Source organism: Fundulus heteroclitus, chromosome 23 (assembly GCF_011125445.2).
Source record: "Fundulus heteroclitus isolate FHET01 chromosome 23, MU-UCD_Fhet_4.1, whole genome shotgun sequence".
NCBI lineage: Eukaryota > Metazoa > Chordata > Actinopteri > Cyprinodontiformes > Fundulidae > Fundulus > Fundulus heteroclitus.
In genome coordinates this window covers 25,590,335-25,733,391 of record NC_046383.1, presented here as the reverse complement: position 1 = coordinate 25,733,391, position 143,057 = coordinate 25,590,335, and the positions used below count along the sequence as shown (strand labels likewise).

Sequence of the window (143,057 nt, the reverse complement as noted above, 5' to 3'; positions counted from 1 at the left end):
CTTCCTTTTTTCTTCTTTTGTTTACTTTCCGGATCTCAGGTTCTCCGCCAGCAAGCAGGGTAGCAGTACATCTCTCCAACTTTCTCTCTATGCGTTGAGGGAGTTTCAGCCCTCAGTCCTTAGAACCACTTTGAGCTGCTGTGAGGAATGAGAGACGGAAATGGGTTTCTGTCAGACAGGCTTGGATGTTTGGATGGAGTGAGCGTTTCAGATCCAGGCCTGAACCACTTCTGAATATAACATCAGATAAATAAAGGTTTATTTTGTTTGATTCATGGGAGGTTCTCGTGTAGATGATGGATTCAGATGGAAAAGGCTAGACTCTCTCAGGAAGACTCATGGAGAAAAAGTCTTGGGTCAAGATGAAAAAATGAAACAGGAAGATTTTAACTGTAAATATAGGCCCAGATGAACAGAGTGGTGACCTTGACGGCTTGTCTCTTGGATGGCGAAGCTTACCTTACCTCTCTGCTCTTTTTCTCAATCTTCCGTTCCTTCTGACAATTGTCCGGCTAAAGGTCTCTCTCACTTCCCCAAAACTTCCTGCCACGAGATAGCTGGGAATTTAGACGTTCAGTAGGATGAGTTGGCACGGATGACAGACCCCTGGATGACAAATCCTCTGCTTCATTTCATCAGAGATATCTCTACACAAAACAAAAATAGGAAAATCCCCAAGGTTGCTTACATGTAAAAAATTATCATTCATATTAATATTCTAAATCATTCTAACAATAAAAATCATTATCATTCAAGGATGGTAAATTAATCTAAAAGTGTCACACAATCATTAGTAGTAATCATATCAATACAACACTGAAAGAAAATGATTTCTACTCTGACTTTCTAAAAGGTACCTCCTTGTAAAACAAAAACAAAAAAAGTGTAATTCTAGCAGCCTAGAAAAGCAGAGTTAAAAATGTCACGTGTTGAAGTAGCAGCAACCATGACCTCCTCTGTTTACCAAGGTATCCTAGGGTCAAATGTGAGTCTATCTGCCAACAGCTGAAGCTAGGTCAGAACGTGGTCATGCAACAGCTCATTGATCCCAAACAAACACAGGAGCAAATATACACAGTCTACAACAAAATGGCTGAAAAACATAATACAGTTGTTTTTACAGCCCGGTCTAATGGGCTCGAGACGCGGGGAGCGACGTCGCTCACTCTCCATTTATTTCCTGTCGAACTTGTGAGATGAGGCGACAGTCGCTTGCCCTCCTCCAGCCAAAATGGCGAAATTCATGTGTATGAAATTTCAAGCTCGTACACGTAGACGTGCACACGCAGGTTTGCTACGCAACACGAGAAAGTTGAACAAAGTTAAACTATTGTCCCCGTTGCTTGGCGCTGCAGCCATTTGTCTGGATCAGCCCTGAGGTGTGCCCTTAAGATGAGGATATTCTCCAGGCTGTTTCTCTGTCTGTAATATAGGATGAACCCGGTCGTATTTTTCTTTTGTAGAGTCGACATAAAATCAAGATTTCAGTCAATTATGGAAATATCTCTTTATCTCTTTATACTCTTTATCCTTGTCAGTCACGGACTGCTTTGAAAATATCAAAAGCCCTCCAATTTCATAACCAATAAGATTTCTGGGAAACTAGATTTAGATAAACATATTTAAAACATGGATGAAGAGCAGACCCTGACTTCAACTTCAAATATTACAAGAGATCAAAAAGTTAATTTACAACTTCGAATAAAGTCTAATGAACTGGTTCATTTTTGTAAGAGCCTATAGTTGACCAGTTTCTCACATACACTCAAACAGAAAGTGCCACATCAAAGGACCCCTTATCTGTTGTAAAAAAAATAAATAAATAAAAAAGAAAGAAAGAAATGCTTCACTAATATTTAAAATAGGCTTCAAGTCTAGAAGAGAAACCTCTTCATGCATATAGTATGCAAGAGAAATCCTAGTAGGTTTAAATTAAGAACAGTTTCCTTATAGCTCATATAATGGGAAAAGGCAATGTTATTAAATCCTTTCTGCAGCCGCAGACCGTTAATCTGAGCTAATTCTTAGGTACAGCAAGTTCTAATCTATTCATGAGGCACTTAGAGAGCAGTCGCTATTTCTCCACATTAGAAATAGACAGTCAAGAAAGTTTAAGCGTCTGGTTAGAGCGCCTTCCAGAGGCTTGCCAGAAGGTCCTGTGGATATTTTTCACTCGGAGGAGGCCTCGGGACAGACTGATGATTAACTCTGGGGGATTACGTCCAGGAGTGGTCCTGGAAAACTCTCAGAGACCTGGGAGAGGGATCCTACCTTGAAAAAGTATTTATGAGTTTTGAACCTTTTTGCATGTGGTCATGTTAAAAAATACAAACTTTTGATGTGTCTTATTAGGATTGTATGCGAAAGACCAACACATTAACATGAACAACCGTGAAGTGTTTCAGAGATGATTTTCAACATTTCTGTACTAATGATTAAATTCTTGACCTTTGGTTGCAATTACAGCAGTGAGTCTTTTAGTGGTGTCCACCAAGCTTGCTCCTCTTTGCAAAACAGCTCAACCTCTGTTACCTCGGTTCAGAGGCCCACAGCATGAGGCAGCTACCACCATGTTTGGGTGTGACACGGCTCAGTGAGGTGTCCAATATTGGAACATACTGTTTTATAATCTATCCATCCTTTAAACCTCTCCACTACTTCATCCCTGACCTATTTGCTCTGTTCCTTGATATTCGTGATGCTGTTTGCTCACAAATGTTCCAAAGCAAATCTCTAAGGCCTTCACAGACCCGCTGTGATTAATATTGACTTTATTTACTAATTATGTGACTTCTAAACTCAATTACTCTCACTGGATTTTATCTAGGGATGCTAGACTGAAGGGACTGAATACAAATACACCTGCCACCTTTCAGGTTTGGTGTGAAAAATATTGATAACCATTTACAAATTTGTTGAGCGCTCTGCCGCCGTTAAGCATTAGTGTAACATTAATGCTTTAAAGAAATCAAAAACATAAATAAAAACATATATACCACACAAATGTAAAAGATTTTTTTTTTTTTTTTTTTTACAAATTAAACCATTATTAAGAGAAAAGATTGTTTTGGAGAAAGTTCAAATCTGGCTTTAGATGCTAAATCTTCTAAATCAGCTGACTCTGTGTACCTCTGGTGCTTCTGGACCTTACAGTGGCCTTGGATACTGTGGACCACTCTGTCCTCCTTCCTCGCCTATATGATTATGTTGGTATGTGTTATGTTGGTATGAAGTGGTTCATTCCCTAGCTGACTGACAGGACCTTTTTTTTTTTTGACGATTAATGGCTTGCTCCTCTTTCTTGTGGAGTGCCCCAAGGTTTTATTTGTGGCCCTCTTCATTTTTCTCTGGGTATGTTGCCACATGGCTCAATCATAATCCAGCACAATCTCAAATTCAAATTTTATGCAAATTATTTGCAGATGGATTTACTGTTAAGGCCAGGATGAAGTAATACAACGGTCTGTTGGACCGCATCTCTGAATTATTTGTTTAAACGAACAAAAAGCCAATTGGATTTTATTTGGTGACAAAGCTGTCATTGAATGGGAAGCTCTGATGGCTGAATTTTTCTCAAGTCTTTTCTGAGCCACTGTGACCAGAAAAAGGGCTGTTCACGCTTTCATCAGTTCCAAAATCAACATTTGCAACGCTTACCATATAGTGTCCTCAAGTAATCCCTTAGTTTCCTCCAACTTGTTCAGAACATAGCAGCTCGCCTTTTAACTCACACTCCCAGACAGGAACATATTACACGTGTTTTATCTTCACTGCATCGGGTTCCTTTCTGTTTTAATAGAGTTCATTTTAAACTTTTATTGTTTTTAAAGCTCTTAACCATTGTGCCCCCTCTCATTTATCTGAGTTATTGAAGTTCTCTATTCCCAACTCACAGTTCCATTACCGAAGCACATACACTACAGCTCAAAGGTTTGGGGTCACTTAGAAATATCCTTATATTTTTAAGAAAAGGACACCATTTACTTCAATTAAAGTAACATTAAATTAATCAGAAATACTGTTCAGACATTGTCCGTGAGATAATGTCTATAATGGAGTGGCCAGCACAGTCACCAGATCTCAAACCTCTTACTAAAACAAATTCCCAGCTAGCACCCCGAAGGTCTTCAAGACTGTAATTGTAAAAGATAGATAGATAGATAGATAGATAGATAGATAGATAGATAGATAGATAGATAGATAGATAGATAGATAGATAGATAGATAGATAGATAGATAGATAGATAGATAGATAGATAGATAGATAGATAGCTAAGCACCACTTTGTTCACCTTTATTGTGGATGTGGAAAGGACTTTACAAAGACATGATTGATTGATTGATTGATTGATTGATTGATTGATTGATTGATTGATTGATTGATTGATTGATTGATTGATTGATTCATTCATTCATTCATTCATTCATTCATCGATAATGGCTGGAGGGACTGATGGACTCACAGGCAACAACATGGTTGCATGAGTTGCATGGAATTTGACAAAATAAATGTTGTTGTAACCAGGCTGCTGTTTATAACCTCCTCTTTTTGTCATCACAACAATGAAATATTAGTTAAAACTCTTAGTTTGTTTTTGGCTCTCCCCTCACAGTAACATCCAAACTCTGTTCCTCTGACAGATTAATGTCAGGAAGTGCTGGAAATCAGGGGGATTACAATCCAGATTTAGGCCAGTACTTTGCTCTATATACTTTTTACTGTTGAGTCAATGTGCTCGCATCTATCGTCTATATACAGTGACTCTCCATAAATCTAATATTTGCCTATGCTCACAACCACCATCAAACTTTGTCTCCCATTCATCTAATAATAGATCGGCTCTGTTTAGTGATGCCTCCATGTGGCAGATGGCTTGACAGACATGCAAGCACGCACAGTCTGTTAAGAGTAAAGGTGAGGATGATCAGCAGCACTCCTAATGAATACTTTAATTACATGTCCTTAGTTATTAGATTCTGCATTTACTACTAATATTGTAAAGTGAGAAGGAAAATATAGGCAAAAATAAATAAATAAATCTACAAAATTTAGACAGGCCATTGGCTGATGTGAGAGGAAATAACAGAGGGACGGATTACTTGTTGGCCCCAAACAGTACATCTGAGATTAGGATGAGCATTTCCTCTGATTCCAGCTCATATTTGAGCAACAATACTATTTCTTTCACACACGCAGAGTATTGTTCTGCTGATGAAAAGAGTCCAGCTGGCACGCTCTACTATTTTTCTCCCAAGGATCTTAGTAAGCAGAGCCCTGACTAAACAGATAATTGTATTATTCCTTTGTATCTTCATTGCTCCTGATTCTAAACGTGTGCTGCGGTAAATCGATCAATCGACACACGCTGCCATGGTCACGCAAAAAGGAAATGTGAATGCCATGCACACAACAATCGCTCCTTGTTTTTCTTTCAGCCCTCTGACACACACACACACACACACACACACACACACACACACACACACGCACGCACGTACTTGCAGACATGTTGTCCGGGAGACCATTCCTTGTTTGGATGTGTTGTCAAGGAAACAAAGATGGAAGAAAAATCTGTTCGCTGAAATTTTTAGAAAATCCATCTGTTAGATTGGAAAAGGGAGAAAGTAGTGCTAAGCCTAGTTGGATGAGTGCCTGCAATAAAACACATCATCCAAAGGGAAAGGGCTTTTATTGATTTTGCCACAGTATTATTAATATAAAAATGGAGCCTGGACATTGTAAATAAACCCAATGAATTCCTTTTATTACAGTCCAGCAGAACCTTTTCCCCGTCGAGCTGAAAATTGTGCGAGAAAATAAAAAAATAAAAAAGACAGAGAAAGAAAATCCAAGTCAGGTGACCTACTGCAGAGTAATTACAGCTTAACTGACCACCCATGTCTTTATTCTGCATCACAGGATGCCTAAACGCTCATAATCACCTTTGATTACTGGCGAAAAGGTTGAGCCGAGTCAATCCTGCGGCCCAATTTGATACAAAATCCAAGAAAATATGACTAAAACCTAGGGATTTACGAGCCTGCTGGTTAGGGATGCTGAATGATCAGACTCCTGCTTGGGGAAAAGAATAGCATTGTTCTGCATAAGGAGTCGTGGCATGATTTCATAGTGTCTGCCCCAGAGAGCCACCGCAGCAGCTGGACAGCCACAGAGGAAGGCACAGCGCATATTGTGCAATCGATTAAAAAAGAAAACCCACAGCGTGGCCTAAATATCCTGCCACAGCAGAGTCTGCTCTGTTTCCACACATTTCCTGATTCTCCCCTTTTGTCGGCTCATCTGCTTACCCTTCTGCCATATCGCTCTGTTTGAAATTGTATGTGGAGAAAGAAGAGAAGCATCCGGTGTTCTCCTGCATATCCAGTCAGAAATGCACATTTTCAGCTTCAAGTGAGAGTTGGAGTCTTTGGATGATGACTCTATTGTTCATCAGAAGAGCTCATTTTGAATGAGTCTGTACAGAAACTACGAGGGGAAAATGTTTTTTTTTTTTTTTTTTTTAATCTGGAGGCCCCTGACGTTGATCTGTCACCATCAAAGCCGACATCGGCAGTGAGAAACACGACAACATGCTCACTAAGGATTGTCGTAACCCACGCTCTGACGGACAACGCCTCTTTAAAGCAATGGTCCTGGATTTCTTCAGTGAGGAGCTATTAAAAAGTTATTAATCGTTCTGGCCTCCAGCAGAAACAGCTTTGTGTGTCTTCATTTAGTATAAATCATGATCGGTTGTTCCTGGTAGCTGAAGAAGCTGCGGGCTAGTCCCGGTGGAGCCAAAACCAAAGAGGAGATCTACCGTACTGAAACGATTCCAATCTCAAAGATTTCACAGCGATTTATGCCAACACGATTTTATCAACCATCAGGCCATTATCACATTTGCAATGGAGAGCTTATCTGAAAAGAAAACAGATAATTATTGGAATTAGGAAGCACTGTGCCACCAAAGATCTTCACGCGCTGAGAACACAACATGTTAAACAACTATTACAGTAACTATCTGTCACCAAGGTAGAGCGGGGATTGACGCAACAAGCATTTTAGTGGTTTAAGTGAAGACTTTTTTTTTTACAGTCTTGCATTTTTAATGAAGTGTTGCTTTGGGCCAGAAGCTATACGCTGAACACATGTTTCACACGGGAAGATGACTGGTGGAGTGTCACCTCCTGTCTCATTTTAGGTGTATAAAGCCACCCAGTGGGGATGTCCTGACCAGGGACAGATATCGGTTTGGGTTTCTGCTTACAGCATTTTTGAATGATCAGTATCAGGAGATTCTACATTAGCTATTGTACGTCTGCCTGTGATCATATCATATATCATATCATACACTGACTTTTGCTTGGCCAGTTTTTACCAACCGCTGCCTCTTTTCCTCTGCTACACCTTCCGAACCACATTATAGTTTGAAGTAGATCAAATCTTGGTTTTTCCACATGGAACTCAACCCTTTTCCCCCCTTTTAAAATGACCTTGTTTGCCAGCCGCACACAGATATATACACACACACAAGTCTCAGTGCAGGAGACCCGACGCTAACCAAACCTGAAGCTAAAATGTTGTAAGTGCAAAGAGCAATGCTTCTAAAACCGGCAAACAACTTTTTTTCTGTCAATTTTGTCTGAACAGGAATACCCGGAAAAGCGCTGCAATATGTTACAAGCAGAATTGTAAGAGAGTAGAATCAAAATAGAGAACAAACCTGCAAACACTCCAGCACAGAAGCAAACTGGTTAACACGAAAAAAAGCAGGACTTCAAAAGATAAGGGTTTATTAACGTTGCCTGTGTTCAGCTGACGACGTTACGCACGTTTATGTGACACCTTGTCTGAGCCTCGTAGCGGGTTTTAAAACCACGTTATTCGCAGCATATTCACGCTGACCTTCAGAAACTCCATTTGGGACGAAACATCTCTCGCTGTCAGGAAAAAAAAAATGGACAGGAGAGACTGCAACATGCAGAACGTAATTGCTAAGTGAGTTAAGTGTTCACCACGCAGCATTATAAAATGCAGGGTGGTGGTATTTTACGGCGCTTTAAAGCTGCAGAGATTTCAAGCAGAAACCTGTTATTTATGTCATCAGCTTTAGTGAAGATCTGGACTTCTTGTTGAACGGTGCTTAATCAGGCAGGCTTTTTTTTCGACGTTGAAGTGAGCAAAACTCTGCGCTTTCTTTAAGCGTGAATGATAGATGTAAGAAGCATTTTTCAGGGGCCAATACTTTGATACTATACGCAAAAAAAAAAAATCCTTTAAGGTGACAGCTTAGCAACAATTGTGTGCGGTTTGGCCATCATACACACATAGGCAGCCTTTGAGGGGGCCCTGATATTGATAAAATGTTCCTCTCCATTTGCTTTAAACATCGGCTCATATAGCCACGGGGCAAAACATTTACGATTTCATGGACAAGACATACGTTACAAAATAATCTAAACTTGTCAAAGATCACAAAATCGTATTCCTCTAGAATCCTACAGTGGTGGTGGTGCACTGGCTTTTTATCCAAGGCCTTTAGAGTCTGTTTATATTGTTACGTCCACCAGGCCCGTTTGGTGGGGTAACATTAATGGAGACCACACAAGGATTTTATGATTCAATGAAATTGGAATTTATTAAATTATATTAAAGAAATAAAACTTGGAAGAATGAATAACTGAAATGAGAAACCAAAATAGATTAATACAAAACCTTTAACCAACTAGAAATAAGCAAATGTCAAAACAAACCTAGCAAAACCCAATCACAAGATACAAACCAAACGGGTTCTGAGGAGGGAGAGGGAAGGAAACTCTCTCCTCGGCTGCAGCACGGCCACTTTTCAAGCTGCAGAGAACTAATCAAGGGAAAACACAACACCTGCAGAAGGCCGGTCTCCAGGAAAAAGGCAGGGAACCACTGCAGCCGTAACACCTCCCCCCTTTAAACAGAGGATCCCAACACGGACCTCTGTAACCATCTTTCTTGCTATTCTGGTCCATCAATGGCACGAGACAATGCATCAGCTAGCACATTTTCAGTGCCTGGAATGTGCCGAATAACAAGGTTGTAAGGTTGCAGAAATAAGGCCCATCGCATCAACCGCTGATTTGGACTCTGTAAGGAGTGCAAAAAGGTCAAAGGGTTATGATCTGAATACACCACAACAGGAAATGCACCCCCACCCACATACACATCAAAGTGCTGCAGTGCCCAAATAAGGGCCAAGGCCTCTTTCTCAATGGTTGAATAATTAAATTGATGTTGATTGAACTTCTTAGAAAAGAAACAGACTGGATGGTCAATGCCTTCCTCATCAGTCTGCAACAAAATCGCTCCAGCACCCACTTGACTTGCGTCAACCTGTACTTGGAATGGCCAATCTAATCTTGGCGTAGACAAGACAGGTGCAGTACTTAAGAGGATCTTAATGTTTTCAAAAGCTTTCTGACAGGCTGAGGACCACCTGAACTGGACTTTAGCTTTTAATAGGTCAGTTAATGGAGCAACTACAGTAGAAAAATTCTTACAGAAGTTTCTATAGTAACCCACCATACCCAAAAACCTCATTAGTTCCTTCTTTGAGGTAGGAGGAGGGAAGCTATCAATGGCTTGGACTTTAGCTCTTACTGGTTTTACTTGTCCTTGCCCAACAACTTTTCCCAAATAAGTCACTGTAGCTCTCGCAAACTCACATTTTGCTAAGTTCACAGTTAAACGAGCATCCTGAAGACGCTGAAACAGTTTCTGGATGTGTTGTATGTGTTCAGCCCATGTGTCACTGAAGACCACTACGTCATCCAAGTAGACAGCACAACCTTTTAATCCAGCCACTACCCGATTCATCAACCGCTGGAATGTGGCCGGTGCATTCCTAAGACCAAAACTCATTACCGTGTAAGAGTATAATCCAGATGGTACAACAAAGGAAGACACCTCTTGGGCTCGAGCAGACAAGGGTACTTGATAGTAACCTTTGAGCAAATCAAATTTACTCACATACTTCGCTGTCCCAACACGATCAACACAATCCTCCATCCGAGGAAGTGGGTAGGAGTCAGGCTTTGTAATGCTGTTCAGTTTCCTGTAATCAGTACAGAATCTATAAGTGCCATCAGGTTTTTTAACCAACAAACAGGGTGAAGCCCAACTGGAATAAGATGGTTTAGCCAGGCCATTGTCCAGCAAGTACTGAATTTCAGACTCCAAAAGCTTACTTTTTTCTGGATGAACACGATAAAAATGCTGACGGATGGGCTGCGCACCTTCCACATCAATGTCATGCTCAATTAAGTTAGTACAGGTTGGAATGTCACTGAACAAAGCATGGAAATCCAAAATTGACTGCTTAAGCTGCTCACTCCTCTCTACAGACAAATGACTCAATAATGTTGGCAAATTAGACAACATTTCAGAGTTCTTAAGTCTTGGCTGAAACACAGCATCATCTGGAGTTTGCACATCCTCATCCAATCCTGCTGTGCCGCTCAAGTCCACTTTAACAGATGAAGCAACTGCCTTCACATCGTTTTCTTGCAGAGTCCGACCAAAATAAGGCTTTAGTAAGTTTATATGACAAAGCTGAGTTGGTCGCTTACGGTCTGGGGTAGAAACCATGTAGTCTTGTTCAGACACTTGTCTCAGCACAGAATATGGACCATAAAACTTTGCCTGAAATGGTGAACCCTGAATGGGAAGTAAGGCAAGCACCTTATCTCCTGGGTGAAACACTCTTCTTTCAGCCTTCTGGTCAAACCATTGTTTCATTTTTCTCTGAGCTTTTTTAAGATTCTCAGAAGCTAGTTCGCCAGCCAAGAAAAGTCTGCGACGAAAACCATTAATATAGTCAAACAGGTTTGATGGTGGATCGGAACTTTCCAAGTTTGTTTTTAGAATAGCAAGAGGACCACGCACACAATGTCCAAAGACAAGTTCATTTGGACTGAACCCTGTGCTTTCTTGCACAACTTCACGAGCTGCCAGAAGAAGCCAAGGCAGACCTTCTTCCCAGTCTCTATGGTGTCAGGAGTGGGACATACCCACCCCTAGACCCTTTGGTCTAGGGGTATGATTCTCGCTTTGGGTGCGAGAGGTCCCGGGTTCAACTCCCGGACGAGCCCCCACAATGTTATGTCCACCAGGCCCGTTTGGTGGGGTAACATTAATGGAGACCACACAAGGATTTTATGATTCAATGAAATTGGAATTTATTAAATTATATTAAAGAAATAAAACTTGGAAGAATGAATAACTGAAATGAGAAACCAAAAGAGATTAATACAAAACCTTTAACCAACTAGAAATAAGCAAATGTCAAAACAAACCTAGCAAAACCCAATCACAAGATACAAACCAAACGGGTTCTGAGGAGGGAGAGGGAAGGAAACTCTCTCCTCGGCTGCAGCACGGCCACTTTTCAAGCTGCAGAGAACTAATCAAGGGAAAACACAACACCTGCAGAAGGCCGGTCTCCAGGAAAAAGGCAGGGAACCACTGCAGCCGTAACAATATAAAGACTCAAGAGGTCTTTGAACACTATCACCAGCCTGACCCCAGGAAGCAGCACTGCACGACGAAAAACAGCCAACGGCTGAAACTAAGTGCTGTACATAGCTACAAACTTGAAAACACATCCAATTAAAAAATGAAAATAAAAAGATAAGGCTTAAAAAAACTAAGTCTTGCTAGTGGTAAAAGCCAAAGAATAATACTAAGTTTTAAGCCGGGTTTTACGGATAGGTAGTGAAGGAGCGTCTTTTATGCGCAGGGGGTAGGGTTTTCCATAATTGAGATTATTCCATAATTCCATATTAATCTGCATTTATACTGAATGAAAACTCCATGATAGCTATCTGCTGTTCATCAGGAATTACCTGCTCGCAACATTTTACCAGAACTTCACAGATTCTGAGCTATCGCTTTAAGACGGCAACAATAACTGCACGGCGACTCTTTGGGGATCTTTCCTTGGTTCCTTTCCTCATCAAGGACCCCGCTGATTTCCGTTGAGAGCAGGGGCTGAAGTGTCATCACATGCAGCGATGCCTCTGTGTGGCCCGGGACACATCAGCCTCCCCGTGTTGCATTTGAGTCAGAAAGCCCTGTCAAAACTCCTGGCTCAGGGGGCTCGTCTCAGGGAAGACAAAAGGGGAGAGGTGGAAGACAACAGAGGCGAAGAGGAGGAGGAAGGCGAGAGGCGGCAGGAGCCGGGGATGTCCAGGTCACTGTGGGATCTGACAACGGAGGACAATGCCAAGCTTAATTTAGAATTCACTCCCTGACAAGCAGATGTTACATCATTTTCTTTTTTCTTTTCTTTTTCTTTTTTTTTGAGCTGCACCTGAAAGAGGCAGTATGTAGGCTGCTTAACGCTTCACGTGTAAGTCAAGCCGTGTTCGGTCAAAAGACATCCCAGATACACAAGTAGGCAAATTATCTGCAATAATGATCCGGCTTCATGTCGGGCCGTGGCTCTTTTCCCTTGGACATACACTTTGTCTCATTTATTCAGTTTAACTTTCATTTGATTAAAACAAGGAATTGTTGAAGCATAAAATCTAATTACAGTAAAACAATAGCTTATATGCGCACAGCCAAACACACACACGCATGCACGCGCGCACGAGAGAAGAGAAACGGCAAACAGAGAAGGCATTTCTCCGAGTCTGGGCAAATGAAAAGGGAAATTGCAGTTTCAGTTTTCCACTTTTGGTCAGTGACATTGATTTAAAAACTCGTTATAATTTCCTTGCCTGGCATGTTAATACACTGCGAGGATGAATAGCGAGATGTTCCACTTTCTGTTTGGAAGACTTCTGGGCAAATTCGTGTAGCTGAACACTGGAACCGGTGCACAGAAAATAACTTCTTTTTTTTTTTCCTTTTAAGAACAAGCGAGCAGAAGAAAGCAAATAAAGAGCCTGCTCATTTCAATATCATGGAAAGCACTTTAATAGTATTACTCTGATGATGTTTATAATGCTGCAGGTTTATTTTATCGGAAAACTAGAGAGTTATGAGGCTGATTTATTTATCTGGATGAAGGTCAGAAGCTGAATCTTGCTGGTTAGATTTTATCGAAAAAGCTACTTTATTGCTGAAGGCTTTTTTTTTCCTAGCAGTCTTACATTTTTAGCTCACTTTGGTTTACTGTTAGCAGCTTGCCCTCTGACCAAGGGACTGACCAAGGTAAAAGAAGGAAATTAAAATAGAGATTATTTTAAGATTACATTAAAGATTACATTCAGACTTGCTTCCTTTTACCACACCATGGGTATAGGTGTGTAGCTTGGTTTAGCATAGACAAATAGCTCAATTATATTTTGATAAATGAAGGTTTGACGTTTGCCGTTCCATTAACTCGATCACAATCCTCAGCAAGCATTTCAGTTTACATGCTTGAACAGGCTGTGAGTCAGCTTTTTTAAGACATTTTGCCTTTTTATCCAGCAGCATGAATGAAACCTTTCCTTATTGGGTTACTGCCCCTTTTTCATTTTCCTTCCCAACTCCATCATCATTGTACCTCTTCTTACACTTATACTTACACTTCTTACACCTCTCATCTTCCTCACTCTTTGTCTCTATTCCTTACATACAGATTATCTTCTTTCTTCTTTACCTGTACCTCTTCTCATCCCACTCCTATTCATGTCTCATCCCTGTTTCTTCTTGTCTGTCTTTGTTCTCATCGTGAGCATTTATTAACCTACTCATTGTTCTCAATCTTCATTTGTAGTTTTTCTTATCCCATTCATCCTTGTCCTAACTCATAAATTCCTCCTTATACTCCAGCACCCCAACCCTAACCCTAAATCCAGTCTAATTTTTCTCCTTTATCCCTCTATGAATCCCTCTGCTTACCCCCAATGTAGCCATCTCATGCTCTCATTTTGATTTTTTCATCATCTTCCTCATTCTTCATGTCTACTTCTTTTTAACCCAGTCATTTTTTTCTGCTTTGCCTGTTCCTCTTCTATTCCACTCCTTGTTCTCATCCATGTTCCCTGTCTCTAATCATCCCACTCAACATCCTGCTTCCTCGTCCAACCTCTTCTCATTTTACCTCATCCCTGCTTCGTCTCATCCCATGTGTCTCATCTGCTATTCTTAACGTACTTATTCTTACCTACCTCGTAGATATATCTATGTTAATTCTTCTGCCTCTTCCATCCCTGGCTTCTCATCTTACCTATTCATCCTGGACATCGTCGTCTTTCTCCCTGACATTTACCTTTTCCCATCCGGTTCAGCATTCCAGGTCACTGGAGACAGAACCACTAACCAGAGTCTTCTTCTCCTCACTCAGTAATCATAAACTCCCCAGACGAGCCTTAACCTTTCGGATAAACTGTAAACTCCTCCCCTCTGGTTTGTCTTATTGAACTAGTAAATTCACAGCACTGTGATGTGATCCCGGCAAGGGAAAAGGTGTGCAACCACCTAAAACGTTAAAATCAACAGATTATCTTTACTGAGCAATGCTGGTTCTAGTAGGCAGACCTTCAATGAAGTTGCGATCTCCTCATTTTGTGAAAATAAACATATGAGTGACATCTAAGCTAAAGAATGTGTTGTGTCTGGGAGAAAGTCTGGAGATTTGTTGTCTCCGGACTTCCCAGTAAAGGCTTACATTCTGCCGCAAGACAGAAAAGAGAAGCCAGAGGTGAAGAGGGACGGGTCAGAACATCCACACAGCTCAGCTTCTCAGAGCAAAAAGTTATAGGCATTTTAAATACCTAAGATATGGTGCACTAAAACTTTTAATACGTGGCAGTCTGCCGGAGGTTAGTAGAGAGAGCAATAAGGATTGTAATAAATGGCGAGAAGTTAACAGAAGTCAACAATTTGTTGGTCTTGTGCAATTTATTAAAAACATATAACTTCATAGGATTTTTACAGAGAGGTCAATGAGTATGTCTTTATATGAAGATTGTGAATTACTGAGATCCACCTACCTTGTAATTTTGAACTGAATATAAAGGAAAGTTATTCATATTTTAAGTATTCATCAGAAACACAAAAGAAGCAAACAGCAACAAAAAGGAACATCAAAGATTTCCATTATAAACACAGCATAAAGTAAACAGCCTGTATTTGTAGTATATTTAAAATCTGTGCATGTAATAATTTTGGTCAGCTTATTTTTGTGATTAGTTTATCACAGAGCGTTTGGATAGCGGTACATAATGAGTCCACAAACTATGTGTTTAAGTTGCCGTTTTTTTTTTTTTTTTTTCCAACTCTCACATACAATAATGAAAAATCCCCTGTTGAAGTGTAAGTAAACATTCTTCTTAACCCAAGAGCTGCTAATAAATTACAGCTGGATTTTCCAGGGAAATAAGGTTTTGCTTAGTGACAAAAGCCTTGTTCGACATTTCCCTGAGGGTTTCTTTATTAAGCAAACAATGGCCCATGATTACTCTGAGCATATTAAAACAAGATAGCAAACAGAAAACATTGCTGAAGGGCGAATTCATAGCCCACCTCTAAATGATGACTAAATAATAGTCATCAATCAAAGCAAAAGGCATACGACTCAGTCCACCTGTGAATGAACCTCCTGCCTCCCCCAAAACAGCATGTCAAGTCCCTCCCACAGATCAGTCCTCCGAGTCAGTCGGACCCCCTGGAATACCTCTCTGCTGTGTACTTGATTACACAATTGTTATCAAAGAGGACCACCAAGCCACTTATTTGAGTTAGTGAATGGAGTTCTGACATTATATCAAGAAACAATCCTGTGTTTTTGAGTTTGACTTTCTTAAATTTTTCTGAAAGAGAGCTCCCATACGGGGAGGCAGCATGATTGTCCTGTTGCGTATTAATTCCTATTAGAATGATTCAGCTTTTAACAGCCTCGGCACGGCAGTCCATGACTCATTGCTTGAAGCCCTATTATTATAGTGGCTATTGATTACTCGCTCTTAAACAAGGTTCTCAGCTTCACCAATATAAAAAAAAAAAAACTACTAAACACAATCTACAATAAATTTTGGGCCAAAAAAGTATTAAACTGTTAGTAAACAAGCCCATAACTTTTGAAGCAGCGGATACTTTTCAAACTGCTAAAGCTAAACAGGAACAAAACGTGGATATCTAAATTCAACTGTGCTATTTTTTTTTTTAACTCTGTCTACTTTTATAACAGTGCAAATGCTAGCAATATGCTAACAGTACCGCTGTCAGACTGTTGCTTTTTAGTCTTGGTTTTTCTGTCATGTAAAGTATGCCATAACGGAAGTGAATTTATATATCTGCCTTATTTTGAATGAGATAGCTATAAGTTTAACTCCTCCTGGCCAGTAGGTGGCGCATTTGCATTTGCCATCTCTCCTTCCCAGCTTCATTAGTACTGTTTGCGTTCTAAAAAAGACACATGACCTTTCTTCTTTCTGTGTGAAATCAGACACAATTCCATACAAGAACAATGACACAATTTTCTGTTTTTGGTTTTTAGAAGTTAAAAATCATTCTTTGGCATTTTTTTATTGCTTTCAAAGTATAGGACTTGCTCACAAACACCTTTTCAGTGTTACAAATGAAAATTTTAATTGGGTTAAGAGCAGAGCTTTATGAGAGTCAATATACTGACATTGAATTATAATCAGCTTTATTTCCTAGTGTGAGATCAGTTCCACTTTGTTTTAAAAAATATATATAAATGTGGAAATAGAATTATTAGAAAATATTTTTTTCTTGTAAATATATATATTTATATTTTTTACAAAATACTGTTTTTTTTTTCTTGCTGGCCTCCTCATGAGAGGTAGCTCATGAGGAGGCCAGCTGGCTGGACAGTCTGGTCCTTGTCTACAGAGGCAGCATCTGATGGGCTGAGAACAAGGCACAGCTTTTTTCCATCTCCACCTTCCATAAATACCCAGGCCCTACATCCACTCATCACCAGATCTTTTGATTCAGTTCAACACTTAGTCCTTTGATCTAAGTTTACCAGAAATATTTAAAAACTTTAGTGGTTTTTCCAGTCTTGTATTAATTTTTTTTTTGCCTTCAGATCCAGTCCCACCAGCTCTTAAGCCTTCATCTGCACCTGCCAAGCTCCTTCTTCCTGTACCAACAAATATCCTCTTGTGCTCCACCCATCCATTAAACCAGAATTATTGTCATGGTGTGAACTTTGGGGACCGGGACATTTGGAATAGCAGGAAACACAGCTCAGGAGACCTGTTAAAGATGGGGGCCAGTGGGTCAGCCGAGTTGGGGACCCATGTTTGAGGTTCTTTTGTGACTCTTTGAATGAGTTGTGGATGAAGTCGCCACTTATCCATGCTTCTCCATTTGTGGACAATTGCACACACTGTGGTTCTCTGGACCCCCAAAGCCTTAAAAATGGCTTTGTAACCTTTCCAGACTGATGCGAATGACTTTATTTCTCATCTGGTCGTGAATTTCTTATACAAATATTTTAGCCTAATTAGGGTATTTATTTATGCTAGGTCTGGGAGTGACCAGCTGAGCTTTTTTTTTTTTTAAAGGTTAGTCACAGTTAATTCAAGATCTAACAAGGGTTTTAATTCCATTTTAGATTATGACATATCGGTTTAGATAACCTGTTTCTTTTTCTCGTTGGCACCTAAAATTACCATTCCAAAACTGCTGTCAAAAACATAGCAGCACTTTGCAGCCGGGACTTAAACGTGTTATATTCTGCAAAAGAATATAACAGGGTTTGAAGCCAGCATGTTGAAAGTAAACGCAAGTCTTCCGCGCGTCGCTCTCAGCGGGATGAGCAAGATCAAAGTGACGTAATCTGAGAGATGTGAACTTGCCATTTTTTTTATTTTTTTTTGAGTTACCCCAACAAAGGCCGAGATGATTCATCGCCGTTAATTATGAAACGTTTTGATCTGGGTGAGAGCAATGTCGATTGGATTGAGCCATTTTCACCTATCCGAAGTCTGTTTCCCAGAAATAATTTACTGGAATCTCTCGTCAGATGTAATACCCTGTGAATAACAACTAAGATGATTTTCACTTCGCACGGCTGTCACAGCACATATGGTGGCAAAATAAACAAAAGATATTCAGCAGACACTTTGAGCCATTGTCACTCCACTGGCTGATAACAGTGTGGAAATAGCTGCCTGTCAGGCCGTGTGATTACAGTGGACTGCTGGTAAGAACATTTCCAGAGGGCATATTTAAGACATGTCTCATGTTTCATTTCAACAGTGAATCATAATTTCGCGGTAAGCCGCATCACTGGTAAGACATAGTTTCCTTCATTTGAGCTGAGCGATGAAATATGTTCCCCAAAAATGGAAAAGAAAAGAAATTATTCATGGGAAATGGAAATCAAGTGTTAATGTGATAATATTTCTCTGCCTTTCACAACTAACAGACATGCCGATACATCATTCTTATCCACGTAGCACCTTGAATCAAGCGCCCGGACTGAAAAATGAAAATGAAAGCGATGATTTTTATTGTCTGTGAGCGACACGGGGATGATTTAAATTAGTCATTAACCAGGACAACAAGATTATGGTTTGTAATTACATTTTTTTCTCAAGTGGTATCAGTCGCATCTTCACTCATTATGAGAATTAAGTAGACTAATAGAACAGACTCCAAAGAAGTGTCGGATTTGCCAAGAAGTAGCAAAGTCACGGAGTTATTGGTGTTGTGAGTTCTGATCTCTTCAACCGCGGGCTGGTTTGGCTCCAGCTGCCAGTTCTTCTTCCTGGAGGTTAGCTGGAGTAACATCTGTTGCTACATCACCCTGTCATGTTGACTGAAAAGCTCCTTGAGCAAGGCACCTTGACAAAAGAGCCTCCTCGGCGCCCTCTGAAGCAGTTTAAGTGTTGCCTGGTAACTACGAGTGAGCTGAACTGAAAGCGCTTCTGGAAATTATGCCAGAGCTGCCTGCTTGGAGCAGTTACTTAGCTACCAATATGCTGAACTATGAAGGCGTGCTCTCAGTTTATGGGATAACCGTGTTATGTTGTACATGTGACGGGAGTAACGTCTTACCTCTGAAAATTAAAACAATTTAGGGCCTCCTTCCGCATCTTCTTTTTCATTTAAAAGGTCTTTTTAGGTTATCTAATTTTAGATTTGAACGCTTTATTGCTATGTTGGTTTCTTAAAGTACAGGATTTTGAACTTCTTCAAAGATAAGTGCAATTGAACCAGTTGTGTCTACTGTATTTAAAGTTATCCAACAAAAATGTCACATGTAGTTTATGTAGCAAGTAAAAAAAGCCATAACGTCTTTAAAATTCATAGAAAAATACATAGTTAAAATTCACCTCTGTATTGATTTGTCCCATAATGACTGCATAATATTTGATCAAAATGACAACCTTCCAGAGTTTCCAGAACCTTTTAGAAGCTTCTGCCTGCAGACTACACTGCAACCTGGAAACGTGTACCTGTGTATGTTTTGCAATCTAACTCCGATCCAAATGTTTTTTTGGTAGAATTAAATTCTTGATTTCATCTTCAGCATTTGAGCTATTTTTGAGGCGTTCCGATTGCTGTTTTACTTAGAGACCTGTACCTTAAACCTACTTAATACCATGTAAGACATTATGTCTAAAATCCCCTAAATGCCTCAGTTAGCCTCAGAATCCACCGATGGTTTGATGCGTTCAAAGCTCATGCAACCAAAGGCAGCTTTTTTTTTTAGCTCAGGACATGATGAAATTCCTGTTTTACTGTTAGTTGCGTCTTAACGATTTGCTTTAGCCCAAACACAATTTTCCCCGTCCACATAACATTATATCAGAAACACTGAGGCTCATCTGTGAATGCTTTTGATCATTAACGCCAACTCTCTCTCTTTTGTGTTCTCCTCCTTTACCTTCACCTCTCTGGTTCTGTTTTATTGGGTTGACAGCACCTATTATAACACTTAATGCGTAAGTCATAATAAAACCTTGAGTGGGGCCCATTATTGCTGTAAAGTTTTTAACTTTTCCTTCTGTCTCACCACAGATTCTCACCCAGCTGTAGGTTCAAGATTATTCGATTTAATGCTCATCCATGTTCCTATCGATTCTGACCAGCTTCCTTGTTCCTGGAGGTAACAAGGAAGTGGAATGTTTTTTTTCTTTTCTAATGTAGATGTTTTGAATGCATTTTGTGCAGTTTATTGTATTTTACTGTGATATATACATTGTAATTTTATACTTTTCGAGGGCCCCCCAGGAAGACAAGCAACCACTTTGTGAAAGCTAATGGGGATCCAAATAAGGAATAAAGGAGTGTTCGGTATTTCTATGATTGATTTAGCAAAAACAACAACAAAAAAAAAAAAGCTCCACACATTGCCTTTGGGTCTGACAGTAATCAGTTGCCCTTAATGAGGTTCCCAGACTCTTCTAATTTCACTATACTACACTATCAGACAGCAGATAACTATATTCAATGTACACCTGATGCCAAATCCTTATCTGTAGTTATTGCTCTCAATTGATATTTTTCCTCTCTTTCTTTTTTATATTTTTCTGCATGTATTAAGGGCTGTGGTGTTGCCTTGCCGCTTTAAATAGTCTCATGAAGCCTGTAACCATAACAGGCACCGAGATTCTCACTTAAGCTCCTGCAGCTTAGCGAAGCAGCAAAGGAGCTGCGCAACGATTGTACAAAACCTGGTAATAACTTTACTGATAAGTGTTCTCTCACTTCATATACGCACAGAAGCATATAGCAACACATGGCGGGGGCTTTATTTGTGCTCGTCTTCTCGGCGTCGGGGATGTCTAACGCACCTGACTGCTTTGTCTCCTCCCAAATGAGCAAGCGACAGCAGCTGGAGTGCTGTGGAAAGGAAAGCTCCGAGGACAAAGAGGGAAGGCAGAGCAAGCCGCCTTTCAAACACACACCTGTGCACAGGTACACGTACACGCCTGAGGTTATCAAACGGCAAACACTCTCTCAGGCTGAATAATGCACACGTCCGAGAAAAAATAAAAGCACCTCTCTGCAGCTCACCAATATTAAACCGATGATGATGATGATGCTCATGACAGAAGCAAAATGGTTTCAGACAGACAGATATTACACCGCAGGACCACTCAGACCGTAATATCCAAAAGCAGACGGGTCGGCATGACACCGCTTTTCATTCTGAACCAAAATGCTGAGGAGCGCAAATGTTGTTTATGCTTCAGAGCGCAGACAAAATAGAAAGTCACCGCGCTCTATCTTTTTGAGGAAGCCACAGTTTGATCTCAAACCTGTTCAAATGAGAATGTCTTTAAAGCGTTTGGCTTTGGTGGTGAAGAAAGAAGCGACACGGTACAGGTCGTCCGAAGACGGGCGGGAGTGCTGCAAAGTGCTGACCCAACGGCTGCTGTTCAGAGGAGAAAACAGTCAAAACGTCTCACTTCCTCTTCAATGTTTTTACTTTTGTTTTAATAGAACAGTTTTCCAGCGTACCGCAAACATCAACGTAGTATTAGAAATGTATGTGACAGACTAATAAAACTGACTCATAGAGGATGATAGTGAACAGAGAGGAAAATGATGCTTGCTTATTAATTTCTTTCACAAGGTATTAAATCAAAAAAATAAAATGGAGGCACATATGTAGTCAAACACCTGAGTCAACACTTTGCGTAATCCCATCTATTGCAACCACAGCACCGAGTCTTTTGCAGTATTTCTTAACCAGGTTTGCACGTCTACAGACGTCTGGCAAGATACATTTTCAAGTCTTGCCAAATATTCTTAGTTGGGTTTAGGCTAGGCTATTCAAACACTTTTTGGCTTTGATCTACTATAAATCATTCCAGTGTACCTGAGGCTGGTATGTTGGGGGGGCTGTTTCCTGCAGGAAGATAAGCCACAATCTGATTTTTAAGTCTTCTGTAGCCTATGGCAGTTTTTTTTTCTCTTGTATTAGCCTTCAGTTACCTTCAACCACCCTTTAATTCTGATCAGCTTCCATGTCCCTGCTTACGAAAATCCTCCTATTGCATGATGGGAAAATCCTCCCATAGTCTGCTGTTGATGCAGCCAACACCAGGTTGGCTGCATCGACACCAGACTTAAAGAGATGAGTTTTTTTTTGCTATACATAGTCTTTTCCATGCAGGACAAAAATTGCAAAGTGGGCCTCATGTGACCATGTGATCCTCTACGTGTCCCCTTTAAACGGCTTGTGGCAGATTTTAAGCAGGGTTTCCGATAACTGACTTTCAACTTCGGCTTTCTTTTTGCCACTGCTACACAAAAAGGCAGGTTTATGGAGTGCTGCTAACAGATTCTTCCAACTGAGGTGCGGCTTTGTACAGTTCTTCCAAAATTACTGTGAGATTAGTTCACACACAGGAAGGAAGGATTTACTTTATTGATTTACATTTAATTAGCTGAATTCTGAGAGGAAACCATGCATTCTTCTACTTCCACTTCTTATTTATGTGTTGTGTCGGTCTGGACATTTTTTTTTAACCACAAAAAAAACGAGAAATGGTTCCAGGTGGATAAATACTTTGGCAACGCATTGTGTTAAGATCACAGTTCATTTAAGCACCATTCAAAGGTCCAAATGTAAATCCCTGCATGGAACATTCAAGTATATTGCTCTGTTCACGCAGCAAGAGGTTCAGAGTTGGTCTGTTCTGCCCAGTGTAAAAATAAACCCACACGATCTCTGCACATCAGGTTAATAGCTCAGAGGCCTGTTATTTGCAACACTGTCATCAGCGGATGATTGTTCCGTCGACTTTTGTGCTCTTCAAACATGCTTCCGATGAGAAAGTGGTGTACTGTAAGGCAGAGCTGGGCCAGCAGTGTCTGGGATGAACTCCACTTCCATTTCAGGTAGTGGTTTTTAACATTAAAAGACACTTATGATCGAAACTGATTAAACAAAATCAGACTTCAAAGCCATCCTCGTTTCTCACATGGCCAATTACCAATTACCAATTCCAATTAATGACAGTATTGGGTGTGACTTACATTTATGCCTAGCATAGCCTTGTATTTAATTTCTAACTAGCAGCATGTGTCCGTGTAGATTTTAACAATAATCAAAGAAACAACCATCAGACATGTTTTTCTTTCTGTTGTCAGTTATGCAATCAGTGTCAGCAGCACAGTAGGAAATCATTGTTGTGAAACCCTCTGTTATTATAAGCATTTATGTTGTTTAATATAATATGAGACACTTTACTGATACAAAGAAGCAAAAGCGAGACATGACAAAAAAAAAGCAATGGGTAACTTCGATTGGTGTAGCAAAACAGGTTGAGCATCTTAGGTGCTCCAAAAACCTTATAAATATTGAAACGGAGCTAAAGTAGTTCATTTTGGCTTAATAATGGTGCAACTAAAGGGCTAACAGTGGGGGGGTAACAGCAGGGTTAATAATGCATGAGCAGTTTTATGCATTTCAGGAAACATTTTTGCTCTACGTTGTACGTAAACAAAGCTGCAGCCTTGATTAGACAGCAAACCAGCACAGCCATGGAGCAATGCCTTGCTGTGGTGGGCGCACAGGGCTTTAGGTTACACTGTAAAGCACCAACCTGACACAGTGTTAATGAAATATTGATACTGAGAGGAAAAAAAGAAAGTTTTAATAGTTTGAAGGATGAAAATAGGGGAGACTTAGAGTTTTACTTGCATGTGAAAAAGTTTTTCTTAAGTAATCAAAAATGTACCCATGGTATAATGGTGTATATGCAGCCAAAATAAGTACATAATGCTGAACTAGACTAAATGACAAATTGCAATTTCTGTTACACTTTAACTTTGGTGTATGCCATTTTTTAAAACTATTCCAAGGACATTAAGAGTGTCGATTATGCTTAATTTTAAACTCTTGGCATCATAGCACCAAATACATGCACCGAAGTGCTCAATCATGGGACCATCTGATACAATGCCTTACGACAGCACAGTTTCAGGTAACTGTTCTCCCCCTGAGAGTCAGGTCGTCGCAGACCCACCTATAGCAGCAATCCAAGCTGGGATTTATGCCCATTCCTCAAGGCTAAACTGCCCCAAACTCCCTCATATTGGAAGGTTTTCACTCGTGAACAGCGATCTTCAAGTCTAACCACATATTCACAATTGGAACTAGGTCTGGACTTTGACTGGGCCATTCCAGCACCTTTAAACGTTTCTCCTTACACCTCTCGAGTGTTGCTTTAGCGGGATGCTTTGGGTCATTGTCCTGCTGGAAGGTAAACCTCCGTCCCAGTCTCAAATCAGAGGCCCACTGGCAAGTTTTGCTCAAGAAGCACCCTCCATCTTTCCCTCGACGTGAACCAGTTTCCCAGTAAATGCACCTGAAAAATACCCCACAACATGATCCTGCTGCCACCATGTTCCACTGTGGGGATGGTGTTTTTGGGGGGGGGGATGGGATGTGATGGGTTTGCACCAGGCACAGGGTTGTCCTTGATAGCCGACAAGTTCAATTTAAGATGCATCTGAACAGAGAGCTTTCCTCCATACGTTTGGAGAGTTGCCCAAGTGCCTTTTGGCAAACCGAAAACCTGCTTTCTTATTTTTAACACAAAGCAAATATGTTTTTTCTTGCCACTCTTCCATAAAGCCCGGCTCTATGGAAGGTACGGCTTAATGTTGTCCTTTGGGCAGAGCCTTCAGTCTCTGCTGTGGAGCTCTGCAGCTCCTTCAGGGTGACCTTTGGTCTCTGTGCTGCCTCTCTGATTAATGCCCTCCTCGCCTGCTATGTGAGTGCTGGTGGGCGGCCCTCAATTGGCAGTTTTGTTGTGGTACCATTTGCTTGCTATTTGAAGGTGATGGATTTCATGGTGCTCTGGCGGAACACCAAAGATTAGCTTCTTTTTTTTTAACAACCCTACCCTGACTTGTTCTTCTCAACAACTTTGTCCCTGACTTGTTTGGAGACTCACAGGACATACAACGGTGTATTCATTCACTTTGAACTTCATGGTGGGATGCTTCTTACTTAGTGGTGCTGCAGCCTCTGAGGCCTTTCAGAGAAGGAGAGTTTATACTGACGCATCACGTGAACCTAAGATCGCACACAGCTGGACGTCATTTCACTAACTATGTGACCTTTGAAGATAATTGGTGGCACCAGAACCTTTTAGGGGCTTTGTAGCAAATGGGATGGATACATATGCACATGGCAATTTTCCATTTTTATATGATTTTTTTTTTGTTCTAATTTTGCTACACCCAACTTAGACCATTTTGTACCAATCGATTACATAAAATAAGACTAAACAGCGTTTGAATTACAGGTTGTAATGTAGCAAAATGGGTTAAAAAGCCAAAGAGGTGAATACTTTTCCAAGGCCCTGCAATTATGATTATTTTGGTTTTGTAAACACGGTTCATATGCCTGATCCGGCCCCCCGAAATAAGCAGCCTCCACTCGATAAAGCTCACCGTGTTTATAGCTGCCTTTCACTTAAATGCCATGTTGTCTCGAGTTATTTATATCTTGATCATGCCACGCACGTTGGTGTGTGTGACAGAGAGAGTGAGAGCTACCATGATGACAGCCAATTAATTCAGCTCTCAGCGACTCGTTGAGGAGAAACAGTGACTGGCTGCATTAGTCATGCAGTATGGCAGCAGGAGGGGTGTGGGGTGGGGGGTCTCTCATACACTTTAAAAGGGACAACGTGTGCCCACATTTGTTGTTTGCCTCTTCTGCGACCCTGTCATTCCTCCCTCATTCATGAGGGGGTGGCAGGGGGGGTGGCAGCATAAAACAGACTTAAGTAACCATTGGTAGCATCTGAGTGCAACCCAAAGAGGTTTTGTGTGTCAAACCTTCAACAATGGATTTAATAGCACAACAGTGCAGAGCGCTAACAGCTCCTTTATATACGACACATCTTGCTTCTTGAAAGCACAGAAATGGACGTGTTTTTTTTTTAAAAGAAAACTGCTTGTAAGCGGGGTGCCTTACAGAGAGAGAGGTAACACGTCTTGGACTGTTTTACATTCTCTGATGATACAAACACAAACTTTGTAGTGTTTTATCGGGATTTTATTGTGGGTGCTTGGGAAGATGAAGGACTATTGAACTGATTTTCGGAATGTTCTACAAATAAAAAAGCAGGAAAATGTGTCATGCAGTTGTTTTAAGTGTCCCATTCCACGGCTTTTGTTGCAACTACAGCTGGGAGTCTTTCTCAGGTTTGTTCCCACCTGATAGCCCAGTAGAATCGGTTCGATTGGGGAACAATGTTGCTATTTTCAGCTGATGTGGCTTGTTTTCACACAGCGCTTTATCAAACAAACCAAATCCTTTGACCAACATGTTCACCCCTTCGCCTGTGGCGACACTGCACCAAAAACCGCTGAAGGAAAGAGGTTAGTCAGCAACACAGCACTACTTCCTTTTCCGCTAAACAGATTGGCAACAGATTTTAGCCGTTTTACTGCCATGCTGTCTTTTGGCACGTGTGCCAGATAGGCACAATTCAACAGTGGGCTCAGCATGAGCGCAGGATGAGGCCGAGGACCATGGGGAATGTTATATTTTACACAAGCCAGATGAGACGCCTCTGTATGAGGTGGTGGCGTAGGGATGCATACAACTTCATTACACTGACGTCACACTTTCACCGACATGGAGCAAGGTATTTACAACAAATGAGCAATTTCATCAGTATTACTACTCAATTACAGTTGGATTTACCCAGAATGCCTTGCGCTGTAGTCCGCTTCCTGCTTTCGGAGTGGCCTCTGGTCCGCTTGGCATTCCTATATCCATTCGAACAGCTCCAGAGTTTACTTCAACCGAGCCAAGCCAGGTTTTGAGGTTATGGTCCGCATCTGAGTTTGATTGCGTACTCACACCTCCCCGAACAAACAAAACTTTCTGAGCACCACAATTTGAGTTTGATTAAAGTGGACAAAGCAGAAAATTTTAATCAAACTTTAATCTCGTCATTTAGTGGCTAGAAGTGTCACTACATGCGCTTCTGGAAATGTCATATATTGAGCTCCACCTATCCACCAACTCTGAGCAGCTTCTCTGTCGCTGCTAAATAAAAGCTTCCTTACTGAATGATGTTGTCAAAACCACGTCTCATTGTAGGGGTGATATGTCTACCATACATGACATTTTGCATACAGGCTGCCTGGCCAGGGAGCATTCTTCCTCATTTTACCTGCACCTTCAGGGAATTGGTTGCTCTTGATTTTATTACGGGGCATCAGACTAAAGGAGGGCTCAATACAAATGCCACATTGGCATGTATTTGTTACTTGTTGACCTTTTACCTTTAACTACTCAGTGTCAAATTATTTTGTGTTGGTCTATCACATTAAATCCCAGTAAAATACGTCAAGGTTTGTGATCGTAACGTGACAGATTTTTTTTTTTTTTAAATAGTTTCTCCGCTAGAGAGAAACTATTCTCTAAAGTTTTCAGGGAATAGTTTCTCTCTAGCGGAAACAAGTGAGATCACAATGAAGTGGGACACAGATCTTAAATTATTAAGATTTGATTTATGAAGTATTTATTTCATTCACTCAAGAATAAAAATTAACATTTCATGTAACAGAAACAGAACAAATGAATGAAAAGTGGTAAAATGCAAAAATATATGATAATATAAATATGATCTATAAATGGCCCAAGAATAGGAAAAGATAGAAATGTATCTAATTGCATTTACAGTCGTACTTATTGTCCATTACTTAGTTGGTAGGATTCCTTATATTTAAGCTGCATATTTGATTTTGCTACTTTTTTTGATCCAAAAATGTTTTTTGGATTCTTTGGATTCTTTGATTTCTTTGTGGGAACCATCCCATAGAGTACTCCTATGAACAGGAATGCAATGGTCCATGAATTTTGTTTCGAGCTAAGTTTTTATAAATCTCCGAACATCACAAATTATTAACATTATCTCATTTAATAAGCCTTTTATGAAGATTCACTGGTAGCATATTATTTTGGATTTTGATCATAATTTGCTAGATGCCATATATCATGAGATTTCATCAGTTTTAAATCCCAGAAAGATCCTCCTTGCACCGTGCATGCTCTGCAAAGTTTGCAGTATTTCCCCTCACTACCTTACTACCATGCGGGCAGTATCGGAAACATGAATTGGTAACAGGCCGTCTGCTACGAACATGGCATCAGGTTTTGCAGATTGATTGATAGTCACAAATAAACAACTTGTCCTTCATAAATAGCTATTTACTGACTGAGAGAAGTAAAAGTCTCGATTTTTTTGTTGTTGATACATACAAGCCAAGGCAGCTTAAGCAAAAGTTGCAACTGAAAGAAGGTCATCATCAGTGTCCTCATACTTCAAAAGCTTTAGTAAACTATTTACTACGTCAAATAGTGAAGAAATCGTTACTTTTATTGGTATCAACCCCACAGTTGAAGGTGATCGCAAAGAAAACATTTTGCTTTTAAAGATTCAGTTTTTTCTCCTGCATGCAGCTGCTTGATCCTCTACCAATCTGCTCGCAGGAAAGTTGCATCAGTGATGGAGAAAGCAAGAGGAGGACCGGTAGGAGGCTGCTGTGCTGCCTCAGTCAGCTCCCTGCTTACAAAAGGCCATTAGCCAAGGTGTGTAGCTGACAGATGAAGGCCCCCCGATGGTGCCGGTTCAAGCTGTGATTTACAATCTTTATATTTAACCGGAGAGAGATTAATTATTGCTGGCAAATTGACAGGGCCAGTGAGGTGAGGGAGGTTTCTGACTGACATCGCCATTCCTCACAGCACTTCCCGCCTGAGGGCAGTGCTCCTGACCTTGAGATGCCAGGCATTTTGGGCACCCCACCCTCCTCCCGGCAACACCTTTCTGGCCCCCTTTCCCCCCTCTAATAACCATCCTTTATTCTTCACAGGAATGCCACACACTCCCGCCTGAACTTTCAGCACACAATGGTTGTCATGGTAGAGCAAACAATTACTCTCGAGCAGAACTCCCTTATAGTTTTTGTTGATCTTGTAGGACTTGTGCTCAAGCATGCGCCCTAAAAAGAGTGGGTGGTCTCAAAAGAAGCCAAACAGAAACCCCTTACAGGCTAATTGCTACCTGTTTTGGTCATGCGTCAGGATCTCTCTTAAGGTTGTTATCTAACATATAAGTGACGTTTTTCCCTTCCTCTATACTCTTCATCCGTGGGGTAGTTTTCGCAAAATAATGCCCTATAGAAATATAGGGACGTTATGGGTCTGATGTCACTGTAGCTTCACACAGTTCAGGACGATCCTCCACGATGAGAGGATAAAGTCTGTTATTAAACATGAAGATAGATAGATAGATAGATAGATAGATAGATAGATAGATAGATAGATAGATAGATAGATAGATAGATAGATAGATAGATAGATAGATAGATAGATAGATAGATAGATAGATAGATAGATAGATAGATAGATAGATAGATAGATAGATAGATAGATACATACATACATACATACATACATACATACATACATACATACATACATACATAGATACATAGATAGATACATAGATAGATACATACATAGATAGATACATAGATAGATACATACATAGATAGATAGATATTAAAAAACAAGAATATATAACTTTGATGTTAAATGTTTTTTAGGTGCGTTTTTAACCTGATATGGTCTTTTAATACATTCAGAACTTAAAGAGCATCAGGTTGCTTAAAGAGTATAAAAAATAAAAAAATAAATAAAGGTTCACAAGAATCTTTTGCAAAAGGAGCTTTAGGATTCAGTGAATTATATTTCAGTTAAATCAAGTTCATGAAAATCAGAGAATTTAAGGATCTATATAGATCGAATAGATGTTTACCTTTTTCAGGTTGCACTGGTTGGCTTAAACACTGAAGACAAACTCAAAACCAAAGCCGAACAGATGAAACAATTGTTTTAACTTTTCTTTTCTGCCACTTTGATGCACAGAAGCAGTACCGTGTCTGTCATCTGAGGACCAGGCACCTCAAGCCACTGGTAAAGCCTACCTCTGATGATGCTAACAAACTTAGCAGTTTCTGCCAGAGACGTGCTGTGTATCTTTTCTAACGGGCCTTATAATTAGAACAGGTCTGTTAAGCAATACGCTGTTTTGGTAAACAGCGTATTGCTGTATAAGCTCTAATTTGACGTCACTACCAGGCGTGTCCTCGTAGCGGCAGGCAAGATCTGGGCTGAAGGTGTGAACAAAAAGTAGCTCTTTAACTGATAAAGGGGCATTTGGGGCTCTAAACACGTCATACAAGCTTATTAAAGGTTTGGGACACAGCAAGTATGGAAATCCCAAAGTGTCACAATTCAATAAGTTAAAAATATTTACAAATCAGTCATTCAGTGGAGCAAAAGATACTACAGTAAATAGGTGGCCCGTCTGTATGAACGCCCGAAAATGACAGAATTAAAAGTAAAAGCGGAAATATATAACTGGCCCAATAAAGAAACCAATACAATAAAATATGGCACTTAATTCAAAAGATTAGAAATAATTGTATTCTTATTAACACGTCTTTGTTTGAAATATTCTATTTATTTACTCTATCATATGTTTTAGAATTGGGCTGCATTTTACACAGGTCACTGGCCCTTCACAGAGAAACAGAGAGACTCACAGGACATACGACCATGTATTCACACACTTTCATCACAATAGCCGAGTTGCAGACTGGTTAAGCTCTGTTTTTTTTGCTACCAAACAACAGTCAGCAACCGCAGAAAGTGTCGAAGAGAACTATGATTGTCTTTGAGACACCGACTGTCTAATGACACGTCTATCCTCTGCAGGGACACTGTCTCTGTCTGAAGCTGGGACACTAAAATTAAGCTTAGTTAACTTAAAGCACTGATTTGGCTGAAGGTGCGAGTCGCAATAGGATCGAGACGATATGTGCTGACGGCCCATCCTATCAGTCCATGATAAAAGGATTTTGCACAGCGCACCTTACTGCGATGATGTTGTTGTAGTTTTTAAAGCAATATGATGTATTACTGTAAACCTTATTATCTTTCTGTAATCTGCTAAAACCCAATTACCCTGAAAGTATTGTTTTTGCCACATTAACGTGAGTGAAGCGATATTACGGCGGATGGTGCCGCTAATTTAGACATGGAGCGTTTATCTACTATTGTTATCAACTGTTCTCTGTTACTCTTAGACGCGTTTGAATTATTTAAAAAGTGACAGTGAGCAAAATAAAATCTCTGTCAGGCGGTTTCTATTTGCTGTCTCTCTATTCTCTGCCCCCATCGGCTATTGCCTATAGGGCAGCTGCCCTTAGCCTGACGAACTCCTTGGTTTCAAGATTAGAGAGTCTACATAAAGATGATTAGGCAAAATATATGTGGGTAAACAAAATTGCAATTTTAGTCCATCTTTTACGTCCATCTGGATCTTTCTTTTCTGTCGGGTTCACAACTACATTTCTTCTTTTTGTCTTTGGGTGAACTCGGTGGAGCCTTGCAACCATGTTTTTTCCACCTCTGTTGTCGATAGGCATGTCATAATAGGGCAATTGAAAATGGCACAAAGTCCAGAAGTCATTGTATGGCATGAATATTAAGGCTTAAAGGCTTAAAACCAATGCCTGTGAGCCTTATTGAACCCCACACAAATTATAGTGACATCGGGCTTTGTTTGGTAAACAAAATGTTCAAACTCCTTTTACACATGCATATTATCAGAGAAGTGGGCAATTAACCTCATACATTTTTTTGGACAGTGGGGAAAATCATAAAGAAAACCAATGCATGTAAGGGGGACCAATGCAAGTTATAAAAGCCCTGGGCCGCGCTGCTGCAAGGCAACTGCTCTATGGTGCTGTCCACAATAACAACGTGTGTTTTTAAAAGAAAAACTAAAACTGTCTAACTCGCCTGACTAATTTGACCTGTTCTTTTTCTAAAGATTTCTTCCCATTATTTGTGTTGGATTTCTACAAAATATGCCAGATTTCCATAACCTGAAAAGCCAGATTGACACCGTGTAGCACTCTCCGTTCTGCACATCAGCAAACTGGGACTGCTCCCATCCAATCCGTTTGGTGAAAGGAGGGACATTCACCAGAACTCTACGAGCTGATTGGGTGAAGCCACACCTTGAACCCACCTACCAAAAGTTGGTTATAGTTAATCATGGTATCAAATGAAAATATAAGCAGCAGGCAGTTACGCTGGTCAAAGCACTTCTTGCTGTTTTTCTTTCAAAGATGAAATCTTGTATTCTGACAAAACAGATGTGATATCACTGTGCATCCTCCTCCACTGCCATGTTTATGTTGGTTGAGCTTGTTTTCGTCACAGTTTGTGTGTCGCGCCTTAAACCAAAATACTACAACATGATTTGCCCAAACCGTTTTTGATTTGGGCCCCAACGATAGGGATGGGAGCAGGACAAGATGGATTTTTGTGTGTTTGTGAACTCACAAATACCGTGAGAATTCATTTTACAGGAAAGGTTAACATTTCTGTCGTGTCCATACATCCCTTGTCTATATTTGCAGCGTTGCTGGGTGCCTACCACCAGTGGTCAGACAAACAACCATGCACATACAAACTCACATCTATGGGCAATTTAGAGAGGCCAATTAACCACAAAGTCATGTTTTTGACAGTGGAAGGATACCCAGGGTAGCCAGAAAGAACCCACGCATTCACAGTGATAACATGCAGAAAGACCCCAGGCCGGGATTGAAACCCAGGACCTCCGTGCCACACAGCAGCACTACCAACTGTGCCACTCTGCAGCCCTTACATATTGAGTCATTCATTCGAAATCTAAATTGCTGCCAGCGACTGCAGAACGAAGCAAAAATATTCAAGAAATCTTTTTTTTTTATTGCTGTTGTGGAGTTCAGCCAAAAACAGAGGCATGCTAGTGAACCGTTAACTCCAGTTTCACCCGTCTCTTTATCTTTTAGCAACGTATTTCCAGCTGAGATAATCATACAAATAAAATTTGCCATTTCATCTGCCAGAAATGGGAATGCCGTAAGACCTTTTAAACAAAAAATTATAATCCTTTCTGAGGAGGAGTAAAAACCTCAACATTAAAACACTTTGTGCTCCACCATCAAATCGATTTTTCTCCCCTACTGATAGCAAGCTTAAAGTCCAACTATCAGCAGGAGGACTTCTTGCTTGCATGTGACTGAACAATCAGAGGAACAACACATCCTTAGCACTTCTCACCGTAAACAGCGACTTTTACCTCCTCACAGCCACCCACTTCTGCACTGTATTTCTATCCTGAAGTAACTCCTCGTCTGCTTTGCCAGCCTAAACATTTCTGCTCGCCGCCTCGCGCGGCCTACATAAAATTTGCCTCTTTCCCTCGGTGCCTTCATACGGCTGAAAATCACAATAAAAGACCTCATGCAAATGGTTTGCATTCAGCAGATCTGTGACGTTCACGCTTTATCTTCTTTGCGCCACGACCATGAAGGCGGCATTAAGGAAGGTCTTTCTGCTGGAGCGATGGCCACCTTCACAAATCCTCTGGCATCCCCGCAAAGTGTACATTACAGATGGAAATCACTGGGGGATTATAGCAGCAAAATCAGCTCTGCTTGGATTAAGACGCAGATTGCCATCAGCCGTCTCATGCATCCTCTGCCTCGCTGCGTTTCTCAGTCTTCGCCGCTCCCGAATCACACCCGCCCGACTGAAGGCAAGGCTTTAAAAAGGAGAGATTGCACCCATCCAGAGTGTCAGCATGGGAACAATTAGCTGGCAGGTGCAGAACGCTCCTCTTTTCATAATAAACGTTATTTATGCAGAACTATGCCTGTCTCATGCACCTGAAACAAGGTTCAAGGCTTCATCATATTTCCTCACTTGCATTTCTCTTTTTTTTCTCCCCCCTACACATGAAGCCCAAGCAAAGCTGGCAAAAAATTGGAGGCTGGAACACAATAAAGGCTGCAATACCCCCCCAACACCCTCACCCCACCCCACACCCCCGACATTGGTTCAGACTGGGATATTACTGATTCTCAATCCAATTATATTTATTGACCACAGAGAATCTATACCGAGGGTTGATGAATAATCTTTACTGCCAAATTACAGGGATTGCATCATTATAATTGCAGTTGGTTGTTGCTGCCACTTTCCTTTTGATGAAATAATCTTGTTGCACTATCCTCCTGACTGTGATCACTGACAGGCATCATTGTTATTAATCTTAATTTTTAAGAACAAAATCTGTGTGACCTTCTTCTGACATTTCTTTTTTTTTTTTGGTACAGATACGTGACATGCAATTGTCTCCAAAAGTATTTGCGCCCAATAACAAACAGGTGGAGAGATCACTGCGAAGAGGACGGTGAGGGAAGGTGCGAGTGATCCAACATGATTTCCGAGGCACTGCGCCGACTCCATGGACACTAAAGACGCTGAAGGTCACGCACTTTTAACGGATCGCTTATTGAATACAGTCCGCTGTGATTCGGAGATAGTCACATCATAACGGCGCTCACTTTGCGAGGCACGTTTAATTCAGTCCGCAAGGTCAGAGAGGTCAGTGGACAAAGTGTTGCTCATCTTAACTGACAAGCAGCCACATGCTGCTCCTCACAGCTCCCTGCGAAGGGTGCTACTGCTCTCTACTGATGGCTGCAAGACTTTTAATCTACCTGATGACAGCCTGAGACGGATTTACCTTGCAACTGACATTCAATGACAATGTGGCGATGATCCCTCTTAGTACCTCATTTAAGAAAAATACATCTTCCATGTGTTCTGGCCGCTGCAGCACTTTGGATTGCATTATGAGGCCTGTTTCGTTTTGACACCTATTTGTTCCATCGAACTTCTGGTTCTGATCCCCACTCGAGACTCCATCTTTTTTTTTTTTTTTTTTCTCAACTCCATCACTGTATCCTGCAGGATTTGTATCTGACTGGCAGTTCTGAAATGTGTTATGTGGTTCCTCTGACTGAGCAATGAACCCACCCTGATATGATGCCATTAATGCCACGTCTGTTGCCTGCTGTGTTGTCTCCATCTGGTGGTGGCTGGATGTACTGCAGCATAGACCTATAAGTTCTTGAAATTCATTTAACGCTTATTTGTCACCACGCCTCATAGGCTTACATCTAGTTGTCATATACAAGTCTGTTTCTGTTTGGACCTAAAGTATGATAGGGATAAAATCCCTTTAATTCAATAAAGAGCATAAATAAAGTGAGGGAAATCTCATGTGTACTTCTTTGTTTATTGTAGAATAGAATAGAAAGATCCTTTATTGTCACCATTAAATTAGATACATAGAAGGTTCCTGCTGGAAGGCAAACCTCTTTGCCAGTCTTAAGTCTTTTGAAGACTCACACAGTTTTACTTCCAGATTTGCCCTCCACATTTCTCTTCATCCTGTCATCAACCAGATTCAGAGTCCCCGATAATGAAAAGCATCCCCACAGCATAATGCTTCCGCCGTCGTGTTTCAACCGTGTGGATGACATTTTCAGACTGATATGCAGTGTGGCAGTTTTCCACCAAACATAAGGTTGATTTTTTTCATGTAGGCCAAAATGTTCAATGATCTTTGGAGCACCTGGAGAGTTACTATCAGCCTCTGGACAGCTTGTTTGCTTAGAGGTCATCTTACCCAGTCTAGATTTTAGTGGGGGGGTCATTTCTTGGTAGGTTTATGGTTGTGACTCCTTCCATTTTTGGGATGATGGATTGAACAGTGCCATTTTTTTTGCTACTGGATCTGGTCATTAAGACAAAGAAGGAGTTCCATTGTTTTTCTCTCAATGACCCCCTTTAGTGACTAATGACTTCTATGCCTCGACACAACAGCTACATTTTAACTGTGATGAAATAAGTTGTACTGGATCTTATTTTGGGGTATCAGATTAAAAGGGGGATGAACACAAATACATGCCATGATTTGCAGCTTTTTTTGTGTATCTTCATTTTATTTTTTTACAATTCAAAAGCCATCCATCCTTTTCCTTCCACTTTACAATTATGCAATTTGGTCCGTCAGATGGATACATTGACGACTATGGTTGTCACGTGACAAAATGGGAAAAAGCTCAAGGGGTATGAATACTTCTGCTTGAACCATAGGAAACAAAATCTGCCCTGAAAGTAAAGCTGTACTCAACAAGACAAGTATATGAGGCTCTCTGTTCAAAGGGACCATAAGAACTCGCGTTCGTCCGTCAAACCACCACAAAAGATCAAGATGGCAAAGGGAGGCAGACGATTCAGAGCTACCACAAAGATGCTTCATTCCAACTACTGAAAATCACAAAGAAAAGTCCTCTGAGATCTGAAGCTCCTCTAACCAACCACAAGGAGACTTCAAAAGGATCCTCAGCAGACTGGAGATGACACGAAATCGCAACAAACAACTGCAAAAACTCCTCAAAGAAGGGATTCAGAGATCTGACACTGGAATGGCAACAATGCCTTTCCAAAAAAATAAAAAATAAAAATCATAAATATATAACAAAGATAAAAAAAAAAAGCTTTACAGAAATACAAAACAACCAAAAAGAGATGAAAAATAATACAAAATGAAGGAAAAATCATCATGGAGGCAAACAACAGCCACAAGGAAAAAAGAACAGAAAACATTTTGTGTTGTTTTTTTTTTTCCTATTGCTTTGCAGCTTCAGGGGACATTTGACAAGTTTGCTTCCAGAGGCCAGTTGGCTCCTACTCCATCCATGTGTCCACCTCTGTTACTTATATGAATGGTAAAAAAAAACAAAAAAAAAACGCTGCACTAGAAAAAGAAAGAAAGATCACTGTGAATTCTTCCACAGCAAAACCACTACAAACCGCAGCTTGAAAATCATAGTAGCCTCACCTTTCTAACGCTGTAAACTGACAATAAGATATTCCATTAAAAAATAAAAGGGGGGGGGAGAAAAAAAAAGGGGCTTTCTGTTTTCTAGCTCTGGGAAATGCAGTACAGCGTATGAAGAAAAGAAAACACATGGGCTCAGGGCCAAAGTTACAACCAAGTCCTTCATGATAAAACTGGATTTGGTCTAAACACGCAGTTCCCTCATCTGCCCGCCTGCCCATCAACAGCATATAATGATGTCATTACAACCACAATAGCCCGCCCAGGCATTCAGTGTGTAAGGGATAATAAGTGTCTATCCACCGCTGACAGCTTTCAGGGTCCCTGATGCTCAAGTGTCTGGAAGCCTTTCTTCTTTCAGTTGATGGACTGGTTCTTTACAACACTCTCAACGCACGTTTTTGCCTATCTGCCATATGGTGTGCTGGTACATAAAAAAAAAGGAGCTCTCTGAAACATGCATTCTATTGTTGTCTTATGAGGTTTTAATAGTATTTAAAAGGGAATCAGCGAGATCTTAAAAAGAAAAAAGAAAAAGATTGATCAAGAATCATAAACTTTAATGTAAAAATATGAATATTTGGTGAATTAGAGGATACTGTCACCTATATTTAGCAATGGAAGTACAAGGCTGTAATACGATATGTAAGTAATGTGCACCATGTTAGTGGGTTTTTGTATGCGCCTCTATGAGGGGATTGTCGTAATATTTTAGCAAAAACCTTCTACTCTGAATTTAAAGAGTCTTATTTAGGTCATCTCTGTAATCTGAACTAATTACTGCTACAGCACTGTGTCATTTAGAAATAACAATCTGTGTGTATTGATTTTCTACACATGGCACAAAAACTGATGAATTTCGTGTTTCTTTGATTATTTCTTTGTCGTAACAAAGTTTCTTAGCAATAAATCTCATACCGCTGGATAGACCGCTTTATTTTATTTTTTTCCTTGCATGGGGCCTCATTTGTAAGGAAAATAAATCTGTGGGTTGAGCAGCAGAGTTGAGGCTTTGGGTTGTATCCATGCAAAACTTGCCAAGTCCTCCCTGCCAATGCCAAACAGCTTAGTCTGCTATTGACTGTTGTTTGGTGCAATTTATTGGATTGGTTCATTGAAATTTGATGAAACAGCACACAGTCATATTCAGCCAATTAGAAGACGTGTTCCAGTGAGGCTCGTTTGTCAGATGAAAAGCATCTTTTGATAAAATAAGTAGCTTGTAACCGTGCTTTTCATTAAGCCCAAACTGCTGTGTTAAAAATTCCTTCTTATTGATCTGATGTCGCTTTCAAGAAATGTAATGTTGTGTTTTCATTAGCTACATGTGACAAATAATCCTAATTAACAGAGAAAAAGCTTGAAAACATCAGTCTGCGTGGAATTCATTTCACTAAGTGATTTAAGTTACTGAAATTAATACACCTTTCAATGTTATTCTACTTTACTGGATACAACAGTAGATTGGCAATTGGACAGTTTATTTAATTAACATGCAGTGGCCTCTGTAGTATGTAAAAGAACTGTACACAACAAGAGCAGCCTGACACCTCCTCAGGTTGGTCTCCAGGTGGATCACACGCTGCTGTGACATGCCATCCCACTCCTCATCCAGCATTTTACACAGGTCAGCCAGTGTTGGTAACTGTGCCATATACAGAGCGATCAATTCTGGAGGTCGTCACTGATAAACTCAGTTCTGTGGCGGCGAGCTTTAATAATTTTGAGGACAGAGTTCCTTCCCAAAAATGTGAAGACATGGAATTACCACTGGAAGCAGGGTCTTAACTAGCTATCTCTCTTCATCAAGATTGTCTCCACTGTTGACCACCTTTGTTTTCTAGTAAGGGAGATGCCTCCCCACACCACCATGCTGCCTCCACCAATAAGTGGCAATGGCAGAAGGGATTTGGTAAGTTTTTCATGGATGCAGTCTCCAACAACAATCTCATTTCCTTAAAAATGTGGCATTCGTTAAAGGTATATAGCCACATTATATGCCAATAAAATAAAATAAAATAAGGTTACATACACCAAGCGTACACCAAGCGCCCATCCTTATAGTGCATTGACAGTTGTTTTCGAGCCTAAAAATAACCCCCGCACCGGGCGTGATGTGCAAATATAAACAGACCTGGCGCCATCTACTGGCAGTACCGCAGAACTATCATATAGCATAATATTTAAATAAAATAAAAATTAATAAATCACTATTAATAATAATGCCGAACAGAGCCTGACCCTCTGAAATGCCTCGCGGTGAAGTGGCAGCTCGGTGTGATTGAAGACCAACCATTATCAATCAAATAAACCAGTTGCTGTAGAACTCTAAAAGCCTCATATCAGATCATCACAGAGAAATGAATTTCAATTTCAAACAGGGACATAGCATCAACGTAATAACCAATCAATCAACCAATTTTAATGTTTTTACTTCAGACTGTAGAGGCAAAGAAGAGCATTGCTATTACTAATAACGCAGTATAAATTAGAATATGTACTCACATCCTGGAAACTTGGCTTTAGCGTCCGCTTCAGTGAACACCAGCGTTCATACTGTATTCCCGGTACTATTCCAGTCTTTTCCTTTGAATCTTTTCTTCTTTTTTTTTTTGCATTTTCTTTTCACTCGATCTTGGACCATTGTTTCCCTTACTTCACTGGGAGATGCTGATAGCCGTTAGCTGCTTACGGGTTTATCCCCTGCTTCGCACGCACAGTGTCATACAATTTATTTACTAACAAACTGAGCAAAAGCAAAGCATAAAACACCAATAAAATAACTATTACGCCAACAGGACGTGATAATCTTTCATAAAAACTTTGTATGCAACCAGAGTGAGTTACTGACATAAATATAAAATAATGTCAAATAACATGGCAATGCACCTCTAAAGGGCAAAAAGTAGGCTTTGCAAAAATACATGAATTTTCACTCACAAGCACTATTATAAAGAAATATTCTACAAAACACAGACAGCTGTAGTTTTTGTGTTAGGTTTATAAAACTGTTAGCACATCCAAGGAAGGCAAATATACGCAAATTTCAAATGTGGGATGAGAACATGAAAAGACTACTTTGAAAAGGAGGCGCTCACACAAGACAGAAATAATATTTAAACAAAAATAAAATACCCTAACCTTCACACGGAAATCAATTTACAGTCGCTGTTATTTTCACAGGCTCACCGACACTAAAAAACACTATCTGTCACTATATTAATAACTAATCTGGTAGGCCACTCCGTTCTGTATATTATCAATCTGGGACTGCTCCCTTCAAATCCACTAGGGGAAAGGAGGGACATTCAGCAGAACCGTCCGAGCTGATTGGATGAAGCGCCACCTAGAGCCTGCCTACCAAAGGTTGGTTTTAGCCAATCACAGTATCAATAGGAAACCACAACAAGTTACCCTGGTCACGGCACGTCTTGCCGTTCTTCTTTTAAAGATGAAATTGGGGATTTTAACAAAACAGAAGTGATGTCAGAGGAGCTGAGGTGCAGGAGAGAGGAAGATATTCCCAGTATTGCTACTTTGGGGTGTGGAATTAGACAACACTTATACCAGCTTTCAGACCGATGAAATGTTTCCAACCAGAAATTATGCAACTTTGTGCAGGACCAAAATAAATGGGTTTGAGAGCCCTTTGCACATTTATAATGATCACACAAAGGAGAAGTGGTAGGGAAGATTGTATGCAATTTGGTGCTAGAATAATGTAATCTATGCATGATATTAAATTTAATTGATTGATGCCTAGCATTTATAAAGCAGGACTGAATTTTACATAAGCTCTCTTCCCAGTCGTCATTCTCTAGCCGCAAGCTCCTTCTCCCATGCTCTTTTCAAAAGTAAAGAATTGCATTCAACTGAAAAGAGCTTAGCAAACACAGCAACCATCATTTTTGATTCAGGAGAGCTCTAGAGAAGCTTATAAAATGGCAAATCGTCAGGCATGGACTCAAATACAGGAACGTTCTGGCTAACAAAGTTCCTAATCAAGTATTGCTGGAAAAGGGAACTTATATTATAATTGAACGAAAGAGGCAAACTGTCTTTGTGAAAAACAATTCCTTTATGCTTCCATTTATCAAATATTGCATCTAACAAAGATGGACAGAATACATGATTATGAAATACCGGTGTGTGAATGTTAAAAATTTGATAGAGTATTTTTTTTCCTGATTTGATTTAATACCTTTATACATTTTGAAACAACAAAATTGTGCACATTCACATTTGGGCTAGGCAGCTTGCATAAACGAACTTTAGTTATTCTATGAACTGTAAAACCCCAGATAAAAGGGAGAATTATTGAATCTATCAATTTAACAAATTTTTTGGTCAGAAAAATGGTCAGATTTTGAAAATGGTACAAAAATTTTGGAAGTGAGACCATTTTTATAGCATTTATATGTTCTACCATAGCGAAAGGCAGAGTCCTCCACTTTTCAATGTCCCCTTTTAATTTTTCAATTTTATCAAGATAGTTACACTTAAAAATTAACTTGAGATTTTTTGCTAAGATTACACCAAGATATCTTTACTGATAAGTTACTTTAAAGGGATTTTTCAAAAAATGTGCATCAAGGTGAGCACCTAAGACCATAAATTCACTTTCTGCCAAATCATTTCTCCAAAACGATTTGACCAACACTAGTATAGCTGGCATCGAGTTTTCAGGTCGAGCTAAAAAAAATAATAACTATGTCGTCTGCATACAGTGAGATAGAGTGATTAACTATTCTCACCCACACCGGGGTAATTGATGAACTATTCCTAATAACGATGGCAAGGGGCTCAATTGCGATTGTAAAAAGCAGAGGGCTAAGGAAGCAGCCCTGACGCTTGCCTCAGTGCAGAGGAAAAGGCGTTAATTCTTGATTAGTGATAATTGAAGATGATGGATGTCTATATAATAATGTGACCCAGGGTATAAGCTGGTCTCCCAGACCAAATCTTTCTAAGGCAGCCACCAGATAGGCCCATCCCATCTGGTCAAAAGCCTTTTTTGGTGTCTGGGGAAAGAGCTGCAACATGTTGAGCCTACCAATGTTTATGATATATAATGTTCATTAATCTCCTAACATTAAAAAAAGATAATCTGTTAGGCACAAACCCAGTTTGGTCAGGGTGAATAATTGAACAAATGTTCTTATTTAATCTATTTGCCAATAGTTTAGTGAAATTTTTCAGATCGGTATTTAATAAGGAAATAGGACTATAAGATGAAGGTTCTGTTTCATCCTTTCCCTCCTTTAACAATAATGAAATGTTAGCATCATATCATTTGGATGGGAGTTCTTTTATATGAAATGAACGGTTAAGCATTCTCAGTAACAAAGGGACAATTTATCCGCATTTTCTTTTTATATAGTTTGATACCAAAACCGTCCGGTCCCACAGCTTTGTCGTTGGGGAATGACTTAATGGCTGATAAAATTTCTTGAATAGTGATGTCGGCATTCAAAACGTTTTGTGCTGCATCATTAATAGCTTTAGGATCTGTTAGAATCTCACTGGATTTACATACACAGGTGCATTCTGGCAAACATCTACAGGTGCTTGGATCCAGGTCCTTACAGTTTCACTTCTATACAGAAAACCCCTATCATTAGCTTTGGCTGTAACTTTATACATCTGGTATTAAATAATACTACGTGTTCTTCAGTTATGTTAACAAGGTGTTGGTTGTTTGTACCTTTGATATTTTATCGGTTAGTTTTGCTGTTCTTTTTATACTTCTCTTTGCAGGTGTAGAAGCAGACTCCGAGGATGTTACCTTGTTCTCTCCTTTTCCTCCCCTCTATTTTGTCACCTTTTCTCCCTTTTAGCATCTTGTCTAATCTTTTTCTCTTTTTTTCTCTTCTACCTGCCTGTTTATGTCTCCATTGAACATTAAATAGCCCCAGAATAAATTCTAATAAAGCTTTTTCCATATATAAATCAAGCGGAGCACTGTGGCGAAAGCAGTAATGCTCCACTTGGCTAAGTAAAATCTGCTGGCCACTCTTTGGCATTAAGACATCAACTCTTAAAGCTACACTGCCAGACAGGACACATTAAAAGCAACAACAAAAAAAGAATCTCACCAGATAGGGAAGTCTGTCCAGCCAGTGCACTTGGACCACCTAGTGGCAGAGGACGGGACAGAATTGTGGAACACCATTTTTTAATGTTTAATAAAAGACGAAACAAATAATGCTTATTTCCTGTCATTTTATTTAAACAATTATTTATAAAGAAAAGCCAGCAAGTCATCTCTTGTCTGCAATAAGAGATAGTTATGTAAAGTCAGCAATACTACTGACAAATGGTGTATTAGTACTTACTCTGAACGTCCTTTTGAATCAACTCGATCTCTAGTGCAATGTTTCTCTTTTTCACGTTGTGGAGTTCAATTTCTCTACTTAATTTGTGTTTTTTTCAGGTCAAAATACTATTTTTTTGTTGAAGAAGCCGTTTATATAGGAAACGGATGGCACTATGTGTCATTTTGTAAAAAAAAAAAGAAAAAAGAAAAAAAAGGTGAAACATGCCTCATGCAACAAAAGTAAAAATAACCCGTTTTTTTCCCCCTAGCCTTCTTATTGGTGGCTGTTATAAACAGACAAACACACCATTCAACAGTGGCTTTTAAAAATGAGGAAGAAGTTGCTTTTTAAAATACAGTATAATAATTAAAGGCTACCATTTTGTAGAATATTCTTGTACTTCAGTTTTTTCCCAATGTTCTAGTGGGTCCTGTGGAGGCTCTGACATAAAAGAACAAAATAAATATGAAATTATTAAAATGCAAAAATACATACTGTAGAAAGTTATAGAAACATCTACCATGGACAGTATTTACGCATTTATGTAATTTGTCTATTTTTTGCCAGCCCTCTCTCCTGGCTTTAGCAGACTTTGAGGTGTTACCTCTCGTTTTAATTAATGACTCAAATTCGGCATAACCTTCCATTAAAAGCTCGTGTTCTGCTGGGAGAAAAACTGTGGGCATTCTTTGGCCATGCTGAACAGCCAATAGCAGCGCTGCTGATCATTGTTTCTACTATCAATACTTTTCCCCTTTTAAACAAACGCATGAATGCGCAGTTGTCTCAGATAACTCAATCCAGCCATACTAATCATAAACAACAGGTGTGTTCGAAGAACCCAATTAGTGTGTCATTTGATCTCGGATGTTTTAAGCAATGTATGAAGAACGGTAACCTGACAAAAGCCAGCTGAATGTTGCTCCGCCTAGCTCCACTCACATACATCTGGGACACCGCCATAGGAATTGCCTTTACTGAAGACTGGGCCTTATCAAAAATTCTTGCATATGATTGGATAAGCCACTTGTCTGTCATCTTTATCGACGTGGTATTTCAACCACTCACACCGAAGCTAACCCGTGACGCTGTGAGAGCGACGCAGGAAAAAACAAAACTTTTTTTTTTATGTGTTTGCGGCTCTAGTGGCACGCGTTTTATTGACAGTGAGCTGACAGGAAGAGGGGGGGAAGACAGGCGGCAAAGCGCCGCGGGTCGGAGTCGATCCCGGGCCGACCGCGTCAAGGACTAAAGGCCTCCTAACATAGTTAGCGCTAACCGCTAACCGCTCCGGGGCGCGTCCGCGTCCCGGAAAACAAAAATTGCCAAATCCGGTCGGGAGAAGGGCGAAAACATCGTTTCCACCAACAAAAGCCTTCAGAGCCGATCTCTGATGTTCTTTTAATGAAACAATATTAGGTAGATTGGACAACACGGAAGAAATAGCAGCATCAATGTTAACGCTTGCTTCCTCGACGAGCCGCCATTGCTATCAAAACAGTCTCACGTCATGGTCGCGTCTCCACTACGTCACATCTATGAAATGCCAGCCCTGCGTCCTGATTGGCCAGACCATAAAATTGGTTGGAGAAATCACTTTCTACCGGCGATGTCCCAGATGTATGTGAGTGGAGCTAGGCGGAGCAACATACAGCTGGCTTTTGTCAGGTTAGAAGAACGGACCCCAGATTTAGATTTTATTCTGTGAAAAGCTCTGTTAGATTGGATACCTCTCAACTGCCGTAATAGCAGATTATGAGGCTTATCATCAAGTTGAAAAGGTTTTTATTTAATCCTGATAAATTAGTCACTTACATTGGTTGAGAGAATGGAATTATACTCATATTTTAGCTGAAGAATGTCTTGCAGAGTAGAGGAGCATGAAGAGGTTTTTGTTTGCTTATTTTGGATTTTTTTGGAGTTAAATCAGTCAATATCCAATCAGCTCAGTCACCAGGCTACTGGCCCAGATCAACTCCACCTGCTGCCAGTGATTACTGTCAACTCTGGTCATCTGTTAACCTGCCTACATATATCGGGTTCACCAGCGTCATCCATTACAAATTAAGTTTCTATATCCATCAATCGCTGTTTACGCTCAATTTTTTAATAGAAGATTGAAAAGAAATAATATATCCTCGTAACACCACTTCTAAGGTTTCCCATAAAACTGAGTCAGAGATATCATGTTTGTCATTAGTCTCTGTAAAATCAACACAGTTTTTTCAGCAATAAACTGGCAGAAAGATTTTTCATTCGGAAGATGTGGGTTAAACTTCCAGCTTTATGTCTGCTTTGAATAGCGTAGATCTAAAACAACTGACACTGGGGCGTGATCTGAAATAAGAATGTTGTGATTAGGAAACGTGGGATCCATTCTTAGATTACCTCGGTATAGAGAGTGCACGGACTCTACAGAAGGGCCTCTATGGTCTTATCTGGGCTGAGATTCCTGGAGGAAACCACACTTGAACTGTGAACTCAACCGATTATTATTATAGTCACACTGTAATGCCTGGATATCTGTTTAAGTATCCTTTTAACTGATTAATTAATTTGAGTCTTAATGTTATGTCCCTTTTTTTCTTTTTCTTTTTCTTTTTTCTCATGTCTGTACTCTATATTGATCTTTTTTGAACATGTTTTTACAGGGTTTCCTGGTTTTGTTTTATTTATTTACTTATTCATTTATTTATTGTATTTTTTTTCACTGTGTGGATTTTTGTTGTGGCAGTTTACTTGTTCACCTTGTTCTGTGTAGTATAAGAAGTTTGTATGCTTTGGTACAAAGCTTTTCCTGTATAATATAAGAAAAGTAATAAAGATATGTTTAAAAGAATGTTGTGATGATTGGTAGAGATTACACAGGGAATCAATTTGGAATCTAGCAAGAAATAGTCTATCCTAGAACAGGAGTTATGTACATGTGAAAAATAAGAATAGTGTTTTTCTTTTGGATTACATAGTCTCCACACATGAACCAGATTATTAACACTCATTAAAGTTTTTGACTGAGATGAAGTGGCCATAATTTGAGAAATTTGTGAAGATTCATCCAAGTATCCATCTAGTATGCAGTTAAAATCTCCACCCAATATCACATGTGTCTCAAAGAAGCTGGGAATCATTTTAATTTTTAATTTTTGGGGGGAAAATTAAGGATTGTCACAATTAGAGCCATATATCTTTAAAGTGTAACATGAAATGAATAAATATAACACATTACCAAGAGAAAACGACCATTTGGGTTTTTGACAGTGGAGATATGCCTGACAGGCACTGTTCTTTTAATCAAAATTGCCACCCCCTTGCTTCACAAAACGCAGGCTGGAACATCTGACTTGCATCGTATACTTGTGGGTTAAACTCATTTTCATTTGTATATGTTATTCTAGATTTGGAAGAGTGGGCACTCTGTTTTGACCAGCAATGCAATCAATTTGCTAAAAATCCAAAAAGGCAAAGAGGAGGGGGAAAAATAAAAATAAGTTTCCAATCCAAGCCAGCCGTTCACCATAACTTGGTGCGAGCTGCAGACAGTTCCAGATGCTGAATGGCACGTGTCGCCCGGAACACTGTGATCAGCGGTGCAGGTCCGCCTCTGAGAACCCGCTTTGTTCTGCGTAAAGCACCGCTCCATCGGACCCCGTCTGTCGGGCTCAAAAGGCACCCCCCCAGCAGGGAGTCCGCTTCAAGCATCGCGACATTTCCTTCCACTTCACTGGAGCAGTGCTCGGTTGTGCTCGAGATGACCGGAACTGGGGATGCGGACCATTGCAACGGATCCCAGACTAAATATGATGACGCGCAACATTTGAGAGAAAGAGAGAGAAAAGTGTCCTCGCTGTCTCTTTTTTTTTTTTTTTTTTTTTTTTTTTTTGAGTTCATCAATTAGCCCTTTGCCACAGATACCATTAACTTAATGAACCGTTTCTGTAAGGAGAATATTACTTCCCTCTTCCCAAATTAATGAGGCCGCTAATTGTCCTAATTTGCGTCTGAAACCCAGGCATTAAGCTTTCTCTCTGTGCTCACCAGAACCACCTCCGTAGCTTCGGGTGTGAGGAGATAATTACAGACTGTGGACTGTTTCCAACATCAAGAGGCTCACTGTTGCTGGTGCACGACTGTGTAAAATAATCCACACAGTGTTTTGTAGGGAAATTAGAGGATCTTTAATTAAAACAAAACGATAGCTGGTGCAGAAACTTCCAGTAAGACTCCTGGTTAAAGTCTTGTTGACAGACAAACGAACAAGATACGCAATATGGATTAAAATACACTGCAGAAGCTATTTTACACTTTGAAGACTGACATTTTGCAAATATTAACATAAATATTTACTGTGCTTTTAGTAATTAAAAAGATCTAATGATATAATGATAAAATAATCAGCAATAATGTCTGTCATTTAGGTTAATTAACGCATGAACATGGCTTAACACGAGCAAGATGAACAATGTAAAAAAAAAAAAGTCACCAATGTTGCTGACAAAAAGATACATGTCATCCTTAAATGTGGCCTAAATAAATCTTTAAATTAAACTTAATGATCTCAAATCCAGCGTCAAAGAACAGAGAACACTTGGGGCCCCTGTGGCTCCCCAGGGATGTAACTGAGTGGGTTTGAATGCGGCCCCCTGAGAAAAATCAACACTGCTTGACGTTCTCGAGACTTAACCAGTCATGCTGTGTTTAATAAGTATGATTGCTCAAAAAATAACCAGGCCATACGTAGTCCCTTGCAGATTATATTAATATATCATTATTTTTCATATTGCGTCACATTACTATAAACTTCAACGCATCTTACTGGGATTGTATTTGGAAACACAGCACAAAGTGGCACAGAAGTGGAATGGGAAGGACATGTGGTTTTAAAGATATTTCACAAATGGAGGTCTGAAAAGTGTTCGACCAACTATTTTCACCTATAAGTCCATCTGTTGGCACATTGATCTCAATGAAATCACAACTGTTCTCTGACTTTTGGGAGATATTAGCTGTGATATGGGACCAAAGCTGAACTTTTTGCTGTGACACATGGTGGTGGCAGCATCATGCTGTGGGGATAGCTGTCTTTAACATGAAAAGGGAAACTGGTAAAAGTTGGAGGGAGAAATAAACCAAAGCAGCAAGACCCTACAGTCATAGCTACAATAGAACTGTTTAGATTAAAATACTGTAAGGTATTAGAAAGCCCAACCCAAAGTATAGGACTAAGTCTATTTTGATAATCAGTGGGAAGACATGACACTGCATCCTTTCCCTTCTGCGCAACACGTACACACTACTTTGTGTTGGTCTATCACATAGGATTCCTATAAAATACATGAAGCTCATAGTCGAAAAATATATAGAAATATCCCAAAAACGTTGACATGCACGCATGGTTTTGCAAGAAACTATTTGTCACAAGACGTTTTTAACAACATTGAACCCTTTTGGGTTCAGTTTCAAACCACCTCTGCTGAATCCAGCAGCTCAGGTGGTCAGGTGAACAGCAGCCATGGGACACTGTGTTGACACAAGTGGGTGCTGCTGTGCTCGGCTGATTAGGGTTTTGAATCATAGTTAAGGCTCAGGAAACAAAGCGGAGGGACCATTGCCAGGTTCCATCACAAACACCGTGGGCCAGCTGCAGTCGTCTGCAGCTCTCTGGTTGCCAGGCTGGTGACACCTTGTGAAACCACCGGCAGTGAGCGGAGTTGTGAAACCGCTGAGGCAAATGTGTGCAATCAGGTTGGGTTCTCTATGTTGGAACAATCTCATAAATACAGTTCCTGGTTAAAGATGAGTTCGGTTTTCAGCGGAGCTGGCCGTTACTTCCTGCGGACGATCAGATCAACTGGTAACATCTGTGGGACCAATAAACATTTAGAGAAACGGTATCTAGCTGTTTGGAGTTTCCATTGTAAACTATATATGTTTATTTGTATGTGCTGGTGGCATCAGTGATTAACTGTAATGTTTATTATTAGGTTATAATACAATTTATGGAGATCAAATAAAAAAATAACCGACTTCAAAATAAAATAAATGACAAAATTATCATTTTCAGTGAAAATAAATGTCAGTTTTCTTTAGGTTGTTTTTTTCCTCCTACCTTTAAACTTCTTGTGCTGCCTTATCATGACTAACTACATCACATAATTAAAGGTATCTTTTCTAACATAGGGCTGCATCGTAGGACAGTTGGTAGCACTGGGTCCTGGGTTTAAATCTTTCTACATGGAGTTTGCATGTTCTCTCTGTGCATGCTTGAGTTCTCTCCTGGTACTCCAGCTTCCTCCCACATTCCAAAAACAGGAGTATTAGTTTAATTAGTCTCTCAAAATAGTGAGTGTGTGTGTATGTATGATTGTCTGCCCCGCGTGTTTGTGTGTAGACAACGGACGGATGGATATATAATACCTTTTTACTGTACTTGAAAATCGTTATACCATCTCAATATACCTCAATAAAACCAAAATGTTTTATTGAAATGACAACGGTAAGATGAATAATATGATCTAGTCATAACTTTACATTATTTTATGAAATTGCTTTTGTTTATTTTACTTATGTGCCACCTTGTTGTCGCTGACGTGACTTTTAGGAATAATGTTGTTTTGCTAAAGACAATAATATATTTTATAGTATATTATTATAAGCTAAAGTAACATATCACTTTAGCTGGAAATAAATTCTGGCCAAAATAAAAACATAAACAAAAATATGTAGATGCATAGTTCACAATATAAAAAATATGTTTTTATGTATGTATGCATGTATGGATGTAATATGTGCATTGTACAGTTACAGCCTAGAGGGCTTTATGATATCTTTTTATTGTGGACCCATTTAGCCAGGATGCACAGTAACCTGAAGTGGGTTGACATTAACGCCTACTTACCCTATTACAGTGTAAAGTAAAGTCCCCCAGCAGGAGCCACAGAGGGCTTCAGAGGGTCAGTAGAAGTTGACCTCAGAAATGTTCCTCACACCTCCTCAGCCTGCGCCACCACTCCTCCGCTCCCGCCCTGCACCAGATGGGAAGTGTAGCCACATTTTTAAAGCCTGCACGCAGGGTTACAGGCTGTTGTGCTGGCAGTCGTGCTGAAGGAATGAAATATTCATGCAGGCCCCAAATAATAAAAAAAAAAACTGAATGGACTCCCCGGGAGAAGAACGTGCCGATTTATTCAACTAAGACCAGGCCTCATTAAACTGCTGGCGGCGAGGCAGGTCACGGTGATTTTCACTAACACTGACCAACCCCGACTGTCTCTCTCACGCAGAAACACACAAACACCGACTCTACACACTTGAACAGGGGTTAGGGGGTGAAAGGGGCTGAATATAAAGCGTGTCCAAGTCACCATCACTGGTCTACATGATCTCAGATCTCCCAGCGGGACAGGTCTGCGCTGGTGCTGAAGCTGCTCCTCGGCAGTAATTGATGCCCTAATGAGTGATTAGCTCGGGTGCGTCGCTGGCAGCATATGGGAGATGTGGGTGACACCATGTGCACCAGAGGTGCGTGGCTTGTGAGGGGTGCCAAGGGACACCAGCTGACAGGCACAGAGCTGGAGCCAGGTTACTAAAACTAAAATTTGTAGCCTAATTCATCATCCTTCACGTGGAAACAACATCTTCATCTTGGCACAACTATAACAGGAACCTGAGAATTTAATGGTGTAACTACTTTTTTTTTATGAATGTTTTCATCCTGCTCACTAAATGATTCATAAATGGCCTTGAGACAACTTATCGGTTATCATGGTTCTGCTGTGTATACAGGTGTGTCTCAGCCTTGTCTCCCACCTGTTCGTTTTATTATTCTTCTGCAAATAATCAGGGAAAGATTGCCAATTTTTTTTTTTTTTACTGTTTGTTTGAGCATGTATTCACTTCTAGATCTCTCGCTATCTCCCACAGGTCAGAGCCAAAAGTTAGTTTGTTGTTGAGAAAAATACTCCAATTAATTTTTTTCATGGGTGATGATGATCTATGGTGAAAGTTTAAGAATTATTATAAGAGTTGTGATCGAAAAGTTTCTCTGTTGGACCCGAAATTTGAGTTTGGATCCGGCTTCAGGCAGATTAGCAACAGCAACAATAGTGCGTTCCATTATCCTCGGTAGTCGGGATTCACGACCTCCGGGGTCGGAAAATTTAACTGGAACGGCCACTAATGTCAATATCACGAGTCGGAAAGTCGGTGCAGCAGGATGGTAACCGACATCGGCATTCATGATGGCTGCTACTCGCAGCAACGTTGAGTAAAACCTCATACTTTGACTCTTTGTAGCAGCTCTCTATTATTTATGTTACGTTTAGTCGTACAGGTGCTACCTCTCAGTGTTCATCAGACGGGATGTTTCAGCTCTGTTTATTTGCACAAAATACCGCCTAGAACAGCGTTTTTGTCATTGCTATTGTTTTAACAACATTGCAAGCGTTCATGTTTTTTCCGACTGTCCGACGGAGGGAAACTGGAACGCAAAAAGGCAGAAAAGACGTAATATGCGACTTATGAGTTCCGACCTCCGAGGCAAAAGGAACTCAGCGTAATGCTAAAGTCAAACTAGCTAGCAATCTGAGTGTCTTAAACATGAGGCTATAGCCGAAGAACAAAACATCTTGCTTTTTGGTGTCAGGGAAAAGGTTTTCATAGCATCTTGATAGAACAGATTTAAAAGGTTTACTGTTTCAGTGACATTTTATGCCTTAATTAAGTCAACAGCGCTAATCCTAGCATTAACTAGCCTTTTTGGAATAGATTGAAAATGTTTATTACTATTTCAGGAGTGCTTTACACAATAAACACAAAATTGTTTTTGTTTTGTTTCTTTTGAACAGATTTCTCACACCAGATGAGCAAAATCTGCCAAACATCCGGTTTATGCAGAAGCACATCCAACATTTTTGTAACGATCCATCTAAAGTTTTACCCGGCAGCCAGGACGAGCAGCAAGATTAATGTCTGAAGAATGAAGCTAAATGTTAGCAGCTTCTAAAATCTCCTTGAAGCAGCATTTGTGAAGCAGATGTTTGAGTTGTCTATAAGGTTTGCATTTCATCCATTGAGTATTCTGCAGTTTCACAAACCGCTGATCCCCCTTCTGCTGATTCTGCCTCTGAAGATTAGGTAGAAATGTTGAGATGTTTTTCACGCCTGAATTCTCTTAAGACATCGGAGCAAAGGAGGTTTAATCTCTTTTTATTTTGCGATTTAACTTAGTTGACTAAGTAGATTCAAATATTGGTTTAGCAGATTCATCTAAGTGTATTTTAGCTGTTAATCTTACAAATGTTGTGCTCAAAATGCTGATTAAGATCTACCAAATTAAACTGTTACACCAATTTCATTAGTTAATCGGTGTTTTGTCTGAGCACGTAGAGATTGTTTTAGTCCAAGCTGCAAAGTTGTTGCTCACATAAAGTGTTTTGGCATGCGCACTCATAATTTCTTTCTCTATCCAGACCTTGCAGACCTCCAGTGCACTGCACGCTCCTAAATGATTAACACTGCAGCTTCCCAGTGTGTAAGGACAACAACACGGTCGTGATTGAGTTACAAAGCACAATAGGAGAGAAAAAGTCAAGCTTTGTCTGATTGTTCCTTGACAGGGTCAGAGGCTGCTGTCTCCAGAGGCTGCAGGGCTGTCACTGGGCAGGGAGTGACAGCAAGGTGACTGAGGGGAGGCTCTATAAATTGTTGGGCGCCGAGTAAACCTCTCCAAAGACGCGGAGAAGAGAATCCTGCGCGTAATTCCACTGCAGTGCCCCGCCGCCGGCTGTCACGGACGATGGCCGCAAAAGCAGAGCTTTCAGGCTGGCCAGACTACCCCGAGGACTTCGCCCTGCTGCAACAGAGAAACGTGGCCCACATCAGCTCCAAAACGTGGATTTCCTCCAATTCGGTCCGCGCCTATTCGCGGAGGGACGCGCACGCTGCGGCAGAGGCGGGCATTTCGTTGGAGAAACTCGGGCCGGTGGGCAAACTCCACGAGTGCGCGTCCACGGAGACGGGCCCCGCCAGGGCGTCTGATGGAGACAAGGGGAGCAGCGTGGGGCCTCAGAGACACCGGCGCGTCGCAGCCAACGCCAGGGAGAGGAGGCGGATGCACGGTCTGAACAAAGCCTTCGACGAGCTGAGGAGCGTCATCCCATCCCTGGAAAACGAGAAAAAGTTATCCAAGTACGACACCCTCCAAATGGCGCAGATTTACATCACGGAGCTGTCTGAGCTCCTGGCCGGCGTGGTTCAGCAGGAGGCGAGAAGTCCTCGCTCAGAGACCTCCATGAGGAGCCTGATCCACTCCCTCCGGCCAGAGGCGGCTGCGCAGCCCCCAATCCTGCTGAGCGCAGAGGAGCAGCAGCAGCAGCGAGACCCGTCCATCAACCGCCTGATCATCCTCGGACCTCCGTCAGTGTTAGAGTCAAAGAAATCAGAGTCCTCCTCCAACAGCAGCGACGGGGAAGCCTCAAATCTCAGCGACACGGAGGACAGTCAGAGTGGGAGACTTTGAGAGAACCCGTTGTCTCCAACAGGTTGCCAGATGTTGAAATGGCAGCGGATCATAGTGAGACAGATCTGCTGTCTAATCTGCTGTCATCTCTGATAGAGCAGATGTTGCACTGCTGGATTTCAAAAGTGAAGGAAACTTATTCATTTCGCAGAGATCCTGATTTTTTTTTTCCTTCTTCTTCTTGATGAACGAAAAAAAGGCCTTCATTTGCACTTTATGGTCCCGAACAACAACTAGAGGCATTTTTTAACAGTCATTGGTTGGATTCTAGCTTTTATTTCTAATTAAAACAAGTATTTTTCTATTTAAGAATAGCTAATCTGTATTTTATGAGGGATGTTTTTGCTACAATAAAGATATAATGAAGTGATGGGTGTGCATTTTAATTCATTTGATAAATCCCTGCCGGCAGCACAATTCTCACAAAAAAATACAACGATTAGTTATGCTGCAAAACAGTCAATCAAAAATGCATCTTACCATTACTTATAAGAAAGGTCATTTCTTCTGCACAAGCCTTTTCAAATAAAAAGAGACAGTACATTACAATGGTATTCATACATGTTATGCCTTTACAAAGATCATAACCACAAACTTATAAGTATGTTATTGGATTATTTTGTGATACATCAATACAAAGAAGAACGTAGCTGCGAAGTAGAATGAAAATAATAAATAATCTTGAATGGCGACTGTAGAACCATTTAGCTGCAGCCATTAAAAAAAATATAATAATAATTTGGGAGGGGGGGGGGGCAATGTCTACAAGCCTTTCACATTTAGAGGCCAAAGCTGTGACCCATTTTTCTTTGCAAAATACCTCCAGCTCGGTCAGTTTGGATCTGGGAACATCTATTTTCTTTACCACAAATTCTCTACTAGGTTTCAGTCTGGACTTTGACTAGGCCGTTCTATCATATGTACATACTTTGATCTAAACAATTGCACGGTAGTTTTGGGTAAATATTTAAGATTTTTGGTGGGAGATGACCTTCCACCCTAGTCTCAAGTCTTTGGCAGCATCTAGCATGTTTTTTTTTTCTAGGATTATCTTTCCTTTAGCTTCATCCATATTCCCATCGTTAGTTCCCATGTTAGAGCAGCTTCTACGTACCTGCCAAAGAAAAGCATCGCTAAACCATAATGCTGCCACAACACCACACGGTGTCTTCAGCGTGACGTCTGCTGTTTGGTTTCCTCCATTAATGAGGTTTTGTGGATTTCTGTAGCTCCTCCAGTTACACTGTGCCTTTTGACTGCTGCTTATCAAATGCAGTTGTTTCAATAGATTTTATCTAGGGTTATCAGTGGAAAGGGGGCTCAATTTCAATGCGATGCACACTTTTTTGCCTTTTCATTTATTAAAAAATAAGAAATCTTGTATACTTTTCCTTCCTCTTGACAATTTTACACTGCTTTGTGATACAGCTGCTTATGCGGTCTATCACATAAGATCTTGGTTTGTGGCTGTAATGTGACAAAATGTGAGAGAATTAGGAACTGTATCTTATATCGTATAAAAGTGTTTTTCAACAACTGCTTTCTGCTTCATCTGGTCAAGCAAAGTGACTTTAAAGGTATAAACGCACAAAGCTCGTCTAATATCTGAACTGCGAAGCACAAAACAGAGATTTATCTTCCATTTTGCCGTCGCAATTCCCCAAAAAGTGCTTTCCAAATACATTTTTCAAACAGAACAAAACAAAACAACGACAAAAAAACAAAAAAAAACAGCCAAACATCTGTGAGCACAAGAAGCCTGACAGCAGACTCCCAGTGGAAAGGATTTTAGAGCTGTAAAGAAACTAATTATGCCGCGTGACAGTTTATCATGTTGGAAACTGCTCTTTTTTAGTCAGTCTGTGAACTAACAGCCTACTGAAAAATGGTGGAGCTGCCTGCTCCGTAGGGAAGAGGAGGCTGGAACTTTGCCAGGTCCTTAGAAATGATTTCTGCCAGCCTGTGTTTGAAACTGCCAGGGGCCTCGGCGGGGGCCGCGGAGGCAGCGGAGCCGGTGGCCTCCTCCGGGTCGTTCATGTCGTCCTCTTCCTGCGCGTCGTACTCTGCACAGTTATCCGCTGGGGGGAGATGCAGGCTTGGCGGCCTCGCTGGGGCGAAGGGATCTGCATTGGCGAGGTTAATGGAAGAGGGCTCCAGGGTTGAAGGAGGGTTCGAATACGGGAGGTTTGAGGGCGGGGGGCGTCTGGTCACGCTGTAGACGCAATGCAAATCATCCTGCTCGGTTTTTGTCGTCAAAGAAGGAGCGCTTTTCCTCAAGTTGTAATAAATGCTGTCCTCTGTGTTGCTATCCTGATATGCAGCCTCCAGGGAATGACAGCGGTCTTCCTCGTCCTCCTCTTCCTCCTCGCACCCCTCTCTCACCTCCTCCTTGCTCGAGGAGAGATAAGGCTGGATGAGGCTCAGGTGCTTCATACTCCCCTCAGAGGGGACATTAATCGTCGAGTATTGGCAGACGGAACTGTCCTCCGTGTCGGGGGGGACCCCCACGGGACCGTAAGCCGGGACGTGGCCGGCTGGGGCTGGCGGGGCAAGAGAGGACGTGTCAAATGAAAACCTTTTTCTGACACTGGAGGGCTGGACGCTGCTTTTCTTCTGCAGCGAACACTGCCTCACGATGGCCTGGAAGATTTCGGGACCGGCAGAGGTCAAGAAGGTGAACACCCCCTCTCCCGAAACGCAGCGGCGCCCCGCCTCAATGCAGAATCCCCCCTGCAATCACAATCAAAAAGCGGCACTCAGTTCACATTTAGTGCTTTGACAAACATCGAGCCGTGCAAAAGTATTCATGCACCCCGGAGTTGTAGAAACTGTCATGTGACAACCACAAGCTTCCGTGTGTAGTTTTGGGACATAATGTGACCAACACAAAAGGTTAAAATAGAAATGTTAAAAAAAAGGTGACATGCGTTTGTTTCCGCCCCCCATTTACGCCGATACAAACCAAAAATAGAGCCCACTTGTGTCTAAGTATGAGTGCAGGGGTTCTGCGAAGGCCTCAGAGGGTTAGAAAATGTTAGGGAACAAACATCATCAAGACCGAGGAACACAACAGATAGGTTAGAGGCGGGGAAAAAAGGGAGAAGTTTAAAGCAGGAGCAACATTCCTCAGGGATGCAGCCGGTAGGCTCATGGTAACTCTGGAGGAGCCGCAGAGATCCACGGCTCAGGTGGGAGGATTTGTTCACGGTTAAACTATTAGTTGTGCGCTGCACAGACATGGTCAACATGGAAGACGTGTCGTGACTAGACCGTGTACGTCAGCATCAGGCTGTGGGGATGCTTTTCCTTTACAGGGAGAGGGAAGCCGGTCAGAGTGGTTCTAAGAAAACAAGAACTCTAAACATAAAGCCAGCGCTCCGATAGAAAAATTAAGATCAAACCGTATTTTGTGTTATAGAATGACCAAGTCAAAGTCCAAGCTTTAATCTAATTGAATCTGTGGCATGACTAAAGCATCGATGCTCAAAGACGCTCGCCAGCCATTGCAACTGTGCTTGAGCTATTGTCCAAAATTGTAAAAAAAAAAAAAAAATAAACTCTTACTCTATATCTAAAAAGCTGGTGGAAACCCCAGAAGAAGTAGGGAGACTGGGGATGGTTGTCACTTATTTTTTTACAATTTCCCAAATTCCTAAGAAAAAATGTTAGTCTAAAAATTTTATTTTTATGTCAAGACAAAGCTTAAAGTCTCAGTTAATAAAACAGTGTACTTATTATCCTGTATCTTATTCTACTCAAAAGTTATTGGTAACCAAATCAAGTTCACATGTGACAGTATTTAACTTTTAAATGTTTAACATTATTTTAATTTACCAATGCAACATATTGATGGAATTAAGATCATTTTTAAATTGCAAGAAAAATGCATTAAAACATCAGTTTCATTTCAATTCAAACTTGTAGAGAATCTAGCTTTAAGATAAGATAAGAGAATTTAGCTAGAGATCCCATTGTTTGTCAGTTTCTAAGCTATTAACATAAATTGAAAATTGTTAATCACTCGATAAAATGGAACTTTTCAGTTTATTTGTGTCTTTAATAGGGCAGGTTTTACACAATGATTTCCTTGTATAAAACACATTACTTAATCAATCAGGAATTTCACTGCTAGAACAGAAAACTCAAATTCAGAAAGTGCAACAGGCGACATTACTTTGTACAAGTGCATTCTTCAGTCACTATCATTGCCACACCCAAAGTTGTCTTGCCCGTTATATATATTTATATATATATATCTAAAAAAAAAAAGGGAAATTTAAAAATCTAACAATAGAATAAATAGCGTGGGTGTTAGTTGTCACATGTGACAACCACTAAATATTTTTGATACTAGCTAAGCTAACAACTACATTTGTTAGCTTAGCAACTATTCTACTTGTTGCTTACACTTTTCTCTTTATAGTTGGCCTTCTCTATAAACTAGATTTTTTTTTTGTTCGATACATCAGAAAAATGACTTTTTCTTACCAAAACATTTCGCTCGATGTATGGTTCTGCAAACATTATGCAGCGGATTCTGTCATTTTATTACATAAAACCTCTGTACAAACTTCGTTGTTTGTGGTTGTACCATGTCAAAGGTAAGCTCAAGAGCTATGAATACTTTTGCAGCTACGCTGAAAGGTTCGCGGCGACTTCATTGAGGACACAGAACAAGTAAATCAGTCGTCGTGTGATAATCGTGGATTGAATCTCTTTGCATCGAGATGAATTAATCACGATCTGCTCATTGCACTTTACCTCCACCTGGCCGAACTTCCGCAGGAGCTTGTACGGCCAGCTGTAGACGACGGCGCCTGTGTTGACAGCGAGCAGCTGCAGGGCCTCGCTGTCTGTGAACACCACGTACTCCCCGGCCAGCTTGCACCTCTTAGCCGCCTCCGTGCTCATAATCTTCACTTTGTACCGGTTAGGAGGAAGACTTGGCTCTAAACACACAAATACAAACAACACCTCATAGAGACGCTTTTTTTTTTTTTTTTTTTTTATTACAGGAGCAGCGTGTCATTTAAGGAAACAAGTGCATACCACAGACCTTTTCATACCAACGCAGTCTGATTTAAAATTACCAGCACTCTACCAATCTCTCCGTGCGTTTGAGCTGCCCGGGTGATTCGGGAATGTAATCCATTAGGGAGTGAAAGGAAATGCGTTTTCATAAGCCGGAGCTCGCCGAAGCCAAAGCATTCAAGCTTTAACGTCGGAATAAATGAGCACACTTAGCTCCGCTTCTTGCAAATAATGCGCGATTCTGCTGATGTTCGGCGTTTCCTGCTCACTGACATGCCTTTCTGTTGTCCTCCATTTGTATTGCAAATGTTAACTAATTCGTTCTTATCTGCGAGATATTTATACTACAACACAAGTATCACTTTCGGGTTGTTTGAACGAGGGCGTTGCTGTTGTGTAGTTAGACATGAAAAGAAAGACAGAGATTATGAAATTCTGTCAAAAGGAGAAACTGATGGTGGTCACGCATGGCCAAAGCCGAATGCAAGGTGGTTCGTAGTCGTAGAGCCGTTCACAGCGGGACGTTTAGCCTTTTTTCGTTGTGCAGTTCAACTACAGTCTCGGGACATTTCACCGTACATGGAACGGGTGTTCATTGGAAACAACCTATTTTCTGTTTATGTCCCTTATCTGACAACAAGGATAAAAATAAAGTGCGTTCTCTTTAGATTTATATGTACGCTTTAGGACCACACATAAGCGATCTGGTCTGAAGGGTTAGGCAACAGTCAAAAACATTTTCCACACCGTCACCATTCGTGAAACTAAGAGAAATGTAAAATGGACCTAAAAAAAAACAACTGAGCATGACAACGTCCGCCCAATTATTCACTATCTTTGGCAACAGTAACTTGAAATAGTTGTTTCCTGTGCGATCTTATCAGTCGCTCTCATCGTTGAGGATTCTTTTTGGCTCATTTTGTTTTGTACAACATCACCGTGAGAAATGGAAAGAGTGAGAAACTATCACTTTTTTGCAAGTTTTTCCAGGAGAACGCCTGTTCTGTCGTCTTCTACTTCTACTGTCATGACCTCCGACGTGCAACACGCTAAGTGGGGACCTATAGGTTAGAGCAGCGAGTTTGCACTCTGAGAAGGTTTCAAGTGCCCGGTTGGATCCCCGCAGACTGCCGCCGTGGGTCCCTGAGCAAGACCCTTAGCCCCAGACTGCTCCCCGGGCGCTATGGCAGCTGCCCACTGCTCCCTAAGGGGTGGGTTACATGCAGATACATTTTCTTTGGAATGTTCAATTGCAATGACAAATAAAGAGTTTTTAAACTAAGGCCTGTAGAGTCTCCAGTGTGGCTCTTGTTTTTTTGAGGGAGTTTATTTTAGGGTTTGTTCTGATGTGAAGATTAGTAACTGTCTCAAATGTTTTCCACTTGTGAATAGTCTTTTTCAATGAAAAGGGATCGGCTTCAGCTGTTAAGAAAAAAAAAAACGACCTAATAACCCTCCTTTATATTAGATGGACAGCATCAGTTGCTTCTCTAATGTCATTTCTCATGCCTTCCTTTACCCTTGGCATCAGGTTAAGAGGTACCTGGACCTACCAGGGCAACAGGCTGACAAGAAGTACAGAAGCAGCAAGGGTGTCTTCACTTGTTTTGCAAAAAAAAAAGGTTTTCCGTTTTTTGTTGTTGTTTCTGTTTTGCTCTGTTGTTCTTCCGTAGATAACAGCGGTGTGGAAACACTGTTCTGCTTTATGCACTTAAAGCTAGATTGGAATCATTTGGTTCTGATTCTTAAGATCTTGGAGCTGGAAAAACAAAAAAAATCTTTTAAAATCCTGTTTCCTACCATGACCGTATACGCTAAGAAATCGCTAGCGAAATCCTCCTATCTAAAGGTAATTAAAGAAAAAAAAAAAAAGAAAGGTGATATTTTATACGCTCTCATTTATCCTTGGTAAAAATGAAAAATGACTCTCCTCTGTGCCTTTCCTTTCCCTGAATAAAATATTTCCTACAGTTTCTTGGCAATAGTTCAACAAAGCAATGCATGAACCAGTGCAAGGTTGCGCTCACTTTACTTGGATGAATGGTTTAACAAAAAAAAAAAATGATGGGAATTACCGCTTTTCCAAGATGAGTAAAGGTCATTGTCCTCCATGGTAAGGCCATTCCCTCCCTCAAAATCCCCTTTCTCTGAGCCTTCAGGATCCCTCTGTAAACACAGTGGCACAGCAAACATTACAGGGAGTAAACGCCTCCCGCTTATCGCCGCGTTTTATGACTTCAGAGTGGTAAGATGCAAGCAAGGACATGACTTGTGCAAGCACAAGAATTAGAGAAGTGGCAGAAGTTCCAGATAATGTTTCAACTTCCCCATGTTCTTATCGGGGTCTGGCTGTGGGGAAGGTCTCTGAACATTTTTCCCAAATTAAAACGGCGATATGAAATGAGAGTTGAGGTCATGATGAAGGGAAGAGATTTATACCTGGAAGGCAAGCGCGCAGAGGGCACCGATCCAGACCTGGGTCTCCACGGAGGCGAAGGTGTAGTTGCACTGCGTGGTGTTCAGGTAGAAGGCTGTGCAGCAGGCCGGGCACGACTCCTTGGCAGCGGGGGTCACGCTGAGACAGTCGCTTAAACGCACCACCTTCCTCTCTGCCGTTTTCTGCCGCCCGGCCTTCGACTGCTCGCCGAAAGAGCCGCTGTCGGAAAAGAATTCCAGCCGACCCACACCCATGGAGCTGGGTTTGAAAAGCACCATCCAGATTTTCCGCCATGTTCTCTGACGAGACAAGAAAGGAGACTTTAGTGCATTAGAAAGTACATTTTGCCTCCAGGAGCTCCTCTAGCACTCCTTCTGCCACAAGGCAAAACAGGAAGTTAGCTCTCTTTTGAACCAAAAATGTTTATTTGCGTGTCGTGCTCATGGTGCCCATACTGTGGCATGCGTCCATTTATAGCTTTACACCGAGGGTGGCTGATGACATTGAAATACGTGCATGATGTGTACATGATGTGAGTCAGAGCAAAATTAAAGGGCCATGGCCTCTTTAAGAATTGGGAAAGCCATTAGAGTGTTTCTAGATCCAAGGCCTACATTATCAGAAAGGCCAAACCTCAACTGGATTATTCTACACTAGAAAGAGTTTATTTAAGGTAAAATGTGCAATTCATTACATTTTTATTTTATTTGTGACACCAAAAGAACAAAGAGTATCTTCTAACCACCTACCTACCAAGGCAAGGCAAGGCAAGGCAAGTTTATTTGTATATTTCAGTAACAAGATAATTCCAAGTGCTGAACATGAACAGAACATAAGAAAAGAAAATGTGTAGAGGAAAGTAAGTTGCAGTGGAATAGTTGCAGCAGGTCAATATAAGTTGGACTACAAACTGAATCTAATGATATTTCAATTAACATTCAAAAGAAACTCTAAAAAAAATGGTTTTAAACCTTGATTTGCAAGAGCTCAGGGTTTTATCACATTTACAGTCTTCTGGAAGTTTCCAGATCAGTGGAGCAGAGGAACTAAATGCTGCGTCTCCATGTTTGGTTCTAGTTCTAGGTATGCAGAGCAGATTTGAGCCAGAAGACCTTAAAGATCTGGAGGGTTGATACACTGATAACAAGTCTGTGATAAAATGTGCTGAGCCATTCACAGGAGTATTTTAAAGTCTATTCTCTGAGACACAGGGAGCCAGTGTAAGGACTTTAGAACTGGGCTGATGTTCTCTACTTTCTTAGTCTTAGCGAGGACATGGGCACCAGCAGGCAGCAGCATTCGACTGAGATCGGCTTTTTAGGCAAACCTGTGAAGACACCGCTGCAGTAATCCATTCGATTAAACACCTAAATTAGTTTTTTGAGATCCTGCTGAGACATTAGTCCATTGATCCTGGAAATGCTCTTCAAGTGATAGAAGTGGCAGACTTTGTATTTGTCTTTAGATGCCTCTGAGTCCATCACTAGACCCAGATTTCGGGCCTGATTAGTGGTTACTTGCTGAAGCGACTGAAGCTGTGTACTAACTCTGGATTCCTCCTGTGTTGGTCCAAAAATTGTCACTTCAGTTTTGCTTTTATTCAGCTGAAGAAAATATTTGGCACATCCATGCATTGATTTCTATGCATCTACTCAGCGCTTGAACCTGCTTACGAGCCCACGGACCCGCCCGCTCACCTTCCTACCTAATATTCTTCGGTAGGAATCGTTCAACACTTCACATCTTGACTTGCTCATATTTAACCACTTTATCGAACAAAATTTCCTCGAGTCTCTCAGGTTGTGAGGGGCATCTCTTGTTGCCTGAGGAAGCTGAAATTGAACCCACAACCTTTGAATTGCAAGACAACTCCTCCACTGAGCCAAAGTTAATAGATGGATAAATTTAATGTAAGAAAAATGACACTACATCAACATTCTCCAATCCTTTATGCTGTTTTTTTTTTTTTCAGATTAAGCTTTGTCTGACTGTGTGAAAGGCTGCGTGTGGGCTGACAGAAGCAGGATTTGTACTGTAGTTACAGGAAGCGTGGTTAGCAGGTAAAAGTGCTATTTCTGTTTTTTTTACACAGCTTCATAACACTAGTTGTATTCACAGAACTGAAGTGAAAAATAAGTCAAGAGGTTACAGATATCTCATTGTTCCTGTTTATCAGGGGGTGAAAGCCAGAGGAGAGAGCTTCGCTTCTCTTTTCGCCAAGTACTATCAACACCACCTCATACCTCTGGTCTACAATCTGAGACGGATTTTAGGAACCAAATTCAAATGTTTATAGCCCTTCTTTGTATTTCGCTTCCCTGGGTTTCACATTCGGCGAACAAGTCTTTTTTTTTTTTTAGTTATTTTGGGTTTATGTTTCAATATTTTTCAGAAATAAGTCTGTAGGATGAAATCATGGTTTTGTACCAAAGACGCATTTTCTTGCAATGACCCGAGGACACACTGTGATGCAGCAGAAAGCGGAAGAAATGACAATGATTGTTCGGGTTATGCAAAGAATGTGTGGTAGTTTTCTACAAATCCTAAACGACACCTCACTGAAACTTCTGAGAACCCAACTATAAATATGGTAAAAAAAAATACCCAAAATTTCATCTTTGCAAATAATTTCTGGTGAAGCCACTGCCTTGACAAGCTTTTAACTTCATTATCGGTATGAGGTGCTTTGTGTCAAGCTTGTATTTTGTGTTATTATCTTATTTGTTCTAATTTTTAATGTGTTTATTTAATTTAATCATTAATCTCCTTTGTTCAGCACTTTGGTCAGTGTTTGCTGTTTATAAAATGTTTTAGAAATAAAGTTGGGATAGGGTGGATAATTAGTTGGCTTAATTAGTTTTGAGAGCCCCCCCCCCCCTCCCCCGCCCCATTGTTCGATTCCCTCCACTTCCTGTCTAAAACTAACTCTGTCCTCTGTAACTAAATGCTTTACTTTTCAGAACTCAAGGCTTTACGAAAGCAAAGAAAAACAGCAAGTGCTCCGAATTTAGAGCCAGGTTGTTTTTTTTTTTAAAGCAAACAGCGGATCTGGCCACACCTTTGCGTTTAAATCCTAGAACAATAGTATAACGTACTTCTTTTCTCCTGGTTAACAGGGGAGCGTGTTGCAAAATCAAAGGCTAAAGGATCTGCCCCGGTTAAAGCCCGCGAGTACTGCCTGAGAAGGTTTTTTTTTTTTTTATCTGCTAAGAATAATTTATCTGAAGTTCAGTCTGGGTTTTAGAAGAACTTGGCATGATCAAAGCCGCTTTTAAAGGTGGTAAATCAGACATTGACCAAAAAAAAAAAAAAAAGAAGAGTTAAGCACCTAGTTGGAATGATCCGATTTCATCTTAAGCTTGATGCTCATGCCCTTTCTGAAGCAGTAACAGGCGCCCTAGTCCTCACCCATCAGTCCCTTCCAGCATTGGTAGGAACATCCCTCAGGAACCAGCTGGTGGATCATTTGGTAAAAAAAAATAAAAAAATAGCAATAGTAAGGTGGTGTTGGGGAAGTTCTTAAATGAAGAGCCGGCAGAATTTAGGGGCAACCTGCCATAATCATATCCGAGCCGCTGTCAACGTAAATGCGCAATATTAGAACATGAACTGGTGGGGATCACGCACACAGCCCGACTGGGTAACAAATGCTGCACACCCACACAGAGCAGGACATGGTGATCACACCTCTACGGCTAAAAACATTCAGGTGTTAATCTGACTTAAATGGATCTTCTAAATTAATCGGAAGGTGAAAACAAGACAAAAAGTAAAACAAAAACTCTCTCCAACAGTGTGTGTTACAATGCCATGCATGAGGCCAAGCACATACGTTTAATGATGCTATCATTTATTTAATTTTTACTTCTAGTACCATTGAAGCTTCTTTTGTTTTCAGCACTGCTCACAGTGGCCCAATACACAAACAAACATAGAGACAGCCCCAAACACACACACACGCACACAGTAAAGGTTGCAGCCACCTGAGACACATCGCTTCTGGGTAGGATAATCATATTGGGCACCAAGCATTGTAGATCCTGAAGGAACCCGTCTCCACTGACTAGACTCACGTATTAGATTCTCGTACCGTGTCTCCAGGACTGCTACCAGCCGTTCTACTGGTTCATGCGAATCTCTGTGACGTCACATACCAGCTGTGGTGCTGCTAGAGCGTTCGCACTGCCAACTCTGTGGCACATTTGGTTTGATGTTGCACTAACACGGTCACACGACCTGCGAAAATGTGCAACTTCATTTTCTTCTCATTCGAAAACTGCCCTTTGACTGATCAATCTTATGCAAATGTGTGCCAAAGGCATTGGATTCAGGTAGCCTGACTTCCAACACTAACAAATCAACCACTTCTCTACCAAATTTAGACCCCGATAAATATTTTCATATGCAGGACTTGCTGCCTCGTATTTCTCAACCACATAAGTACACATAGGGTAGGTTGAAGGCAAAGCAAACATTTCTATGCTTGGCAAGTGAGCGGCACGCATTGGGGAAAATTGTCCTGCTTGAAAATTACTTTTGAAGTTAAATCCCAGTGCATGCATGGAGAAAGTTCTGGAGCCAACTCTATGATCTGGTGCATTTGAAAAAATTGCACTTTATGCAGATGATACTTGCTCTCTTGTTTTTGGGCACAAATTTTTCGAGTTGAACAGCATCACTGTATTTTGTCCCAAAAGGAAGGGTTTTGTATTTTTATGTCCAGTTGTTCCCAATCTTGGTCCTCGGGGAACACTATCAAGCATGTGTTAGATGTGTATTTAGATCCATTGCACCTGAGTGAAATGAGTGCAGTAACTGAGAAGGATGCCATAGGTTTCTGAAGAAGCCTGTTCAAAGTCCATTTATTTGAATCAGGAGTGCGAAAACAGGGGAACAGTTAAAACATTTAACGACGTAGGCCCTAAGGACCAGAGTTGGGGAGGACATGATCCTTTGCAACTTATTTCTAACAGTTTGGTTACTCTCAAAACAATCTTTTAGAAAAATAATTAAAAACCTCATAACTTGCCTTCTACAGAAGGCCTCACACCATGCACCACGAGATAGAAATCTCTTTTTTCTATGTAACAGGTCACTGCTCAAATATACCACAATTAAGAGGATGCAATGAAATAATCTAACATATAAAAGTAACAATTTATTCGACCACAGGAACGAGGACAATGCATGGTAATAGTCACACGCTTTGCTGCAGCTGAGTCCATTCTCTTCTGCAGACTTTTACAAATTCATATTTGCTGATATAAACTAAAATATTTTTTTGCTATATTGAAATATTCTTTATTTTACTGACTGAAATTGAGACCACCCATATCATGATGGATCCTCCTCGATGCCTTACTATTAAAAGGCAATTCCTCTAACTAAAGGTTGCCGTTTTCTAAACTTAGTTCTTGTTATAAATGGCTTAAAGAGCACAAGGACGTTTTTTTTTTTTTTTTTATAGAAATGTCAAATGCACTTTGCTGTAGGGGGGTTAAGGATTTTTTTCTTCACTTCGTGGTTTCAATAATATAATAGAATTACTAACACTACAGAAATGACACTTCACTAGTACAACTTTTTCGTGCATGGTTGTGATAGCAAACAGGAAGACGGATTTGACAACAGTTCTACAGCTATCATGACTCCGACCTTAGCTTGACCTCTGTTGTCCCTGCATGTGCACATTTGATCATTTCTATCTAAAATGAGGCATTTAAAAAAAAAAAAACACTGCTTGTGTCAATGATTATTTCTTTTTCTTAAATGCCGAGTTACATCTGATGCTTCCCCATTACACCACATGTAACGGGAAGCACGCTTTCCAAAACGTCTCTTTTTTCCCTCATCATGCCACAGTTAAGGTCACGACTTACTAATTAAAAAAGAGATACTGGGTAAAAAATGTCAACCATGGAAACGTTCCAAGGAGAAAACCACTGCTGGCCAAAGCACATCCAGCCGACTCAAATTTCCGAAATAAAAAGAAAGAACCCTCAATGGTGTCCAAGACTAAATATTGTGCCAATAGATGAGAAGTGAAAGCTGTTGGAAGGTCCCTTTACATCTCGTGTAAAACTAAGGAAGCATTTCAGAAAAATAAATCATATGAAAGTCAGATATGGTGGTGGTAGTGTGATGGTCTGGCCTGATTTGCTGCTTCAGAACCTTTTGTAATTAATGGAGCCATGAATTCTGTCTCAGCCAGTAGTTTTAGAGGAGCGGGGTCATTTCTCCCATATAGGGCCAGGTTGATTTGGATGGGTTTCCCTCCCCCGCTTACTAAGGTGATCTTTGTCAGAAATGAAGTTTTTAATTTAAAAGTTTAAAAAAAAGAATTCAGAAATCTGACACAAGTGCGACTCCAACTCAGAAACAGAACATATTTGTAAGGGGTTGGGGATTACTATTGCGATGGCATAGTTTTCACATGCCGAACTGTAAACTTACTGAGCTTTGTGCACCCTTTTCATAAGGCTACTGGAGTTATTTTTAAATCTCATTCCGTTGCAGTTGTGAGCGCTTATAATTGAGTTTGCCATGCAAATATCCACAACAGAGGAAAATGAACTAGAGTCCTATGCAACAGCCTTTAAAAAGAAGTTCATCAGAAATTATTTGTTGTAGGGGTTCTATGAGGTCATTCAGTGGAGCATAAAGATGGGATCAAAAATGCAAAACTGGCGTGAGTTTTCACATCGGCCCATTATCCTTGCAAGTGTTTAGGAGCACGAGAGAGAAAAACGGGCTGCTGCCTTGTACTGGCGACATGTAGCGGGATCTAAATTAATCAAGATTGCGAAGCTTTGAAATTTTTGGAGTCGGAGCAAACGTGTCGGTACCTGAGAGGACTAATGATCTGATGGCAGTATTACCATTTATATTAGTTTTTTTTTTTTTTTATCATCTTAAGATGCCATACAAGATATTTGGACATAAAAGTCATTACTTTAATAGTGTACCTTGTAGCAGCTAAAGATTTAATATTTTTCATCTTCTCTGTCTTTCATAAAAACCTAACTAGTTTGCTGAATTTTAGCTGAAGGCTACAAAGAAGTATTTCTAATTCTATATGCAAATGATTTAACTTACTTTTCCAAACTTGACCCCCTGAAGATACAGCATCCCTTCTTTGAAGATGACCTCCATGCTCGTATGCCTCGGCTGAACACTGTTCACTCAACAGCAGTTGTTACGATGTGGCGAAAAAGTAACGAGCGGTCACGTTTAAAATTAGACCTCCTGTGCAACCAGCCCGACAGTTTCCTTGACGTCACAAACCGCTGTAATACTGCTGTCGACCTGTGCGCCCGACGGGAGGAGTTAAAAATCAAGATCGGCAACTGTTACAAAAGAAAAGTGCACACACGTTGTGTGTGTGTGTGTGTGTTGCTTTTTTTCTTGAGTCAAACTTCCCTTTGTTTTGTTTTTTTTGCAACCGCACCAACTTCCTCGTAGAAACACCAGGGTGACACTTTTGGATGGGACGAAAATAATATATTTATCAAATATAAAAAGGTTTTTATTCACAGTTCAGACGTTCTCGGCTGCGTTTTGCAAGGACGAACGAAAAACAGGCAGCTAAGAAGAAACGGTACAAACAAGTAATTCCTCTTGTGTAACAGAGACGTACAAAATATGATATAACACACTTCCCCAATTCTGTGATAATTTTTTCTGGAGAAAAAAAAAAAAAGAAGTTATTAAAAGTCCATCGAGCTGTGAGCCAGGTAGTCTTTCCGGCCGATGTTGGTGACCTGCTTGGTCTGCATGGCCTCCAGCTTGGGACAGTCGGTAATGCGATGGCCGAGACCCCCGCAGAATGTGCAGCCCCTCTCCCCTGGGAAGACAGCAGGACAGAACGTGTCAGGACAGGTGTGCTGGTACCGCACGGTGGAACGGGTTAATGGGGCCTCAGGAATATTGCAACAAAGTGACTCACCTCCGATGTCCAGCATGGTCTCGTCGCCTGTCTGGAGGACCTGGAGGACCGGAGGGACCTTCTGCTTGGCTTCAACCAGCAAAGCTTTCAGGTCCATTAACACGGACTCGTCTGTTAGGAGATACAAGACGCACACTGTAAAAGTTGTATATAAATCCCTGCAAACCCTGCTAGTGTCACCCCTCCGTTTTCTGCAGCGACGTTAAAAACAGCTCCACTTCTGTACGCTTTCTGCAGCGACATTAAAAACAGCTCCACTTCGGTCAGCTTTCTGCAGCGACGTTAAAAACAGCTCCACTTCGGTCAGCTTTCTGCATGTTGGTCATTACATCATTTGCATGCACTACAGACAGGAAGCATTCTCACTCCACCCGGCTAGGGATCACTACAGGAGACACGTTTGCCCATAAAGCGCACGGAAGACACCCAAAACACTTCAAAATGTGAAAACATAAATCAAAATATTCACTATGTCACAATGTTTCAATATATCTTAGGCAACGGACGAGACGCAGTAGTGCAGAGCTGTGAAGTGGAATGTAAATGATTCAGCTCTCAAACTGCTAGATGGTACTAATCTGAAACGTGTGGCATGAAGTTAACCTGCAGCCGGCTTTAATCGGACACCCCTGAACAAAAACACAGTAAAACCAGAAAGAAAATCTGTAAGAGGCTGCAAATTAACCGAGGGCAGACCTTCACCTCCAAGCAAGACAATGACCTTGAACATAAAGCCCAACCAGAGCTACAAGTGGGTTCAAAGCAAACTCAAGTGTTATAATAATAATAATAATAATAATAATACTAATAATAATAATAATAATAATAATAATAATAATAATAATAGAACTTTATTGATCTCACAATGGAGAAATTTACTTCTGCATCTTAACCCATCCCCTTGGGGAGCAGTGGACTGCCACTTTGCGGCGCCTAGGGAGCAATCAGGGGTTAAGGGTCTTGGGACCCAGAGTGGCAGTCTGTGGGAGTTGAACTCAGAACCTCCGGGACCCAAGCGCAATGCTCTAACCACTAGGCCAGTCAATGGCCAGACCATCACTTGAAGTAGAATTGATGCTCACAAGATCCCCACACAATCTGACTGAGCTGGAGCTATTTGGCAATGAAGAATGAGCAAAAACTTCAGTCTGCAGATGTAGAAAAGCGGGCAGAGCCAAAACCCTGAAAACCGGCAGCTTTAGCTGCAATGAAAGGTGGTTCCAGAAAAAAATCTGCTAAAATAGATTGATGTTTGTGGCGGTTTACGCGACAAAATCTAGAAACGATCAAGGCTTATTGAATAATTTTGCTATTTTTTCCTTGAACTTGATGCTACTTCTTTTAGTATTATCTCATAATAAATTAATTTTTCTTTAAGATTAATAAATGAGTTTTGAATCAAATTAAGTTTTATTAACAGATTATCGACATTTTCATCTTCAACTGTAAATATGTGAGAAAACAACTAAACTATTTGCAATATCTGCAGCTCAAAAGTAAAACAACAGATTGTTGAGGAAATCTTGTGTCTGGTGTCACGGTGAGGTTAACCAATAATGGATTGAAGATTTTGAGAAATAAATAAATAATTTGTCTGCAAACATAATGAACTTAATGTGTTTGAGTAATGTTTCCTTACCACAGCCCTTATTGATGAACGTTGTGGCTATACCGGTCTTGCCTGATCGTCCAGTTCTACCTATTCTGTGGACTGGAAACAAAAACATAGACTGGTTTTAGAGTCCGGGCCCAACTGGAAGCTACATAATGTGAAAACCTAAAAATGTCTGAATTATTTATCAACACAGCTGCTCTTACCGTAGTTTTCTATCTCCTCGGGCATGTCATAGTTGACCACATGCTGAATTGCTGGAAAATCCAGACCCTTGGAGGCAACGTCTGTGGCCACTAAGACGTCTTTCTTTCCTTCTTTGAACGCTTCTATGGCTTTGGTTCTTTCTTCCTGATCTGAAAGAAGAATCAATAAAGACCTTAATTTAGCAATGCTTCATAGAACATTGTGACATTTGCGAGTAGGGTGACATCTGCTGGTAATAAGGAGGAAACGCATGATGATTTCAGTATAAAACCTCAGGCTGGGCTCAGCATCCCTTCACATGCAGTAGATCCACTGTTTCAGCAGATCAGCATAACTCTGCGTACCTTTTCCTCCATGTATGGCCACCGCCTCCACTCCCTTAAGCAACAAATATTCATGGATGGCGTCTACGTCTGCTTTTTTCTCAGCAAATATCAACACCTGGCAAAAATGAACAAAAACTTTAAAATATAGGCACTTATTTTGTCCCGATGCTTCTGCAACAAGATGTTGAGATGCTTACTGGGGGCGGGGTTTTCTGGAGACACTCCAGCAGGTACACCATCTTGGCCTCCTCTTTGACGTATTCCACTTCCTGGATTCACCAAGCAGAACGTTAGCTCGTGAAGAAAAAAAGAAAAAGAAAAAAAAAACCAAGGGCATTTTTAGTTAAACAGAAGAAATAAAAACCTGCCTGGATTACATCCAAGCTCGCAGCTCCGGCCCTGCCCACGTTAATAGTGATAGGTTTGACCAGGGCGCTCTTGGCAAAGTTCTGGATCTTCTTCGGCATAGTGGCACTGAAAAGCAGGGTCTGCCTTTGTCCCTAGAGCAGAGGGGAAAAAAATATGAAAAAAATCAGGAAGGCTGTGTTGATTTTAAAGTCGGAGAAAAAACATTCAGCAACAACAGATTGAGTGCAGCAGCTGGAACAGACACACGACGTGGCCAACTCTACATCTGACTCGGTTGATCGGACTCTGCTTCCTCTGAGAGCTTTAGGAGTGTGAGAAACAGTGCAAGCATTTTAAAAAGCAGCAAATTAGAAGGAATATGAAAACGCCGTGAGGAATGGGAACCAAATTTAGGCAAACAAAACAAAAGCCTATTCTGGAAAAACTAGTTGGAAAAGTCATCTGCTTTAAATACATTCCTCCAGGTCACAGTCTTTTATATGAAAATAATCCTATTTGTTAATTCAGGGTATCAAAAAGAAGTACTGATGTGGAAACAACACCAGACATCAGAAAGCCCCGGGTCGCGGGGGCAGCAGCTTCAGTAGGGAGGCCCAGACGTCCCTCTCCCCAGCCACTTGGGGCAGCTCCACAGGAGGAATCCCAAGGCGTTCCCAGGCCAGCCGGGAGACATAATCCCTCCAGCGTGTCCTGGGTCTCCATCTGGGTCTCCTACTGGTGGGACGTGCCCGTAACACCTCACCAGGGAGGCGTCCAGGAGGCATCCTGACCAGATGCCCGAGCCACCTCAACTGGCTCCTCTCGACGTGGAGGAGCAGCGGCTCTACTCTGAGTCCTCCCCGGATGACTGAGCTCCTCACCCTATCTCTAAGGGAGAGCCCAGACACACTACGGAGAAAACTCATTTCAGACGATTGTATCTGGGATCTCGTTTTTTCGGTCACGACCCAAAGCTCGTGACCATAGATGAGGGTAGGAACGTAGATCGACCGGTAAATCGAGAGCTTTGCCTTTTGGCTCAGCTCTCTCTTCACCACAACGGATCGGTACAGCGCCCCCTTCACAGCAGACGCTGCACCAATCCGCCTTTCGATCTCCCGCTCCATCCTCCCCTCATTCGTGAACAAGACCCCAAGATACTTGAACTCCTCCACTAGGGGCAGCACATCCTCCCCAACCCAGAGAAGGCACTCTACCCTTTTCCGGTTCAAGACCATGGTCTCGGATTTGGAGGCACTGATTTTCATCCCGGCCGCTTCGCACTCGGTTGCGAACCGCTCCAGTGAGAGCTGTAGATCACGCCCTGATGAAGCCAATAGGACCACGTCATCCGCGAATAGCAGAGACGCAATCCTAAGGCCACCAAAACGGATCCCCTCAACACCTTGGCTGCGCCTAGAAATTCTGTCCATAAAAGTTATGAACAGAATCGGTAACAAAGGGCAACCTTGGCGGAGTCCAACTCTCACCGGAAACGAGTCCGACTTACTGCCGGCAATGCGGACCAGACTCTGACATCGGTCGTACAGAGACCTGACAGCCCTTATTAAAAGGGTCCGGTACTCCATACTCCCGGAGTATCCCCCACAGGATCCCTCGGGGGACACGTCGAATGCCTTCTCCAGATCCACAAAGCACATGTAGACTGGTTGGGCAAACTCCCATGCCCCCTCAAGAATCCTGCTGAGGGTATAGAGCTGGTCCAGTGTTCCACGGCCAGGACGAAAACCACACTGCTCTTCCTGAATCCGAGATTCGACTATCCGACGGACCCTCCTTTCCAGAACTCCTGAATAGACCTTACCAGGGAGGCTTAAGAGTGTGATTCCTCTGTAGTTGCGACACACCCTCCAGTCCCCCTTTTTAAATAGGGGGACCACCACCCCAGCCTGCCAATCCAGGGGAACTGCCCCCGATGTCCATGCAATGCTGCAGAGCCGCATTAACCAACACAGCCCCACAACATCCAGAGCCTTAAGGTACTCAGGGCGAATCTCATCCACCCCCGGAGCCTTGCCACCGAGGAGCTTTTTAACAACCTCGGCAACCTCAGCACCAGAGATCGGAGAACCCGACCCAGAGTCCTCAGGCTCTGCTTCCTCAATGGAAGACGTGTTGGTGGGATTAAGGAGGTCTTCGAAGTATTCCGCCTACCGACGCACGACGTCCCGAGTCGAGGTCAGCAGCACACCACCCCCACTGCAAACAGTGTTGGTACTGCACTGCTTCCCCCTCCTAAGACGCCGGATAGTGGACCAGAATCACTTCGAAGCCGTGCGGAAGTCTTTCTCCGTGGCCTCTCTGAACTCTTCCCACGCCCGAGTTTTTGCCTCAGCTACCAGCCGAGCTGCCTGCCGCTTCGACTGCCGGTACACATCAGCTTCTTCCGGAGTCCCACAGGCCAAAAAAGCCCGGTAGGACTCCTTCTTCAGCTTGACGGCTTCCCTCACCGCTGGTGTCCACCAGCGGGTTCGAGGGTTACCGCCGCGACATGCACCGACAACCTTGCGGCCACAGCTCCGACTAGCCGTCTCAACAATAGAGGCGCGGAACATGGTCCATTCAGACTCAATGTCCCCCGCCTCCCTCGGGACGTGTTTAAAGTTCTCCCGGAGGTGGGAGTTAAAGCTCCGCCTCACAGGGGACTCCGCCAGACGTTCCCAGCAAACCTTCACAATACATTTGGTCCTAACAACAATAATAATAATAATAATAATAATAATAATAATAATAATAATAATAATAATAATAATAATAATAATAACAATTTAACTTTATTGATCTCACAAGGGATAAATTCACTTCTGCATCTTAACCCATCTCCTTGGGGAGCAGAGGGCTGCCACTGTGCGGTGCCTGGGAAGCAATCAGGTGTTAAGGGTCTTGCTCAGGGACCCAAAGTGCAGGCTGTGGGGATCAAACCGGGTACTTGCAACCTTCTCAGAGCGCAAGCGCACTGCTCTAGCCACTAGGCCACCACTCCCCTACCAGGTCTGACCGGCTTCCTCCCCCACCATCGGAGCCAGCTCACCACCAGGTAGTGGTCAGTGGAGAGCTCCGCCCCTCTCTTCACCTGAGTGTCCAAGACATGCGGCCGCAGGTCAGATGAAACAACAACAAAGTCGATCATTGAACTCTGGCCTAGGGTGTGCTGGTGCCAAGAGCACATATGGACTCCCTTATGCTTGAACATGGTGTTTGTGATGGACAATTCATGACGAGTACAGAAGTAAAAAAACAGAACCCCACTCGAGTTCAGATCAGGTGGGCCATTCCTCCCAACCACGCCCCTCCAGGTCCCACCGTCATTGCCCACCTGCGCCTTGAAGTCCCCCAGCAAAACGAGGGAGTCCCCAGGAGGGTCACTCTCCACTACCCCTTCCAAGGACTCCAAAAAGGGTGGGTAATCCAAACTGCTGTTTGGTGCATAAACACAAACAACAGTCAGAACCCCACATGTATGCGGAGGGAGGCCACTGGGTTCTCGTTCATTGGGGTAAACCCCAACGTACAGGCACCAAGATGAGGGGCAACAAGTATGCCCACTCCTGCTCGGCGCCTCTCATCAGGGGCAACTCTAGAGTGGAAGAATGTCCAACCCCTCTCAAGGAGACTGGTTTCAGAGCCAGAGTGGTGCGTCAAGGTGAGTCCGACTATCTCTAGTCGGAACCTCTCAACCTCACGCACTAGCTCAGGCTCCTTCCCCACCAGAGAGGTGACATTCCACGTCCTAAAGAGCCAGCTTCTGCAGCTGAGGATCAGAACACCAAGGTCCCTGTCCTCGACTGCTACCCATTTCACAATGCACCCAACCCTTTTGGCTCCTCCTACAGGTGGTGAGCCTATTGGAAGGGGGACACATTTCTTCTCTTCGGGCTGTGCCCGGCTAGGCCGCCCCCAAAAAAGCACCAGGCAAACTACAGAGAATGCCTGACTCTGACCACTGCCACCCACCTCTGAACCAACAGCTGTCAGATCCAAGAAGCCTCCAGGCAGCCAAAAGACTATCTGAGGAGAAAAGGGGGCTATCCCTTCGGCTGGGAAAGAGTTCTGGAGTTGAAAGCTGATGGGATAAATGTGCTTCAGAGACTTCCTCCTGCCCTTTTCTCTCTCAGATTTAAGTGGGCATCATAAGTCAATATTAGGCAACAAAACCTGTTTCCCTTTCTTTTTCCGCAAAAGCCCATTCCTTTTAATCAGCCGGCTGAGGTTCAGTCCTCCAGAGCTACTGTCCTGAAGCTTTAGCTGCATCCCTTCTCCAGAACAACTTAATGAAATGGTTGAATCGCCTCATCAGCATTCAGTCATTTGGCTCGGCAGAGGCCTTCTAACAACACATTCACTGGATGCCGGTGTGCTGGAGGGGCTACACTTTGGTAACCTGACCCTAGCCAGATGGATGTCGCTCAGCCTAGCTGCACTCTCATCCATCTGGGACCTCTCGTTAGGAATTGCCTTTTTTGTAGGCTGGGTCTTATCAAAAATCCTTGCATATGATTGGATAAGCCACTTGTCTGTCATCTTTATCGACGTGCTATTTCAACCACTCACACCCAAGCCAACCCGTGACGCTGTGAGAGCGACGCAGGAAAAAACTAAACTTTTTTTCTTTAATGTGTTTGCGGCTCTAGTGGCACACGGTTTAATTTATTGAAAGTGAGCTGACAGGAAGAGGGTGGAAGACAGGCGAAAAGTGCCGCGGGTCAGAGTCGATCCCGGGCCGACCGCGTCGAGGACTAAAGACCTCCTAATATGGTTCGCGCTAACCGCTCCGCCACGAGCGCGCCCCGGGCACTTTGGTACCCCTAATAGTTAAATGTTCACGGTCCATGTCCTCGCCTTAAACATCCCTTTAACCTATAATATTTGAGTAGAATAAGTGGAATATTTTTGTTTTAGATTTTCTGAGGTTATATTCTTGTACTTCTTCTCAGCATATATTAGATTTAAGAGCAGCAAATAATACATTGAATTCCTGACTGCATTGATTACAAGCTTCGAGTAACTTTTAGGACAACCTTAAGTTGAAGTGTAATATAAATGTCTAAAGATCGCTCTATGCAAAAGGAAATAACTAATCTCTCAGACTTACTTTTACCAGAACGTGAGACTGATTGATTCATGAGTGTTTATTCAACATCACTTATTAACACAACAAGTGTCTCACCTTAAAATAGGAAAATATGGTCCTGATGTCCTCCTCAAAACCCATGTCAATCATTCTGTCTGCTTCATCCAGAGCCAAGTAGCGGCATATGTCGAGACTAACCATCTTCTTTTGGAGCAGGTCCATCAAACGCCCAGGGGTGGCAACCATCATGTGGACGCCACTGAAAACAAGATAAAGTATTTATCCTGTCATGCGGGTAGCCACTCTGCTTTTGGACATTATTCACTGTGACCTCGGTTCTCAAATGACGGACAAAGCTGTTGAGAGGAAGCCTTTCTTCGGTGTCAGCGTTCCTCTCAGAACCAGCCAGGCCATCTTACTTACTGTTTCACCACCTCCATCTGCTCCTTGACAGACATCCCTCCGATGCAGAGGGCTGTGCGCAGCTGAGGAGCTCCTTCCTCTTCCAGCAGCTTGCTGTAATACTCGATGATGCCGTGAGTCTGCCTCGCCAACTCTCGCTGGGGGGGGGGGAATAAGGGGGTGCAAATGGTGTATTTTATGAGAAAAAGTAAAACTTTTCCCCAACCATTGTGTAACTAGTTGAGCTTTAAAACTGAAAAGAAAAAGGCAGTTTCTACAATATTTTACTTTCATTTCACCTCATCTGCTTGCTATAATGCCGCGGACATGTTTTTTTTTATACATAGTTACAGAAGTTACAGAATTTGTCTGCAAAAAACTGGCTTTTAACCTCAAACAATAATAACAGTTTAAGCCATTTAATTAACAATTATTAAACGAGTTAAATGTCACGTTTGTTTCTGAGAATCTTCAATGTGAACAAGCGAGTCTGCCGTGTCTTACCGAAGGACAGATGATGAGTCCATATGGTCCCTCTCTCTTGAAAAAAGGCAGACGCTTCTCCTGCTCCAGGGCGAACATGATGATAGGCAGCGTGAAGACCAAAGTCTTTCCTGAACCCGTGAAGGCGATGCCAATCATGTCTCGACCTGATAGACTACAAGCAAACACTGTCAGTACCCCCGGCGGTTTTAAAGTCCATTAAATCCTAACAGAGATCGTCGCATACTGTGTAGTACAACTTCCTACTCGCATGCTCAGCACTTACACTGTGGGGATGCCTTGAATCTGAATTGGGGTTGGGTGGACAATCCCTTTCTTTTTTAAACCTTTTAGAATGGCTGTGGATGCAAATACAGATTTATGTTAACAGTTAGGAGGGAGATAAAACCAATGGAGGGACTTTTAAACGAGTGAGGCAGAGCGTGGTGTCACCTGGTGGAAACTTCATTTCCCTGAAGCTTTTGATGGGAGGAGGGATGCCTTCTCCGTCCACCAGGATGTGAAATTTCTTCCTGACACGTTCGTGTCGTGCGGGTTGCATATTTAGGATGTACTGTGGTCCTTTCCAGCTGCAAAAGAATATTTGATCAGGTTAAACGAATCTCTTTGCTTTCTGTCTCATAAAGACCCAAAAGCTTAGCAACTTTAATAATTGAGGGCTCACCTTGTTTTTATTGGGTCGTCATATATGATACCTTTGGCCATTTCCTTCACAGACATCAGAGCTAATAAGAGAGTTTAAAAGTTTTGCACTATTAGTTTGAACCTCTAAAGTTTAGAAATTTCCCTAATGAATTCCCTTTGACTTCTAGGCGGCGTTGACGTACCTCTGCCCTCAGCCACGCTTTCCAGAATCTTCTCTTCCTCTTTCAGCTGTTTCTCTTTGGCGGACTCCTTGCGGGCTTGGAACACAAACAGGTAGACACATTTACAAATCTCATACAGCCGAGGTAGAACAACAGAAACAACGGTTATCGCCTAAAGCGGATCTTCTCCGAACCTTCTGCTTTCTCCTTGAGGTGCTGATGCTGGTCGAGGAGACTAACATTGGAGCGTGGACCGAGGCCCTCCTCCTCATCCCTCTGTTCCTCTCCGCTATCCTTCTGCTCCTCCTCCAGGCCCTTCCCGCGCAGCCGTAACTTCTTCTGGAGCTGCAAACATTCAAAATTGTGTTGAAGATTATTAGTGTATTTTCTCACAATGGGAATGTGAAAAGAGAAAGAAAATCGAAGAGGATTAGAAATGACACTAAGACAAAAAAAAAAAAAGATACATTTAGTGTAAATGGAACAGTAAATCGATACAAAGGGTTGGCTTTTGTTTCTCTATTGCCTAAAATGACTAATGCCAGGTAACTCACTATTTGTTGTTTTCTGATTTTGACAGGAACATATGGGACATAATCATCATCCTCCGATCCTTCTGAGCCTGACTTTTCTTCATCTCCGTGGGATCTCTGTGGAAAAACAAATTACAAACGGCACAATAATCATCACCTTGTCAGGAAGTATCTTTTTCTTTATTTCAGAAGGATTTAGGCTAATCAATAAATCATAAATGATCTTAGGTGCGACCTCTTCTGAATGAATATTAATGTGCAAAAGCACATTGTGATTCAATGATTCATTTTAGAAATCGAGGAGAATCATGAAATGATTTTGAAAGGATAAATGGTTTGAAAGGATGAGTGAATAACTGGTTTGTTGGTTGGATGAAAGAAATTCAACAGAGAATTAAGTTTGGAAATATAAATGTTTTGTCTCACACATTATTTTTTACATTTGTATCCAGACCTGGAAAACACTTCTATACACTTTGCCCTATACAGTCCTATAATATGTTATAGCTGGGAATGAATCGACCCCTTTAGTAAAACCTCAGGTATAATGAGACACTTCATTAGTTTGTACTTTAACCTTTTTTCCAACTGAGTAACATAACTCAACATGTTTAGATGCAATGGCGACAGATAAGCATCCCGGGACTAAAGTAAAAAAATAAATACCACAGTATTTCCATTAAAACAAAAGGCAGATAATGATAATCTTTTAACCTTCAAAACGTCAACATCACGTAGTTGGCACTGATAACTGACTGTACGGCCCGTGTTTAATAGTCTTAACACCTGCTCCATATTATAAAATAAAATACTTTGCACCTTATCCGTGGTTTCCTTTACATTATGATCTATTGTTTGATGTGCATAAATTTCATTACAAAACAAACAAAAAAACGTCGTTGGTTAGCATGCTAATATTAGCCTTCCATGGCTAGCTTCAACTGCAGAAACAGTTTGATTTAATCTTACCTTTACGGTCCGATTTTCGGTCTCCATTTTATTTAATCTTTACGTATCCTTACTATGTGTGCCTTAGTAGTTAGTTACAGATCATGTACCAGCGATTTAATCCAAACTCCGCATGTTTACACAACAGAAGCTACTGATGTACGACAAACCGAGGGTCAAATGTACTTCTTCTTCTTGAGTTTATTGGCGGTTGACAAATATCTTTTCAGTGAGCTTTACCGCCACTAACTGGTGAGGAGTGTGGGTCAGAATGGCTAATATATATATATATATATATATATATATATATATATATATATATATATATATATATATATATATATACCTAGGAGATTTATAAATACCAAATCTTCATAATTTGGCCTGTTATCAGATATTTTAATAAGGATTGGTAACATTAATTTTTTTTAATTCTTCTGCAGAATGCCCACCAGGTCAAATTTAACTTTGTCAGTAGTAAAGTTTCTAACCCATCACTACATTTTCTACTGGCTCTTGTCCACAATATTCACATCTACCTGAAATATGTTTTCCTATTTTCAATAGTGTGTCATTTAATGCAGTATGTCCAAATGTAAGTGTTGAAATAATGTTTTTCTCTCTTCTGCTCTCCTCATTTCTCCGACTTTCCGATGAATCGGGAGGGTCAAATCATTCGTAGTCGCATCATTTCTTCCAAACTGCCGATGGCGAGGACAGCTGCACGGACCCGGGCATGAGCCAGAAATGACAAAGATAAAACACCACACATGATTTTGTCAAAACGGTATTGTTTTAATCTTTCCGAACGAAAGACTGTTTTTTGTTTTTTTTCACAGTATCAAAAGTGAATTAAAAAAAGAAACAAGCCAACATACACTTGGCTGTTATTGGTATAGTATAAATCTACATTCGAAACATTAAGATAATGTTTTCTAGTTGAGTATAACCTCGAAAGCATCAGAGATATTACAATAAAAACAGAATTTCAGCACAGATTTAAAGAAAAAAAATAAAATAAAATCATCCATCTTCATCAAAGTCAACTGGCAAAGAAAAAAAAACAAAAAACAAACAAACATTGATACCGGTGTAAAACCTAAGGCTCGTGTCCTAAAGGTCTCTTCTCATGTTGTTGCCAAGAAAACAGGAGGAGGGTGTCAAGTTAACAGTACAGGTCAGAGCAGTGTGCTTAAAAAAAAAAAAAAAAATTAAACAAATAAAAAAATAAATGAAGCTCACACATTTACACAAACAACCCTCAGGAAGGTAAGACAAAGGGCTTGAAGGGGCCAAAAATATTCACTCAATATGTACAAGCATTTAAATTAACCGCGACAAACAAGGTGTTTCCGATGTGGGAGTGAACATTGAACAGTGCGCTGCCGAGCAGGAGCTGAAATAGCAGTTTAGAGAGTAAGCACTTCATGGCAAGGGGTTTCTTCAACACACAGTATCAGAGTGTATTAGATATCTCTGTAATTCTTCATAACCAACACCAAAGGGGGGGGGGGGGGGGGGGGGAACCGACACTGAAGAAGCGACACACAGACTTTCCCAGTACAAGATCGGAGCAGAATTCAGTTTCTTTCGTGTGTAACACACCATGCATAGGGATGCATCTGCAGGGGTGGGGGGGTCAGATAGAAATCACATTTACCATGCATCCATCCCATAGGCCAAATGTAAAAAAACTAAATTTTATGACAACATAAATAGTCATTAGTGTTGCTCCAATATGCATCGTTAAAAAAAAAACACATTAACAAAAATAAAAACCATGCCATGTTCTTTTCGATTTCCATAACGTCGTAAGAAAGTCAAGCAGGTAGGAAGCTTTTTGATTTGGGGGGAAAGTGTCCGATTCAGAGTGGGGACTGACTGCAGTCTAAGAGACTGAAATCAGTACATCTGCTATAACTGCATGATGATGATGATGGTGGTATCTCTTTATTAGTTCAGAATATTATTATTATTGTGCTCCGTTCTGCATTATTAGCGCGTGGGCCTGGTCTGTAGGAGTGCAGGTTGCGATGGATGATGAGCACCGGTGCCATTCCACTTGATTGGAGTTCATCAGTTTAACAACGTTAACATTTCTCAGATTTGTAATAAAACCATTTATTTCATATAATTGTTTACATACTACATACGTAAGCACATGGATGCAGTTGAATCAACAGACTTTTCTCCATTTCCGTGTCACTCATTCAGTTCGTGTTTCAATAATAGAAAAAAAAAAAAAAAAAAAAAAGAAAGGGCAGAGTTGGCCTTACGAACGCTAACTGGCTTCTTAGCCGCGAGTCTCAGTCTCTTTAGCGAAGAGGAGGATTCGGAAAGCGGGGTCCCTTGGCTTTGTCAGGAGAAGAAAACTGGGAATGAGAGAAGGCCTCAGGCCAAACCGGGCTCTGCTGAGAGAGTTTGTGATGTGAAGAAAGTTTTTCTCTTCCCCTCTGACTCTCATCCAAGTTATTGAGCTGCATTGGAAGGAACCTTTTTGAGGCTGAAGTTGGACCAGTTCACTGCTACTTTCTGTCGGGTTTGCTTCGCTGAATCGAGACAGAACCTGTGGGGAGCAAAGGGGAAAAAAAAAACGAGAAGAGGAGGAGGAAAAAAAAAAAAACAGGGTTAGTGGAGCACATGACACTCAATTAGATACGCAGAGAAATCAGCAGATGTTCAGCTCCGTCGGCCTCGCTGGGTCACCACACGGGTCCAAAACTGGGATATTTTTCTGATCAGTCATCACACAAGTAAAGCGCTCAACACAGTGCTTTTCCACATGGAAGTTGCTACTGAGGGAAAGAGACTTGAATGTAAAGCTTACCAAAAAGCAGGCAGTCTTATAAAAATAAGGCATAGATTTAAGACGGCATTTTTAAACACTTTTGTACGTTTTGGGTTCATTCGGTCTGGAAATGCGTGCGACAGAGCGACAACAGGAAGACTTGACAGAGTAAAACTCAGGTGTTGCTTTTTTTTTTTTTCTCCTTTGGGTTTTAACATATTTTCCATCATGGACAATGATGGATTTGGAAATGCAGCAACTTTACATCCCCTAAAGAATTCAGCTGTTTTATTTGTGCTAACCCTGCTATTTGCTAATAAAGATGATAAAGATAGTTTAAGATTTCTACAGCATTCTAAATTTTTATCTGCTTTAAATAGCAAAACACGGTTTTCCAGCAGCTGTGGGGAATCGTCTCTGCTGTCCTTATAAATAATCAATGTCAGAGCTGTTCTCACATCAGCTTATTTTAGAGTTTATACGGGAAAAAAAAAAAAATCAACAAAAAAAAAGCGTCGACGGTTTAGAGTTCAGCAAAGACACAAGATCAGAACATCTCAGTCTTGCCCTCGGTGAGATACGACCATGTTCTGATAGTGAAAGAGCCGCTTACGCCTAGGAGAACATCAGGACCTCCATCCCCTAAAGTTACAGCTTAACCCTTAGAGGACCTCTGGCGCTCTAGTTTTTATTATCGTAAATGTATGCCGCTAGCCACAGAAAATGATATTTGTCCCTGTCTTTCTTTTCACTACACTGGCCCCCCAACACTCTGCCGCAGCGTTTACCTTTTAAAGTATTCGACTTCCCGGTCGATCTCATCCATCTCTGTGGGATCCACGTCTTTGGGGAGAAAAACATCATCTGAGGAATTGACATAAAGACGCAAAGTTAGACAGGATGAGGCAAACTCGACACAGCGAGGTAAAGACGAAGACGCTGCCCCGTACCGATAGCGCTGCTGGACTTTTCCCCCTTGTTCTTGCTCTTCTTATTTTTCCCCCTGGCTTGTTGCTGCTGGGGTCCATTCGGAGGAGCGGAGGTGTGAGCTTTGCTCTCCGGTTCCGGCTCAGGCCGACCTCCTCGGCTCTCCGTGTCGGTTTTCCCCCTCTGAGCGCCCGGGAGCCCGTTCGCTCCATTTGATACGTGCTTGGACGCCCTGCCCTCCTCGGCTTTCTTCGGCCCGTTCCTCTGGCTGTCTGCAGGCGGCTGAGGCTGCTTGCTCCCGGACTTTGAGCCGTGAGACGCCCCTTCTTTAGTCTCATTGGTTTTCTGGGCTTCGCTCCCAGAGGCAGCTTTGGTTGGTTTGGTCGAATTCTGCTCCAATGCAGACTGCTCCTGCTTTAGCTGCTGCTTTTTATTCTTCTTGGACTTGGCGCCCCCGTTCCCAGCGCTCGTGTTCTTGGGTTCAGGGGCGTCCTCCTTTGGTTTTGCCGTAACTTGGCCTGGCGCCTGGGGCAAACTGTCACATCCGGAGGAACTGCATCTGTCTGGGGAGCGAACTCTAGCGGGCTTGGACAGACTGCTTGTAGTGTGCGACCGCTGGGCGTCCTTTGAAGCGCCGCTGACCCCCGTTGAAGGGCTGGCAGCGGCGCCCGGAGAAGGGGGGACGCTCGTGTCCTCCCAGCCGTTAGCCAGGTCCAGGTGGCTCTTAAAGTTCCCGAGCGAAAGAGGAGAAAGGTCCAGGTCTATCTGCTGCAAGTCAGAGGAACCGTTGAGATGGGACAGTAAGTGGTTGCCCTCCAATGTGGCCGCCTTCTTGGGAAAGTCGTTGACGTCCAGATTGAGGTCGTACATGCTGAACGAGGCCCGGATCGAGTCTTTGATGGTGTTCTTGATCTCTTCCAGTCGGCTTGTGAGGAAACTGTTGACTCGCTCTAGTTCCAGCTGAGGCCAGTCAAGGAGCCGGGTGCCGTCAGGACCGTCAGTGATGGGCTCGTCTACGGGCTCCTCAGGCGCACCGGACTGGGCGTCGCTGCCGGCAGCGCCCAGGTTAACCTGCTGAGCCTTTTCCTGGAAAGTTAGAAAAATCAGAAAAGCCAGGGAGCGTCAGAGTTAAGCTAGGAGACATTTCTATGCACTCATCTGCATGGACGATATAAACATGTTGGGTTTTTGGTTCATTTATTGGAACTGCGTTATGCTGCGGTGGCCAGATTAACACACCGATCATTTAAAAATCGACATTTGGGTGTACAGGTTTAAATCTGTTGCTGTTTTTTTCTAATCCACATAGCTTATTAATTAAACATGCACTAATATATAGTTAATATATGGTTACTTGTCCCTCAGCAAGATGAGAAACTACACTTTATGTAGCATCAGCAAACTTCTAGGCAAGGCTCATTTATTTGTATGGCACATTTCAGTACAAGGACAAAGTGCTTTACGTGATTATTCTAGAACATTTCTGGCTGATAATGGCATTTCTCATTTGAACTGGTGGATTTGCTGACTTGGACCTAGCTTCTAGGTGATAACCAGACATGTTTAACTGTGTTAAGGCCATTTAAGAAGCTTTATGCAAGCCTTTAAAAGGGGTTTGATGAAAACCGAGCTGTGCCTGAGATGCAACCATCTGACCCAGATTGTTCCCCTCAGATAAAACTACACTGGTTATGATGTTCAAACGCAACACAAGAGCCAATGAGGTTCCAAGTTTATCATAAACAAAAATGTCTACGGTCAGATAAGCAGACGATTGAGTTTTTTGGCCAAAAGGACAAGAAGTAATGGTTGGATGGATACCAGCGTGGTTGAAACCTGGACAGGACTGGGTTTTCCAGCAGGACATGACCTCAAACGCACAGCAGAACAAAACCAACATCAAAACTAGGTTTATACTCGCCGCATTGAACAGGGTGCAAGCTGCAAAAGTGACACAATCACGCTGTCCCCGCCCTCAAGCCCCGCGAGCTGCCGCAGTGCGAGGTCAATTTTTCTAACTTGGCGCAGACCGCGCGTTAAAGCCTCATTCAAAATGGGGAGATTCAAAGGAGCTCTCACTGACCCATACTTCACCCTATTAGATATTTATTAACTTTGCTAATAAATCAAGTCTGAGCCAAGAAGACAACCAGTTTAAACGAGCTCTACGTATCTGAGGCGACGAGTGAGCAAACATCACTTAAATTATATCAGGCCTTGCTGACGGCTACAGAACCACACAACTGCAAGAGATTTGACCAAATATTGGTCTAATGTATGTTCGTACTTGAGCCTGTTTGTAAAACCTTGGTTCAATGTGGAGTAAAGAAATATACCCTCAAACCTAAAGTCATTCTAGGTGACCCTGACAAAAAGTACACCTTGAATACATTTTTAGAAGCCCAAAACGAATTAGGCAGTCATGCCGTAGAGTGTATGTAAACTTCTGACATGAGCCGATTTATCAGTTCTTCCCATAATAAAATATCTAAAGTTACAAATGTGCTCACTATCTCTTTGACCTTTCATTGCTGGACTAACATTAGAGCTTTACGCTTTAAAAGAAAGCAGGTGAAGTGAATTGTGTTCCATTAAAACGTTTTCAGAGCTCAGCACACCTTCTTCTTCTGCTTGTGTCGGGCCCTTTTGGCAGCCTTGGCACTGTTGACAGGCTTGGGCTCCGAACTGTTGATGAAGTCCAGCAGCTCGTCGACGTCCCTGTTGTCGATGGCACCGACTGCCGTCAGTTCAGCATCCTGGCGCTGAGGCAGCTCCTCCTTACGGCGGGTTAAGCGTGAGCGAAGCTTCTCGCGGATCTCGGCGTAGTTCCTGCTGGTCGGCGCGGCGGGAGGCTGGAAGATGAGAAAACGGGTTCAAATGCTCCGTATCTTTAACGCTCCACGTCTAAAGACGGATCTGAGAAAGTACCGCGTTGTGTCCGAAGAACTCGCAGTAGCAGCAGTCGCAGTACTTCCCGTCCTTCTGATTGGTCGAAGAGGAGGCGCAGGAGCTCCTCTCGGAGCTGCTGTCTTCGTCCTCGCCTTCCTCCAGCTCTGACGACGGGTGGCACAACGTCCCGTTTGTCACTTTGTGCCCTTTACATGCCTGATCCCTGCAAAACACACAAACACCCAGAAATGGATTCCTACTTTCAACAAACAGAGAAACGGTCAACACGTCAGGTGAGTGGGGAAGCCGGTTCTGACCTGCAGGCTCCGGCTGTTAGATGGCCTGCGTTGGACGAGGCCACGGTTCCCGGGTTGTGTCCGTTACAAGAGTGGTTGCAGCCCATTAGAGACGTGCCCAGCTTGCTGTGCTGCGTGTTCACGGCGGGAATGTGGGAGTTTTTGCATGAACTGGGCTTGTGGACCGGCGTCGGGCTGTCGGGGCTCGGGGAGCTGAGTTTCGCCGTGGGGCTGTGGAGGTTTGGGACCAGCGGGGTGAAGGAGGCGTGGGCCGCCACGCCGCTACCACAGGACGAGGTGACGTGGCCGTGCTGCCCCGAGTTTGGCTTCGGGGGCAGGAGGGACGAATGCTGGGAGGAAAGACCCGTGGGACTGTTGGGCGGTACCGACAGGTCTGCGTGTTGATGGTGGTCGCTGGGATGAAAGGCCTCCCCTGGACAACAACAAACATGAAGAAAAAAAAAAAAATCAGCTCCAGCTTCCATTCAGGGAGTGATGACAATGGAGCGACGCTGGTATTCCTGAATGCAAAGAGCCTAGTAAAAATATTCACTTCTTCAGGTCGTTTGTTGCACTGGTTCTGTTTTTGCATTTCAGAAATATGTGGGTTAAGACGTCACAAATCATAAAGGCGTTACATTTGCCTGTGTGAGGCGTGAATGAGAGGCTCCAGACTCTGGGCCACAACTAAGCAAGAGAAGCCACCAGCTTCCTGATATGATGAACCGAGCTCATCATATCAGGAACAACATTATGGAGGAGATCAGATTTTAATAAAAAAAAAAGTTATTTACAATAAAAGAGGCATGAGGTAAGAATCCTTCTTATATTGCTGTACTTGGCTCCTCCAATGTCTTGTAAAACAGAACAGGGTTAAGTCCGATGAAAACAGCGTGAAGTCAATTGATTGCATCTTTAGAAAAATCTAAATAGTTAGAAATGCTTTTGTATGTTGCAACAAATGCTATGACTTTTTTCCCCCCTGAAACAGTTTTTAAATTAAATGATTCCTTAAAAAATTACAATTGAAAGAAAGTTAAAAGACCTTTTGGATAAGAAAAAAAAGAAAGAAAATAATTTAATTAGTGTTAATCAAAGTGCAATTATTTAGATAAATTCTGCTTTACGTCTCTGTCATCATTTTTGTATTTTTCTCTTTATTTTATGTCAAAAGATTTGATCTAAACAGCGATTCTTTCTTCAAGACAAAGAAAAAAACGTCAGTGACGGGTGGCAGTCATCGCCACCGGGGTGAGACCCAACACACGGGACGCGATGGTGACGGCAGCGATGCGAATCGCGCTCTCGGGTCGCTTGTCACCAGGAAATTTGACTTGTCATGAAACTGGAGGGATTTTGATATTTTCAAAGCAGCCCAGAGACAGACAACACATCAAGGATAAAGAGTCAAACTATTTTGGTGGAATGTCATTAAATCTTGCTGTTAAATATCTACTCTAAGTTGGAATATAGGAAAGTCGGAAACAACTAAAATGATGTTTTCCTCCGTGTTGAAAGTGGTTGCAGGATGCAGGGCGTGGCATACTCTCTTCTCATTGGTCAGCCAATAAAACCTCCATTATTGGTTGTAGTGCCATGCCACGGCGACAAAAGTTAAAAACTGTTCAAATTGTCGCACGTGCGCACGTCTCCGTGTACGAGCGTGAAATTTCAACAGCTGGGGGAAGGAAAGTGGCCTCGTCGCCCAAGTTCCCGCTGTCGCCTGCCGTGTGTGGAACCCTTTAGCCATCAGCAGACGACACAAAGCTCAATGTTTTTGGGCCTAAACAGGATAAAGTTGTTTGGTTCTATCACTTTGCAGAGTTCAACTCTCTGTCATGGAATATGCTGGATTGGAAAAGAAAGTCTTTTTGTCGGTCAAGGTAGGGATCAGCGAGAGCAGAACGTCTGTAAATAGTTTTGTTTGGGTTTTAAAATAATAAATACAGTTTAAAAGCACAGACGTGTAACTGTGACTGCGCTCTCGCTCACAAACACGAGTACAGAAGAAAATGTGATCAGCTAAAAAAGAAAAAAAGAAAAACATTGGCAGGTCAGAGCTTTACAGGGTTTTCTTGATGACTCTTCCTTTGTTTTCCTATAATTAGCCTTTTGCATGAATAAACCTGCATTTAGAATAATCAGAAACCGGCGGCACAAATGCTCGCCTGATGCGTCTCTACTTTCATCAAAGCACCAGCGCCGCTGAAGTGAAGCCAACAAAGCTACCTGGTGGCGTTGGTCGACGGCACATGGTCTTGAAGTGCTTGGGGGCGGTCTTACAGAGGTCTGCTGAGGTAGACTGGGCGTTCCCCGCAGAGGATCCGCTGGAACTCTGGGACGACGGGTGACTGTAGGGACAGACTTTGGGACTCGATGCTTTCGCGGATTTTCCGGGAGCTTCGTGAAGCCCCCGCTTCTCGTGACAGGCCGTTAGCCCTGTTAGGAAGAAATGTTTAAAATTACTGATCTGCATCTCCGTAGGTAACACTGATAAACACATATGGATACAAACATAGTAATAATGGCAGTCCTTTACCCATCTACATCAGAAAGAAGCATGTAGAGGTGTCTCGCATTTATGGAGCTGGCTTGGGCGAATCCTCTCTTTTCATGTTTAACCGTTTATTATTGCTGCCATTAGAAGCTGAGATGATTTGTTGTTCTTTTCTTATTCATGGTAGATAATTGTTCCATCGGCGACGTAGTCAATGCTCTGCACCCTTTGTTTCCTAATCGCTAAATCTATTAAAAGCAAATATTTCCTTCCTTGTCTCGCTTCATTCAGGAATGACACACGCCTTCGTGATGCACGCAGGCGTCATTTGACTGCTTTCACCTTTCAGCTGCGACATTACCAATTCAAATCTCTTCCAGAGCAGAGCTCCGAGTGCCCTGGCCTGGTGTTTCAGCTGAACTCTACTAGGAAGACTCAATAAAGCTTGAAAAAAAAAAAATCAAAAGGAAAGTCATTATCGCTCTCAGCTACGCTTCACACACTGACAACACCTGAGAGAGGCACACAAACACGTCTTACTTTCACTTCTCCTTAAATGAAACATCTCCAGGTTGCTGTGTTTAGAAGAGGCTGCAGCAGACCTGGGTTACTGCGGTCCAGTAAAAACAGACTGAGGAGACACTGTCTGGAGACCGTTTAACTCCACTTCTAGAAGGGTTAAGAAACATTTCCTACAATAAAAGGCATTCTGTCATCAGGACTCAACCTTCCTTCTGCTTTGGTGGAGGAGCGACGCGCTGTTTCACATCAGATCCATTTCCAAACCTATGATGCTTACATTTCTGAAATGGGGACTATTGAATTTAAAGGAAAGTTTATGAAAATATACCTTTATTATGTTTGTTAAAAAAGAACGCACCACCTTTGAACCTGCTCTGTTAAAAAGCACAGCTTCAGTTTACAAATCCTGATTTAAAGTGGGCTAGAGATAAAAGAAAAATCCTTGAAATTATACTTTTGTGATTTTGAATAGGTGCAAAATCATAAAGGATGGCTAAAATGTTAAAGTGAAGCTGTAATTTGGCGAATCGAGCATAATAGATGTGATTTAAATATAAAGATGGTCGGTCGTAATGGTTTAAGAGAGCCAGCGCTCACCCCTAAGGGCTTGAATTAAGAATTCCTGCTAAATTGCTTACTCTGAATAATACATTCACTCAGTTATATGTATTCATTCCTTATCTTTTACCATTTGGTAGATTATAGATTATATATCAATATAGATTATAGGATGATTATATATATACTTGAAAATTGTATATATTTGAAGATGAATGGGGTCTTAGTGTTGTTTTGAAGTTTTCTTCTTCTGCTGATTATATTCTAAAGCTTTTAAGTTGACTGACTGTCCTACTCTTAATTAAACTTTAAATCTGTCCCAACTTTCAAATAAAGGAACATCGGTGCATTACTAGGGCTAAAATTAAAGAGCGTGCTTTAACAAAATAGAACTGAACCTTGATTTGCATCCTTATGTAAAAATCAGATAATCACTATGAAGAGCTGATAGCAGTGCAGCTAGACTACTACCAGACGATCTGCAGCTGTTTTTCAGTCAACTGTATAGTGCAGCGTATGAATCAAGGAGACACACCAGAAGTTTAGTCCTCTGTAGATGCTTGGGTTTATTTATTTTTAACTTCAACGTATCAACGTATCTGGTCCTTTTAAACGGTTTTCAATTGTTCTACAAGTTCAAGACAGAACTGCTTCTGCATCTTGAGCTGATCGCACTTTCACTGGTGTTCTTTAAGGTCCGACCTGACAATGAACTAGTTTTAATTCAGCAATTTAACACAAACACATTGACCATAACAGAAAGAAGGCCGCTTCCCTTTTATCGGTGTTGGTTTTGAATCCAACACAAAGCGTGGGAATTACAAAATGATCACCATTTCTAAGTCAATCCACAGGATCTGAACCTTTATCTGACTTTTCTTTACTGAAAACAAAGAAAACATCCAAAACCACACTGTTGTTAATGTCCTACTAGACTGGAAAAACTATGAATTGATGCATTCAATGAACAAGGACAAGAAAATGTATTTTTTCAGTATCTAACCTGGGCCTCACCTGTTGGATCAGGGCTGGCTCGTTTCCTCCAGCAGCTGAATAATCAGTGCGTCGCTACTTCACCGCATTTATCATCTTTAGTTGACACTGTTGTTTACTCATGATTTACATTACCGCACACACCAGCCTACAGATACAATAACTCTATAGTGAGCTCAGTTTAAATACACTTTTTGGTCTGACTAACCTGTATGCTTTATTTCATCTGCAACAACGCTGAGCCAGCACTTTTCTTCCTCTCAGATTTAGTAGATCAAACGCAGAGAATAGTTGCCAGCCGACACAAATACTAACAAAATCAGCGTCCAATGAACGGCGAAAAACACAAACAATCCCCTCGTTGGCCCGGGGAAACCTTCAGCCATCGCTCTGTGTGTGTGTGTGTGTGTGTGTGTGTGTGTCTCACTGCCTGCTCGGTGCCTCACCTTGTGACGACAGACCTTGTTGCGAGTGTGAAGAAGTGGTGTGGTTGCAGTGTTCACCTCCATTGGAGTGGGCCGAGTTCCAGAGACCTGACAGCTTGTGGGCTGACAGGAAGGAACTCGGGTCCCAGTCTACAGTACTTTGCTCCGGGTAACCATTCCCACAGCTTTGGGACTTACAGGAGGAAGAGTGTGACAATGGTACCTGGTTTAAAAGAAACAAACAAAACGCTAATTAGTCGCTCGTCTGGCCTTCGTTATGGACCTGAATTCTGGTGGTAAAACTACCCAACAGGAGAGAAAGACTTCAAGGGGAAACGGTTGAGAAAAGGCGTCCGAGTGTTTTAATGAGGAAAAACAAATAGTGAAAGACGGCTTGTTGTGTTCCTAATGTTTAAAACGATTACATTTTGAACCGATCAGACCTTTTCTGACAGATATCGATATCGGCTTTTCTTCAAGGTCTGCAATGCCTATTAGGATTTTTGACCAAGGCCAACCATGACAAATAAACAACAAAACTGTGCTGCCCATGATGAGACGTAGCAGTTTTACATCCAGCAGAAAACACAGAAATTATCTGATTATCCCCGTTTACGCCACACAGTCCCTAACCTAACCTGGAACCTTTTTTTTATTAAATTCTAAAAACAGCATCTAAGAACATGCGGGTGGCTGATGCATTTATGGACAAAAAAGATGCAAATTCTTAGTTTTGATGAATTCGACAAGATCGGGGGGAAAAAAAGGAAAAAAAAATCTTCTTTCTTTTAGTATTTTACCTGTTAATGAACAATCGGAGTTGAACAAACAACTGATTCAAGTGACCAACGTGACTGAGTGAGCGACCCATCCCCAAATGAAACAAATTTAAATAAAAGCTTCCGCCAAACACAGAAAAAGAGCAGAGGAAAAGATCCTCTGACCCGAACTGGGGAGCAGGGCGGGTTTACACGTTACCGATGAAGGCTGCTCCTGCATGCTCCTTCTCTCCTCCTCCTCCACGCTCTTGCAGCAGCTCTGACAGATCCACAGAGGCACCTCTCCGAGCAGCGACTGAGACAGCGAGGGCACCGCGTCGGCCAGCTTCCGCCCCGGCGCCTCCCGCAGTAAGGCCTGGGAGAGCGCAGGCACCGCGTCGGCCAGCTTGGTCCCGTGGCCGGCGGGAAGCCCGTTGACGGATCCTGCTCCCCAGTCCTTAAACTCTCGATGGCACAGCAGGCAGCAGGTGTGCATGGGCTAGGTGGGCGCAGAGAGAAAGAGCATGATTACAGGGAAGGAGTTGATGCACCGTAGCATTAAAACCTGCCTCCCCGCAGCTCCATAATAAACTTGCAATAGTTAGGAGAAACGAATGGAAACCGTCCCTGCTTCAGATTGGTGATTTGCTTTTTGTCCGGCCTCACAGCCACCATACAATGTATAACAGGGTTAGTTTTGTTTCTATTAAACTTCCCTCTGATCTATTCTTATCTCTCGGCTCATGATGCTAAATGAACACATTTGCACGAGCCCTTACATGTTCTGGTGTCATTATTTAGATTTTTTTTTTAAAGCTCCCAGGAACAGCATGATGAAAGATTTTTTTTTTTATTTATAGCGCAAAAAAACCCAGTTTGCTGTGAAAACCTTTAAAAGATACGCAGTATAATTTATGAAGGCTGTATCGAGCGTCACACCATAGAGCGCATACCTTAACCGGCTTCGTTATTAAACGCAAAGGTAAATGAGCCAAACTTTTTCCCTACACCGTTACACACCTGCCACGTTTATTTTAATCATATTGCTTATTATCACAAGTTAGCCTTGAGCAGTGTGTACGGTTTTATAATCTAAACTCGCCGGAAATTATGTTAAATTATATAAGGAAAGAGAGCTTCTAGTAAGAAGCAATTTCCTTTTTTTATTTGCAAATATTGGAAGGAAGAATGAACATATACATAAAGAATGAAAATAAAAACGAATGGCTTTTTAAGGATGGGATGACAATATTCAACAAGTTAAATGAAATACTGGAAAACCTTTTAAGAGATCGTTATGATTTAAATTTAAGACGTACGCGAACTATGAAGAGCAACATACTTAAAGCATTTATATTTGACTTATTGAACAACTTGGACGTGTCGGTGTTGCCTCAGATATCGGAGCTGGGAATCAGACCTGTGTTGGGAGCGTTCTGGTTGCAGGTAGGGGGAAACTACGGGATTTGCTATTTGTTTTGGTGCCGACTGGGAAAAACCAGTCCGTTTCTTTCCATTTCCTGTGTTCAAACACTACAGGAACAGGATCACAATCAGATATGCTCCAGCGCCGTGTGTGCCACTGATTTAATGAAAGACAAGCAGTCAGAAGTGCAGGTAAATGGTTACTATACTCTGTATGTGCTCGGGTTTATCGGATGCTCAGCCTGTGAGCTCCAGCTTTCCCAGTCGGATATCCGACTTCGTGGAGCATTCTGGGTGTTTTTTTCCCCCCCGACTTGTTGCTCAGAAAATACGACAGAACATGAACGCAACAACGTTGACGTAAACTGTTGTCTGTCAGTAAGCGAGCTGAGTGCTTTTACACCCAGATTTTCTTAACCGCGGCGCACACACTGTGCCATGCAGCAAAGCGTTTAACATCTCAGTTCACTGCTTCCCTGCAACGTGAGGCTTGCAGTTTAGTGGCACAGCTTGACAGATAACTTCACAAGCAACAACACCCAAATTCGTCAGCCAGCGCTGCTAGTCACTGAACAAATTAATCCAACGAGCTAATCTCTAACAAACAAACAACACAACAGCAGCTCATGAAAAAATATTAACACAAACGTAAAAGTTACCTAAACATCGTTTTTAAGACTTGTAATGCCTAAAATCTTTCAGAAGCACTCCATGAACAATTTGGATCATGATTGCCATTTGCAACTTCATTACGCTTAAGAAAAATATCACTGTTTGGTGAAAACCTGTTTAAATGATCATAAAGGCTTGAGTTGTTGCACTAAAAGGTGCATTTGACCCCCAGGAGCCTTTTCCGGGGGCAACAGTATAGTTTTCTGGAGCTGTCCTTTATTCGCCACTACATAGACCAGGGTAAGACAGATTATTGGGTCACAATTCTAGCTCAGAGAAAGGCCCTTACAGGGTATTTGGTAGAGAAAGACAACTCTAAGCATTTTAGACTTGTTGAATTTTTGGAGGATCATATTTCCCTGTGATACGTTCGCTGACTCAATGAAAAGCTGGACTTTTCATCATCTCGATCATCGATCATCAGCTGGAGCTTTAACAATTACTTCATTTAATCCTTGAGTCTTTCAAAGCATGTCAGTCATTTTTTTTTACAGAGAACGGGCATGTTAACAGCAGACAGACCTGAGATGACAGAATACCGGGGTCCTCTGTCAACTACCAAGGGTCAACAGCAGTCAGCAAGTCAAACCTGTGTACATATGAACCCTGGGTGACGTGACTTTAAAGCCTACACAGCTGTAAGTCACATTTAGAGCAACGCACGGCCCCTTTGCCACACATCCAGTGATCAAAGCTATGTTTAATGAAGATTTATTTGGAAGACAATAAACAAAAGCTATTCGCTACGCTGTTATTTATTTTTTAAGATCAGAGTAAAAACAAGGAAAACGTACGGATCACAATTAAATCTGCCAAGTCGTTAAGCTCCTTTAATTTATTTCTTTTTTTTTTTAACTCCACTGGGTATCAACATAACAGACTCATAGCAGCAGGACTATTTCCAGCCATCCAATTTAAAGAGAAACTACAACAGAATTTAGTTAAATCCCGTACGTTTTAAAACGCCTTCATCTCATCCAGGCATTAGAAAATGAGGTGTCTACAGTTTAACTTTCGATATCAGTTTATATATACATTTACATCTCCACAGAACAAACAAAAATAATAATTACATCATAAATACCGAGTCAAATCCTCGTTTAGATTTAGCCTAATATAATGTGTAAGCCGTCCTCTGCTGCAGCTGCACGGTGGGCTGCTAGGCTGCTAGCCTGAGCCTGCAGAGCGCCCCTGTACATGGGGATGAAGCACGTTTGCAGCACACCGACTAGCCTACAGGCTAACGCTAGCTGGGCGGATGAAGAGTTGTAAAGGCTGGAAATGGGACGACCTGTCCGAGGGGGGGGGCACAATGTCACCTGTCCGACACAACAACAGGCGGGCTGCACAGCTCGTGGGCTCTGCTCCCCAAATGCGGCTCGTTTGCTGGAGCTGCACGTCCGACGCGACGGAGCTCCTCCACATCCCCGACAAGTACATCAAGTGTGAAATAGCTTTCAAGTATCAAGCGAATGCATTTAATTTTTACACCTCGGCGAGGATTTTTTTTTTTTTTTTTTTGGTAGATAAATTAAAAAGACGGGTGAGGAGAGCGAAGACGGAACATAGGCCGACTAGTGTGTGTTGACGGGCTGTGCTGTTCTAGCTACCTGGTTCGCCCTGGTGTTGGCCAGCCTATCCAGCCCAGCATCTCCTCCGCCGCCGCCACCGCCAGCTGCATCGCCGGGAGAGACAGCGCTCTTCGGTGCGCTCTGCTGTCCAGGCGCAAGCTCCTTCTGGCCGACCCCCTGTTGCTTGCTTTTCTTCCTCGCCATTACGGTGGTGTTTACGGAAGGCTTTGGCCAAGTTTGCACCAGTTTCGATGGCTTTTACGAGGGCACTTTCGTTTCTTCTCGGACCTCAAAATGTTCTCTATCTCCTCCAGTCAAGACAACAGTCAATATGGCGGAGGACTGGCACACTCGGGGGTTCAGAGGTTAAAGATACTACTGGCAGGGAGGCTTCACTTCTAAAGCGGGACCAAGGTTACAGCAGCATTCAGTCGGTGAAGCCGGGCACCGCCATCTTTGGTGAGGGCAAATTTCGCTTTTACGGAAATTTGGAAAATACAGCTCTTATTCCGACCGCTTCTTTTGTTAGAACACTTCGTTAATATTTACGATGATAGAAGAATTTCCGTAAGCATGTATGATGCCAAAGTATATAAAATCACATAATCAAAAAAAGATAACGAGTGTGATTATGTGATTTATTCTGAAATAATAATAATAATAATAATAATAATAATAATAATAATAATAATAATAATAATAATAATAATAATAATACATAGAAATAAACACGTTGTTTTAGATTATTCTTATCGCGATTAATAAAGTGCTTTTGATTTTAATATTATATTGTTTTCATATAACAGAAACTTTGGGGGAAAAATCACTAAAACTTCTATTATTATTATCATATATACATATAAAAAGCTTATTGTTATGCTTTGAGCAAATTACAAAAGACTGCACGTACACGTATCTCACGGAGGGGAGTAGCGAAGGCTTGACCATGACGTTTTACGATGCGTTGCGACCCATTCAATGCTGTTGGAAATTGTAAAGTTAAAGTCATAATACTTTAAGTCGTGAATCAAAACACAATTATAAATAAATATAGATAATTTTTACGTTGCTTAGAAATCAAGAGCAGACTGTTATCATATCCATATTCGGCAGCGCAGACTATTATGTTGTTAGAGTTTGAACCAGCTGCCCGAAAGCAGTAAATTTCCGATTTTACGTCCAGTGCCTGAACGCGCAATTGTTGGCTCTCCCCCTGCGCCGTGTGGACGTAGCCAGCACACAGTCCTCCGCTCTGTGAGCTGCAGATGCTTGTCCGCCTCTAGTTTGTTTACCTCCGCTCGTCTCCACTATTCGCGAACGCAACAATGGAAGGGAATGTGTGCAGCATCCAGGTGCTCCTCTGGGCAGCCGAGTTCGTGGAGAGGAAAGGCCGAGGTTGGTAAATTGCGCGTCTGCAGTCAGCCTAGGGGTAGGAGTTATTGTTATTGAGGGGGAGGGAGGAGAAAGAGGGAAAAAAACAACAGTCTGCACCGAGAAGGCGCTATAAATACACGCGTGATTTATAATATAGTGATCAAACGGGTTGCATTAGTTTTGATGTTGCACGGATACTCCCGGGGTAGAGGTTACGGCGGTCGGTCGGTGGCGTTTGACTCTGTGACCTACATATCGGTCGCATCTTTGTATCCGAAGGCGCCAAGCTCGCCGAGTTTGAAAATGAATGCGGGGCGGCGCTCTGCGCTCCTGCCACTGGCGGTGGATGGAAGCTGGTCAGCAAAGGCGCATTTACGGCTTCGTCTATAAACAGAGGCGACGCTCGTTGATATGAACCAGTTAGGTTGGTCTAAATGTAAAAAATAAAATAAAACAATTAAAAACTCTCTCTCTGTTTGAATGTACCGGATAGGAAATGCATGGATGGCGCCAAAGCTAAGAAAGCAAACGTTCAGCTGATGACATCTCGGGCTGTTTCCCTCGTTTCAATCAGCGCTCATAGCGGGAGTTGGGTTAATATTACATAGATTAATAGATTAATATTAGGTTAATATTAAATAGATGAATGCCCATATTTGAACTCGTTCACACCGGGAAGCTTGGGGTTTTGGAACGTTGCAGGAGTAATTTTAGCGCAGATTTGGACCCTGATGGGTTTGCTTCCCTGTGCGCAGAGGCCGAGCACGGATACGCGTCACCCCCGCCTCTCAGTCCAGGGGACTCCGACAAAAGGAGCAAACAGAAGAGCAAGAAGAGCTCCGCGGCTGGTGGTGGCAAAAGGTAAACACGTTATGCAACAGATCAGGCACTGACAGGAGGGCGAGCCTTTCGCTCCTGATAAACAACCTTGAACCTCGCCCACAGACCGTCGAAGTCATGATTTATTATGCATGTTTACAGCATCAATAAAACTGCTTTTTTTTTTTCTTCTAATTGCAGGACAGTTCACAACGAGCTGGAGAAAAACAGGTAAAGCTGTTGTTGTTGTTTTTTTTAGATTTAACAGTACATTGCCTTGCAAAAGTATATCCTTTAAACGTTTCCACATTTTGTCACATTGCATCCACAAAGTTTTCTGTGTGTTTTCATCTGGGTTTGCATGTGATAGTCTGACCGAAAACGACCCTTTCTTCATTGCAACATGCAGTAGCTCAAGCTTACATTGGATAGAGTATCTGAAACGCAATGTTCAAGGAGTTGATCCTAGACCTGGACTTTGACTGGGCCATTAAAGAAAATCCCCACAGCATGATGCTGCCAACGATGGGGCCCCTGATGGGGCTGGCCCTTTAAGATGCTGTTCACCAGTGAGGTCTGAAAACCTCCGGGGGGTGGGGGGGGCTTCACAGAACACCTGTATTCATGTTCAGACCACGCACAGACAGGCGACTCCTGAAGGTAGGGCTGGGCGATATGGCTTAAAGATAAAATACCCCATTTTATTATACCAAATCCGATGTATTGATTTCTTTCTTTTTTATGTTTTTTCCTCCTTTTCGTTTCACAAAAAAAGAAATGATGTTAAATCATTTGCTTTTGTGTCAAGCATTTCATCTGGGAGTTGGCCTGAATTCAAAGGGCAACTAAATCCAAGCTGTGTAACATGCTTATAAAACAAGATGGCGGCCCCGCCATTATAAACAATGAAAACATAAATGTTTACTGCTAGTGGTGTTACGCGATGAGCTGAGAACAGGCTCCACTTCACTTGTGTAACTTCAAACTATTTAAGAAACGAGCAAATTAAAGTGCCTCGTATTATTCAGAAAAAAAGGGTTCCTCTTAACAATATATTTTCCTAAACATATACAGCATTGCTTGCTGTTCTCTTCATGGAAGCCCATGAATGCATTGGGCAAATAAAATCCTGATTTTCCAAAAATTCAATCTAAAAAAAAAAGGTATATTTATTTAAATCGATTTTATCGCTCAGCCCTACCCGAAGGCAAGGCAAGGCAAGGCAAGGCAAATTTATGTATATAGCACAAAATTCAGTACAAGACAATACAAAGTGCTTTACATGATTAAGATATAGCAAAATAATAAAATGTAGATAGAAAATAGAATAAAAGCAAGTAGGGATAGAATGTAGTAACAAAAAAGAACATTAAAAACAGTAAAACTGTTTAACTAGAACAGTCAAAGGCAATTTTAAACAGATGTGTTTTTAATCTTGATTTAAAAGAACTCAGGCTTTCCACACTTTTACAGTTTTCTGGAAGTTTGTTCCAGATAAGTGGAGCATAGGAACTAAATGCTGCTTCTCCATGTTTAGTTCTGGTTCTAGGTATGCAGAAGGCAATCGTTTGTCCTGAATTAGGAGTGTCAGAGTAAAGGGGACTGTATACAAATGCACGCAACACTTCAGAGTATTTGTAAAAGAAAAGAAAAAAATAAATAAACTTCACAGTTCCTTTGTGTTGGTCTAAAATCAGTAGAGGCTCCACTGAAAGCTGCGGCTGCACCGTGACAAACCGTGAAAAGCTCAGCAGTGTGAATATTGTCCAGCGCGCCTATAACTGTGCCTGTCGTTGTGACCTGCAGACGGGCTCAGCTCAGGCACTGCTTGGAGCAGCTGAAGAAGCAGGTTCCTCTCTCTTCAGACTCCGTGAAGAACACCACCCTGAACCTGCTGAGGCAAGCTCAGCTCCACATAAAGGTACGTTGGGGGAGCCTCGCCTCTCTAACCCAATCACCATTCCTCTACTTCTTTCTTTCTTAAGTTTTATTCATAATGCGCCTCCCTCCCTTCACTTGTCCGGGTCTTTGCAGAAGCTGCAGGAGCAGGACGAGCGCGCGGAGCAGCTGAAGGACCGCCTTCGCTGGGAGCAGAGGGAGCTGCGGGTTCGGCTGGAGCAGCTGCAGAGGGGGACGGAGAGGATGCGGAACAACAGCCAGGGGTCCACCATGTCCTCGGAGCGGTCGGACTCAGACAGAGGTGCGTGGACGAAGGGCTCTCGGCTCAAATCTGGGCAACGATCTCAGTGTTGTTGCTTTTTTTTTTTTTTTGTTGGTTGGGTGTCAAAAGGGTTGAACTTGAATATGACGATACCACGCTGTCCTCCATCAACGGGTCGGATCTTTGCTGCTGTGATTACAGAGGACGTGGAGGTGGACGTGGAGAGCATCGTGTTCGACTGCGTGGACTCGGACGGGCTGAGCATGGCGCACATGGACGCGGACCACAGCTACTCCAGCCTGGACCGGTCCTGGCTATGACGGCCGTGAGCGCCGCCGGTTTGCCAGAGGGAGCGGGCGGGGAGGGGGGGGGGGGAGGAGAGGAAAAAAAAAACATTCCAAAAACAAGACAACAGAGAATGAGGGGGAAGAGGTTACTCCACACAATCGAACACTTTAGTTTTTACAGCTTTTTTTTTTTTTCTTGTCTCGTTTCAAAGCAATTACAAGTTAATAATGTATCCAATTGCACTAAACTGGGATGGATGTTACGGCGTGCATAAGCATTCCTCCGATCAAGCAATGATGTTTTTATTTTATTTTGTTTGTTTTTTTAACGAAAGCCATGAGGTGTTAACCTTCCTGTGAATCAAGCATCCGGTTCTAATCTAATCAAATTAAGGGCTTTAATACGAATCTGCTTCATGTCTACGCTGAATTCTGCCTTAAACCCAGATTTAGATCATGGTTCTCCACGGCTTCTCCTTAGCACGAAGTTTGTATCGCAGCAATGTCGCATTTAGGGAGCACTTCTGTTTTTTATTTTATATTGATTTTGTCTTATGTACATTCACTTCATGTATTTATAGCTCTTTGTTTTCTTCTGTTGGACGTGGCGTCCAGCCGTTGCACTTGTTTTTGTCAGAAAGAGTCGGGGTACGGCCAAAGAGAGGAGAAAAAAAACAACAACCAGGAAATGGGGAGGAGAGAAGAAGAAGGAGGAAAAAAAAAAAAAACCTCAGTCACATTTGCACGTTGAGGTTTCGTACCGGCACACATTTGCATCTCTATTTAAAACAAAAGGAGCTCCGACGCTTTGTGCGATCGGTCAAATTGTGAGAGCGTTCCAGTTACTGTAGCGTGTCGGCCGTCTGAAAAGTTTCCACTCGGGCTTCTGAAGTACAACCAGCTCAGCAGTCAGCGCGGCTCTACTTGTGACGATTATGCAATTGATGCTGATTGCAAGTATGTGACGCGGACTTAATAACTAAAGGTGCTTTCTTTCTCACTTTTTTGTATATGCAAGAGGCCTTATTACTTTTAGTTTGTCTCTCCACCCACCCAGTAATATTATGTAGCATTTTCATACTGGTGTAAGCTTTTTTTTTCCATTTTTTTCATTTTTTTTTTTTTTTAACAAATAAATATTTTCTATATTTATTTCTGAGTCAATGGTTATCATTTCCAGGACTTATTAGTAACTTTACCTCCAAATAAAACGATTCTTTGTTCCTATAACCTGGGCTTTATAAGTAATGCCTGGAAAGCATTCATACTTGTTACTGTGAATGCAGTAGGCATTCACAGTTATTGAGATCCTCTTCCGCCTTTTTACTGTTTAAACTTTGCTTCGCTTCTCCTCCTACAGTTTTTCTCCGATTTCAACCATTCAACTTTTAAACTATTCAGCTTCTTCTGGAATGGATGGCTATGTCTTTTTGTACTTTTAACTCTTCAACTTTTTAAAATATTCAGCTTTTTCTGCACATTTTCAGCTTTTTTTTCTCCCATAGGAATTGAATGTAATTCACTAAAATTCCGCTCATTTCAGCTGCTTTTTGACAGCTTACTGCTTCAGCCTACTTTCAGCTAGAAACGCCATTCAACTTTTAAAATGTTGTGATATCTTTCAGCTATTATGGTCTATTTCAGCTTTTTCATATCTTTTACCATTTTCATATAGTACCTCCTTAAAATAATTTTGGCTTTTCAAGAAATTCAGCAAATAACATGCGTTGCTATGGTCGTCAAGGAGGCAGTTATAGAGTGCGCACTCTAGAAATTCAACAAATTCTTCTTCTCCGAACAACTTCTTCTCACTCGCTCAATTTTCAACCTATCCACATGAATTATACATCAAAACGTAGGAATTTTTGTCTGGATTCAGGAAATTTAACCGTCATTGGTGTAGCATTTATAGATTTTTCGCAAATCACCTCAGAGCGACACAAACCCGAAACCTCCCCCATTCATTTCCTATGGAGCGGTTTTGAAAAATGACGTCTGAAAATCCAAAACATCACACGTTTTCGCATCGTCGCTACTCCTAAACCGTTTGATGTACAGGCATGAGACTTTCACATATGAATGTCCCAACCCTTCTGGCACTCACAAAAAAGGAATTTTGTGGATACCTGTTACGGTTTTTCCGCAGGAACAATTTGTTCGGGAGTAGCGAATTTGCAAAATCCTGAAGACGCTTTGGACCTCCATCACCCCAAATGATCCACTTTTTTACATCGTCGCTGTGCCTACACCGATTTTTGGACAAACATAAAAATGAGCAACATAGTCCTCAAAAGCCTGCTGATACTCACAGTGAAATAATTGTTTTGATATCTCTTATACTTTTTCAGCTAGAGCGATTTGTTCGGGACTGTTTTTAGAGGATTTTGGAAATTCCTTAAAAACCACCTTTAGATCATAATTTTTTACGCCTTTATTAAACTTTTTCCAGCAAAAAACGTTTGCTTTTCTTCTTCCCCTATCCGTTACGAACTAAACGCAGAAAAAATTACGTCTCTACCATTTAGGGATCAGGAGATATGAAGCGTTGTTCGGGGCAAAGTTCTCCATTATAACCCAATGGGACTTATTGTGCACAAAGTGTCTGCACTTGAGTAGACTCGCGCACTGCAGGTGTGTCAGTGAGTTTCCATGACGACGGAACTCTGAGGGCCAGAGGGAGAGGATCAATTGAGATAGAATGGCAACTTTCGACGCTCACCGCAGTTGCTGTGATTAATGTAGGAATCTGAAATTCGCACAGTCACTTCCTCTTGACATTTTAAAATTTTTACGTGACTTTCAGCTATGTGTCATTTTTCTCTCCCATTTTGGATTTTACATGCTTTCCTATTGGGTCTTTGCTTCCAACAGGACCTGGCATGATGCCCAGACACGACCCAATTGGCCAATACAGCACCACCCACCTGTGGGAAATGGCGCTACACGCCATTTTGGTCAAATATTGAGTTCTGGGCCCAGATGTGGTGAGGCTGAGTTGCTAAAGGAGGCAAATCTGACCCATGATCTTTGGTGACGTTTGGCGACATTAAGTATTGGCACCCCTATTTGAGGCACTTCCCAGTACAGGATTTGGACCAAACTGACAGAGTACAATCACCCGGTGATCCTGAGCACAACCATGTTAGCGGCTAATGGTTAGCATGTTGCTAATTGGAAGTAGCTCTAGGAAGCTCGGACAAACTTCTGCTTTACAGAGTCTGTACCTCCTTTATACAGAATGCTCCACAATAAGTTTGGGCCTCGTCACGTAAAGCATCTCCACGTTAGGAGGTGTCAAACATCCAATGCTTTTCAATGGGGGCGAAACCCCTTATACTCCCTAGAAATGCAGGCCCACATATGGCAACAGTATATTCAAGTTTGAAATTCTACTTATGCTTTGTTAAACGATTCAGTGTGTAGAATGAGTTAGGAAATGTTTGGTGCCTTTCCCTCAGTTTTTTCTTCTTCTAATAATTCAGCTATTGTTCTTTCATGTTCAAATTCTTCAACTCTTTCAAATTCTTCAACTTTTTCAACTTCTTCAATGCTTTTCAGCTATTTTTTCTCTTCTTCAAAGATCTTCTGCATCTTTTGCTCAATCATTCAGCTATCTGCATTCACAGTGCATTTTCGCAGGAAATGCAAATTTTTCTAGTTGACATTTTCACATTTCTCAGCCTCCTGAACTCTGATACCAATAAAATCCAGGAAGACCAATCAGCAGATTAGTAAACTGTCATCCTGTCGAACTTGTTCTGCTCCGATCTCAGAGGTTTGTTAAAGGAGAACTGGTGAATAAGCAGCATCCTGAGGACCAAGGAGCCCAGCGGACGGGTCAGGGAGGAGTAATAAGAGCTTTCCCAAACTGTTCACATCTTACCACGCACTACTCAAAAATGGAGAAGTGTCGGCACGACTGCTAACCTACCAAGACAAAAGAGCTTTAATCATGAGGTTCATGGTAACTGAAGGAGCTGCTGCTTGGGTTATATGCTCCACACAATATCTGAAATACTGGGTCTTTCATCCTAGCCAGTCTTTTCTTACCCACTTCTGCTTCCACTCGTCTCTATTTCTACTTCTGTTTCTTGTCTGTAGTGTTTACACTGTATGATTGTGAAATTTACCCAGGGTTACAATCAAACGTCTTAATGTGTTACAACGGTCTGGTCAAAATCTAAGACAAGCGGTGAACTTGAAAAATCTCTAAATCACAAACACTTTTCATTGCTGTTCGGTAAACAACGTAAATAAGATTTTTTTTATTTTTCTAAACAGTTGAAAATCATGTTTCCGCTTCACAGTTGTGCTCTACATTATGTTGGGTTACCACTAAATCCTTGAAAAACACACACACGGCTCCGGTGTTCCGGTGCTTTACGTAACACAGAAAGTCATTATGATTAAGAAATGTTCATTTATTGAGCAGCTGATACTCACAAGGACTGAATGAACGTACACAGCCAGCTATGAGGACACGGCTCTTACGCAGCAGCAGCAGCAAAGATGCCAGGTGAGGATGTGTAGCATGACATAAGATGGGAGCGGGTGAGCTGAACCTACATTACACGATTGTATGACCTTCACACACATAAATGGATGACAGAACTGATCTGACATTTAACACAATGCTGCAACTTAACAGTAAGGAACAGGGAAACAAAAGAGAACCAGATGGTCAGCCAACCGGAGTAGAAAAAGGCAGATACTGGCGGGTACAGAGGTTGAGCAAAGGCTTCGGGAACACTTCCAGTGTACGGTCACTTTATGGCACCCAGGGCCATAATCAACCGCTCGTTTCCAAGATTTCTATCTGCGGTAAATGCTGTACTGACGTGGCATGAGAGGTGCAATAAACGCAATCAGGGAGGCTGAAACAGGCTCTTGAACCCAGCTCAGGCCTTTTTAATGGTCCACCGACCACTCTCAGCAGGATGTGTCCTCGCAGAGGTGTTTTTAAACCGAGTCTGGGGTCCTGTGCAGAATGCCCAGGAACTGAGTGAACTACGAGAGCGGCTGGGTGTAAATACGTCCCGCTTTAAGAGGCTGCAGCTGCGGCGTCAGACGTATTGTTTCTTCTGAGCGTGTGAGGCGAGGTCCTTGGCTTTCTCTTTAGCTGCCAGCGCCGTCTCCCGCGCCCGCTCCGTGGCGGTCTCCGCTAAGGTTCTCGATGGAGTCTCACCTACGGACGACACGAAATATCGCTTTAGATGAAGCAGATCCAGCGTTTTCACATTTTTGAAGTTTTTTTTTTTTTAACCACCGTGGAGATGAAACTCAGATGTTTAAAAAAACATAAAAAAAATAAACATGCAGAGAGAGAAATGCCACCCCTGACTAGGGCTGGACGATAATTCAATAACAATATATATCAATCGAGAGACGTGTGGGTTGATAAAAGTTAGATAGAGACAGTTTTCCTTCCTTCCTTTCAGCCTATCATATGAGTTGATGCTACAGTCACTACTTTCTCTCGACCAATCGTAATTGCGGACCCACAAAGCACCGCCCTCTCAAACCACAACACAGAGCACGTGAATATGTCGCAGCAAGGAGAGACGGGAGGAAACGGTTCCAAAACGGGGTTTTACTAGTTCGCCAGCCTGACAGAAATAAACCACAGTGATTTGTAAAACTTGCAAGGAACCAGTAATAACTAAGTCTGGTAATGCAACCAACTTCTTACATTACATAAGCCGCTCACTACCGCAGCAGCGCGAGCTATTTTAGCCCCGCGCCGCTCCGCGTCATCTTCGGAGAAATCTTACGGAGCTTCTTCCAAAACAAAGCAGGTATAGCAGCTAAACTGGGCTCCCTTCTTTGTGATAAAATGGTACTGGTAGATTTATTTTGGTCATTTTACTGGTCACTTTAGTTTATTCTTCATCAGTATTTAATAACATAACTTTTCTTTAAAGAAATTCTGTTATGGTTAAAAAAGTTGGTTAAATAAAGATTTAATTAGAATTCTGTGTTTGTGTTCTTTATTAAAATTAAATCATTTAGCAATATCATAAAATGTCCAGGCAGAGCTGCACATAAAATATGGTTTTAAATATTTTCAATAATTATCGATATCGATCATTATACATTTTTTTTAAATCTATAAACTTTTTTTCTATATCGTCCAGCCCTACCCCTGACATCTACATCTAGGGAGGGACGTTCAATCAGCAAACTATTTTCCTCTTCCTCGTCGATACTGAAATCGAATCACTGTTACTGAGTTTTGAAACGCTGTTTATTGCAATTGAACAACAAATATTACTCTTTTTAGATTTTACCCAAGATCACGTTTTTAATTGTTTATCCTATCAACTCATGTTTAATAGGAGCCTACTTCATGTTGTCAGAGGGGAACAATTGCCTTTTTCTCACAGGACCAGGTTGCTGTGGAGAGCTTATTTCCCCCTCAGTAAATAAAGTCATTATCTGGCACCACTGTATGTATTTACTCTGGTTATCTTTATCTGATATTTAGTTTTATGATCTGAAACATGCAACTGTGACGACAAAAAAATAAAAAATAAACTAGTTTCTTTTTGTCTTATTTCAACACTTTAATATCAAAATAACACAAAAAGCATAAATACCAATTTTATGATTTGACCATAAAAACAGCACAAACCTTTCGGTACAACTGGACGGTTGAGTTTTTTGTTGTTGTGTGTTTGACATGCGCTCGTCAGCGTTTTGCCTCTGTTGGTGACCTCTGCACACAGCAGGAAGGAGTCGCTGAGTCGGCAGACTACCTGCTTCCTCTTTGTGTTCTTATGACTCAGGAGATTTGAGATAATTTGTGCGTCATATTTTCTGGGTAATAACCGCATTTTCATCATTTCAGTCGAAAAAGGTCCTGAAACATTTCGCCTAAACTGCTGCGCAACATGACTTTTTATGCCTAACTATTTGGTCTCTACAGACACGAGAACTCTGTCAATGAAGGTGTTTTCTGTCCACTGGGTGCCTCTTGGAGCTGCACTCCTCAAAAAAAAAAAAAAATCTAATTTCTATCAAGAATTTCAACTTTTTCTTTTTCTGCCATTCACGATTAACAAAAAGAAAAACTATAAAAGATGAACTATACTTGCAAACATGCACAAACCCCAGGGTTAACTAGAACTCCAGGGAAATATGGGAAATGTGGGAAATGTGGGAAAAAAAAGACAACTTTTAAAGACAACCTACCTTGCATTCTGGCGAGCACAAACTCAAAGCCTTTCATAGTCTTTGTGACACTTTTCTTGAACCCTGCCAGACCAAATTCCTGAAAGGTGAACAAACACAATCAGTCAAGGTAGAAGACAACGTGACAGAACTGGCAATATTACCTGCGTGCCTTTATATAAACCTGGCAACAATGCGGCACTCCTCTGATTTATTTTAAGGCTGCCGTATTATGTTGCTGTTGTCACAGAACAGGAGACAGGTGGGGAGGTCTCCCCGTCAGGCGCAGCTCCGTAGTAGCTGCCTTTTCTCTTTACTCTACTGACCTGAATAGCTCTAGAAAGCCCATAGAGGCTGGAAGAGATCCAGGCTTCCCGTTTAATCTCCGTCCAGGAGGCGTTCTCAGGGTTGATTTGGTATAGACACCGCTCCTCCACAGACTGCAGGGGTGAAAAAAAACAACAACAAACAAACATGAGATCTGACTGTGAGCAAAGTCAAGCTGTGACCGGTGAGAAGCGGAGCGTACCATGAGGCGAGCGTGGGTGATGTTCCATGTTAGAGTGGTCATGGTCCGTTTCTGAGGGTCCACGATGGAGTCCTCAATGATGTACGCCGAGCTGGCCATGTGCTTTGGGAGGTACCGCTCCATCCAGCGAGGCGCGCGTCTGGTTTTGGTCAACAGACGCCTGGAAATGAGGCAGTTGGACGGAGTGACCTCTCTGAAGATGATGTCCTCGGTCAACACGTGGTTACTGGAAAAAAACGTGGAAAATCTCTGTCAGTTTTATGGGGAAAAGATTTATTTTTGAACTCTGAACTGTTTTAAAAAAAGGTCACTAATGAGAAGAAAAGGTCCTAACATTTTTTCATTGTACTTTAGTTTTAAAGGACTCCCGTTTAAATCTAATTCCTGCGTTGACCAGTTAAGGTGATCCTTAAATACCAGATCGATGCATCTAACGAGGGTGGGTGGGACGTGAGAAGACACAAACAGCGCAATAATGGAGGTGATGGTTAGGGTTGAAAAGCCCTGACCTTAAAACCTAGCAGCTGTCACACACAGATCAAGAGGTATGTTCTGTAACTGATGGCAGTAAAGTGTTTTCACGGATCACGGAAGCAGACTTCTCCAGGCGTGTCCATGTCCCTTAAAAAGGCTCCACTCGAACACCCTTAATAACAGCAGCAATAATGTTAAGAACTCTATCGTGGGGAGGAGAGGAACTTCGGACGGCTGTGCTAAATCCGGACAGTCTGTAACTCCGACGTCATTACGTGACGGAAACGCTCATGGGCGATGCGAATCAAATCTGGAACTACAGAGTGCTCGCTCTCTTCTCTCCAGACATTTTCACTAATTTCCGTGAGGCGGGCTGTGCTTATACGTCACGTCACGCAAAGGATTGTGGGACACCTCAAGCTGGAAAGGGATGTCACGAGGCTCCTAGGCTAAACTGGTAAAAGGTGATTAAATTTTTCTTAAAATGAGTCTTTTTGCCCTTAATTTGAGCAGATAAATCAGATGATCTGCCAATGGAATGAGTATTTTTACCCATAAAGTACTTGTTGATTCTGAGATCATACAAGTTGCTAAATGTTAGAAAGTTCACATATTATTATGATCTGAGGAAAAAACAAAAAATTCAATGCAAAAGTGGATTTTTAAGGCTTTTTAGCTCAAGGCTCATAAAAAAAATGTTGCATGACCGATGACGTAATACGTAGGTAGGCGTTGATCTGTTGACATGGTAACAAGATACTTCCTGGTTGCAAACTCGCTTTCTCAAAGACAAATAGACGGATTAAACATGGCTAAAAAGTGTGTGGCTTATGGTTGGTCCAATACCAACAAGGATAGTGTCTCTTTACACACATTTCCGAACCCAAAAATTCCCGGTGTGCGAAATTCAGTTCCCCTGTTAAAATCTGTTCCCCTCTGAGTCGGGAGCGCTGCAGCCAGAGAGGCGGGGTTTCACGGCGTTCTGATCGGTTTCTCGGTAAAAACAACTCATATAATCATGTCAAGATTGTATGATTCAGTTTAATCGGCAGCTGTTGTTTACAAAATTGTAAAATGAAAATAAATAAACACTGTCTTCAGGCAGCTCATCGCGCAGTGAAGCGGAGAAATCTCGCCGTCATCACAGCAGCCTGCTGAGAAGCGACATGCTACACTACCTCTCTTCACGGCGCTGCTGTGCTGAGAGGTAGTGAGCGGCACAGGGGTTCCGAACCGAATGGGCTATGGGTCGATCCCCACAGCCCATTTCGTTTATTCTCCTAAGATGTTTTTCTCAGACTTACCCGAGTCGTAACAGACGCTCGCGCTGTCTTTTGTGATAAAATCATCACTTTGTGAATCGCCACCCGAACTTCTCGTGGTGTACTTTATTGTATTGGGCTACGCCTACAAACTACGTCATCGTACCACGTCACCCAAATTGTGGATTTTCAGCCTAGCGGTCCCCGAGGGACAATTTTAAGTCCTTAAAAAAAACTTTTAACGCCGCAATCACGATCTTAATGCCACATTTTTTGAAAATATGGTCACTAATGCATGTATTTCCGAGTTGGTCGGTCTCAGAATCAAGCAGTACTTTAAGATGATTAGATGTACTGCACTTGAAATAAGATGATGGAGTTGTTCCCATTATACGTGCAGAAATCTTATTCCATCGGCAGACAGAAGTCGGACAGAAGTCTGTTAGTTTGTTGTGTAATAACACCAGCAGCAAACATTTTGTTATATTTTCCTCGTTTAAAATGGCAGGGCCGCCATCTTGTTTTACAAACATGTCACACAGCTTGGATTTAGCTGTATTTCATCAGGTCAACTCCCAGATGGAATGACTGAAACAAAAGCGTGTTTTATTTTCATTTCTGTTTGTGAAACCTAAAGGACAAAATAAAAATAAATAATAAATTAAAAAAAAAATCGATTAATCAGATCTGGTATAATAAAATGAATTTTTTGTAAGCCATATTGACCAGTCCATCCATATCAGTACATCCCTGGTTATCAAGCCCTCTTGCATTGCCTCATCGTGTGGCTGGTGTATAATACGTGCTTGTTCTATTTTTTTAGTATACATAATATTATACAACATTACAGGGATCATATCAAAGTGCATGTGCAATCAGCAAAACTCCCACCTTGCATTTTTTCCGTTGACGTGATATTCAAAACCACTTCAAGTGGCAGATAACTGATGTTTTATAACAAAGCCACACTGCAGTTAGGCAAATGCTATTAAACGTGCGTACAGCAAGAGGAATATTTATCTACGGTGTTTAAACGTGAAGACCCCATTCCACCTGCTTGGATAGAAGTTTCCTGAGGTGGGATCAACAAATGCCACCCTATTACACAGATGTGTTTATTATTATAATAATAATTATTATTATTATTCTCACCTGTAAGGGTTGGGATAACGTTGCCAGAAAGCGATGCAAACTTGGTCCCAGGTGCTTTTCAGCAAACCTGTGCAGTGGAAATATTTCCCCATTGTTCCCCTTGGTTTACTCTGACCAGCACCCTGCAGAGCTGCAGCACAAAGATAAAATCCCGTTATAGCAGGAGTACAGTATGGCTGACAGTAAACACATCCGCGGCTCATTCTCAGGCATTCTCGGGGGAGGGGAGAGAGGGTACGCAGAGGATTTAGGCAGGTTTGCTACTGGAAGGACAACTTTCATTCAGACTTTCTAGGCTAACGGTACAAAATGGCTAAAACGCACCAAAAGTAAACTCAGTGTCATACAGCAAACGCTATGCGTGCTGTTGCTACGGGCGGGTTTCTACTGTGTTTGCATTTTTAAAATAAAGGCCTAACGTAATCTAACAAACTGAGGTCAGAAAGTGTGAAAAGTCGTCGCTGTCACATTCGTCACGTACGCTCCACGCCTCTTAGCTTCCTGGTTAGCATCAGCTAGCCTAGCGTGTGGCTAACCTCATGACTGGATGGCAGCTTCGGAATACGCTTTTTCTTAAAAAAAAAAAAAAATCCCCCATCAGCACATTGGTGGAAGGGCTCGACGAACACAGCGGTGAACACTAACCTGCGCATTGAGAGCATTCAAAAGTTCAGGACAGTCATGGTTCTGGCGGACCAAAGTCCATTCTCGTGGCCCCCTAACAGGAGAGGATGCCAAACGTCCCCCGGACCAAGAGCGGTAAGGTCAGACGCCGAGCGCTGACGGAATATCCGGCCGGAGGAGGAGCGGGTGTGTTGCTTGTTTTGACCGCTAGATGGCGGCAGAGGGCCTGTTAAAATGCGTTACACCGGTTTTAGGAGTTTCTTCGGGGGGTACCCAGAAAAATGTCATAGCAAACCGCCCATTAAATCAAACTTGTATTTCCAGCAATGCTGTTTGTGATTGGGCATCCTGGACAAAGTGTTTTTTTTTTTTTAGATTATTATTTTGCAGCTTGGAGTGTAGGGCTACTACCTTTAGGTAGCAGAGTGTTTTTTGTGTGTGTTTGCAACTGCAGACAGACAATAACTTAGATTATATAATGACTTGTTCATCAGGTTTAACGTTGATCACAGCTCGTTTTCTACAATTATCTGATCCATTAACCATTTCTAAGCTAGGTAAGTATAAAAAAAAAGAAAAAAGAAGATAAGATGGTGGGTTACTTCAAAACAGAGCGCCCGCTTATATATATATATATATATATATATATATATATATATATATATATATATATATAGTTTTCTTAATCTTGATCTTGATTTTCTATTTCAGTCACCTTGCATATCAATCCTTCCAGCACATTTGCTAGTCTTTTGTAACATAACATTTGTTTTAAGGCACTCCAGGTACCATGAGAAATGGTTGGCTACCCCACTGTAGGAGCGCATGGCTTTCATTTTCACAAATATTGGAATATATGAGATAATATTGTAATTTTAAGGGAGAAATTTTTATGCGCTGGTGGTTTTCTTCTGAAAGGCTTGGAGTCCAAAATACATAAAACAATATTTCAGCCAGGAAATCCACAATGTGGGAGTCGGGAACCAGTATTGCTATTCTCTTTGCTGTACAATGAATGGAGATGCGTGGGAAACACTTGTAATTTTGAATGCTTTACTGGATTTACTTAATCCCTCGCGTGCACACACACACACAAACACACACACATACATATATATACATATATATATATATATATATATATATATATATATGTATATATATATATATATATATCGGGCACATAGTCTGTGGGTTATCATTTCCAGTATCCTAATGCAACATGCTACCAATCCTAGGATTTATATAACCACTAACTTTAAATCAGTGTTCGGTTTAAAACACTGCTCCACATGTCATATTTTTGCTTTAATCAGTAGTTACTGGGACTCCAGATGTATTTTACGTCCACACATACATAAGCCAAGACCTCTTTATTCAACACAGAGGCACAAACAATGATTTCTTTTAATAGACACACCAGCTGTGATGTCGGCGTGTCTGGTCCAGACTGGATACTTGTGCCCAGGGGCCTCGTGGTCGATTCATGTCCCCACGTTTATTAAAAACCATCAACAAATAGGACACTTTAGCAGCAGCGTAATGAATACAGAATTGGATGTTCTTTTTTACATCCCCTCGGACGAGCATCTGGAATGAAGACATCAACGGCGTGCCGTCCTGGCGTCACACAGGTCACTGGTTTCCAGTCCCATTCCTCTGGACACAGAGTCCCGCAGCTCCATCTAATCAGGAACAGCTGGTGTCCAGGTGAAGACAATTAACTTCCTGTTTGTACAGAATATTAGTGACAGCGCCCTACAGACTTCTTGGAAGAGGATTGCATGATACTGCACTGTAACACTTTTATTTTTCCAGATTAGAGGATTTGGACGAATGAGAAGACAATTATCCAATTATTCTAAGCGGTCTACATCAACAGTCACATTAATCTCTGTCTTCTCTCTCGAGAAAATACACCATAAAGTTGGACATTATTAAGCAACATTATTAAGCAACAAGAAATCTTCTTTTTACAGTAAAACATATTTACATGAGATGTTTTGTCTACATATTTGAATAAATTAGAAATCTGTTCTTTCCCAGTACCACTCTCTTATTGTCCCCTCACATAATTTCAGCTGCAGTAACCAGGGCATGGAGGTAGGTGCTTTGGAGATTACCCTGAACTTTCAGGGTAGAGCTTTGTGGTGGGATGGTTGTTGAACATTTTTAAATGATTATATTTTCCAGTATTTATCAGAACCAATATAGTTTGCAACATATGCACTAGGCACTAATAGCTTTGTTTTTTTGGTTTTGCTTTTTTTTTAACGTCTTTTTCACATTTAACACTGCAGGATGGTTAATACATATACTGTATATTAACCAGAAGCCCGACTAGAGATATACATTTTAAATTAGCCAAGGCTGACAATGTTGAAGTGTTCAGAACTTGCTGACACTGAAAATTTGACCTTATATAAATAAACCAATGAAGGAAAAATAATACATTTTAAAAATATTCTTTCACCACCTATGTCAGTCTGCTACATATTTTTCGGATTTGTAGAATTGCACAGCATAAGTGCCATCCCTTAAATATTACACCAATTACCATTTACTAATATCATGTTTATGTAACTATGCAAGCACTCTGTGCTGATGAAGATCCACTTGGATGCTTAATTTTCCTCCGATGGCATTACCTACTTACTGCGTATAGGCTTACTTATCTGACCACTTGGGTTATTCAAAAAGCATTGACAGTTTCATTTTAAGACATTCAACTGAGAATATGATAAATATGGAGGAAAAATAGATTATGTCATGGCAAAAGCAATGTAGCTCATTTTGAAACACTTTGACATGATGAATACCACACCCCAAATCCAAAAACACGTGCGTTATTCAAACTGGGAGTGTATCAAAAGTGACGAGCATATTTCCAAAATGTTATGTGAATTGATTTTCATTACAAAAAAATATATTTTTTTAACATTTTTAGATTCATGTAAGACATTTTAAGCTCCTGTACACATGGCAATATATATAGTAAATAGGAGAGCAGCTTCAATATCTTCACATTGTTTAGAGAGATTCTACTACAGTTTTAGACGATAACCACTGTTAAAGAATCAAAGATTTCTGCCTTATTATTGGTCTGATATGGAAATCTCTGCATCACACTGAAGCTGTGCAAATAACCAAGCCTAAATGTTATGTTTACCAACAATAACCCCATTTTCCACTGCACAGCTGGAATTCAAACAGCAGGAAACAGATTCACTTGAAGCAACAGAGGACATATAGTCTTGACTTTGTTCATTTTAAGAGGCTGACAGCAGTAGCAACACCTCAGCAGCTCAGTATTGAAGTGACATACATAATGAGTTAACGTACCTAAAGTATATGTACCTTGGACCTTTATGGATGGACAATTTTCAAGGATCTTGAAATAAAGTGAGGGTGTGAAAGCTTCAGAGTAGATACAGCTGAAACACACCTAATATTGAAACCATTCAAGTGTTCCTCTGAACCACACATCCCTTGAAGCAGAGGTCTGCTTAATATGTTCAAAATTTTCCATACACCCAATACAAATCTCATACAGCGGTGGGAGGGTGTCTGCCGGAACGACTGTTCACAGTCGGCCCTCTTGTGGAGCGTGTCCTGAACGAGCCCTCTGGGTGGAAAGAATCTGCCTTGTCCTCGCAGCGGAACACCATCAGGAAGCCGTTCCTGTAGTTTTTATTCATCCATCCGTAGAGGAGAGGGTTGGTGAAGGTAGGGCACATAGCCACGATGTGAAACACTGTGAATATGAGCTTATACTCCTCGACCTGGAGCACCAGGTCCAGATCAGTGGCCAGCTGCAGCACGTGCAAAGGCAGCCAGCTGGTTGCAAACACCACCACCACCAGCGCCAACATCTTTGTGGTCTTCTTGCGTCGGCTGATGCTGTCATTACGGTTGGACGGACTGATGTGGTTCTTCAGTTTGACCCAGATGCATATGTAGGCATAACTGATGATGGCTAAAGGAAGAATGTACAGTAGTAGTATCATTGAGAGGCTGTAGATGACTCCGTCCCTGTTGAGGCCGTGGGGCCACTTCTCAGAGCAGACAGGCATGCGTAGGTTGATAGAGGGAATTTCTTCGAAGCGGTACTCCCTGAAGATGGCAAGCGGGGCTGCTAAGACAGAGGAAATCGTCCAGGTGAAGGCCATAATGATGAGGCTGGAACGCCAGGTCAAGCGCCGACCAAGGTGGAAGACGATGCAGCGGTAACGCTCCAGCGCTATCACAGTCAGGGTCAGGATGGACACATGGACACTCAGCGCTTGGGCGAAAGGCACCATGTGGCACAGCACGGCACCAAACTTCCACTCATCTAGAAGAGTGTAAACCAGAGTGAAGGGCAGACAAAGCGTGACCATCAGAAGGTCTGCCAAGGCCAGGTTAGCTATGAAGTAGTTGGTCACTGTCCGCATGTTCCTGTAGCGAATAATCATGTAGATGACGAGGGAATTGCCCAGCAGCCCCAGCAGGATTATTAAGGAATAAGCCATGATTAATGTGATTTGGACACCAAGGTGCTTGGTGATATCAGAGTTGAAACCAGGTTGGTATGAACCACTGCTGTTGCTGGACGCTTCTGTTGTGCCGTTGTATGTGTCTAGTGGGCTCATTTTTCCTGGAAGGTCCAAGACACTGAGGCTGCACTGACACCTGAGCAGAGAAAACACAAAACAGAACAGCTTTACACAAACTTAATAGAACCACACTGTCAGAAAGAATATTCAATGAGAGATATTCTGGAGGACCTTCTTTGTACTCCTTTTCAAAGTGAATATGATGGCTTTATATGGCGTTGCTCATGGGCGCAGCAACTCGGCGCGCTCTCCTTTCTTGCAATGACATTGTTTACTTTATGTTGGACATTTTCTTTTAGTGAACCTGAGGCTGATATGTGTTATTAATGAGCCTAACTCCTTAAGTAAAGGGATGCTAATTTTAGGTCAAATGACAAACTGGCTTAAACGGTCACCCTGTTGGAAACAGGGATGGAAAGAATGGGTTGAAGAACATTTCATGAATTTAAAGCCCAGCAGCACGTGAGGAGGAATTTAAACCCTGACTATTTACAAAGTTAATGACACACAGGTCAGGAGGAACAAAGATCTTCCTGATACCCTGAATGGTTTTGATAAATCATATGGCAGTGCAAGTACCAGAGGAGTCCAGATAGAGGACAAGTATCCTCCAGCAGCACCAGGTGAGGTCAGTTCTGGGGAGGATTGACATCACCAAGACGTCTAGACCTTATGCAATCCCCAGATGTTTGCTTAACATGTGTGCTGACCAGCTGATAGGGATGGGTAACTCATTTGACTTTAATTAGCAAAAATCAGGTTTTGCCTTTATAAATACATATTCTGGAAAAGTCGAATAACATCACATCAAAACTGAAAGTGTTCTCATTACTTGGAATTAGTTGTTTATGAATAAATCAGTATCGGTGCACTCACTGGGAGAAACCATGTTGCGCTGCTATTTCTGATTTTAGTAGCCGTAAGTGGAAAAACTTGTAAATCTACGTGTTTTCACTTGTATATCAGGATGTGCTCTCAGTGTAGGACGAGTATAAACAAGCAAAGACGACCATAGATCATTCTATTTGACGTTTTCTGTTGAAATGGAGGACCATCCACACTCTTTGCCCAGCTAGAGGGAAGAGAAAGTAACCAATAAAAGAAAAAGAAGTAATAAGCGGGAGAAAACAACAGTCTATATCGCCATAGCTATTATTACCAGGTGGAGAGGAAACAATTCAAGAGGGAAAAAGGATTCAAACCGATTTCGGAAGTGGCAAGCCTTCTGCTGGACAAGTCAGTTAATTCAAGATCACAATGAAGTTTATTTTTGCCGTTATATTACAAACAGGACCGTGTTGTCCAGCAACTACTCTGTCCCCCCGGCAGAGACGGCTAGTTTGTTCATCTTGTTGTCTCCCTCTCCCTCTCAGGGAGTATGTGTGTGTACACGGAGGGCTGGAGTGATATCACCAGGCCGGATTCATGGTGTCCATAACGTAGCAGTGCAAGTGGGTGTCTTTACTCGTATTTATAGTCGATTATTTTAGAGCCTAAATAAGCAACTGCATGTTCAGATATGAACCCAAAAAAATGCAACTGACGTAATTTACAAGTGCCTTTAGAAAAAAAAACATGTGGACATGGCAACATGGCCCAAAACCATTTCACATGATGACCATAGCTGTAAGCTATTAGCTTGGCACCAAATACACAGAGGAAATATTGACATTGTCTCATTTATGACACTCCATAGCTTCTATAATAGTTATTACCCGCTTAATAGCACGGTCGTTTGTCATTCATCTTGCGCACCACTAGATGGTGTGTCTGTGTAAATCTTATACTGAGTCTTTAAAGATACAACATTCAGCCCTGTCCCACCTGGAGCACCCATGCACAAAAGGACACTCACGGTGGACATCAATTTTGTCTCTGATTCTTTATTTCAAAAGGCACATTCCATATCAATGAACGTTAACATGTAAATATGCAAGACTATAGCCATGGCTAATCTCTATTTTTAGTCCCTTGACCAACACAAATGCCAGTTCTGACTTTAACACTGTTATCCCTCACAAACTGGTTAATAAACTCACCAGCCTTGGACTGCCTGGCTACACTCTGTGTGTGGATTATAGACTTCCTCACTCACAGACCACAAAATGTCAGAATGGAAACCATCAAATAAAGACCTGAACACAGGTGTGCCACAGGGCTGTGCAGTGAATCTAGCCCATTTCACCCCTGCTACATATGACCTCCTACACTCTTCCAACACCGCAGTCATCTTTGCCATTAACACCATCTCATCTCAGATAATAATGTGTCCAGGCAGGAGGTCCAACATTAAGTCAAATGGTGTACAGACAACACCACCTAAACACCACTAAATATTAAGAGGTTATTGTAGTCTGACCATCAAGGGAGAGGAGGCGGAAAGGGTTCACTCCATTAAGTTCCTCTGTGTTCACATCAGTGAAGATCTGAGATCAAATGGAGACCTCTAGCCTTGTGAAGGAAGCTCAGAAAATATATTTTGTCCTGAGAATGCTAAAAAAAAAAAAAGGCTGATCTGCCACCCTCAGCTGCCCAGGAACTTTGACTGGTGCACAACAGAAACCATTCTCTGCCACTGCTGTAATGCATAGCATTGGAGAGCCTCGGAGGAAAACTGGTAGGGACTTTATTTGGGTAATGAAGACAGTGCAAAGGGTCAGTGAGGCTACACTGGCATCCCTGGACACTGTACATGCTGACCAGCCACAGTAGAAGCCAAAAAGGACTTTCAGCACTGATGTCACTCGCCTGGGGTAATCACTGTTTTCCGAACTTTAAGACCACACACTAAACGGTTGAAGAACAGCTTCTTTCCCAGAGCAGTATCTTCAATCAGCCACCCCCACACAGACAAACAGATTGACAAACAATGTCTGATTAGTGCAATATGACAATACATGGGTATCTGTGCAATAACACCATGCATGTTTTTATTATTATTTTATTGTTGTATTTCAAATAACATACTTGATCTTGTGAAGATGGAAACCATTTAGTTGTGCGTAACTGCAATGACACTACTAATCATATTGCCTTGTCTTTACTCTCTGTTTAATTGTTATGAGAATTTGAAGTAAGGAGGAATGAACACCTCCTAGAGTCCCATCAAATCATAATTGTCAAGAAGTCAGATGTGTATTTCTTGTCAGTACAAGCACCGTGGGATCTACACCAGCCATTTGCTTCTGCAGAGTTGGGCAACATGTACCAACCTTCACATACACTCCCAAGCATTCCCAGTGGGGGTACTGAGTGCAGCTAGGAGGACTTGACTGTCAAATCCTGCCAACTATCCCCTCCAAAGCCTCTCAGCTGGGAGTCTGATTTTAGTTGGCTGTGAGCTGGCTCTTTGACCCCTTTTTTGTGCATCACCTTTCATTTTTCCCCTCATTCAGTTCTGTCACAAAATGCTCACAAATGAAGGCAAAGTTACAGCATTTGTGATGTATATTAAAATCCTGTTAACTGGTCCCAGCGTCAATTCCTCCTCAATACAAGAGCTTCTTATGACATAAAAATGTAAATAATTTGCAATTTATTTTTAACCAGGCTTGAGGTTCCAAATGTCACAGCCATAATAAGATCTTGTATTTACAGGTGAAGAATAAGAACTGAGTGCAATTTTGTAGATAAGATGATGCTCTAGTGTGCAGCCTCATCATTAGCACAAACATTCCTGATTGCAATGAGAAAGGTGGATGTTGTTAAAAGCTGAGGAAAGGAAGCACACACAGCAGAGAAAATGGAATAGAAAATCAGCTTTCCTTTAAACAGACAACGTCAAAACTCTTCCTAAAATGCATCAAATAATCACCATGATCTAGACTTTTAAATCATCTTTCCTCATGCTGTACATGTTGCTTATCTGCTTATTGACAGCATGCATTTTTCTTTTATTTTTGGACGGGATGCTGCTGACGCTGAAGAAAACGATGAACGAAGCAACGAGGGTTAGTCAGTGAGTTCAAAGCTCAATCATTAGAGCTGCAAAATGTGTGCCTACCGCTTGCAGTTCATAACAAAAGGGGGGAAAAAATGTGTGTCTAATATTAAGCAAAAAGAAATTTGATTCACCCTCTTGTTTTTTTTTCTCTTTCCATAAATTTACATATGCAGGCAAAGAGCTGTTGCTGCATACTGATATATGTTCAATTACTGCCGCTGGTGGGTTAGATTGTCAGCTAATGGTTCGGCAGATGAATCCTAATGTTGTTATTTGTCATTTAACATAAGAAGAAGCTTTTAACTAATCAACACTGGAACTCCGTTTTAAACATAAACTGTTGTGCTTTTATTAATGCAGGTGTTTTGGAGACCTTTTGCAGCCTCTGCTTGAAGCTACTAGCCACACTTTTCTATAAAATCACACACTTTAGATATAGTTTGTCACTGGAAGAAGAACATGTTTATGTGTTTTGCTATTTTGATGTCAACTGTTAATCAAGATGAGATTGATTCCAATGAAAAGAAGCTTCCTCATGCACCACTGGTGGCGTCACATTAGACAAAAGGCAACTTATCAGATTTAATTTGGGAGTATTCATGTATTATTTTTTTTGTGCTTTCATTCTCTTTGTTTTGTCTTTGAAATTCCTCCGTCAAATATTTAACATTTTATGGCTGCAGTAAAATTTCTGGAAAATTTGGCAGTGATCAAACAAACAGAAAGGGTTTGTGAAGTCTCAGGCGAGGTTCTATTAGGATGATCATCAAGCCCCAAAGAGGTTTCCAGGACTGCTGAATCACGCCCTTCTCACATCATGCATGCACCTGCAGTGAAGCCAATACCAGCTCCATCATTCATGTTAACACCAAAGGGAAGATATGAGAAAAGAATCCCATCACTTGGCGGTGCAAAATACAGAAGTTGTTCAGGTCAACTGAAGTCAGACTGCAGGTAGTTTTGCTATACCGATAAATCATGACAAATCATTTAACGTTGTGTCTCCTGTCATGTTATTGACCTGAACACACACACACAAGCACTGACGCACTTTTTAAGGAAAAATCTGTATTTATGCGTATTTTCTAAAATTTTGTTGAGGAAATTAATATTCCTCTACTCGGCTGTGTTTTCAATGTGTAAATAGGTTAGAGAACAACCACACCACCGTTCTTGGGGGGGGGAAAAACTGAGAAAAATCTGACATAATTTATTGAGACCTTCTGGCATTCTCTTTCATTGCATCTGTTCAAGCCTCCAGGAGGACCGTGTTTGCTGAATATCTTTCTCATATTCAACTTCAAAAGCTGATATACAATATTTACAACACAGATCAGAAATATGATTGACTCGTTCCCAGCTGACTTCATAAAGGCTTAGACAACAAGGGTTGCCACACACCATGCGTCCTGAGTTGAAACATCATTAAACGATTTCATTCACAATCTTTTGGCCCCTGTATTCTCAAAATAGTTATGTACTCAACATATGAAGGGAAAGGACTTGCAGATTAACTGAAACCCCATAAAGCAAACCAGAAAATGTGGCTGTCGCCAACCTGCGCATCCCGCAAGGGAATAAAAGCGCACATATGCACAGGAGCCGCAGGGTGTGATTTATCTGCTTTCGGGCGACGTTTTCGGGTACTTTTACAATAATTTTCAAAACACACACACGCGCGCACACTGGGGATCTATAACGCCTAATGCCAAGAGTTTTTTTTTGTAGCGATGCACCTGCTGGAGCAAGGATCCGGCTCACATCAATGACGAGTCACCGGCAAGTTTTAATAACCCGGTTCAATCAATTATGCATTGATGCGTAATTTGTGACCATTTGTTCCACTTTCTCACTCTTTATCCAGCAGAGCTCTCAAAGCTCATTTAACCAACCAAAAAGATGCAAATTGCTTCAATAGTCTGACATCATTTGGACTCTTCATCATCCTGCTTTGAAAAGGTTTCCTCATATCCAAATTACGCACACGTAACATATCCAGTTACAGGTTGCGCCGCGCATCACAATAATAGAAAAAAAAAAACAATACATATTTAGCGCCTCCCGGGTGCGCATGGACATAAACCGAGCCTCTCACTATGAAATTACAGTCTACACTAACGCCAGCCGCACAGTAATGGACTCACCTTCCGCCGCGATACCTACTTTGGAAAACGAGTCTTCACTCAAGAGTGGCGTGAAAGAAGTGGTGTAAAAATCCAGAAGCTCCTCCCTGCCAGGAGTGCGCATCTTGTGGCTCCGCCGAGCGCTCCCGAGTCGGATCCAGCAAAATCAGAGTGAGAGTGAAGGCGGCCACATGTGTGCCAGGAACGGTCCGCTGGAGATCTGCGCAATGGCCTCGCTCTGTGGGCTACTGCACATCACAATTTTTCCTGGGGCTTCTCTGGCGTCTTCATTTTTACTATAAAGACGAGCATCTCAAAGTTTATTGCATTCGATGTTTTATTTCTAATTTACCCTTCGTGTGCACAGTGTGAAATCAAGGCGCCAAAGCGAGCATCTCGCCATCATTTCATTTCAGTTTATGGTCTCCTCGTCAATCTGGTCTGATCTCAGATGAGCAGTGTTCACGTCGATCTGACCATTTATGTTTGGAATGAAGGTCATTTAAATTAACAGCTTGAAATCAAAGCCAGAACAGCGTGATTGCCCCCAGGAAATAATCAAACGCGCCTTTTTGTGAGCTCCATGACAACGTGGAAAAAAAGATGAAAGTTGTTGGAGAATGTATCGTTATTTTTAGTTTGAACTGCAGACACATACAGTACATGTTGGTGCCTTTCAAAGAAAATTGATCTATGATGCGGAGGTACAGTCATAATCTGAAGGAGTGTCAAGTTTGAACAAGACGTTTTTTTCCCCCAGTGTTTTGAGTTTATGTCATTCAGGTGTGACAACAGGAGAATCATGCATACCTTTATCAGGGCATTTTTTTATTAATTTACTTGAACCTATTTACTGACTGCTCCAAGTTAAACTGAGGTAAAGTGGATTTAATAATGTGCTGCTTTTGAATTTAGTACTATATACAGTGTCTTCCAAAACTCTTCGTACTTCATACAGTTTCACATTTTGTCCAATTACCACTGGAAATTTCATATTATAATGGGAATTTATGTAGTAGAGGTACAGAGAATTGACAATCAGTGCAAAGTTAAGGGAAGAACCTTTACTTTTATTTTGTGCCAAATAATACTAGGAAAAGTGTGGCATTTGTTTGTGTTCAGTCCCTTTTACCCTGATTCTGTAAATATAATGTATTGTAAACCATTTTAGAAGTCACCCAATTAGCAGGTTGCAGTTTGTAATATGTTTGTAGAGACAGATACGTCCTATCTGACTGACAAATTTCCTTCTCCAGTTTTGCAAAGGCGGAGACAACCCATTCAAGACTTACGGCTGTAATTGCAGTGACTGTAGAAATGTTGACTCAACGGGCCTGAATCCAAAAGCCCTGCACACTTTTCAGACTTTAATCTACAAAAAGTATTCAAAACCAACTAGGATTCTCCTTCCACTTCACTATTGTGATCTGTTTTGTGTGGCTCCATCACATAAAATCCATCCGACTTTGTAATATGAATACTCATTGCAAGGTTTGACTAGTGGTCACATGATTACGTCACAGCTGTTGTTGTTATTTTTTCAGGACCACGGAGAAAACAAATGGCTAAGGGCTAAAGTACATTTTGGTTGACTACAAAAGGATGTTTTGCACAGTTTGTCTCTTGAGATTAATTATCCCTATCCCCAAAGCTGTTTAGGAGCCACCCGAAAAACTGCTTGGGTTCTGTTGTTTCCCTTTCTTTGTATTAAGAGTGTTATTGATCTGGGAAGGCAGCCACTTGGCCTTGGTTTGTTGTTTTATTGAGGAGAGCCACCCACAACCTCCACATGCAGATGGAGTGCACACAGAGACTCGAACAGGAGGGACTGCAGCGTGCCACTGAGGACATTTCTGGTTATCTTTAGGTCCTAGGGATCTTCCACGTGTGATTGTAGCGATCTTGTGAATTCAAACTGGTTTTATGCCAAAAAAAAAATTGACAAAATTTAATCATTAGAAATGAGAAAACTCTAGAAATTAAAAATCAACCCCCTTAAGCAGGCCATAAATTATGATTTATATATTTATGGATCTATTTTTAGTGTCTCGTGTGTGATGTTGTATTTTTTTTTTTTGTCCTCTGGTGAACAGCTCGCTCACGGGTCCATCAACATTTACAGATAAAGGTCAGCACTTTTACTCAGTCATTCCAGATCGATAATTTTATTCTACTTTACCAACCTTTTTTGTATAAGGCTTCTGTATCGAAGTTTTTTTTTTTTTTTTTTTTGCTGAAAACGGACAGTTTCTCCGATAGTTTAGTTCGGAGACAGATGTCCTGACATTTTCTTTTGTCACAAAGTGATACTTTACAATGTAAACCAATTTTTTCCACCGGCCATCTTGCTTGTTTACGTAATCTGCAGCATTCTGCTCAAAGGCAAATATCCAGTGAGACCGAGGCCTTTTGTTGCTGTGTTTACTTGTGTTATGTTTTTTTTTTTGTTTTTTTTTTTACCTTGAAGTTTTAACAAGCTTTTGCTGTGAGAATTGCTGACCTCTCCCGGGGAGGGGGACAATGGTCTTAAATGTCTGGCACATTCAATCATTTTTGTAACCTTTCTAAGCCTGATGATTACCACCTTCTTTTTTACTGAGGTCCTCAGAAAGCTTTATTGCTGCTACAATAAACTTCCACAAAGCATTATGAAGGCCAGACATTACAAAGTGTCCTGCTCTTTAATGTGACCATCCAGAGGGTTCTATCACCTTCACCTGGACACATTTCACTTTGGTTTCACTTTCAAATAATCTCTCAATCCCAAATGTTGCCTATCTTATCATGCAGAATAGCTGCTAAATTTCCCTTTTAAGTAAACGCCCAACACAATGCTTTGTTACCGCCATTTTCAGTGACTTGTTAACGCATTCACACCTCTTGAGCCTATCTACATTTGTTTTAGTGACAGTCACAGACCGTATTTTCTTAGGATTTCTGGTTTGGATCAAGGCGAGGGTGTGTATCATAGGCTTACAAAAACTTTAAATTGTGGTATGCATTTGTATTCAGTCCCTCTAAAATGTAAATGATTTGAGCTTATTATAAATACATCTGTACTCTAACAACAGTTAGAGAACGTTAAAGGGAACACATGATGCACGTAAGTTCTTCCTTTTCCCATTTAAATCATTCAGTTGTGGTCTAAATAAAGTGGAACTGCAATGCTTTGGTCTGAATTCCTTGTTATTGTTGTCCAACAGCCTCTCTTTTGTCCATGTTCTGAGGTGCATCTGAGAGCAACACGCTATAGTGCGGTCTACTTAAATGCAAGGGAGGCACTTCACACCCCGTCCCCCTCCAGGTCGCAGAGCGTTCCATTCCACCTTGTTCAGGCATTTTTATAGTATGCTGGGGGACGGTGTAATGAGTACTGTGGGTTAATACACCCAACAACAGAACAATTCCACTTACTGCATTTTTTGTACTGTAAATCAATCTGGAATATGAATCGCATCAGTGAAAAAATGTGTCATAAAGAGGAAACAAACATATATAAGTCGCACAGGAATATACGCATTTATTTCGAAATCTATTTCACATAATCCAAAACCAAACACTGACATTTATTCTGGTAAGCAAACCTATTCAATTACACAGCTGCACCGAAAACCAGCTGAATAATATGGAAAGTACCTGGGAGGTTGAAAGGATTGAATTAGAATAACAAGTCAGGATGACACGGATGTATCGGAGGAACATAAAGCTCATGTGCATCAGTGAAGTTGTAAACCGCCAAGACAACAGACAACAGACCAGTAAGCTAGCGCTAGTTGTTATTAGCTTTACAGTCAGCCCAATAACAGGGTTCTGTCGCGGTCTGGGCCCTTCGAGCTGCACAGCGCAAGGCTCCGCTGCGTGAACGCTGACTGAAACAGCAATACAACATACAAACGTGTTCAGTCTTTGCAATTCATCCTGCTGCTACAAATACTTGCTCATCTCATATTATCTTAGACATAATGTATTTTCTTTTGGTTTGCTACTACATTCCTGACAAATGTCAAATACTTATATTTATAAAGTTTCTCTTTTGTCCTCTGTTTTTTTACCCGGAGCTTTGCAACAAACTTTTGCTCAAATTTACATTGCGAATGTGCAGTTAAATGTCAGTAAAGTCTGTCTATGTCCATGTATGTCTGCACAGCTTCTTAAATAAAGCTCTGTATAGGTGGACCTCTCTGTCCAGCTGTATTTATATTACACACAGGTCAACTCTATTTACTAATCAGGGGACTCCTGAAGATAATTGATTGCGGTAGGTTTTATTAAGGGGTTTCTGAGTAAATAATGGAGAATACAAAAGCATGCAGCACTTTCAGATTTTTTGTTGAAAAAAATTAAAATCATGTTTAACATTCCCATTTACAATGGTGCACGATGCTATGCCGGTCCGTCACATAAACAAAACCCAAAAAAAACATTGCGGTTCTGCTTATAAGTTAACAGAATGTGAAAAGGTTCAGTTATCATTAACATTTTTACAAGCTAAACAGTAAATATTGGTGGAGTGAGGAGTGATGGCCTAATGGCTAATTAGAGAGCGGGGTGCTTGTGGTTCTGGATTCATATCCCACAGACTGCCACTCTGGGTCCCTGATCAAGACCCCTTTTAGGCCCAGAATGCTCTGCACAGTGGCACCCCACTGCTCCGTGAGGGAAGGCTTAAATGCATGTATGCTGCAATGACAAATAAAGATTATTATTATTATTATTATTATTAGAAATAGGTCGTCTTCATATGTATTCTGCACTGGAAAATCTGATTATGTTTATAGTCAATAGGTAAATTCTCCATGTTTCTTGAAGCTAATTGACAGATTTATAATTCTCCTTCTACTACGCGGAAACCTCTTCTTTCCCCTTTTAGCTGTTTTTTCTCCATGAAAGGTTACACCGACAGCTAAACACTTTCTAATGCAAACAGATGAAAGTCTTCACAGGTGATTGGACATATTGATTCAGAAGGAATGATAGTCTGTGAAGTTTGCAAATTGGATTCCTGAGGTAAATGTTTGTGTGGGAAGTCCCAGTTATGCCCCGAGACTCGTTTCGAGAAGTAAAACTGATCTCGTGTCTATTTTTTCCTCTCTTCTGTCTTAGTCCAATTGAATTTCCCTTTTTAATGGCCACATCCTTGCAGAGCCGCCTGTAGCTTCATGGAGAACCCCAGGGTCATCTCATTTTCAGTGAATTTACTGGTTTCACAGGGAGAAAGGCTAAATTATATTACTGGATATAAGAAACATTGTTTATCAAATGTGCATTACAGACTTTGTATGTTGAGTTGACTTTTAAAATTCTATTCAATTTTATTTGTATAACGCCAATTCACGACACATGTCATCTCAAGGCACTTTACAAATTCAGTCACATCATCCAGACAGATTGGTCAAAGGTTTCATATCTAAGGAAACCCAGTAGATTGCATCAAGTCTTGACAAGCAGCATTCACTCCTCATGAAAGAGCGTAGAGCCACAGTGGACAGTCGTCTGCATTGTTGATGTCTTTGCAGCAATCCCTCATACTGAGCATGCATGAGGCAATGGTGGAGAGGAAAACTCCCCTTTAACAGGGAGGAAAACCTCCAGCAGAACCAGGCTCAGTGTGAACGGTCATCTGCCTCGACCGACTGGGGTTAGAGAAGACGGAGCTGAGACACGGAAGCATTGATCCAGGAATTTGTTCTACGTTACAAAGGGTAATGGCAGATGATCTGAAAATCACTTGCATTGTGAACTTTTGGGTTTCTAGTGGACCTTTCACAAGACTGCAAAATCACACCAAATAGAGATTTTTCTGAGCTTGAACATGGGAAGGAGTTGCAAAAAAAAGAAAACCTCTGTTCCAGTCTGTATATCCTTCTAATGGAGACAGCATTCTCGGTTAACAGGAATGAACAAGCTAACTGACTTGCAACATTGGCAATGGGCTCCGAGCTATGGGGGTTTCAAGTTAAGACCAGGAGATTGGGAATCAATAAAAAAAATCTCCTGCAATCATAAACTGCTGGAGAAGATATCTTATTTACACATTCAAAGAATGAAAAAGGGTTTCATTGTTTTTCCGGTAGACTTCATCCTTGCAAACATGTAATTGTAAGATGAGCAACATAACTTTATTCAGTCACTGTAACATTTAGCCAGGTATGTTACACGTATACAGCTAAGCAGATGTTTATTACTAATCTCCAAGTTTAACTTTTTTGGTTCAGTTTTTTTAACGAAATCTTTTTTTTCCCCCATGCTACACTATAGCCAGTTGTTCTGTTTGATCTGAGTTACCCAGGCACACTGACACTTTAGCAAGCTGACCTCACTGGACAAGACAAGTTCAACACCTTATCTGGAGATAAGAGGAAGCTTTTGGTACCAAATTTAATTTGAAAGCTACAGTGAGGTTCAATTTAGCCGAGACTCTCTACCACATGGCAAACCATAGCAGTGATTTGGGTTTTGTTTTGTTTTATTCGATCGAGTGAGAAGCAACGACTCTGTTAGAATTCCACAATAAATAAATAAAAGCCCAAATTATCCAGCCATTGCCCATGCCTGCTTATCTGTGCTTCTCTCCAGCAGTCGAGCCCAAACTGTCCTTACCACACAATGCTTTTACAGTAAAGCTTTATTAAGCCAGTTATTTTCCTCGCGGTAAAATGGCGTAAACATGTAACAAGCAGAGATAGGAAATTGTGTTAAACACTGAAATTAAACATGTCTAACAGTGTACTTTGGAGATCATTCGCACTGCCTGCACATCCTGTTTGCTTTAAATGGTGGCAAAAATAAAAAAGGTTCCTTGTCGGGCCCTGTTTTTCACATAGGGGCAGTTGTTTTAAATGTTTTAATTCTGTCTGTAGATACGGGTAGGTATCGGCAGGAAGCTATTTCCTTGGAGCCGTTTCCTTATTTCAATCAATCCATTTTCTTCCTGAGATTTTCTTTCTGAGATTTGGTCTGAAGGGCAAAGTCCAGGAAAGAAACCCAGACATGAGACATCCCTCTCCCCAGAGACATCCTCCAGCTCTTCCTGGGGTATCCCAAGGCGTTCCCAGGCCAGATGGGATATATGGTCCCTCCAGTGACTTCTGGGTCTTTCTGTTATGTCACTGTTATGTTATTAAAATTACAGTTAAAAATTATTACTTAAACAACAACAACACATTCTTAGTAAACCATTTTCTCTCTTTTTGACGCTTTGTTTGAAATAAATGAATACATATTTGGCCAGGTCCTTATTTTTTCTTTTAATTAATTTTAATTAATTTGCATCTAGATTGAAACCCTCATAATCTAGGCAAAGCTTTTACATTCTGGTTTATCCCTCGACTTTTTATCCGGCCACTGGCTTTCATGAAAACCCCGGACAGAAAGGGAAACTATAACAGCTGTAAGCGTACGGCGCATTTTTACTCTTACTTCTAATTATCGATTGACAAAGAAGCGAATAAAGAAGTAAAAATAAGCAAAGTCCAGATAAAACGTCTCTGCGCACCGAGTCAAAGGGGGGAGTGGGGGGGGGGGGGGGTTCTCAAACGCACCAATCAAAGCGTCAAGCCTACACCGTGCGCATGCTCAGTTACGACCTCTGCGGTTCCAAAACAGAACGAGCAGCAGCAGCAGGAAGAGCCCGTGAAAGAAAGTGTTGCAAAGAGGGAGGGACTTTGAAGTGTTTTGGACACACATTTCACGTAAGAGCGGACAGCGTAAGTACATTAAAGTGTTAAATAAGCGCCTATGTCGTTGCTGTGTGGACGTTTTGCTAAGCTTGTTGGTCCTTTGAGGCGTTTGCGTGCGGCCGTGTTAACATTCTCCGGGCAAACTGAACGAACCCGTCTGAAAGCGAGTCATGTGGTCTATCCTTTGATATCCAGCTGTAATCGCCCTGATTAGGGCTTCCGTTTGACATATTTGTTTTCCACCTAAGCTAATGGACTTTTGATAATATATAACCTTTCACTGTAGTCGGACCTGTTTAAAATCAATGCATGGCTGCTTAAATGTTTGATTTCCCAGTTTTTTCTGCTGACGGAGCAAAAGCCAGATCACCACCCCGAGTTCCCCCTTTCTTTCTAATCTTTCTCTTTCACTTCCTCAGTTTGGCGAGGGAAGAAGCCCTCAACATGGCTGCAGCCCCCGGCGCTCCTCCTCCCTCCGCCAAAGGCAGCCTGAGGGAGGACCTGACCTGCGCCATATGCTGCGACCTGTTCCGGGAGCCCGTCATGCTGTCCTGCATGCACCACTTCTGCAAGGCGTGCATCTCCAGGTACTGGAGGGGGGTGCAGGGTCCCGTAACCTGCCCGCAGTGCCGCAAGGAGTTCAGGTCCAAGCAGTTTCAGACCAACTACCTGGTGGCAGCCATGGTGGAGAAGGTTCGGTCCTCCACCTCAGACTCCCATGTCAGGAATCTGGAGGTGACTTCATTGCTTTAACTTTCTCCTCCTCCTTGTGTGGTTCAGCGTCAGTCACCTGGCTTGCATTGCTTTCAGATGGAACCGTTGCAGCGTGTGGCGTCTTATAAGATTAATAAAACGGTCCAGAGTAGAGCAATCGCTCATTAATGATCAGCGTTTTATCATTTGAGTTGTAAAAGTTTAATGCAGCCGTGCTCCCCTGGTTCAGTCCACATCTGTGTTTTATTGACATGACGTGCTTGATTTGTCCAAGTCAAGGTCCACTTTCCACTCCCTTTTTTTTATGACTTTGTAACGTAACCCTGGCATAATGATTAGGGATAGATAAAGCCACACCAAAAGAACCAACTTTGGTTCCTTGCGAACATATTCATGATTTATAGCCCCGTTTACACTACCCTTTTTTAACCGTGCCAAGAACAGTCCGAGCTCGGTGACCGAGATAACTATCGAGTGTAAATGGAACGCAAATAGAACTGAACCATGCCAGACAAAACCGATCCGCGCTAAATCTAGACCAGTTCTGTGATAAAGAGCGCATGAGCAGACTGTGTCATCTCCTTACAGTCAGCTGACTAGTTTTGTGATTTCAGACATTCATAAAAATACTAGCTTCCCTACCGTGCCACACGGTTTCCAGTGATGATTCTGCTTAGCAGTACGATGAACCTCGACATCTGTCATTGTTTCCTGCATCTATAAGCCCTGATTAGACGTTCGTTTGTCTTATCCACTTCCCAAAAGCCAACTCTGTCAAGTAAATTTACCAAAGGTTGCCTTCTTCACCTGACTCTCCGCAAAACGACGAAACATCACAATTATAACCAAACATAACCTCCTGAATGTTACAGGCACCGCCATTTTTATTTGCTTGAGTCCCTCCTTCAATTCTAGAGAGCAGTAGTACCGTAGATCGTCACTAGGAGGCGAGGAACCGTGCTAGCATGATGTGTAAACAGTCGTAAGAACCAAGCTCGGCACAGTTAACTGATCCAAGCTCGGACCGAGCTCGGCTTGGATCGGTTAAAAAAGGGATGCATAAATGGGGCTATCGTCTGTTGCCTAACAACATGGGGAGGCAAAGTTCACAGGTTTTAAAACTTTTCCTAATTATTTTTACTTAAAGCAGCACCATGTAACCTTTGGCCATTAGGAGTGCTAGTCCTGTAATTTCCAGGTTTAGCGCCTCTGAAGGCCACTGGCAACACTGCACTGTTGCAAAATTAAACAGCCTCCTTCCGTGTTTTGGAATCTGATAGCAGACCACTTTGGACCAGCCGAGTGGGAAGTCATGGAGTTAGTTGTAAAGCCAAGGCCACATTCACCTCTCTAGACTAAATCCTACAACAGAGAACCAAAAATATGTCTGATCTGGTAAATGTCATATCTGTGCTGTTTTGTTTTAACTCAGTATGTTGTAAGCCAGAACAGGTCATGTGACCTTGAGCGGCGCTCTAAGTCACATGACCCATTCAGCGACTAATCCGACCCTCTCAAGTTACACAGTCGAGATTTTGAGAAAATGCTGTATACTGACCTGTAAAATAATTTAATAACTCTCAAACTAAGCTAATACTTGGGTCAAAACTTACACGGTGCTGCTTTAAACTAAAATCCTTGATTTTCCATACTGTAACAGTGGGGTGTTGTGTGTATGCACACAGTTGGTACACCCTAATCTTGCTAATATCACGGCGGTTACAGGCTTACTAGTAGTTCGGGCCACTGCTGAACTGGATTACACTAAAATATACATTCTTAGGAGAATTTAATAGACAGCAGCAGGTGTTCTCGTTGCTCTGGCTTTCTGCATTGCACAGTTTTCCGTAATATAATGAGCATCCCCCCATGCTGACATTGTTTGTATATGGCTGTGCAGAAAAAGCTGAGCGAGAGCTTGGCGAGCCACAACTCAATGAAGGAGGACCTCATCAGCAGCATTCACAAAGACAAAGACAAGATGGATACCATAAAGGTAGGCTCGGCCAACGTTTCCCTTTAGCATGTTTTGGGGTGTTTTTCAGCTGCGTTCACGGTCTCTGGTGGCGTTCCTCGGGTATCTGAACACGACCATGCTTCTCAGATTGAGCTGAAGATAAGATGTGAATAAGATGGTGCACGACAAGCCTGTGTGTGCTCAGAGTAGATGAAAAGGAAACCAGCATCGGCACAAACATCCTGTGGCTGTAGGGCACGCCTCCTTTTTAATGTTTCACCGTAATTGAACGGGTCTTCATCTGAACGTGTTGGAGCCCATCGGTTAGACTCTCGCGTTAGAGCCTTGATAGCTTTCTGATGGCCTTTTCTACAGCAGTCCAACAAGGTCGGCCTAATCAGAGACTTTTAATTCAGCGACAGGCAGCTAAATCAGTGTGTGGGCAGTCATTCAGAGAATTTATGGATTAATAGTATGAATTATCACAGGTCGCTTTCCAAACATTCTTCTCCCAAGTTGCTGCTGCAACATTTAGTTGCCGGATTTACTCTTGTGAAAATATTCTGGTATGCCGTCTGACTAGATATCAGTTCTTTCAACTGTTTTTTTTTCGTTGCCTATGGGTGTAATAAAAACAAACCACATCCACTTATTTTACAGGTAAACCACGCTCGTGATGAGCTAATCAGTCTTGTTGGCTAAGCTCTCTGAGTGATGTAACAAAGTGGGCTTTGTCCACAGTACCTGCGGTCCTAGTGGACCTGCGCATCACGGAGACGTATGCGCGATTATGTTTCTGCGTGAACTAGAATGATGGAGAGAAGAGCTCTATGAACGAACACAGGGATTATTATTATAATTTTTTTATTTTTATTTTTATTTTTTTTAATTCAGAATCGCATTGGGTTTGTGTGATTGTAGTTAATTGCCTGTATGTCGCACACAATATGACAGATACATGAGACTCATGATAACATAATAAATAGGCCACCACATCACACACTTTTCAACAATTTCAACAACTTACTCACAATAACAACCAATCAACACATAAATATGTACATGTAAGTTGAGGGAACTTGCCTCTTGGCAGCTGCGTGGCTGCATGGCCGGGGTCCAGCTGTACAGGTGCAGCCGGCAGTCTCCGCCTCTCCATCCTCCATAACCACCCAAGCGTTATGGCAATATTCATTCATACACTGGCTTGGTTGAACATCCGCCTTCATGTCCACCAAAGTCCCGTGTTGGTGTACCAGCACACATCCGACTTTGTCGCTATCTCAGTACTGATAAGCTTCTGACCTTTTCAGGTTGTTCACAGTGTTTCCCGTTTACAGACTCAACAAAGTACGAAAATATTTTGCTTGTGGTACCATTTCATCATATTGTCCTCCCAGCTCTTTAGAGTAGCAGGTCGAGGAATTGATAAACCACCTTTTATGAGAACTAAATGAGAATGCACCCATTTTAAAGCCATCGCCATCCAACGTAAATAAACGCTCAACCGGAAATGACTAGCAGAATTAACTTAATTGTGGAAATAACCCGTAAATGCCCGTGAAACTTGTCTATATCTTTACTACCTTTTGCTTGTAGCTGCTCTGATATATGGCTTTGAAAAGGTGTTCATACCACTTGAGCGTTTGGAACTGAAAGGATGCATGGTTATTTGCAATCTGATAAAAACCAGTGCAGCAACTTGCCTCCAGAAATTAGTAATTATAATTCACATTTAGGCAGCACGATATACCCTAAATGTGTTCATCGCAATATCAGTGTTTCCAATATTCATATCGCAAAGGACTGTTTGGCGGGAAATAATCGTTGGCTAATATGATCCAAGTGTCATGAAGTTGGATTTTTCATGCTAGTGTAATATTTTAGCAAGGTGGACAGAGTCTCGCGGCAGCAGATGCTCACACCGGATGTAGGACTTCCAAAATGCGGAAGGTCACAGAGTGATGGAAGCATAAAAAAGGAGAGAAGAAGGAGAAAATGGTCACATATCAGAACCAATTTTTGCTAACATTATTGCTGTTTTGAGATTTTCTCATTGTGCAGCCCTAATCCACACAGGTGTAATTTAATCTCAGCGCCTGTCAAGCCGTCATTGGAAAAAATACGGAAAGATATTTCACCGCCATAAAACCTACCCAAGCATGGCCGTTCCTCTTAACCCAGGTCTCCCTTGAGAAAGAGATTGTTAATCTCAGTGCTGACTTTCCTGGTTAAATAAGATGGTGGCAACTGGAGGAGCTGCATAGATCCACAACTCGGGTGCAAAAAAAACAACAACCCAGAAGTAGTCCGATTTGCAGTTTGCCACTAAAAATGTTAGAAGCTGTGTGGTAGAGAAGCCTGGACATCACCCTGAACACACCGTCCCCGCTGTCACACACAGCGGAGGTGACATAATGTCATGGGCATGATTTTCAGCTTCTCATTAATGTGCTGCTTTGTGTTGGTTTATCACATGAAACCTGAATAACATGCGTTCAAGACTCCGCATTTTGATCAACGTCTCTTGGCAATGTGAAAAGCTTCTTAGATGCGAATCTTCTTCTCACTTCTCCAGAGGGTTGGAGCAGATCTGCAGGTGCGTGTCAAGGGTGATTTCAGAGCTCTGCATCAGATCCTGGAGGAGGAGGAGACCCACATGCTGGATCAGCTGAGGAGGGAGGAGGAGGAGGAACTGGAGAAGGTGCAGCGCCACCTGGAGGCCACAGAGTTGGCCATACGGGAACTAGAAAGCAACATAAAACTGCTACAGCAGTCCACCGTGGCACTGACTGAGGTGAGGAATCTATTGATTTCATTACGCTTTTCTTTGCACATAAGTCATTTTGAACATATAATATCAACATTGTATAAAAGCTTGAATTTCATCTAATTTACCTATTTTTAGCAGGTGTAAAATATGCAGTTAAAGTGATTTCTCTTTGTTTCCTTCCCGACAGTTCCCCCAGTTAAGGTAAGCATTTATTGCTGTAGAGTGACACAGTAATTGCTTCAGGCCTTTTAACTCCAGCCGTGTACTTATTTGACTGTGACATCTAATTAATGTTATGTTATATTTGATGTACCCTAATGAAATGTGCTCAATCAGCAGACCCTGTGTGGAGGTGAGCACAGCAGCGGATTTTGATGTCAGCGCCTTCAGCAGCAAATACTTGGCTCCATTACAGTACGTCACATGGAGAAGGATGTTCAAGTCTCTGAAGCCAGGTAACTCTCAAGCTAAGGAGCTTAATTAAACCCTGACTACAGCAACGTTGGCAGTAAAGTAGGAGAAATGACTGGAGGGTTACAACACCTCGCAGAAGTGTTCATACCTAAGGAAAATTTTATATATATATATATATATATATATATATATATATATATATATAGATATAGATATAGATATATATATATATAGATATATATATATATATATATATATATATATAGATAATATATATATATATATATATATATATATATATATATATATATATAATAAATAAAAAAAATAAATAAATTAAAAAATCTGAAAAGTTTAGCTTGCCTATGTCTTCAGACTCATATGCTCTGGTATCCGAAAATAAAATCGAGTTCAACCTATTGCATTTAGATGTCACCTAATTGGCAAGATGGAATAAGATGTTATATTTTGCAGCAGACGGAAGAGTAAAGAGATGCACATCTAGCAGGATAACTTAAATAAAAGCATCATAAATAAAATATGTTACACAAATTTGAACCCTGGATGACACATAAACAACAGATATAAATCAGACGAAGAGTATGTATTGGCAGGTTTCTACATATATTGTTTTTTATTGTAGAATCCAGAGGGTAGGCCACATCTGAACTAGTCCTCCTGACCAGCTTGTCCAGCGTACTGTCACTCCCACAGCAGACCACAGCGTAGAACACTGCGGAGGCTGTAAATGGGGTCCACATTTGTCTAAATCAATCACTTTAAATCAAGCTGTTCTGTGAAGGCGTTAGAGAACATTAGTGAATACGCAGGCATCATGAGGAACAAGGCGCCCGGCAGACACCGTCTCAGTCTTTGAACATTTCACGGCGTGTCAGAAAGTGGACACGGCGTGGTAGCAAATGTACAAAACATGGCTGTCCGCTTAAACTCAGTCCAGACTAGAAAAGTATGAATAAAAACAGCCAAACAGCAAATGTTGACTCTGAAGGGACCTAGTCCTGGTTTTGCTTTCCACAAATCTAACTTTGATGGACCAGAAGAAAGCAATACGTTCTGTTTGAAGCATATTGGTGTGTTTTGAAGTCCAGACCTGAATCTAATTGTAAATCTCTGGCAAAACTTAAACTGATCACCGGCGCTCTCAGTCCAACCTGACTGACCCAGAGATTTTAGTCTCGGGCTCGACAAAGCTAGTAGAGACATGCTCTAAAAGATCTTCAGCTGTGACCGCAGATTGTGGTTTTACAAAGCGTCGACTAAAGGGGGCTGAAATATTGCAGCATTTGAAACTTTTAAGGTTTTTATCTCTTAAATGAAAACCTGTGCCCGTATTCACAAAAATTCTCAGCGTCCTCTCATAGAGCTCCTATTTTACCCTAAAAATTCCTACCTAGGAGTCTGAGTGATGAAAGGAGAGGAATTAACTGATTAGACTGGATTAAGAAATCTGTGTTATGATTGTGAAATTTAGAAAAATCAAATTGTCACAGCATCAAAATGTTTGAATGTACTCCATTTACATTCTCATCATTATTGAGTGTGTATTTATGGGTAGATTTTTCTGTGACCTTTTCCAATTCTTCTAAAATGTTTATTATTAAGAGCGTTTTCTGCACATAAATGTCCTTTATACTATATTTGTACATTTCTCAAAATTAAAAAAAGTCAATATTTTTACTATTGTTTGTTTATCCTCAATAAATTTACATTAGAGGCGTGTCTTCAACGAGTCGGGCTGCTAAGACAAATTAATTTCCCTCTATTGGGTTGATAAAGTTTATCTTATGTCCATATTAATAACTATGACTGTTTATGTGCTCATTTCCTCCACTGTTGAGGTGATGGATCAGCCAATCAGCTCTCTCTGTTTCTATATCTTACCTGCTAAAGACACTCTTGAGCTCGCTGGAAGTCCTCACTTCTTTTTTTTTTTTTTTTCTCTTCTTTTTTTTTTCTTTTCTTTTTTTCTTTCCTTTTTTGTGCAAAGAGAAGAAAAGGAGAAAAAAGGAAAAAAAAAGAAGGAAAAAGAGGGGAAAAAAAGAGGGGAAAAAAAGAAGTCCTCACTTCTAATGTTTTTTTCACTTTAGGAGCTCTCTTAAGCCCTAAGATGCTTTGTGAATAACTTGCCCAAGTAAAAATCTAAAAAAAATTTTTTTTAGAATTCTGGAAATTCAAAGTTTTTTCCTAAAATTACGTCACTTTTAATCTGAGGATTCTGTGTGAATACTGGCCCTGGTAACTATCTAGCGAGTCACAATTTTTTTTGTTCTTGCTTTGGTCTGTCATAAGATTTCCCAAAAGTACATTGAATGTTGCAGCTGTAATGTGACCAAATCTGTAGTTGACAATGAAGAGGTGTGAATACATGTTAAAATGTTTTTTTTAAATGACTAAAACAATATTAATGCTAACACCTAATGAATGGTGTCATCCCAAAGGTCCTGCTGCCCTAACGTTTGACGTAGACACTGCCCATCCCAGCATTCACGTCTCCCGGGACAAAACCGTGGCGGTGGAGTGTGACGTCATGACCCAGCACGCGGACGACAGCAAGCGCTTCCTCCAGTGCGTCAACATCCTGGCTGCCCAGGGCTTCCAGTCGGGGCGACACTACTGGGAAGTCGAGGTGGGCTCCAGCCCCAAGTGGGACCTGGGCGTGGCCTCCGAGACGGTGGACAGGCACGGCCGGATCAAGCTGAGCCCCGAGAACGGCTACTGGACCATGCGGCTGCGCAACGGGAGCGAGTACTGGGGCGGGACGCAGCCGTGGACCAGACTGCAGCTGGGGTCGTCCCCGCAGCGGATCGGCGTGTACCTGGACTGCGACGAGAGGAAGGTGGCCTTCTACGACGCCGACGACATGAGCCTGCTCTGCCTGTTCAGCAAGGGGCCCAGGGGCAAAGTGTTCCCCTTCTTCAGCCCGTGCATCAGCGAGAACAGACAGAAACCTCATCTTCTGAAGCTCCTCCATTACCCTGCAGTGGCTCTGTCAGGCTAGCTGAAGCCGGTTTATTCCCCCACTGACCAAAGAGCTGCCAATCAGCGCTACTGCCATCACATGCATTACTACATCATAGGAAAAGTTTAATTTGAGCTTTACTCAAAATGTATAAGCACCAATCATGATAGATTTACATTATATGGACATTGGTACAGCCTTTTCTCACCAAGATGAGGGTGATTGTCTTGAGCGTTCAGAGGAAGAGGGTTTTGGTCACTTTTGTTTTTAATCAGTATGAATGAATCGCGCACTTTACTTTGAAATGTTACAGTTGATTAAGTTCTTTCCGCGTGTTTCATGCAGGAGCTGGAAATGAGACGGTTGGGCCTGTGAGCTTTTCGGTTCGACCGATTTGCGCTCCTGCAGACGTTTGTTTGCCGTCATTGTATGTGCCTGGTTTCAAACACGCGTTTCTTTATTTCATTGTTGCGTACGTGGATGTGTCTTCTGTTTCACTGTTGTTGCAAAGCTGCTGATGCAGATAATAAACCAAGTCAAGCTTTCTTTATAAGCCGACCGCCTTTTGATTCTTTGCACACAATTCATCACCTCTGAGGGTTTAAAGTCAACACTGTTTGGACTTATCGAGGATGTTATTGGGCACCATCAAAGGAGGCTGCACAGTTGCGCTCTCTCCGCGGTTGATGGCAGTCCAAAACCGTTCAAAAGGCGAGGCGACGAGGGCTTGTTGACTCGGCTGCACCTGGGCTGGAATCTCCGAACGCGCGAGCACATCTCTGACAGCGGAGCAGCGAGAGCAGGCGGCCTTTGGGTTATCTACGCAAACACACCAGAGCACCGGCGTCCTGTTTCCTCCCGTCAGGTGAAAGGTCAGGCAAACAGTAACCGTGGGGCCGTCGCTCAGGTTTTTTTTTTTTTTTGACAGCTCTCAAGGGCACGAGAAGCAGGATGCTGCTGCCTGCTTTTCTGATTGGAGGAGTGGCACAATGGACCACACCAAACGGGAGATTTGTGCTTTTCCTGTAAAAAAATGTTTTGTGAAGAAGCGAAAGGACAAACAGAATTGGGACTTTTTTCTCCTGTGCGTCTCGACGGCCTGAGGGGGGGCACGTACGAGCCGCCCAGGAACAGAAACGGCACCTCAATGACAATCTGTGTGATAACTGATCACACATAGATTACGATAAAGTAAAAGCCAATTTCATTGTTTTATTATTAGTCGCATACCCTTACACTTGAGTTTTTAGATTTACTTGCTTCTTTAGAGTTGGACAATTGATATTTTACTGCTTTTATATGAGCAAAAACCTGTACGTCCTGTGAAAATACTTAAGTTTAGCTTTATCATAATGTAAACTGTAGTGTGTGCTTCGACAGTATAATTTTAGTCAGATTGCCACCATTAAATAGTAATACATTTAATATATGTCACAACAAATTTAAGGTCACTTTAGCACCTCGGACCACTTCAAAAATAAAATTTCAAGAGCACAACATTGAATGCAAACAATCTAAAACATGCCTAGAGTTTAGAGTATCTACAATTAAAAAAAAGACCAGTGCCTGTATTCACAAAGAATTTTAAAACTAAAAGAAAATGATGACTAACTTCTTTACCAATCATAGAATTATTCAAATAAGATAAACTTTATCATCCCCATAGGGGGAAATTAATTAGTTTCAGCGCCCAGACGGGTCGCAGGCATGGCTCTAGTGACGTAATTTTACTGAGGATAAAAAAAATATTAGGGAACATTTTGAATAATTAATGAAAAATAAAGTATTGTACAAATAAAATAGTGAGGAATTTTTATATTTTTTTCAAAAAATGCTCACAATAAGAAACATTTTAGAAAAATTGGAAATCGTTGCAGAAAAATCTATGCATAAATAGCTACACTAGTCAAGATAAAAGAGGTGAGAAAGTATTAAAATGCTGACTTGTGATATCAAATAGATGAAGTAGTATAATTACCGGTTTGATGCTTAAACATAAGACTAAGTAAATGAAAACAATTATGAAAATGTAAATAAGGTACATTCAAACATTAAACGTTATTTAATTTTGCTAAGTTGATGTCACACATTTCTTAATCAAGTCTAATCGGTAAATTTCTCTCCATTGATTACTAGGAGTGTGTTTTATTTCCCTTTTTGTTTGTTTGCTTCTTATACTCTTAGCCAATCAGAGCTCTTAAAAGTCACACTTAGCAAGGGGGGGGTGAACCACACCTCCTCACTATGATAAAAATGTCTGCCGTCTCCTTATGAAGAGTTGCTCTCAGCAATTGTTTGAATCCCTTTCAAGCCAAAACTCCTAGGAATGTTTTTTTAGGCTAAGACAGGAGCTCTCTGGGAGGACTCTGAAAAACTCTGTGAAAACGAGCACATGCTCCTTAATTTTGCGTATAGCTTTCAAAAACAATGCATTCACAGCAAGACAACATGAAAGATGTTTTTAAAGGAAAGAAATTAGAAAACTAAAACAAATGTAAAGCATGGTGGTGTACTCGCTTTGGTTTGGGGTTCATTAGCTGTTTCTTGTGCAGAGTGCAGTCCAAAATAAAAACTAGAAGGCATTTGCTCAAAGGTTACAGCCAAACTACAAGTAAGACCCTTAGCACCACTTTGATGAAGCAATTATGGAATATAACCCAGTTAGTTGACATTTTAGATCTACTAGCGATTTTAGAGTTTGACAACTGATTAATGACTTTGTTATTTTATTTTACAGCACATTAGAGATCTGAGGGCATTAATCAGAGAGGCAGCACAGAGACCAAAGGTAGCCCTGAAAGAGCTGCAGAGACTGGAGGCTCTGTCCTTAGGACCACAATAAGCTGCACACTCCCATAGAGCTGGACTTTATGGAAGAGCAGCCAGAAAAAAAGAAGGCAGGTTCTGAGTTTGCCAAAAGGCACGCGGGCGACTCCTCAAATGTATGGAGGAAGGTGCTTAGGTCAGATGAGACTAAAATTGAACTTTTTGGCTACCAAGGAAAACGCTGTCTAGTGCAAACCCATCACCCCAAGACCATCCCATCCCTTTTCAGCTGCAGGGACTAGGAAACAGTGCTGGGGCAAGGAAAAGATGGGTCAGTCTCTGTGATTAGAGACTTGGCTGACAATGACCCTGCTAAAGCAAAACTTCAGTAGTTTAAGGAGAAACGTTTAAATGTGTTGGAATGGCCTAGTCAAAGTCCAGAGCTCAATCCAACAATCTGTGGCTGGATTTAAACATTGCTTTTCACAAGCTGGAGCAGTTTTGCTTTGAGGAATGGGCAAAAGTCCTGGAGGCAAGATGTTGCAAGCTCATAGGGACTGATTCAATCGCTGCAGAAGGTGGCTTGGTAAAGTACTGACCTTTGCTAGGGGAGGTGGGTGGGGGTGGGGGGCATGGGGGTGAACCATTTTGGACATTGAAGTTTTGTGTTATTTTGCCCTATTTGTTATTTGCTTCACACTGAAAAAAAAAACATCCTCAAAGTTGTCGGGACATTCCGTAAATGAAACGGTGCTCTTTTGTGGCTTCAGTGTTTTTTTATATATCAGTTGCAAGACAAGAAAGGGGGAGGGGAGGGGAGGGGGGTGTGCACATTGGCACAGTTTAGCTGTGTTGCCTTGCAACAATGTCCTGGGTTTGAATAATTGGTTATTTCAGCATGGACTTTGCATGTTCCCCCTGTGTATCCGTGGGTTCTCTCCAGGTACTCGGGGTACCACCCTACAGTTCAAAAACATGATTATTAAATTGCTAATTGGTCTCTCTAAATTGGCTTTAGGGGTGTGAGTGTGTGCACGCATGGTTGTCTGCCTTGTGTTTCCCTGTGATGGTGACCTGACCATTGAGTACTGTGCTTCTCTCTCAATGACCGTCTCCGTCGTGAGCCTGCATGGATAAGCAGGTATAGACAACGGATA

General features: G+C 41.7%; 8 protein-coding genes across 11 annotated transcripts; 3 read left to right on the top strand and 5 right to left on the bottom strand.

Annotated features, from left to right (window-relative positions):
• The first annotated feature begins 52,487 nt into the window (after positions 1-52,487).
• atoh1b (atonal bHLH transcription factor 1b) lies at positions 52,488-53,965 on the top strand. The gene has a single exon (XM_012851937.3). It carries the CDS (start codon positions 52,873-52,875, stop codon positions 53,593-53,595), a length of 723 nt encoding a protein of 240 aa, XP_012707391.2. The 5' UTR covers positions 52,488-52,872; the 3' UTR covers positions 53,596-53,965.
• Positions 53,966-54,403: 438 nt separating this feature from the next.
• Positions 54,404-68,492, bottom strand: dok3 (docking protein 3). Its single transcript, XM_012864200.3, has 5 exons — positions 68,159-68,492; positions 61,066-61,362; positions 60,702-60,792; positions 58,357-58,544; positions 54,404-56,325 (listed from the first exon to the last, which is right to left on the bottom strand). The coding sequence occupies exons 1-5, from the start codon at positions 68,213-68,215 to the stop codon at positions 55,471-55,473; spliced, it is 1,488 nt and encodes a 495-aa protein (XP_012719654.2). The 5' UTR covers positions 68,216-68,492; the 3' UTR covers positions 54,404-55,470.
• Positions 68,493-68,572: 80 nt separating this feature from the next.
• On the bottom strand, positions 68,573-79,913 carry LOC105927340 (probable ATP-dependent RNA helicase DDX41). Its single transcript, XM_012864082.3, has 17 exons — positions 79,808-79,913; positions 78,860-78,955; positions 78,500-78,650; positions 78,327-78,401; positions 78,164-78,224; positions 77,932-78,068; positions 77,765-77,837; positions 77,500-77,653; positions 77,017-77,153; positions 76,690-76,852; positions 71,522-71,653; positions 71,351-71,422; positions 71,172-71,268; positions 70,827-70,976; positions 70,648-70,719; positions 69,009-69,119; positions 68,573-68,906 (listed from the first exon to the last, which is right to left on the bottom strand). The coding sequence occupies exons 1-17, from the start codon at positions 79,832-79,834 to the stop codon at positions 68,770-68,772; spliced, it is 1,845 nt and encodes a 614-aa protein (XP_012719536.2). The 5' UTR covers positions 79,835-79,913; the 3' UTR covers positions 68,573-68,769.
• Positions 79,914-80,560: 647 nt separating this feature from the next.
• fam193b (family with sequence similarity 193 member B) lies at positions 80,561-96,459 on the bottom strand. The gene is made up of 10 exons (XM_012863851.3): positions 96,147-96,459; positions 92,660-92,938; positions 91,703-91,904; positions 88,916-89,125; positions 86,708-87,119; positions 86,430-86,613; positions 86,120-86,353; positions 83,525-84,587; positions 83,363-83,438; positions 80,561-82,352 (listed from the first exon to the last, which is right to left on the bottom strand). The coding sequence occupies exons 1-10, from the start codon at positions 96,309-96,311 to the stop codon at positions 82,256-82,258; spliced, it is 2,922 nt and encodes a 973-aa protein (XP_012719305.2). The 5' UTR covers positions 96,312-96,459; the 3' UTR covers positions 80,561-82,255.
• Positions 96,460-97,302: 843 nt separating this feature from the next.
• mxd3 (MAX dimerization protein 3) lies at positions 97,303-101,454 on the top strand. Its single transcript, XM_012863963.3, has 6 exons — positions 97,303-97,502; positions 98,237-98,342; positions 98,502-98,531; positions 100,107-100,221; positions 100,335-100,500; positions 100,663-101,454. Exons 1-6 carry the CDS (start codon positions 97,433-97,435, stop codon positions 100,779-100,781), a joined length of 606 nt encoding a protein of 201 aa, XP_012719417.1. The 5' UTR covers positions 97,303-97,432; the 3' UTR covers positions 100,782-101,454.
• Positions 101,455-105,148: 3,694 nt separating this feature from the next.
• On the bottom strand, positions 105,149-112,121 carry prelid1a (PRELI domain containing 1a). The gene is made up of 6 exons (XM_012863732.3): positions 111,981-112,121; positions 111,336-111,465; positions 108,448-108,673; positions 108,245-108,358; positions 107,940-108,018; positions 105,149-105,933 (listed from the first exon to the last, which is right to left on the bottom strand). Exons 2-6 carry the CDS (start codon positions 111,425-111,427, stop codon positions 105,812-105,814), a joined length of 633 nt encoding a protein of 210 aa, XP_012719186.2. The 5' UTR covers positions 111,428-111,465; positions 111,981-112,121; the 3' UTR covers positions 105,149-105,811.
• Positions 112,122-113,141: 1,020 nt separating this feature from the next.
• npy7r (neuropeptide Y receptor Y7) lies at positions 113,142-122,916 on the bottom strand. Of its 2 annotated transcripts, none has more exons than XM_036127773.1 (2): positions 122,661-122,916; positions 113,142-116,630 (listed from the first exon to the last, which is right to left on the bottom strand). In XM_036127773.1, exon 2 carries the CDS (start codon positions 116,588-116,590, stop codon positions 115,505-115,507), a length of 1,086 nt encoding a protein of 361 aa, XP_035983666.1. In that variant the 5' UTR covers positions 116,591-116,630; positions 122,661-122,916; the 3' UTR covers positions 113,142-115,504. The 2 variants fall into 2 exon arrangements, with proteins under 2 accessions (XP_035983666.1, XP_012731098.2); XM_012875644.3 differs by having other exon boundaries at positions 122,642-122,915.
• Positions 122,917-130,177: 7,261 nt separating this feature from the next.
• On the top strand, positions 130,178-139,689 carry trim105 (tripartite motif containing 105). Of its 3 annotated transcripts, none has more exons than XM_021316926.2 (7): positions 130,178-130,311; positions 130,719-131,034; positions 132,914-133,009; positions 135,546-135,764; positions 135,928-135,941; positions 136,077-136,195; positions 138,614-139,689. In XM_021316926.2, the coding sequence occupies exons 2-7, from the start codon at positions 130,744-130,746 to the stop codon at positions 139,171-139,173; spliced, it is 1,299 nt and encodes a 432-aa protein (XP_021172601.2). In that variant the 5' UTR covers positions 130,178-130,311; positions 130,719-130,743; the 3' UTR covers positions 139,174-139,689. The 3 variants fall into 3 exon arrangements, with proteins under 3 accessions (XP_021172601.2, XP_012718990.2, XP_012718899.2); XM_012863536.3 differs by having other exon boundaries at positions 130,188-130,326; positions 136,080-136,195; XM_012863445.3 differs by having other exon boundaries at positions 130,188-130,326.
• Positions 139,690-143,057: the final 3,368 nt, after the last annotated feature.

Excerpts from the sequence above, each read along its gene's own strand:
- dok3 (XM_012864200.3), bottom strand. The coding sequence starts at position 68,215 with ATGGAGGTCATCTTCAAAGAAGGGATGCTGTATCTTCAGGGGGTCAAG. Across the intron at positions 58,545-60,701 it reads TTACTCATCTTGGAAAAGCG|AGCCAAGTCTTCCTCCTAAC; the intron begins GTAATTCCCATC and ends TTGTGTGTTTAG. Across the intron at positions 56,326-58,356 it reads GGAAGTTCGGCCAGGTGGAG|GGGGGATTCTGCATTGAGGC; the intron begins GTAAAGTGCAAT and ends TTGTGATTGCAG.
- mxd3 (XM_012863963.3), top strand. The coding sequence starts at position 97,433 with ATGGAAGGGAATGTGTGCAGCATCCAGGTGCTCCTCTGGGCAGCCGAG. Across the intron at positions 100,222-100,334 it reads AAGCTCAGCTCCACATAAAG|AAGCTGCAGGAGCAGGACGA; the intron begins GTACGTTGGGGG and ends GGGTCTTTGCAG. Across the intron at positions 100,501-100,662 it reads GCGGTCGGACTCAGACAGAG|AGGACGTGGAGGTGGACGTG; the intron begins GTGCGTGGACGA and ends CTGTGATTACAG.
- atoh1b (XM_012851937.3), top strand. The coding sequence starts at position 52,873 with ATGGCCGCAAAAGCAGAGCTTTCAGGCTGGCCAGACTACCCCGAGGAC.
- trim105 (XM_021316926.2), top strand. The coding sequence starts at position 130,744 with ATGGCTGCAGCCCCCGGCGCTCCTCCTCCCTCCGCCAAAGGCAGCCTG. Across the intron at positions 131,035-132,913 it reads CCCATGTCAGGAATCTGGAG|AAAAAGCTGAGCGAGAGCTT; the intron begins GTGACTTCATTG and ends ATGGCTGTGCAG. Across the intron at positions 133,010-135,545 it reads ACAAGATGGATACCATAAAG|AGGGTTGGAGCAGATCTGCA; the intron begins GTAGGCTCGGCC and ends TCACTTCTCCAG.
- npy7r (XM_036127773.1), bottom strand. The coding sequence starts at position 116,590 with ATGAGCCCACTAGACACATACAACGGCACAACAGAAGCGTCCAGCAAC.
- LOC105927340 (XM_012864082.3), bottom strand. The coding sequence starts at position 79,834 with ATGGAGACCGAAAATCGGACCGTAAAG. Across the intron at positions 78,651-78,859 it reads AAATCAGAAAACAACAAATA|CTCCAGAAGAAGTTACGGCT; the intron begins GTGAGTTACCTG and ends GAATGTTTGCAG. Across the intron at positions 70,977-71,171 it reads GGCCATACATGGAGGAAAAG|ATCAGGAAGAAAGAACCAAA; the intron begins GTACGCAGAGTT and ends TTCTTCTTTCAG.
- fam193b (XM_012863851.3), bottom strand. The coding sequence starts at position 96,311 with ATGGCGAGGAAGAAAAGCAAGCAACAGGGGGTCGGCCAGAAGGAGCTT. Across the intron at positions 92,939-96,146 it reads CCAACACCAGGGCGAACCAG|CCCATGCACACCTGCTGCCT; the intron begins GTAGCTAGAACA and ends GCGCCCACCTAG. Across the intron at positions 83,439-83,524 it reads AAAGTCCAGCAGCGCTATCG|ATGATGTTTTTCTCCCCAAA; the intron begins GTACGGGGCAGC and ends TCAATTCCTCAG.
- prelid1a (XM_012863732.3), bottom strand. The coding sequence starts at position 111,427 with ATGGGGAAATATTTCCACTGCACAGGTTTGCTGAAAAGCACCTGGGAC. Across the intron at positions 108,359-108,447 it reads TCACCCACGCTCGCCTCATG|TCTGTGGAGGAGCGGTGTCT; the intron begins GTACGCTCCGCT and ends TCACCCCTGCAG. Across the intron at positions 108,019-108,244 it reads GGCTTTCTAGAGCTATTCAG|GAATTTGGTCTGGCAGGGTT; the intron begins GTCAGTAGAGTA and ends TTCACCTTTCAG.